Source organism: Marmota flaviventris, chromosome 10, assembly GCF_047511675.1.
Source record: "Marmota flaviventris isolate mMarFla1 chromosome 10, mMarFla1.hap1, whole genome shotgun sequence".
Lineage (NCBI taxonomy): Eukaryota > Metazoa > Chordata > Mammalia > Rodentia > Sciuridae > Marmota > Marmota flaviventris.
Window position 1 is genome coordinate 12,801,164 of NC_092507.1, and position 136,730 is coordinate 12,937,893.

Sequence of the window (136,730 nt, forward strand, 5' to 3'; positions counted from 1 at the left end):
TCCACCTTAAAGGCCCCCCACCTCCCAGCACTGCCACTCTGGGGACAGTGTGGGAACACACCCTGGAATAAACCAGGTATTAATCACAGCAGCAGAGATGAAAAACCAAACTGAAAAAGTAACTCTGTTTTGTACCAAGTCCTGTGAAGGGGTGAGTGAGGGTAGAACGAGGGTGGCGAGTGCGGATGGGGGGCAGAGGGGCCTGCCAAGGGCCGGGCAGAGGGGCCAGGGAGGCTGATGCCTGAGGGACAAGGAGGAGCCGGCCTGCAGAGAACCCTGGGAAAAGTGTTCCCTGCAGGGAGTTCAGATGTGCAAAGGTCCTGAGGCTGGATAAACCTGTCCAGTTTGAGCAACAGGAAGCACAGCACCTGCAGTGGGCAAGGGGTGGACGGAAGGGGCTGTGGAGCCCAGGGAAGGGGGTTCCTTCCTATTGTCTGCACATATCTCTACTAGTTAAATGCAGCTCCGCGCGTCCAGCTGTGAACATCTGAGATTGGTCCTTGGGCTGTGGCTGGGGCTCAGGGGTAGAGCGCTCACCTAGCACGTGGGAGGCCCTGGGATCGATCCTCAGTAGCACATAAAAATAAAGAAAATAAAGGCACTGTGTCCACTGGGGGGGGAGGGAGAGAGATTGATTTTTTCCTACATAATTTATTAAAAAATAGTTTTCTGTGTGCCATGACGTGAAGCACGCGGCTCCGTGTTGCAGGCCGGGGACAGGCCAGAGAGGAGAGGAAGCCCCCAGCCCAGTGGACGCTGCCCGGTGAATTGGAGGTGGGCACACCTAACCAGCATGCGGAGGTGCTGAGTAAATGCCCCGCTGTGTGCCTCCTCCGCGTCACAACTGCCGCGTCCCCATCACTGCGGTCACCTGCTGGGGAGAACTGGCTGCAGGTGTGGGGCTCCTTGGGGACCTAGGAAGGAGGCGGAGGGCGGGGTGTGGTGGGGTGAGGAAGGAGGAAGGCCTTCATCTGAGGCCCACCTGGGGGCGGCAGAGCGGGAAGTGAGATGGCTGGTGGCGGGTGGGAAGCCTGGTTCCGGGGAGACGGAGGGTTCCACCTGGGACGGGGTCCTGGGGGCAGGCTGGAGGGAGTTCGAGGGAGCCTCACATTTAGGCATCACTGGCCTGGGGCAGGGGGGTCTGCAGTGCCAGTGCCCTTGTGGCTCCCAGCACAGAAGGGGGAGGAGTGAGGCTCCAGCAGGCGCCAGGCTGGGTGCAGGGAGGAGCCCTGCGGGGGCGATGGGGGAGCGAACAAGGGCTCCCCCACACTCCTGTTCCACAGGGAGGCACAAAAGCTGTGGGCTGTGAATCCGTTTTGTTTTCTCTGTCCATCCATACTTTCCTCTTTCTACCACGTGTTTGTTGAGCAACTACTAGGTGCTGGGCAAGGGGCCGGTGACACTGTTAGCCTCAGTCCCTGGGGGAGGCAGATGGGCCACCAGTCTGAGGATGGGGGCTGCTTAGCAGAGTTAGGAAGAGGGAGGGGCCCAGGGCTGGGCAAGCCTGTGGGGGAGGGGGTGGGGGTGATGCGGGGCTTGGCTGAGTTTCAGGCCAAGGAGTGACAGTCAGAACTGTTTGTCCTGGGCAGGGCCTGGGCTGGAAAGGACAGCAAACCAGGGATCCTTCCCAGGCTGTTGACAGAGTCCGGTTCCTGGGGCGTTCTCTGAACCTTCTGCTTCCCCAGTGATTCCCCACTGCTCATTCTTGTTTCCAAATAAGGTTTCTGAGACTCAGAGAGGACAAGCCACTTGCTTGAGGTCACGCAGCATAGCATGGCATCCCGGCTGGGACTGATCTCTCTCTCTCTCTCTTTTTTTTTTGGGGGGGGGCGGTACTGGGGATTGAACTCAGGGGCACATGACCACTGAGCCACTTCCCCTGCCCTGTTTGTATTTTATTAGAGACAGGGTCTCACTGAGTTTCTGAGGGCCTCACTAAGTTGCTGAGGCTGGCTCTGAACTTGTGATCCTCCAGCCTCAGCCTCTCGAGGCATGGAGTTACAGGCGTGTGCCACTGCGCCCGGCCCACCCTGCTAAGTTTTATCATAAGCCTGTGTGCCCTGCTGGGGCTCAGCCCCTTGCCCATCTCACAGCTGCGTGGGACAGACCTGGGCCAGAGTCCTAGCATCCAGGTCCCTGCTCCAGGGCCTCAGGAGGCCCCGCCCTGGGAGCCAGGCTCAGGGTTCAGATCCGCGACTCCCTGGGGCCAGCGGGAGAGTGTTGCGCCCTGTACCTCCCGGTTCCCCCGGCTTCAGTTTCGTCTTATGTAAACAGGCAGGTCGGGCTTGAACCCTGGGCACTTTGCCACTGAGCCACATCCCGGCCCTATGTTTATTATTTATTTTGAGAGGCTCTCACTGCGTTGCTGAAACAGGCCTTGAACTTGCGATCCTCCTGCCTCAGCCTCCTGACTTGCCGGAATTACTGGGCTGTGCCCCTGCTGCGGTGAGCAAAGATCCAGGGTCTCTGCCAGTGCCTGTACTGTTGCTCTTGACTCTGATGGGACCAGGTTCCAAAAACCCACTGTGAACTGAAAATACTTATTAAGTAAAAAACGCTTTTGACTTGCCAGGCGACGTCCCTCCCGCCCAGCCCGCTGCCTGAGAGGCCTCAGAATGCTCCCATGGGCCTCCGGTTGGACAGGCTCCTCGGCTCAGAGCTGTCCTAGAATAACGAGTGTGCGTCTTGGTGACTCGCCGGCCGCTGTGCTGGGCTGTGGTGAGGTGGGCTCTTCATACCACCCGAATCCCGAGTGGAGCCGTCCCGAGTTGGGACCAGCTGTGACGCAGAGCGTCAGGTTTCTGGTCTCTGGGGGTCTGCGACAACCAGGCCTTGGTCCAGGAGCAGCCGCGGGCGGGGCTCCAGCTGGACGCGCTGGTGGAGGGCGCGGGTCTGGCCTGGCTGGCCGCGAAGCGCAGGGGGCTTCTGGACAACTGGGGAGCCTCCCGCCTGGCTCCTAGGAATTCCGAAGCCAGTCCCTGTCTGTCTCCTTACCCGGCTGTGGAGCAGGTGACATGGTGGCCTCAGTTCTGTTCTCACTGTCCTGGGCCCTGATAAGGCCTGTTGTTGAATGACGAAGGAATGAACGGAGACTCGGGCCTTCCCAGCAGCCCGGGGCCCATTCTGCATGGGGTGCCAGGTCAGGAGGGGACCCAGGGGTCAGCAGAAGGTGGAGACGGACTGAACTTGGGGCAACGTCGGGGTTCCTGGGCCGCCGGTTCCAGTGAGTTCCAGGTCAGAGTAGAGCCCTGGGCGCGCGCTGGTGGCCCCTGGTGTGTTCGCTCCTCTCCTCTGCCCTCCAGCCGGCACCCGTGCCGCCGTCTTCCTGTCCACCCACCCGTCTGCCTGCCTGTCCATCTTCACCTGCATACTCTCGCCACCCACCCGTCCGTCAGTCCGTCTGGTCTCTCATCCCACCCTCCATCCACCACTGATGGGCTGGTCCGTCCTTCCATCCGTCCCCCTCGCCCCGTCCCCCTGCCCATCCTCCCTCTGCCCTCCTGCCATCCTCCCACCAGCCCTCGTTCCTGGGCTCTGCCGGGTGCTGAGGGCTGCCCTGGGACCTGGAGACAGAAGGAAAGGTGTCACCCTCCTGGAGGACCTGGGTCCAGTGGGGCTGTCAGAAAACAGGCCAGGGGTCGTCGTCCAGGCGTTGGTGCCCAGGACTGAGAGGTCGGCCGCCCAGCGGGCACCATGGAAGACTTCCCTGATCAGCTTGTCCCGAGGCTCTGGGTGAAGGTGGAGTGTTCCAGGTCGTGGGTGGGGAGGGGCTGTGGGCCCAGGGAGGGTCTCCTCCTTGGGAGCCTTTGTGCCTGGGGCAGGTGGAGCCTCTGCCCTCCCCAAGGCCAGGTTCCCCTTGTTTCCTAGGTGCTCCCCGAGGCCTGGGCTGCAGCTGGGCCCAGCAAACAGGACGGGCAGGGGCGGGAGGGGGTGAGCAGGGAGAAGGGGCGCACAGTGGGCCTGTGGCTGCGGCTCTGTGGGGCTGTGGATGGGGCAGGCAGAGGAACGTGCATCGCGTGGCTCCCTGGGCCCGGCAGGGAGGACCGGGGCCCTCCCAGTGCCCACCTCCTCCCTGGCCTCAGCCCCGTCCTGCAGGCCAGGGCCACTGCACCCACGCCCAGCCCCTCCCATCCGTGGGTCTCAGATGGGGCGAGGGTGGGGCGGGGGCTGCCTGCTGAGCCACTGGGAGCCTTGGCCTCTGGAACCAGGTGGCCTGGCTTAGCTCCTCGCGTCTGCCACTGTCCTGACATCTGGGCCTCCTGTGTTCCATTTATTTCTCAATTTGGGGACAGTCACAGCCAGTCCCCACCAATAGTTGTTGGGAGTAGGAGAGTTGATCTTGGAAGTCCCCCAGGGAAGGGAGCCTGGGGGGACACTCTGGAGGGCCCTGTGCCAGGGTGAGTGTGAGAGACAGAAGTGGCTAGGAATCCCACCTCCACCTTGGACGGGCTGGACCAGCACCTGTGCTCAGGTTGTCCTGTGTGACCTGGGGTCAGAACAGGTGCGTCTGGGCAGTGGGCCCTCGTGGGAGGAGTTCAGGCCCTGGCAGAGACCACTTGGTCTGCAGGGACTGTGGCAGGAGACTGTCCCCCTAGCCAGACAGGGACGGGGTACCCTGGAGACCCGGGTTTCCAACCCTGCCCTGGGCTCTGTGCGCCGTCCCTCCATCCCGCCGTCCCTCCGTCCCTCCGTCCCCTCGCATTCCTGCTTGGCCTGAACCCCTGGGGCCTGACGCAGGGATCCCACAGGCTCAGCTGCCGGGGCAGAGCTGTGTGGACTGGTCCACTGAGCCCGGGGGCCAGCTCAGGGCCACAGCAGTGAGGGTGGCCCTGCAGTGTCCCCGTGTTTCCCACCAGGTCCCACAGGGAAGCCGTGGTGTCCGAGGTGCCTGGGGTTTGCTTGGCTTCTCCTTGGCCCACATGTTCCCCGTCTGCGAAGTGGGGTCACATTGGGGGTCCTGGGAGGCAGGCAGGCCCCACTCAGGCACCTGAGTGATGTGCAATGGGCTCTCCTGGGTGACACTGGGTGATCACATGGCCCACCAAACGGGCACCTCTGGAAGACTGTTGGTGGCCGGGGGCCCAGGCTGAGCCACATTCCTGCCCGGCCCTGAGCAGCAGGGAGCAGTCCTGGCCTTGCCCTCGGGTGGTGTGGGGCAGGTGCCTGTGCCTTTCTCGGCCCCAGGGGCTCCCTCTAAGAGACTGGGACAGCAAGTCCACTCTGCCAGGGGGCGGTTGTCTCCCTGCCCAGGCCCTTAAGTGGTCACCTAAAGCCGGGTGACCTGCCTCTGAGCGGGAGTGAGGCCTGCCTCCCTGTGAGGCTGGAGCTGGGGGTGGGGAGGCCCCCCAGGCCCTGAGGCTGTGCCTGCTGTGCACGGCCGGGTGGGGTGGTCCCTGGGCTGCCCCCGGCCTGCCTGCAGACAGCTAGGCCCAGAATACCTGGCCATGTGACCCACGGGCTGGCCCTACCTCTGCCAGGACACTTCTGTCATCTTTGGGTTATTTTTCCTAATATGGGCTCCGCAGATCCCTGCTCCTCCCTGGGCCGGGAGGGGCGGTGCCTGGTGCCCTGGGAGCCTGCCTGGGAAAGGGCCTGCAGAGGCTGCCAGGCCCCAGGTGGTCCAGCAGGACAGCTGCACTGCACAGACAGGGCCTGGCTTGGCTGCCCACTCCAGCTGTGTGGCCTTGGGCAAGTTGTTTTGCTTCTCTGGGCTTCACTTGTTAAAATTCAGTCCAGTGCAGCCCACGTTTACGGAAGTCCTGCCACGATGTGCCAGGTGCTAGACATTGTGGGTAAAGCAGTGGATGGACTCAGCCACTGTCCTCGGCAGGACACTGGGTGGAAAGTGGGGAGTCGGGTGGGGCCTGGGTCTCCCCCCCGCAGTGTTGTGAGAGCTGCATGGAGTTAACACATACAGCACCACAGTTCCTGTTTTTTTTATGATTATTATGGTTATTATTTTTGTTACTGGGGATTGAACCTAAAGATGCTTAACCACTGAGCCATACCCCCAGCCCTTTTTTATTTTTTATTTTGAGACAGGGTCTCATTAAGTTGCTTAGGGCCTCACTGAGTTGCTGAGGCTGGCTTTGAACCTGTGATCCTCCTGCCTCAGCCTCCTGAGCTGCTGGGATGACAGGTGTGTGCCACTGCACCCAGCAAGGAGCCATGTTCTGAGGGGCTCCAGAGGATGCCATGGGGCCAGGGGGACAGTGCGTCTTGTGCCAACGTGAGCATGTGGTGTGGGTCCGTGACCCAGACCCGGGTGGTGGTTTTGAAGTGCGCACAGTGCCAGGCCCAGGGCAGGCCCAGTGAGTGCCCTTGGGCTCTGCCTTGCTCTCTTCTGTTCCCAGGTGCATCTCTGGCACCCGGAGTGGGACTTGGCTCTGGGCCTTGTGAGCCTGGACTCTCCGAGGCCATTACTTGGTGGGTCTCCAGGTGTCATTATGCCCAGTTTGCAGATGAGTAAACTGAGGCTTAGGGAAGAAGGTGCCTGGTGGCTAGGCAGTACTACGCCAGGGTTGGGAGCCCCCCGCCTGATCCCAGCCTGCGTTCCCACCCCCCGTGTTAGGCTCCTCAGGGAGCAATTCTGGCTGGCTGCCAGGGTGCACTTCAGCCTCTTCCACACCCCTCCTCCTCCCAGGAGCATCTGGTTGTGGGAGATGCAAAATTCTTGGCCCGGAAACTGCTGTCAGCTCCTGCCCTGGTCTGGGGACACCGTTTCAGCGGCCGTGTTAGAAGGGGTCAGATGCTGTCAGCCCTAAGGGTGTCCTGATGTCATCAACAGTACCCTCAGCCACAGCAGGGCAGGTGCTGGTCAGGCAGAGGTTGGCACCATGGGGCCTGAGTCTCAGCTGTGCCTGTCAGATGGGCCCTGTCAGTCAGCTCTCCATTACTGTGACAAACCACCTGAGACAATCAATATTTAAAAACTGCAAGGTTTAATTTGGCTCATGGTTTTAGAGGTTTTGGTCCATGGCTGGTGGGGCTGTACCTTTGGGCCCGTGGTGAGTTAGTGCAGCCCCCAGGTGAGAGCCACTCCCTGTGTGGATCAGCTGTGCGAATCAGGCGGGATAGAGGTGTGAAATCCCAGCCTGCCTTGTCCCTGTCCCTGCTGCCCCTGGGAAAAGCAGGAGGGAAAAGAGCCTGCAGCTGCCCACGTGCCTTGGTGCCGAGGTCTGGTTTGGCATAAAATGCAAGTGACCATTGGGAGGTGGGGCCGTGGAGGCCAGGGCAGGAGGGCGCCTCGCCTAGGCCACTTGGAGGCAGGTCTTGATGTCCTCAGTGTAGGGCCGGTCGCCACTTGGCACCCAGAGTACCAGGGGCCAGCGTCAGACTTGGGACGGTGGAGCCTGAATGTTGGACAGTCCCTGAATCTCAGTGAAGCCCTGCAGCCCTTCCTTGCCTCCCCACAGCCGTGACCAAGGAGCCAAGGCCACATGCTCATCAGCCCAGCCCTGACATGTGGCCTGGCTGCTCAGGGCAGGCGCAGGAGGGCAGAGGGGTCAGAGAGAGGGCTTTCCGTCACTGCCTGCAGGTTGAACCAGCGGTCCCCAGGGTTGGGGCTGGAGACCTCGGGTCCAGCAGGATGCTGTGTGGGAGACCTGGCTGCCGGCACTTCCAGGTTTGCACACCAATTTAGAAGGAGTGGACCCTGTCCTCTGCCAGAGAACCTGGCCACCACCGCACAGACCCTGGGTGGACCCAGGGAGGACTCAGTCTTGGCAGGCAGCGTCCAGGTGGCTGGGCCCGCATGCTGGGGGGGAGCCCCCGTTGCCCTTCCCAGCCTCAGTCTCTGAGAGGCTACTTGGGAACCTCCTGGCTCAGAGGCAGCCAGTGCTGCTGGCTGTCAGTCTGCTGCCAGGGACAGATCTGCTGTCCCTGTTTTTAGCAGGATATTTTTAAGGTTTAGTAAGGAAATAGCCACCTGGTGTTGGCTGCTCTCCCCGGGTCAGTTCTCCGGCGGGGGTGGGGCACCCCTCCTCACCGCCTGGGGTGCAGATCCTCTCCTTCCTGTGGGGCCCCTCCCTGCAATCAAGAGGAGTCAGGTAGAGGGTCAGGGAGCTGAGGTGGCCTAGTGTGTTAGGTCAGGTCAGGTCCAGCTGGTGGCTGTCCCAGAGCACGTTAGTGGTTACCCCTTCTCCACAGTGGGGGTCAGTTGCTACAGGAGGGCTGCCCCCAGGCCCAGCTTGCACTGCCTCAGGAGGCCCTGAAGGGCAGTGATGGGGCTGTGCAAGTCCTCGGCTCTGGCCTGGGACCTGCCTTTGTAGGTAAGTGCTGCCGTCCTGTAGGAAGAGTGGGTCGCTTATTCATTCAATAAATTATCGAGCAGCTACTGTGTTCCAGGTTCCCAGCAAAGCACTTCACGTGAATGATTTTTTTTTTTTTTTTGGTACCAGGGATTGAACCCAGAGGCTTTTAATCTCTGAGCCACATCGCCAGCCCTTTAAAAAATATTTAGAGACAGGGTGTTGCTGAGTTGCTGAGGCTGGCTTTGAATTCACAATCCTCCTGCCTCAGCCTCCCAAGCTGCTGGGATTACAGGCGTGCGCATCACCGAGCTGGGAATTGAACCCAGGGCCTGTGTGTGCTAAGCAGGTACCTCAGTCAATTCTTGGAGTACCCTGTGTGGTGGGATTCTCAGTGGGAGAGAAGCTAGGATCAGGGCAGGGAAATAACCTCAGTGTCACAGTGGGACCCAGCCTCAGTCTCTAAAAACCACACCCCTGTCCCCCTGAGGAGCAGGGGCTACTTCAGAGCATCCCAAGTGCAATTTTCCACTGTGAGAAGCAGGACATGGGCGGGGTGGGCCCCCAGTGTACCGTGCCCTGTGTGGTCGCAGTGCCCAGGGAGAGGGGAGACCAGGAGGGCGTTTAGGGATTCTCTGTAGGGCCAGGGTGCAGCCAGCATCTCAGTTGCCCAGCTCCTGGTGAATCCCGCTGCAGGGTCAGTGGGCTCCAGATCTTTGTTTAGCTAATAATGACAGAAGGCCTGTATCAGGGACTTGACCCTGCCTCAGGCAGCAGGATTCCCGTGAATCCCTGTCATGGTCGAAGGCTCCTCCTCCCTCTCCCTCAACAGCTGCAGCCAGGCCACTGCCCCTTGCCACTCGCTGGACGCCGCACCTCTTCTCTTGAAGTCCAGTGCAAGGGTGTAGGGTGGACCCATTGGCCTCCCAGGCCCACTGGCCTGGTCCTGGTGGGTCTCTCTGGCTTCGGACTTGGAATCAGACAGATTCCGATGGCCCCGCCTCTCTGGGGCAGCCTCCTCCTCTGGGATGGGGCCGGTCCGCCCCTCCAGGGCCCATGTGAGGGCTGGAGGCAGCGGCTGTGGCCCTGGCCTGGAGTAGCCGAGGCCCTGGGTCTCAGGTGCAGGCCACTTGGCCAGTTCAGCCAGAGCTCTCCTGGGCGGGCGGCGGACGGCACCTGGCTCCATGCCGTGCTGCCAGCTTGCCCTGCCTTGTCTGGGGCTGAGCTTGCTCGGGTTCAGTTTGCAAAGGCTGTTTCTTCTTGAGGGCTCAGAGTGGAAGGTCCCTTCCTGGATGGAGCTACAGCTGAGGCCTGAAGACGGAGATCTCAGCCACCTGTGGGCTTTGAGAGGGACCCTCAGCCCTGCAGGGCCGCCAGCCCCGGCCACGCTGCCCTTGCCCCTCGCTGGCAAGCTGGCTGCACGCTGGGTCCCACCTGCCCACAGAGTGTGGGCCATGGCCGCCGTGAGGCTCCTGGGTCCTGCGCCCTTGCTTGGCCACATGCTTCTGACTCACCAGGGGAAGAATGCGGTCTTTTGGGGAGCAAGTTTTTAAAAATAGCCCAAGTCCTTCCTCCACCCGCCCCACCCTCTCCCATCACTCCCTGCCTTGGCCCCAGACCTTCCCACACTGGTTTTGGGGAACCGCCCCTGGTGCAGCACAGCGGGGGTGGGGGGGTGGGGTGTGAAGCTGCCTGGGAGGAGCTGCGGGCTGCGGGCCACCTCAGACGGGGAGGCACCTCCACCTCCAGCAGTGGGTGTCCCACCGCTGGGCCACGGCCACCTTGTCCTCAGGGCACCACCCTGGGACCAGCGTTGCTTTGTTCATCCAGCTGGCCTGGGGTCCGTGCGTGCCAGGCTCGGCCCCAGGGCTGTGGACAGCAGCAGCAGGGTGTCCTTCCTTTGCAGAGTCCTCCTACCATAGGAGGACAGTGGTAGAGACACGTTACTGAAAATGTGCTGGAGATGTTGGGAGGTGTTCATGCTGTGAGGACAGATAGCAGGGTCAGGCAGAGCACCAGGGCCATGAGTGTGGCCCTGCTCCATATGGTGATCATGGAGCAGAAACCTGATGGTGAGGGAGCCGGCCATATGGATATACATGGGAAGAGCATCCCAGGCAGAGAGAACAGCAAGTGCAAAGGCCCTGGGGTAGGAGTGTTCTTAAGTCTTCAAGGAAGTGCCATGCTGTCATGACGAGAGTAGAGTGAGCCACAGGAGAGATGGAGGAATGGAGTCACATAGTGGTGGGGCCTCATAGGCCAGGATGAGGGTCCTGAGAGAGGAAAGCACACCAGGGTCTGGGCAGAGGATTCCCTTGCTGTGGTGCTGAGAACACAGTGAGTGGGGTGGGGAGGTAGGTGGGAGCAGAGACCAGCAGAGGTCCCAGGTGCTGGTAGTTTGGGGCAGTGGTAGCCTTGAAGGTGACAAGCCATTGGGAGACTGGGTGTGTCTGGAGGGCAGAGCCAGCAGGTTTGCTGATGGACATGGGTGAGGGGGAGGGGTATCCAGGACGACGCCCAGGGTTTTGGCCAGATCCCCTGGCAGGATGGGGCTGCTGTAGGGTGAGATAGGCGGGGCTGGGAGGAGCAGGGCTTGATTTTTGGCAAGGCTGGCGCTCAGGAGTTGGGTGCTGCTCTGCTGAGGTTTGGCAGCCTGGTGGGGCACGGGCACGGGCGCGGGTACTCGCAGGCAGCAGGCAGGGTTTGATTCCAGGGAAGTCCAGGCTGCGGCTCACCATACACGTTAGAAATCACAAAGTGAGTGAGGTTGGGGGTGCGGACTGTCTGGGGGCTGAGCCTGGGAGTGTCCTGTCTGACAGGAGGGTCTGGGCAGGACGGGGAGCCCAGAGGGCTAGGGAGGGCTGCAAGATGGAGCTTATTGGGTCTGGGCCTCTGGTGACCTCTGGGCTGGCTCACACGCGACTGCAGGTAGCTAGCTCAGGAGAGAGTGAAGGAGAGCAGAGCCTACCTCACCTCTAGGGGGACGGGGACAGGTGGAGGACATGTGGCATCAGGGAGGTTCTGTGTGTGATCAAGGTGGGCAGGAGCGCAGCATCTTTCTATTTGCTGCGAATGATCCAGGCGGGAGGATTGGGTGTCTCTTGGCTTCTCCCGCAGACATCTCTACAGCACCTAAGACACTCCCCTCCCTCCACACCTGGAGTGCAGAGCCCGGGAAGGAGGGGCCTCCAGAGACAGGCAGGGACAGGACAGGCAGGCCGTGACACTGAGGCACTGGGTGGCCTGCGGGGGACCACGGCATCCAGCCGTGCAGCCGTCCTAGGCGGACCCATTTCAGACCAACCCAGATGCTGTGCCTGCAGAACTCAACTCCCATGTTCCACAAGGTGGGCCAGAGGCAGAGGCCCAGGGAGGGGCCCCCACAGGCAGGAGCCCCTCCTCCGGTTCTGGCTGGTGCCCTGTGCCCAGCAGGCTCTTGGGGAAGGTCAGGTTCGGGAGCTCTGCAGGTGTGGAGGAAGGCTCCCACCCGAGATTGTGGGTGCAGTGCTAAGCCCCAGACCCACTGGCTGAGGGTGGGCCCATGGGTGCCCTGGGTGCGTTTCTGCCAGGTGCAGCCCAAGTTCATTGCCTCCCTCACTCCCCCAGAACCTCAGCTCCCCTGCACACCCATTTGACCTGCTGCTGAGCAAGTGCACGCGCAGCCAGGGCTAGGATCCACTCTGCCCTGGCCCCTGCCCCGGCCCCTGCCCCGGCTCTGGCCCGGAAGTGGGATGCTGTGCCCACCCGCTCTGCCCAGGCGCTGCCCTCAGGAAGTCTGGCCCAGGCGTCCCCCCAGAGCCTGCACCTGCTGGCCTCTGTGTCTGCTGCCAGGACAGGAGCCTGGGGCTCTCTTGGTTCTTGGCCCAGGGCCTCAGGTAGTAGGTGGCAGGTCAGGGAGGGAGAGTTGGACTCTCAGAGTGTCCCCAGAAGTTGTGCCTGAGGCCACTCACACTTCCTGTGTCAGTGCTCCTGGGGCTGGGCTGGGGCCGGAGCGGTCAGCCTCTGTAGTGGAGCCCGTGCCCACCTGGGTGGTGGTGGGGACACCGGGCCTCGGGCCTCGGGCCCCCTCCAGCTCCTGACTTCGCCTGGGTCTTGGGTGACCACAGACTCTTTCTCCAGCTCGACCTTCCTGGTGGCTTTGGGTCAGTCCCTTGGCTTCCTGGCTGTGAGCCCAGTGGCCGGCCGCCCCTCCGGCTTGGTTCTGGGTGTGCGGGCTCTGCTGGGCTGCGGCCCGGCCTCCAGTGACCTGGGAGGGAGGCGACTTCCCGCTGTAGGTGGGGAGGCTGGGGCTCGGTCAGGTGGAGCAACTCCCGGCGCCCAGGTCCAGGGCTGCTGCCCTTTCTGGTCTCCAGGCGTGCTCCAGGGTGCCGGATTCTGGGGTTGCCCAGGATGTGGCCGGCAGAGAAGAGGGTGGGAACCTCAGTGAACATGAGCAGGGCGCTTCCCACACACCCCGCGGCCGTCAGCTCCCCTCCTGGACGACCCGGGGACAGAGGGATTAATCCGTGGGGCTGGGAGAGGGAGCAGGCTGGGCCCTGAGCCTGGAGGCAGCCCCCTCTCTAGCTGTGTCCTCCAGGGCTGGCTTTGTTTTCCCAGGCAACCACCCCCAGGGGTCCCCCTGGCTGGGCCCCTGGGGCATCTCCTTCCCATAGAGCCTTGGGGTGGGCCTCTGGCTTCCCCTGGCTGTCCCTGCCTGCAGATCATTGACCAGGCTGGCCTCGGAGGTCAGTGGTGGGGGCGAGGACTCGCTGTGGACAGAGCCTCCATTGTGTGAGGCCCCAGCCATTGAGCCAGCCTTGCCCGCCCATGCTCTGCCTTCCCAGCAAAGGGGGGGGGACATTCTAGCGGCCCCCACCTCGGAAGCCCTTGGAGTGGCCCAGTGCCCTAGGCGAGGGGCGGGGTTGGGCTCTGCTATCCCTTTGGCACAGCTGGCCAGCCACCTCCAGGGACTCCCAGAGGGTCCCCCATGCCAGTCCCGCCATAGCCGTAGCACTGTGGGGACGGGCCCTCACTGCAAGCTCAGAACAGTCACATGACCGCAGGGACCTCCTGGGGCCTCTCTGGGCCTCTGGCTCCTCGTCTGGGATGGGAATTAAATCAGGTGAGCCTTAACACCCCGCGGGGCCTGGGTCTGCTGTTATCTCCCTGTTTGTGACCCAGGCGGCTCTGCCGCTGCCAGGGCTCGGTTCAGCGGTCTGTGAGACGGGCGCCTGTGGCAGCAGAAGCCCTGGGCAGGGACCGTCCTTCAGAGTCCTGTGCTGCCTTACGCCTGCCTCTTGGTGAGAGGGTAGGCGGTGCCTCCAGTGCGTGGGTTTTGTCCTGGCCTGTCACCGCTGAGCCCCTCCCCCACCGCCCCCACCTCGCGGGTTTGTTTTCTTCATTTTCCTGCATGAAGCCCTGGGACTCTCTCCAGAGCCCCTGGGAGTGTCCCCATCCAGAGTCTCCACTAGGTGGCCCTTGGTGCTCAGGGGCTGGGAGGGGGTTCTGCCAGGTGCACAGCAGCTGTGGCCCCCCCCAGGCGGGCTGTGGCCTCCTGCTTCCTGCTCCACCTGGCCTCACCCGCTTCTCACCTCTTCTTCCTGGGCCCTGGGCTTCTGGGCCCGGCAGAGCCCCCGGGAGGGCTGCGGTCTCCAGCCTTCCCCTCCCACCACCTGTCCCCTTCTTCTGGGCTGAAACCCACACCTGCAGCTGCCCCAGCTCGGGCACCCAGGCAGGGGCAGTGCCCAACCTCTTGGCTCAGTGTGGCAGCTGTCATCAAGGATGTCCCCTGGGCCAGTCCTGCTGACACTGAAATGTCAGACCCTGGCTCCGAGGGTCCCATCTAGTGAGGGACACTGACTAACGGGCTGTTCTCCAACCTGTGTGTCCCGGCTTCACCTGTGTCTTTGAAAATAGTCTCTGGGCCCCCAGCCAGCTGCACCCCGAATCAGAACCTCTAGCATCAAGCCTGGGGCCAGGTGTTTTTCCAAAGCTCTACCATCAGGACTGGGGACACTGTGGCCTGAGTCAAGGGAGGGCCCACAGAGCAGACACACTGGGTTTTGGGGGGTGAGTAGGCGTTTGCTAGTTGAGAGAGAATCGGGGGGAACACGCAGCCTGAAGGCCCAGGGCTGGGAGCGGGCTGTGGGACCACAGGGCTGCGGAAGTCCACCCCAGGCCAGCAGCTGCGGAGACCAGAGAGGCTGGGAGCCGGTGGAGGTGGAAGGGCCTTGCTTAGGGCCGGGGATCCATTCTGAAGGCCACAGGAAGAGTTTGAAGCAAGGGGTGAATGGTCAGGTTGTGGAGAGTCACCATGGAGCCAAGGAGGGGCACAGGTTGGCCAAATGCGTACCTAGGAGAGCTGAGAGCCAGAGGGACACGGGCATGTGGGGGCTCTGTCCTGACCAGCCCAGGCACCTGGTCTCCCCCTGCCACGCTGTTCCCCACTAGTTTCTGGCTTCCAGGAGAGGGGCACCTCTGAGGCCTGGCCTGGGATGGGTGCCTGGCCAGGGCCTGACCTTGTTTCCTGGGTGCAAGGTTGATGCAGGTGGGGGTTCCCTATGGGGCACATGGACTTGAAACCTAGAGGGTGGGGAGACCCAAGAGCAGTCGAGAAACACTTTGGTGGATCTGGGTGAGTGGCGGCGAGGGTGGTGGGAGGTGCCGCGGTGGGCTGCTCCCGCGTCCTGGGTCTCTGAGCTCAGTCTGCGCCTGCACGCGCTGGGGCCCTGAGCCGCCTGGGCTTCTTCCCTGGTCCCCTGGGCCTCCCTGTCTGAGCGCCGCCCCAGAGAGCCTGCTCCTCACATTTTGCACAGTGGAGGGTAAAGAGCCACCGGGCCTGCCTGCCTGCCTGCCTGCCTGCCTGCCTGTCTTGGCCGTCATTTTTCAAAAGGCCACCCCAAGAGGAGAACATCGAGGACCCGTCCCCCTGCACAGCGTGGTCAGCCTGGCCCTGACACGATGGCGCTGGTCACGTAATCCTCAGGCCCTGGTGGGGAGGTGAGGAGGCCCTTCCCTGTTGCCGCAGCAGGTGCTCCAGCTGGGACCTGACCCCTCAGATCCCCCGGCCACAGTCCCTCCTCTTAACCAGGCCACGAGGCCCTGGGCAGGCCCCTCCCCTCCAGGCTGGTTTCCTCCTGAGTAAAGCGACCGCGCCATCCTGGCAGCCCGGGGCTGCTGTCTGAGTCCCTTGTGCTGCCCTGAGGCCTTGGCATCAGGTCCCCCTGTGAAAAGCAGATAGCGGCTGGGCATAGCTTAGGGCAGGGTTTATCTAGCCTGCAGGAGGCCCGGGCTCCGTCCCCAGGACTGCAGAAAGCAAAGCAGTCAGAATGGTTATTCTCCCCCCCCCACAGCGCTCCCTGTAGGGGGTCTGGGAAATTCAGAAAGAGAAGGTCTCCTGTGGCCCAGTGACCGGCTCAGTGACCGCAGGACTGCCAACATCCTGGAGCTCCCTTCCTGCCCTCTCCTTCTGCTTGTGAAACAGAACGGGAGTGGCTGGGCTTCCCTGCTCATGGGGCAGCCTCTGATTACTGGACGCCCCTTCTCTTCTTCCGCCTCCTCTTTTTTTTTTGTTAGTGGGGGTTAAACCTGGGTACTCTACCATTGAGCTACATCCCCAGGCATTCTTACTTTGAGACGTGGTCTTGCTAAGTTGCCCAGGCCAGCCTGGGACTTGAGACCCTCCTGCCTCGGCCTCCTGAGCTGCTGGGATTGCAGGCTGTGTCTGGCTCGGAGGCTGATTTCTGCAGATTGTTTTGAAATCATTGCTGAGATTTAGGTAAGAAAATCAGCGACGGCACAGAGGCCTGAGTCCTTTGTCTGAGTCCACATCCTCACCTTCACCCTTGCCTGCGGGGAATGTGTTCCGAGACCCCCGAGGGTGCCTGAAATGGTGGGTGGTGCTGAACTCTGGGTGGGCTGCACACGCGTGCCTGTGATGAAGTGCAGTTGGAAAGTAGCCACAGGAAGGGGTCAGCAGCAGTAGCCACCAATGACTCTGATGAACCTTGTGACCTTGTACCTTCGAGATATTGCACCCTGCTCATGGTCCTTCTGGGCGACCGGAGGTGATGGGATGTGGCTGCCTGCCTGAGGAGGGTAGTGACGTGGTGTTGGTCACTGTTGACCTGGGATCATGGAACCAGGTGAAGCCCCTGGACTGTGGGCCGCGGGCAGCTGAAACCGTGGAAGCAGAACACAGAGAAGGGGGCGGACGGCCGTGCAGATGCGCGAGTTGGCAAATCCATGGGATTGTTCGCAGGGATTCTGTTTTTATTTTTAGATATATGTATTTTTTAGTTGTAGTTGGATACGATACCTTTATTTTATTTATTTATTTTTATGTGGTGCTGAGGATCGAACCCAGGGCCTCGCCCGGGCACCGCTCTACCGCTGAGCCTGAGGGAGGAGTGGTTGCTTCTGGGGGTCAGGGCCTGGGGCGGGAGGGAGGCGGGGTAAGGTTGAACTTGAACCTTGACTCTTCCTAGCTGTGTGATCCAAGGCAAGTGACTTCCCTAGACTGGGCTCATTTTTCCTTCTATGGTTTGGACTCTTATAATAATAATATAATTCACATTTGTGAGGCTCTTAGAATAAAGTTCTGGATGCAGCAGGCACCACGTGAGTGTCACCGTTACTAATACTGCCATTCAGGCGCGCTCCGTTTTATTTGGTAAGCCAGTTAAAAATAAAGCCTTCAGGAATGGAAAGAAAAACAGGCTGCGGCCAGTGGGCGGCGGGGCAGAGGGACTGGGAGGCCTCTGCTCTCCCTCCTGTCTAGGGAGAGCCCCCAGCTCAGGGCCAGAGGTGGAGGAGGGGAGGGGCGGACCCTCCCTCACTGCGTGGCAGGGGCATCTGGCAAGGGTGCTCAGGACCCAGGAGCCCCCCAGCAGGAGCCTCCTGGGTGTGTGAGCCCCCGTGGGGTGGGCGGCGCTGCCTGGGCTGGGAGAAGCCGCCGGAGCTGGGAGCACTTGGGGCCCTGTCTTGTGCCACCACCTCTGCAGCCCTTTCCTTCCCTACACCCTTGTGCCAAGGCCGGGTGGCCCCTTGCCAGCTGGCCAAGCCCGAGGGGCAGGACAAGGCCGAGAGAGTGGCCTTCAGCGGGCTGCAGAGGGACTGGTGAGAGCCGGCAGCTGAGGGAGCCCTGGCAACCGGGCTGCCCGCAGGAGGAAGTGTCAGCCACACTGTGGGCTGTGGTGGCCCAGGCTGAGTCCGCCTGGCCCTGGCCCGAGGGCACCAGGAGGGACCCTCCGCTGGACTGCGGTGCCCATGAGCCCTGGGGAGCAGACAGAGGAAGGTCTGGGCAGCGGTGGCTTCTGGGAAGCTGGGCCGTGGTGGGGCAGCAGCTGGCTCTTCCCTGGGTTAATGATTCGCGCTGGGTGGAGGCTGGGCCCCTTCTGGGGCTGCCCCAAGCCTGGGAGCTGCTGGGAAGTGTGAGAGCCCCGCCTGCGCGTGAAGGTCCCCCCCCAGACCCTCCTTGGCCCAAACTTCAGCCTCCAGCGCCATTTAATTGGATTTCTGGCCTCTTCCCACAGGTGAGCCGGACGGCACTGGCCCGAGCTGGACCCTGTCTGATGGCTTCCTCCGACACTCCTCCACAGCCTGCCGTAGGTACGGTGCCCACGCTCTCCCTTCCCTGCTGCCCGCCTCACCTGGGGCCTTGCGGGCCTGGCAGATGGCACTGGCCCCATGCCATTGAGCTCCGGTCAGCTCTGGAGCACACTGAGCTGACTGGCACGAGAGCCCAGGACCTCGGGCCACCAGTCCTGTGCTTGCCCCGCCTGGGCTCCTCGTCCCCTGAACGCAGCTTCCTCCCCTCAGAGCCGGTGCCAGGAAGGGCCCCGTGGGGAGACGGTAGCATGGGCTCTGGGGCTGAAGCTTGGATGCTGAGGGACAGGGTTGGGCCCTGAGGGCAGGTCCTCTGGCAGCCCCAGTGTTGCCCGACTTAGGGGGAAAAAGAGGCAGAAAAAACCCTTAAACTCACAAAATCATTCCCTGTTTGTCTGGAATCTGGTCCAATGTCCAGTGATTACTTGGAAGCCAGGGCCAGGGCTCCGCTCCTTCAGGCAGAGTCCAGGTGCTGCCCTGGAGGACCCAGGCCATGTGGCCCCCGGGTGCCGCCTGCTGACCTCCCACCCTGCCATGGGGAGGCAGGTGGCTGGGAAGGGCTTTGTTCATCTCCCAATTACCCGGGGCTGGGCTGCCAGGCTCTTCCTTCAGATAAGGAGCCCCGTCTGGTTGGCAGGAGGGCGGGCGGCTGTTCAACGGCGGCCTAGACAAAGAGCGCCTCCAGCCACGCCTGGGACTGGGGTGTCCCCTTCCTTCTCCCTCCAAGAGAACCGAGGTGGCGGTGAGGGGAGAGGTGGCTGTGACCGGGTCCATTCTATTCTGCTCAGCAGATGTGGGCAAACACGGTTTGCGGCAGCTGTGACCGTGCTGGCCCCTGCCGCCTGGCAGGACGGGCCTTGCCGTTGGGGGTCCTGTGAGAGCCCCTGTCTGAGTGCGACTCCAGCTCCTGAGGAGGGTCCCCTGGTCCAGCTGCCCTTCCCTTGGCTCCTGTCTTCAGCCTGCTGGGCACCCTGCTCCTGTCCCCGCCTGGGCCTGGAACATGTCCCCTTTGGGGCACAGCAGGTCCCTTGTCCCCAGGGCTCCGCGTGGGCAGCCTTTCACCAGGGGCTTCCCGGAGGCCAGGAGCTGCACTCAGCCTCTCAGACTGCCTGTGGGGCGTGGTGCTTGGTGTCCTCTGCCATGTCCTCTCCTGGCCACAGCCAGCCCCCGGATACCAGGGCCTGGTCTTCCTTCCCCTCAGACTCCCGGGCCAGGGGCTGTGGCAGCTGGCCCTCGATGAGTGGACGGCAGTGACGGGCAGCTGAGGTTCTGTGCTCCTAAGGGAGGAGGTACAGGGGTGTCCTGAGTCCTCTCCTGAGTGGGAGGGACTGCCCCTCCCACCAGGCTGACGGCTGTGGTGACAGAGACCATGTGACAGGAGGCCTGAGGGTGATGGTGCAGTGACAGTGACAATGGTGGTCAGTGGGAGCCTCGTGGTGAGGACGGTGGCCAGGAGCACCCACCAGGCACCTGGGGGCTGACCCCGCCTGGAGCAGCCGTTGCTGCTGCCGCTTCCCAGACCAGCGGGGTGAGCTCAGGGGGGCAGGGACCCCACACTCAGGCACCAGCACCAGGGACAGCTGGGGTCTGAGCTGAGCCCTGATGGCCTGGCCTAAAGCCGGGGTCACTGTGGCCACACCATCTTTCCCTGCAGGGAAACCCCACCCTCACCCCACCCAGCAGCTTCAAGGGCACCCAAGGTTAGGCAAGCCGGAGTCAGTGGGATGGGCTGACCAGCCGTGGTGGGCAGGGACTTTGTGGACATTTACTTCAGTGTTTAAAAAACTTTAAAACCACAACCCATAGACGTGGGAACAGGAGTGTGTGTGTGTGTGTGTGTGTGTGTGCATGAGCGTGTGAGTGTGTGCGTGTGTGCATGTGTATGCGTGTATGCGTGTGTGCAGCAGGTGCTCACTGTGTGCCTGCCCTGTGCTGGGCCCTGCATTAGAGCCACGGTGCAACAGGAACAAAACTGAGAAAGCCCCCTGTCCCAGAGGAGACAGACGGGGAGGAAGTGACGTCATGTGTTGGTACAGGTCAAAAGCAAGCAGGCAAGGTCAGCAGGGACTCAGGGTCTCAGGGCAGCCGCACTGAGGGGGACACATAGTGAAGAGCTGAGGGGGTCTGAGTGGACGAAGATACGCAGGGAGGATGTTCTAGGCCCAGGTTCGGCAGTGCCAAGGTCCTGAGGCAGGCCAGGCCTGGCACGTTCACATGCTGCAGGGGGGCCCGTGTGGCTGGAGAGGCGGGAGCAAGGGGAGAGAGGGAGGGTCTACACCCGTGGGCACACGCAGGACGGAACTGACTGGTTCAGCTGCGAGGCCATGGGTGCTTCAGGGACGGCTACAGGGCTGCACCTCAGGCTCCCAGTGAGTTTCTTTACTCCTGGGGAAGGAGCTGGTGTCTCAGGCCACTTCACTGACCAGAGGAGGCCACAACAGGAGGGTCTGGGTCCCTTCAATGGCCTTAATCTGGTCATAATGTCTCAGGAAGGGGGGACTCTACCCTACAGCCCAGCAACTGAGGAAACAGTGTCTTGATTTGAGACATTTACACCTAAAATGTTCTGCTCTGGGGACCTTGGGGCCCCTGGAGGCATGATCTGAGATTTTCTAGCTGGAGAGACCGCTGGGGTCAGATGTGGTCTTGTCCCGTCTGCAGGCCCTGCACCCTTATCTGTCCACCCTCCCCCATCATCCACTCACCTCTGCATGGACCTGACAGTCCTGTCCTCCAGGGTCTCAGGCAGGGAGGGGGACAGTCATCACAACAGGCCTAACTGTCCTTGACTTTTATGTAACCTGCCCCAGAGGTTCTTAGTCAGGTGATTGTGACCCCCAGGGGGATCGTGGCAATATCGGGAGACATTTTTAGTTGTCACAACTGGAAGGTGCCGCTGTCCTGTGGTGGTAGAGCCAGGCTGCTGCTGAGCACCTCACTGTGCGCAGGCGGCCCCACAGTAGGGCTGTCCCGTCACCTGTGGGGTCAGCTCCGTTGGTCGGCACATTGGTCTGGGGGCCTGGGGCGCCCGGGGGGCTGGTGTAATTCCCTGCCTGGGAGGAGACCAGGCGCAGGGTGGGGTGCCGCGGACACACGGGCACAGCGCCCAGCCCACTTGGTTGAGCGGTTGGTGGTGCCCCAGGGGCTGTGCAGGCTGTTGAGGGGGTGCTCAGCTGTGCAGACTCGGGAAGCCAGACCCCGATGCCCTGGGCCTTGGGCTCGGGTCCCTGCCCCTGCTCAGCAGTAGGCCCTAGTACCTAGCGGGATCTGTTTGGAGCCAGGAGAAGTGCCCCTGCAGGACGCTTGTCTGCTCATCTGCACCAGCCAGAGTGCACCCCACAGGGCACACGCAGCCACACGTGTCCCACACGCATGTGCAGGGACACCTCCGGAAAGGCTTGTGGCCCGCAGAACAGGGAAGGTGAGAGGAGGGCAGACTAGCCAGGTGTTCAGGGCCCTCTGGCGTGGCCTGGGCTTGCTCCCTCCCCGTCTCCGCTAACCTGCTCAGGGACCCGACCAGCCCCGCCTGGACACCTAGGAGCATAGCAGGACCATCCCTCTGCGGAGCCCGAGGCCTGCAGTCCGATTACCTCCTCTCCTGCAGGAGACCCGCTGCTTCCGGGAGTCCCAGGCCCCTCCCCCGAGGTGGAGGAAGACCCCGGGGAGGCCTTTGAGTTCGAGGACAGTGATGAAGAGGACATCAGCACAGGCCTGCGTGTTCCCTGCCCTGCCCCTGAGAGGGATGCAGAGCCGCATCTGATCCACTGTGACTCTGCCCCCTGCACGGGTGAGGTGTTTCTGGGGACCTTGGGGCCCGAGTTGCAGGTGTCTGGACCCCCTGGGTGCAGAGAGCTAGTGAGGAAACGCTGCTCTCATGAATGGCTGGTGGCCCTCTGCTGTCCCCAGGAAGCAGGAAGGGGACTGCTGGGAAGACGCTGCATTCCTTGCTTCCCTTGGGATGGGATTCCAGGCGTTCCTGCAACATCTGGCTCAAGTTGGCACTTTGTAAATGGATGAGCTTGGCCCGGGTTTTGCTGTGGAGACCGTTGCTGCCCGGCACTGGTCTCTGAAGCCCTCCGGGGCAGCTCCTCCCCAGGTCTCCTCTGGTCGGCCTGGGGGGCAGTGGCCCTGGGCGGGGGTGGGGCGGCTGTTAGTGATGGCTGCCGGGCTCTTAGATTCTGTCATCTGGGACAGACTCTGGGGACCAGACCAGCTGGAACTTCCTGCAGGCTGGGGACAGCGGGCTCTTTGAGGCGTGGGGGCTGGGGAGGCTGGGCAGGCCTCGCTGGTTCTGGCTGGGGTAGGGCTGCAGGCCGGGGGCCGAGGCCGGGGTGGGGGCGGGACAGGTAGGGAGCTGAATCACTGAGCAGTGGCTGGGGGAAGGGAGGCGGGAACCCAGCAGGCACCCAGGGCCAGGTCCCTGTCCCCAGCGCCCCCAGAGAGGCGGGGACAGGGCGGGATGGGCCCAGTCCGGGCCCAGCCTCCTGCCTGACCAGCTTTCCCTCTGCTCCTCTCCTGCAGACCCGGTCCCGGCTGCTGAACCATCGCAGACAGAGTAAGTGGACCTCAGTGGTCAGAGAAAGGCGACTGGGCAGGGCGGGAGCAGGGGGACCTGAGCCAGAGACAGGTCTTGGGTCTTGGGCTGAGGAGGATGGGGTCTCACGGGAGCCTTCACGCAGGACAGCTCAGTGCCTGCGGGCGTGCGGTCACTTACGTGGTCTCCTCCTTTCTTTAGCCCTGAAGTCTGTGGAATGACCGAGAGCAGGGCTGGCCCTAGACCCTGTTTGTGGCCCTGGTGGAGTCACAGAACTCCCCCAGGGTCTGCCTGTCCCTACCTACCACGGAAATAGGGAGAGCCTGTGCCCTGGGCTCTGAGAGCCGGGTGGGTGCCCTCCTGCGGCTTGTGGGGACGCTGCCCTCTGTACCTGGATGCCGGGTGCTGCGTCCTGACCCTTCAAGCACTAACCCCCAGGCCTCGGATTCTGGTTTCTTATCTGTGAAACAGACCGTGGGTGCTTCTCCTGGGCATGCCTGGCCTCTGCAGGGCACTCAGGCAGTCAGTTTGAATACTGTCCCTCTGTGCCGACCTGCTCTGGGCTGAAAGCCGAGGCCTCTCAGGTTGATGGCGCTCACAGGCTTCTTTTCTAAGCAGTGAGGGGTCCAGGCCCCAGTTAGTGGCCAGGGCATCAGGGACTGAGTGCAAGTCCTGGCTGTCTTGGTGGTGGGGTGCTGGACCTTCCCTTTGTTTTTCTGGGGCCCGCGGTGCATAATTCTCCAGCAGGTGACTTGCCGCCAGGAGGTCTCTTGAGATGCAAATCTAGGTCCTGGTCCCCGCCAGGAGGGAGCCCTTGTTTGTGCTCACTTGCTGTCCAGGGTGGGCGGACCCTGGTCTTGTGCAGAGTGAGGGGCCAGCCTGTCCTCCCTGATGAGGAAGCCCAGTGAATCAGCCGCCAGCGGCCCTGCCCCTGGCCAGGGCGTCCTGCCACGGCAGGGTCCTCCAAGGGATCAGAGCCTCCAGGGAGTGCAGTGAGTGCAGCTGCAGAGACTCACAGTGGGCCACAGTGGAGGGCTTGGTGGGGGGGGTGACTTCTGGGGATGGGGAGGGGAGGGTGAGTGTCCGTGCAGAGGCGGCCCCTGGGCAGAGGCCGGGGAGCAGCGTGGCGGGGAGCAGCGTGGCGGGGAGCAGCGTGGCGGGTGGCGGGGAGAGCATGGCGGGGAGCAGCATGGCGGGGAGCAGGGCGCCCTCCCTGCCCGCTCTTGGCTCTCTGCGGCTGCCACCAGTTCCCCTGAGCCTGGGGCAGGAGTGCTGCTTTCCCTCGGTGCCCAGTGGTCCTGCTGTGTCCTGGGACCTGGCTCCTGAGCTCAGCCTCGGTGACTCTGCAGCCAGGTCACATGTCAGGCTGGCGCTGAGCGCCATGCTGAGGCCAAGTGACCTAGTGGCCCTAGAGTGGCTGTGCACTGCCTTGTCATCCTGTTGGTCAGGTGCTTAGGGTCTTTCAGAGGGAGCTGTGGTTCAGGCACGAGGGGACTCAGCCTCCCCTTTAACCCTCTCAGTGCCACTCCAGTGCCCCGAGGTTAACCTGGCTCCCTGAGCCCTGGCTCCTGGAGGCAGCAGCTCAGCTCTTCCTTGCTGTGTGGCTTTGGATGCCTGGGAACCTCTCTGAGCCTGTTTTCCCCGTGTGTTGGGTGGATGATAACATCCCACCTGGAGCCACAGTGAGCTCCGGTCTCTTCTAAGTGTGGGTGACCTTGGCTTCTGCCCTGGCTCTCTGTGCACTGGGGATGCTTCCCAGGGATGGCCTGAGGGTGGAGTCTGTGCGCCCTGCGCCTCCCACTCAGGCTGGGCCTGCCTCTCCCTGAGACAACACTGAATGAGTGTCACTTGTCACTTTGTAGGGCGCTTACTGTCAACAGGCAACAGGGCGGTTACTGTCCCTTGCTGAATGCCATTCATGGGACGCGCTCCCCCTGCAGAGGCGCCTGAGGAGCCCTTTCACCTCACACCCAGGGGCTGCAGGGCACCTCCTGACTTCCATCCAGAGCCCTCACGCTGCTCTGTCCCTCCTGGGTCCTGTTGACCAAGTGGCAGCCGTGTCCCTGGGGTGGTTTTCCTCTGAGGACCTCTGGGAGGAGACTCACCAGGTCATTTTCTCATCCAGGAGAAAAGGAAACAAAATTTTGATTTTCTTTCTTTTTTTTTTTTAACTTCCCCAAAGCTGACCACTGAGCAAACATTGGTTTTAAAACACAGGTCTCAGCCAGGTGTGGCGGGTGCACCTGATTCCTGAGGCTGGAGGCTCACAAGTTCCAGGCCAGGCTGGGCAACTAGTGGGACCGCGTTTCCAAATAAAAACAGTAAAGACGGGGGCTGGAAACGGGCGCTCCTGGTCCGTCCCGGTGCTGCCAACAGACCGGGAACCACCCCCAGGTCTCTGAGGACACTCCAGCTCTCTGGCTGTGTTTTTCCCACGGCCCCGCGGAGAGCTTGGGAAACGGTCTGGGCCTTGCTGGGCTGCCTACCTGGCCTCTACCTTCTGACTCCCGGAGACCAGCCACACAGCCAGAGCACCTCTGAAGCTGGACACTGACTCTGGCAGCTGGCAGGGCCAGGGCAGGGGCCAGAGGAAAGGGGAAAGGGGCCCTGGAGGGGTCCAGTGCCCAGGTCCACAGAGCAGAGTCACCAGAGACTTCTGGGCAGATGCTGAGCCTGTACCCAGTGCCCAGTGCACACGTCTGTGTGCTCACCACTCGGAGCCGGGGAGGCTGGCACTGTCCCTGATACCCGTCTTGCTGAACAGCCCCCGAGGCTTGGAGATGGGAACCAAGTTCCCGAATCCCCTCGAGCTGGTAGATGGTGGGATCAGGAGCCTCTGCAGGCCTGGCCTCTGCTGGTGGACTCTGGCACCTGTGCCCTGGTGACCACCCTCCATCTTGACCTCTCTCTGAGGAAACCCTGGTTAAGGACTGGTCCTGAGCAGCAGGGCTGGCGTCCAGCTCCTGTGTTTCCCCTGGAGCCAGGCCAGCCGCCCACCCCTGGTCCAGCCCTGGACACCTCACCCGCCCTGTGGACTGGTTTGCTTTTCCTGCCTGGTGTTGCCCCCTGCCCCCACCTCAGCATTGCCCAGTGGCTGAGGGTCCAGATTCCTGGCCTAGGCAGGGGACACTGGCTCCCTGGAGTTTCCTGTCCCTCCCTTCCTGGGCTAATCTGGATGAGGCAGATTGTGTTGTCCCTTGGTTGGAGTCTGTCACCTGGGGCCTGGGGCCTGAGAGAGGAATGGGCAGTTGGATTCCTGGGGGCCAGGGGGCCAGGAGCTGAGTCGGTCAGCTAAGAGGCCAGGCTGGTGAGGCAGTGTTGGAACAGAATGGACATGGGGCACCGGGGGGCTTCCTGGCAGCCTGGCCCTGGCCGTGGCTTCCAAGGCTCCTGCGTGTGGGAGGACAGGGACTCTTGGGAGGGGCAGGACATCAGGCTGGAGCGTCCCCCCAACCCCTAGAGGACTTTTCCATGTCACCACAGGCCTCATGGGGAGCTGTTTGAAATCCTGGGCTTCTCCGTACACCTGATGTCCCCAGTCTGGAGCAATGAGCCTCCTGGGCCCTGTCCTGCAGGCCTGAGGCCAGACAGGGCCCAGCTTTCCTCCAGTGGAAGGTATCGGGGCTCAGGACCCTCTTTCCATTGGGGGCCCCTCTCTGGCTACGACAGCCCTTAGACTGGAAGGGCTCTGCCGGTTCTCTTCTCCACCTGGCTCCAGGTTGTCTGTTTCCACATCAGAGCCGTGACCTTTGGCTCCCAGGCCCTTTCAGAGCCCAGCTCGGAAGGCACCAGACTTTCCCTGAGGACGGTGCCTGTGGTGAGCCTGTTGGTGTGTCCAATGCCCCACTGTAGAGCCCCGTGGGTGCATCGAGCCACGGGGCTCTGCCTTGTTGATCTTGCATCCCCAGCACCTGGGACAGGGGACTCATTGCTCACAGCACCCAGGTGCAAGGCTTCACGGTTCACACAACCCTGCCCACACCATCTCATGACCACTTTGGCAGGCAGGACGGTGGCCGCCACCCCAGAGCTGTCATCTCCTAATCCCCAGAACCTGCCATGTAGTGGCAAAGGGACTTCGCAGATGTGATTTAAGGGACCGATCCTGAGATGGGGATGATTCTGGCTTCTCTGAATGGGCCTGGTGTCCTCACCAGGGTCCTCCTAAGAGGGAGGCAGGAGGTCAGAGTTCGAGAGGTGGAAAGGGGCTACCCGCGAGCTCTGGAGGTGGAGGACGGACTGTGAGCCAAGGGATGCACCTGCCTAAGCCTCGGTTTCCCCTCCATAAAGAGGAGAGTGCAGACCCACCTGGGGCAGCTGCAGGGAGGAAGACTGAGATGGAAAGGACCCCATGCTTGGTCATGGAGTGTCTTGATGTCACTGTCTCCAAAGCAAGCGAGGCTTGAACAGCGTGCAGCTCTGTCCAAGGCAGACTCTGGGTACAAGGGACCCCGGGATGTCCAACCCGTCCTTCTTGTTAATTTTTATTGTCATGGTGCTGGGGATTGAGCCCAGGGCCTCCCTTGGGCATGCCGAGCCCTGGCTCTACTCCCAAGCCACACCCCGGCGCCTGGTCAGTCCCTCCCGAGCTGACCTGAGGTACGTTTCCTTCTTCCCTCCCTGCGGCCCTCCCTGCTCTTCTTCCTTTCTGTAAAAGTCAGACATATTTACTCTGGAAAAATCAGGAAGTCAGAACATGATGGGCGGCGGCTTCGCTCCCTCCTCTGGTGTCTCTGAGGCTTCTGTGCCCGTGTCCAGGGGACAGTTGTTGTTGTCTTTTTCTTTTTACGGAGCTGTGGCTTTCCTGCACTTGCTGTTTCGTGGCTCACTAAGTTTTCCCTCTGTTACCTATGGTGACATTTCCATGGGACCTGCGTTCTACAACACCCACGTGACTCTATAAGCGTCCCGGGTCCCTGCTGTTCATGGTTAAGTGTTGAAGCAAGGAGGGTCCATGGGTGGTCCCCAGCGCCCCCTAAGCCTGGCTGAGCTCTTCTGAGCAGCAGGGCTTCAGCACCTTTGGGTGCCCCTGCAGGTGTCGGCGGCTCAGGGAAGTAGCTCCTAGAGATCAGGGCTCTGGCCACTCCCTAGAGCAGCTCCCACTCCTGTTCCTGGACAGACCTGCCCCCTGCTGACCCTTGACCTGGGGTCACACTCTCCTTGATGTGCTGTCACCCTCACCCCGGGACAACACTGCTCATTTCTGGTACGAGCTGAAGCTTGGATCTCCAATAGTGCAGGTGACTGAGACCCACTCTGCCCAGATGGGTGGCAGCCAGCCACAAGTGGCCATCCAGAATGAAATTTAACCTAAAGTTAAATAAGAGTTCAACCCCTTCATGTTTCAGGTGCTCAGTAGTTACAAGTGGCTGGTGGCCACCGTGCTGGACAGCACACGGGAACTGTCCTTCACAACCGATGGCACTGGATTACCTGGGAGGCAGTGGGTGTGGTGGCAAGTGCCCAGCTTGGAGCCAGCCAAGCTGGTGTCATGGCCTGGCTCTGCCAGGGGCATCTTTACTCACCCTCAAAGTGGGGCTGCTGGGAGGGGAGCAAGGGGCCTGGCTCGCAGTAGGTGCCAACAGCCTAAATCCCTCCTCTTGAATGACTTTAGATTTAAGAAATGTTGTGGAGGCCATTCACAGTGTGCCCTTCTCCAGGTCCCCACCGTTAACCCCTGCCATGTCCCAGGGATTGTAGCCCAAACTAGGAAACCAGGCCGGCTCGCTGCTGCCCACAAGCCCCTGACTTCCTGTGCTCCCACAGGGTTTCCACGTGCCAGGATCCAGCCAAGGGCCCACGTGGGTTCCAGGGTCACCTCTCCCCAGGGCCCCCAGCTGGGGTGCTTCTCCTTCTGCTTGGCCTCCATGCGGAGCGAGCCCGGGTGTTCGTAGGCAGCCCCTGGTGCCGGTTTGCCTGGTCTTCCTCTCACGACCAGACAGGATGTGGGGTCAGGGTGAAGGTGCCCTGGAGGGGAGGTGCCCGTCTCTTCAGGAGCAGGCAGCCCCGAGGGGCGTCCCTGGAGATGCTGCCTCGATGGCCGGTTCAGATGGCCCTGGCCGGCCTTCTCCACACTCCGTTTGCTTGTCTGCCCTTGGAGAGCCGTCGCTGGTCCCCTCAGGGGTGGGTGTTGAGCTCACCCTCCAGGTATAGGCTTCAAAGTTCTGGAGTCCTGCAGGAGCCGGAGGCAGGGGTGTCCTGTGGGACCTGGAGGGAAGATGCTCCTCGCACAGAGGGCCACGCTTGGGACCTAACACAGAGGGCCAGGGCTTGGGACCTAACACAGAGGGCCATGCTTGGGACCTAACAGAGGGCCATGCTTGGGACCTAACACAGAGATCATGCTTGGGACCTAACAGAGGGCCATGCTTGGTGCTCATGACCGTGAACTTCTGTCTTCGTGCTCTTCTAAGCCGCGGGCGGGTCTTGTGCACCTGCTGAAGATGAGGAAACCTAAATGGGAGGTGGCTGTCTGGGGCCAGCCCAGCTGCAAGCCTCCCTGGTGGCCTGGCTGAAGCCGCCCTTGCCAGTCACCTGCCCTGCCTGCCTAGTGAGGCCTGCTGGGCGGGTCCCCTGGCTCACCGTCCTCCTCTCCACCCTAGGGTGCCGGCTGCGGTGCACAATGGGGACACCGTGGAAGCAGCCTTCTCTGGGGTCCGGCGCTCCAGCTGGAAGCGGAAGAGCTCCCGTCGCAGTGAGTGTCCCTGACACACAGGGTCCATCCTGTAGTCTCTGGGCTGACAGCGACGTGGGCACCCCCAGGGCTGCATGGGCTCGGTGGCTGCTGTGTCCACCAGGGCGGGGGCTCCCCGTTTGTTTCCCCCATAAACGCTTTAGCTGGGGCCCAGGACTGGGGTGGAGCCCCCGCCAGCCAGGCTTCCTGGGGGCTGGTTTTCAGCCCCGCTCTGCTGTGGGGGAGGGGCCTCCCAGGAGGGAAGGGCAGGCTCCCTGTAGGTCAGCCAGGGGCGCAGGCCTGAGGGTGGCCAGGAGGCAGGGGCTGGTGGTCACCGGGCGGGTGCCCGAGGGGCTGCTCGGGGTCAGCTGGTCAGCTGCCCCCCGGGAGGCTGTGCCCTCATGGCTCTCTCCTTCTCTCCCAGTCGACCGGTTCACCTTCCCCGCCCTGGAAGAAGATGTGATCTACGACGACGTCCCCTGTGAGGGTCCGGATGCCCATCAGCCTGGTATGGTCTCTGGGCTTTCCTGCCTCCCTGGGGTTGGGAGGGGCTTCTCCGTCGGGCTCCTTCCATGCCCCCAGCCTGGTGCCCTCCTTCTTGTCTGTCACACCCTGTAGGTGGTCAGGCAGAGTCTGGGTGTGGCCTCAGGCGTGGCCAGGCTGGCTAGCAGGCTGTCCTGGGCAGGATGATGCTCTGGCTGTGGGTCCCTGGGAAGGCCATCTCGCCCCTCTGAGCCTCAGGAAAGGGGGTGCTCTCTCAGGCTTCCCAGGGCTGCTGGGGAAGAAGACAGCCTGTTACACCCAAGGGTAATGCAGCTGCAGCTGGCCATGGCCCTGCTCCATGCTCGGGCTAGACACCGGTGGCGGGTGTGTGGGGACCATGTGCAAGGATCCGGTGAGTCAGGCTGCAGAGAGCTCGGCCAGGGCCTGGCCCCAGGAAGACGCTGCGTGCACAGGGCTGCTGCTGGCTCTGTGACATCTGCCTGGGAGCTGGGGCAGCTGGGGAGAGAGGCTGTAGCTGAGGTGCAGGCCGTTCCTGCGGCAGAGACACACAGGCCTGGGTTCAAATCCAGACTTGGCCGCTGGTTGGAGCACAGAACCCTGTGCCTTTAGGCCTTGCCTTATATAAAAAGTGTCTCAACTCTGGCCTTTGGGGTGGGCCATCCTGAGAACTTCCTTTTCTAGGCCTTAGGTTGACCCATCTGTGCAAAGGGGCTGATAATGTCCCTGTCCTCAGGGTATTATTTGGATGCAGTTCCACGAGGTGATGTCACATGCTGAGCGGGGGGAGGCGAGTGCTTTGAAATCCTCAGAGTTGGCAAAGGCGGAGGCCGAGGAAGCTGGGGCCCCGTGAGCTCCCTAGAGCCTGAGGGGTGGGCCCAGGGTCCCGCAGGTCTGCCTCCCCTGGAGAGGGCCCTTCTAAATGAGCTCCAGGGTCACTGGGGGATGGTGGCGTCCTGGCAGAAGTCCGCCTGATAGGACAGAGGCCTGGTGGTCTTGCTGTGCTGACCACAGGCTGCCGACAGGAGGGCTGTAGGCGCGGTGGCAGTCAGGCCTGTGGAAGTGCAGACCTTGCTGTCATCACCATGTTCCTCACCTCCAGGCGCTGGCTCTGCAGAACCCAGCCTTTTCTTTCTTTCTTTTTTTTTTTTTGTGTTGCTGGAGATGGAACCCCAGGCCTTGTGCACTAGAAGAGCCACATCCCCAGACCTTTAATTCTGTTTTGAGACAGGGTCTTGCTAAGTTGCTGAGGCTGGCCTTGAACTTGCAGTCCTCCTCTCTTAGCCTCCTGAGTAGCTGGGGTTCCAGGTGTGGCCACCACAGCAGCCAGCTCAGCCCTCAGAAGGCCACAGCCTGCCCACCAGCTGCTCCATCTCTGGAGACACGAGCCATTGTTATCTTTGCCTGGTCCTGAGTCCCCTTCTCCCACAGGGGCTCCATGGACCCATTTTCTTCCTTGCTGATGATCTCTTCCCCCTCTCCCCAACTTTCCTGCGGGTAGAACTGGGGTCTCTGGTCACCATGTGGCACCCAGCTCACCCGGAGCCCACACACGAGGTTGGCAGCTCCTGCTGGGTGCTAACCCCGAGGCCCAGCTCTTGGCTGGTGTCCTCTTTGCCCCGCCCACAGCTTGCGGTCCCCTGGCAGGGAGGTCTCTGATAGCACTGCCCCTGCTCTGCAGCATGGTCTCAGATTGGTCTTCTGTGCCTGCAAAAGCATTTCAACTTCAGGCACCGTTTGGAGTCCAGCCTCAGCTGGGTCTCCTCAAGGTAACAGGAGGAAGTGAGGCTCAGGGTGCCCAGGGGCCTGCCCAGGGCCTCCCTGTGGTAGGCGGGGGCTGGAGCTTGGCCTCTGGCTCAGGACAGTGGCTTTCCCACTGCAGCCTAAATCCGCACCTCACACCTGACTTGACAAGGACCCCAAGACTCTGGCTCTGGTGGGTTCTGTCCCTTCAGAGGGGGGGATCTCCGTTCTTGTCCTCAAGTTTTCAGACTAAGGCATTTCCCATGGGACTTTGGAAGACAGGGAACCCTCCTGGACTCTGGGCCAGGTCGCCCCCTACGGGACCATCCTGGGCCATGTGGGACCTCGGGTTTGGGATGAGGGATCCCACTGAAGGGCAGGACAGGACGTTTGTGGAGGACCAGGCTTTTCCCGTGCTCTCTCATTTAATGCCCCCCAAGTCTCTGTAGTGTCTCCAGGATGCAGAGGGCCTGAGCTAGGACAGGACCCTGAGGTCTTCTGCCAGAAGATGCCCAGGAGGGCCTGAGTGGGCCCTGGGCGCCGAGAAGCCGGGGTGTTAGGAGGAGTTCTCGAGCTTCTCGTGTGTCTGGTGCGTTTCTTGGAGATGCCCAATTTTCTCAGGCCCTCGTTGATGATGTATTGGCGTCCCCTTCATTTTATGGCTGAGGAAAGGGACAAGGCCAGGCCAGGGCCCCCTCATCCACAGTGTCCTCCCCTCCCCTGCCCTGCCTTCCCCCGCCATCTGCCTGGGCTCAGAGAGTGGGCTTGGGGCCCAGCTGGTGTGCCTGTCCTCCTGGCCTGGGCTCACCAGCCCTGTCCCTGCCCCAGGGGTGGACAAGAGCCTGCTCTATGAAGACCTGCACCGGGACAGGGCGCCTCGGGAGGCCGAGGACCTAGGCTGGAGCTCCAGTGAGTTTGAGAGCTACAGCGAGGACTCCGGGGAGGAGGCCAAGCCGGAGGTGGAACCCGCCAAGCACCGAGTGTCCTTCCAGCCCAAGGTGAGGGGCCCGGGGAGTGCCTCTCAAGGTCAGGGCACCCAGACCCCTTCAGGGAGGGGGTAAATGGGGAGTGAGGGCGAGGACCAGGGTCTCGATCAGCATTTCCTGGGAATGAACGCTGAGAACGAGCGGCCCAGGCCGTCCCCGGCCGTCCCAGAGCAGCTGATCCCTGGGCCTTGCTCTGTGGCTGTGGGGAACCTCAGAGCTGGGGTGGTCGTGGTCAGTGCTGGCCCAGGGCCACCCCCACCTTTCCTGTGCACACCCAGCCAGTTCACACTCAGGGCCCAGAGTGGACTTCAGAGTCATGCTCAGCCCAAGGCTCCAAGTAGTTCCGTGGCTGCCCTGGGTCCAATCAGTGGTCTCCCTGCCCTACAGGGTGCTTTCTGAGGTCACACTTAGGGCCACACTGCGCGCTGTGTCCTGGGAGTAAACAGGTGGCAGCGTTCCATGGCCTCTCACGTGGCATCAGGGCTGCTGTGGTGTCTGTGGAACGGGGCTCCTCCTGCCTATGTCACGGAGGGAGCCACTAAAGCCCAGAGGAAGCCGACCCGCCTGTGCGTCCCACGTGGCTCTGTGGAGGCCACCAGACGGCGGCTCCGAGACATGCAGCTTAGTGGAAGCAGCTTCTTGCAACCTGCTGGCCAGAGGTGACAGGCCCCTTCTGAAATGACCGACAGGCAGGAGAGGCCCCTCTGGGGGCCAGTCCTGTGGAGGCAGGCAGGGCCCAGAGCAGGGCCAGGCAGCTGGGATGGCGCCGCTCAGGCCGTGTCTGCAGCCCCCGTAAGGCTTCCTGCCCACTCCTGAGGTGTGGGTCCCTCCAGTCCCCAGCAGGCTCCAGGCAGCCTTTCCTCGGCCCAGGACACACTTCCCAAGGCCTAAGCAAGCGGGGGGCTGAGGGGACCTGTCTGAGCCCCTGGATTCTCAGGGCTGGGCCTTCATGGCTGGGCCACAGAAAATGCCCTGGTGGCTCGCTGACCATAAAGTGACGCGTTTTGACCCCACTGTGTGCCAGGTCCTTACTTCAGGTGTAGCTGGGGGACATGGAGACAGGCAGGCCTGACCCAGACTCAATGACCCTTTATGGTTTAGGAGAAGTCACCAGTTGTGAACCAATTTGTCAAAAATGAAGACAGAAACTCCTTGTAAATGTGCTGTGTACAGCATGGCCACACGCCTGGCCACACGCCTGACGTGGGTGGGGAGCTGTGGGCCTGACCATGGAGGCTTCTCACAGGACGGGGGGGCCCAGGAAGAAGCCCAGGAGGCCCAGTCTGCTGTGTGTTCTAAGAAGGGGCAGCCCGCTCTGCCCTGGGGCAGGACACTTGGGCTATGAAGCCCCACCCCCTGGGCCCTCTCTGCAGGAGGGCACAACCCATGGGTCTCTCTCCTGCTCTGAGTGGTGACCAGCAGACTCTGGAGCTATGGGCCTGATTCTCAGCCCCTAGAGGTCCCCCTCTTCTCCACGGTCACCCCCAAACCCTGTCTCTTTCTCAGAGGGAAAGGGACGGAGAGGCAGCTTCAGGCTCTCCGTGCTGGCCCTCAGGCCTGCGGGGCGTGAGGATCGGTGGACCCCCTGCTGGGCCTCCCTCTCTGGGGTCTGGCGCCTGCCTTCTAACCCGCGCTCTGCCCGCAGCGCACTTTGAGAATCGCTGGGCTGGGCCGAACCTCACGGGCCCTGGGGTGGGGTCTGTGTGCCTCTTACACCCTCCCCGGGGGGCTTCGGACCCTCCTCAGAGGGGAACCTGGGACAGTTCTTGGGGTCCTAACTCGAGGGCTTTTTGTCTGGCTCTGGGCCAAGGCCCGCCTACTGCCTGACCAGCAGTGACCTCGGGAGGTGGGAGGGTGTGGAGGGGCTTTTGCTCTGGTGTCACTTCTGCCTGGGTGACTGCTGAGCCCTGCTGGGCTGTGCGTTCTGGGCACGCCTGCTCTGGGCTGCACGGCCGCGCATGCTCCTGCCCCGCTGCTTGCTGTGTGCCGAGGGCGGAGGCGAGCGAGGCGGCAGGTGTGAGGGACAGTGCGGTCCCGTCCTGGGAGTCTGACCGTGGCCTTGGCACTCAATCTGCCACAGGAGAGCCAGTCCAGCCCCTCTGTCAGCTGTGCTGAGGGGCCAGCCCCAGGCAGGTGGGCTTCACCGGAGAAAGTGGCCCAGGGGTCTGCTCACCTTGTCCAGGTGAGCAGCCACTGTCCTGTAGGTCCACGGGTCATGCTGCTGGCTGCCACCCATGGTGGGGGAGATCCTTCCACTGGTGGACTCCACTTTCCTCCTACTACCTCTCATCACCAAGGTCACCGTGACCCAGCAGGGCGGGGCCTGCAGGACGGGCAGATCGTCCCAGCAGTGCCAGCTCGGGCTGCAGCCCCTTGCACACCCCGCTCTGACGTGGGCATGTGACTGCTGACCCTTAACATTTCCTAGCTCCTCAGGCTCTGAGAGGCGAGGGGCGCCAGAAGGCTGAGGGGATTTGTGGCTTTATAAGGTTGAGCTTATTTATAGAGGAATTCAGGATTCTGGGTCACTGTCTCAGGATCCCTGTCCTGATACTTGTATAACAATAGAGACCATTTACCCAGTGCAGTACAGTTCAAAAGCAGTTCCACTAGATTTTCCTACTACCCTAGGGTGGTCACTATTATGAAGATTCTCATTTTGTTGTTCAGAAAACCTATGTGACTTAAGCTCAGAGAGGTTAAGTGATGTGCTTAGGGTCACACAGCCAGTAAATGGTAGAGCCAAAACTCAGCATCACATATGGATAAAAACACCTCAGCCATCTCTCTGTCCATCTCTTCATCCACCCATCCACCCATCTGTCCATCCATCTATCCTCCCATCCACTTAATAAATACTGGTCACTCATAATTTTAAAAATAAAATAATATTGGCATTTGTTTTTTGGCTACCTACTAAATTTTGGGCTTTACACTTAATTTTCTCTGTGAGCTATTATCTCAATGACCCTACGGCCCAGTGGGCTATTCTCATGGCCTCTTACGAGCATTTTACCAGCACACAAGCTGCAACTCGGAGAGGGAAAGAGACTTTTCCAGCCAGCAAGTGGGAGCCACAATTTGCATGTAGACCTGCGGCCCCCAGAGCTCACATTCTAGAACCTTCTACGTGTCCGTTATCTGTGTTGGTCTTCTGTGTACTGTACTCAGTGTCCCTCTTGCTTACACAGCTCACGCATTTGAATGTGCGTCTCCCTTTCTGTCCATCGTCATGGGTGTCCGTAAGCCAGTCCCTGCCCGCCTGCCCGCCCGCCCTCCTGTGCAGCCATCGTCCTCCAGGGCTGCGGGGCTGGCAGTGCTGCTCATGGGAACTCCCGCACTGCGGCCGCATCTCTGTTCTGCCCACGTTCTCGGGGGCGCTGTGGAAGTGCAGTTGGCCCAGGTGGGAGGGTACTTACGGGCAGTGCCGCCCACAGGGCTCTTCTTCCTGGAGAACCGGCTGTTAGGCACTGCCCAGCACGCTCGGCCATGTCTCCATCCACCTGTCCACATCCTCTGATGACCTCCTCTGTCCATCTCTCCACTTGCCCAGCTGTACAGTCACCAGACCAAATCCATCCGATGGCCTGTCCATTCATCATCTACCCAGCGTCTGTCTGTCGTCCACCCATCGTCCAGCCACCCCCTGCCCACTCATCCATCTTTCTGTGCTTTGGCCTACGTGTCCACTGATGCTCCTGCCCTGCCCTTTAGGTCCTCCTCACGAATGTGCCAGGAACCTCTGGTTACAAGCCCTACACGGGCCCGGGCTGGGGGAAGATGCCGTGGTCCCCGGAACAGTCCCCTTCCCCAGAGAGGGGAACCTGGGCTCGTTCCCGCCCTGCCCTGCTCCCCAGCGGCTGGACCCCCTGCGCAGAGACCCCAGCACATTGGCCTGGACGCTGCTGGGCAGACCCCAGCGGGACCGACCCGGCTGCCCACGGGGTGCTGTCCCGCCTGCCCTGTGTCCGCCCCACTTGACTGAGTCTCCTCTCTCCTGTGTCTGTTTGTCCCTCCTGTCCCGCCTGCTCCTCCCGCCTGCTCTCCTCTGCCTGCCGCTTGCGCTCCAGCTGTCTCCAGACCTGACTAGGCTAAAGGAGAGATACGCCAGGACTAAGAGGGACATCTTGGCTTTAAGAGTTGGGGGGAGAGACATGCAGGAGCTGAAGCACAAGTACGATTGTAAGGTACTGTCCGTCTGTCCGTCCGCCCCGCCCCGGCCGGAGGGGCCCTCGTGAGCTGCGGCCACCCATGGAGCCTTTCCGCTGCGCCCGCCCTGGACGGTGGGCCGAGCCCTGGCGCCTGGCTGCATTCCACCTGCCCTGCGAGGGGCAGTGCCCGAGGCCAGCCGTCCCTCTGCGACTCTGCTGCACCTTCCCTTCTTCACCCGAGATGCTAATGCCCACAGGAACCCGGGAGGTTTGCAGACTCCCAGACTCACCCGAGGCCTTTGGTTAAAACACACACTCCTGACTTTGGCCTGGTGCTGGTTCTGCAGTACTTAGTGACCACGGTGGGCGGGCTGGGTTACACCTGGAGGAATCTAGCGTGGGGGACGTGGGACCGCCCCTCCAGGATGCTCCGAGAGGCCCAGGGTGAGGAAGTCTGTGGGAGAAACTGCAGCCCCCTCAGGCAGGACCTGGGCTTCTAGGTGATATCATCGTGTTAGTGGCTGCTCTCGAGTGAGGCTCGCTGTGTGGCCTGGTGGCCATCACTGGCTTTCGAGGCCTGCAGACCTGGGTTCAGATCCCGGTCCCGCCACTTTCTCTCTCTGTGGTCCTGGCAGGCCCCATGGCCCCTCTGGACCTTGTTTCTTGCCTGTGAAACGGGTGTCGGGAGGAGTGGCCCTCGGTGATCAGGTCTGTAGGGTGCTCGGCTCCAAGAGAGCAGTGGATGGCGGCCACCGCTGTTCCCTCGTGTACCTCAGGCTGACCGTCCTGTCGCTTGCACCCTGGGGCGGCCGTCTTTCTGCCATCACTGCACCTGAGGCGAGTAAAGTGGTGACCGCTGGTCCTACTGGCAGTTGGTGGCCGAGCTGGGCCTCCAGCTGGGCCTGCCAGGCACCAACCCCTGAGTGTGTCCCTCCTGTACCCCACGTCATCCGAGCCCGGCCCTGGGAGGAGGAGGAACGGGGCCACGATTACCCACCCTCCCCCAGCCGAGACCCAGGCCCCGCAGGTTCAGCCTCCAGGACACAGAGGCCCCGAGGAGCCAGGAGCCATGGAGGGCAGACGCAGGGACAGGTGCATTTCCCAGCCCCTGCTCCTGGCTGAGGGGCCATGGAGCACCCTGCAGACTGATCACCTGGTCCCCCGGAGCCTTCTGGGCAGGTGCCTGCTGCTCTTCCTCTCCAAGGGCAGGGCCTCAGATGAGCCCCCAAGACCCCTGTGGCGGGTCCCCAGAACGCCCCACGGCTTTCCACCAGAACAGGCACTGGGGGTGCGTGGCCCCAGAGAGGACGTACCCTAGGAGACCAGCCGTGCTTCCCGGGGTCAACCCTGTTCCCTCTCTGGCCTCTCCAGGGTGCTATGGCCATTCCTGCTGAGAGGGCAGGAGTTGTGCCCCACAGGCGCGGGGAGGGCTGGGCCCACTTCCCGTTTCCCGTGGGTAGTTTCCAGAATGCCAGCCTTGCTCGTGGGAAGCCACCACCCTGCCTCTTGGGCACTGCCCGGGCTTCTCAGCAAGCCCTCCTCACCCAGACCCCTGCGAAGCCTGTGGCCAGGAGGACAGGGAGGATGGGGGTCAGCTCTGCTCCCCCTGGGCAGAGTCAGGAGAGGGTTCCCTGGCACACCGCTGGCCTCCTTGACGGCCACGTAGCTGTTACGCTGGCATTGGTTACGTGAGGCGTGATCAGTGACCCAGGTCTCAGGACACCCCGAGGGCTCAGGGCCACCTGTGGCCCGTGCTGGCAGTACAGAGTCCGTCCTTGCTGCAGAGAGCTCAGGTGGCTGGTGCTGGTTGGTGGTGCAGAAGGTGCCAGGGCTGGGCTGGGTTTGGTGAGAGGGAATGGAGGAGGTGCGGGGGCAGCGGGCGCCTGCTTCCTGTCCTGGGCATGTGCTTCCTGCGCCTCACGCCCTGCTCAGCTCACCAGGCTGGCGTCCACCAGGAAGCTGCGTCCTGCTCTCTGGCAACTTCCGCTTTCTCCCAGGCAGCGGCTCAGAAAGGACCCTGGCCGTGGGGGGCAAGGGATGGTCCCTCACCTGTGTGCACCTCTTCCCAGTGGCCCCTGCAGCAACCCCGTGCCTGCGTGGCGGGTCAGCTCTGCAGGGCTGCTTGGTCTTGCTGACCCTGGTGGGTGGGTCTGGCCGCTGCCTCCGGGCTGTCTGGGGACACTGAGGCCCGCTTGTTGGGAGTGCCGAGAGGGATCTGAAGCCAGACCAGGATGCCAGCCTCTCCCGGCACACTGCTCCTTAATCTTTCCTTTCTTTGTAGCCCTGCATTAAACCAGGGCCCTGCTCGTGCCAGGCAGTTGCTGTGCCTCTGAGCTCCACCCCAGCCCTTTGCATTTTTTCACTTTGAGACAGTCTTGCTAAATCGCTGAGGCTGGCCTCGAATGTGCGATCCTCTTACCTTAGCCTCGCGGGTAGCTGGAATTACAGGTGTGCACCCCTTAATCCGGCACCTGTTGGTGGAGTTGGCTCTGAGGGAAACGCTGGGGTAGGACCCCCCCTTGCCCACAGGGAGACCCTCAGGCCTTGAGCGCATCTGCTGGCCTCCACTCTCTCCTGGCCTCTGCTGTGCACTCACCCGGGACTGGGTGGTCGGGTGGTCCTGATGTCTGCAGCCAGGCTGAGGTCCAGTGGGACTGGCAGCCCTTGGTGGCAGGTGTCCAGGTCCCCGGCCTCTCTGATGAGGCACTCTGCCTTTGCTCAGATGACCCAGCTCATGAAGGCTGCCAGGAGCGGGACCAAGGACGGGCTGGAGAAGACGCGGATGGCGGTCATGCGCAAAGTCTCCTTTCTGCACAGGAAAGATGTCCTCGGTGAGGCCCGTGCAGCCAGGGTCGGGTGCTCAGCTCTGTGCCGGGGGAGGGGGAGGGCTCGATGGGTGGGGCGCCCCTGGGTGTCTGACTGGATCCCCAATGTCCCTGTCAGTCTCCACTTGCTGCCCACTCTTCTGGCAGAGCTGGGCCCCCTTCAGCGTCCTGACCTGGGTGTCTTGGCCTCCTGTTCCCTGGCTCACTGGGCCTCACCCATCTCTGTCTCTGCTCGTCCCTTTACTTGTCCGCCAGTCTCCAACCAGTATTTATTGAACACCTACTACCTGCCCTGCCCCATGCCACCTGGGGGACCCTGAGATGAATTTAAAGTGTTCCCCCAGGGGCTCCTGGTGCAGCTGGGGGACAGGCATGAAATGGGGGGTGGCACGTGGGGTGCTGGGGTGTGAGGAGGAGAGTGGGAGGGGGTGGTGAAAGGTGGGGGAGGGGAGGCCCATCATGGGGGGCTGCCACAGGAGGGGAGGGGAGGCTGAGGACTTGCTGGGTGCCAGGTGCTGACCTAGAAGCTTGGCGGTTCCTCACTTAACCCCTGTAAACACCCAAGGAGCAGGTCCCAGGGTGGAAGGGTCGGCTGGTGGGGTGAGCGTCAGGGCCAGGTCAGCAGGAGGAGGTCAGCAGGGCTCTAGGGATGGGTGGGGCCCTTGGTCGCTTCTTCATTCCTGGGTTTTTGAGGCTCCTGCTGTGTGCTGGGAGCTGCCTCCAGCTCTTGGGAAGTGTGCACAGGCTGGGGCAGTCCTGCCCTGGGGGCTGTGGTTCTAGTACAGTGGAGGGGGCAGGGCTGCCGCGTGGGAAGGAGGGGGTGGCTGCAGGAGCCAGTCCCTGGGCAGCAGTGGGAGGCAGAGGCAGGTGGTGAGAGGGCCCTGCAGAGGTCTCCCCTGGCCTGGCTGAGTGCCCAGGTGCCTCCTGGTGGCTGGCAGGGGTCTTCTGTAGTGCTGAGACGGGTGCAGGGCCACCCGTATCCCACCCTGGGCTTCTCCCGGGACACTTGCTGCGGGGTGGGAGGCTGAGGCTTCTCTGCCAGGTTTGGTGCCCCCTGCCCACATATGCACCTGCCCTCCTACCATCTCCGCCATCCTCCCTGCCCTGGTCACTCCCCACGGCTATCCTCCTACCCATGAAGCCCACCCCTTGCTCTAGGACTGGGGAAGGCCCCAGGGATGCTCATGTTGCCAGGCACTGGGGGGACAGGGACAAGCTAGACCCAGCTGCTGCCTTTGGGGGCAGCCGCCAGGAGACAAGAAATGTGAGGGCAGAGGCCCGAGGGCGGTGGTCTCTGGGCAGAGCCCTGGGGTGCCAGTCCTGGGGTGGGTGGAGGCCGCCCGGTGGAGCGGACACCGGACACTCTGCGGAGTCCTGCGTTTCCTCTTCCCCTGCTCAGTGACCCCCTCTGCTGGGGGGCATTCACGGCTTCTCTCCAGAGCCCTGGCGAGGGTGACGAGGTGGTGTGGGAACAGCCCTGCGTGGCAGGCAGGCCTTGGCAGAGGCATTTGGTGCCAGGACGGTGTCACACTGACCTGGGTCACATCCCTGCCCTGTGGCCTCCTCACTGTGACCTTGCCCAGTTCCTCCCGAGTGTCAGGTTCCTCATCCACAGCGTGGGCTGAGCCCCCGTGGGCCTGCCGTGGTGCTGAGGGGCAGGCGTGGATGCTGTTCACGCCCCTCCACACTTGGGAAGCACCGGCCACCATGAGAGAGGGGACCGGTCATGGCAGGCACTGTTTCTGGGACACCCTCCCTGCCCTGGGCCCTCCCCACCCCGCCCTTTAACCCTGAGCCTCTCCTGAGTGGCCCTCCCACCAGCGCGTTATTAATAGCCGGGCAGGGCTCGGATCGCAGGCCAAGAATGTTACCCAGCAGCGCGTGGGGGAAGAGGAAGCCACGGGGCCGGCGGCTGGGGTGGGTGCGGAGTGGCGCCCAGGGCGTCATGTGGGCCCGGCAGGAGGGCCTCTGCCACCCCCACCCCCATGCCGTTGTCCGGTGTCCCTCCTCCTCCTCCTCCTCCATCTCCTGCTCAGGTAAGGCCCGCCGGGTGTCCCTGCTCCCTTGGGCCTCTGGGGTCACTGCCACTTACTTCCCTTTTCTTCCCTGCCTCCCGACAGCACCCACCTTCTGTGGCCACAGGGTTTCAGAAGCGCTGAGCAGCAGGGGTCCCATCTCCCGGTGCCAAGGAGGGTCGAGGGCTGGGCCTCTGTCTCCCGCTAGCCCAGGAGCCTCGTCAGACTTGGGTTGAACTTTTCCTTCTTGGGTTTGCATTGTTTTTTTAATGCAGTGCAGACCGCTGCCGCGCTCTTCAGGCAGATTCTCTTCCCCTGGGGCATCCAGAGGAAAGCTATTTTTAGTGCCCACGGATGGGGACATGGGTGGCTTGGCCTTTGCCAGACCAGAGTGGCCAGGCCTGAGCATGGATGGTGTCGGGCAGGGCTGATCTGAGACCTGGGACCTGCGGGACCCGACTTTGTGTGGCCGCTGGTGGCTCTTCTCCCCCGCCCACTTGTTCACCGACGCGCAGCCCCGGGCCCCGGGCTGCAGTGGCGACCACAGCCCCCGAGCCAGGAACCTGCTGCTGCTGACCTGTGTCCAGGGCTGGTCTGAGGTCTGACCAGGGCATGTGGTCCGCGGCTTAGCTGTGTCATCGGCCCGTCTGGCTTTCCAGGTGACTCGGAAGAGGAGGACATGGGACTCCTGGAGGTCAGTGTGACGGACATCAAGCCCCCAGCCCCAGAGCTGGGTCCCATGCCGGACGGCCTGAGCCCTCAGCAGGTCTGTGGGGAAGAGAAGGAGGGATCCCAGTCTGCTCTCTGGGGTCACTATTGGTCTGGGTCTTGAAGGGGAAGTGACAGCTGGGGACTCTTGGCAGAGCCCCAGCTGGGGGGGGACTCCTGGCTTCTCAGCCGGTGGCTTTCCAGATTGGACCCTGCAGATTGCACCCTGAGTTTAGGGTACGGTGATACCCAGCCTTTGGAATGCACCCCCTCCCCTGTGGCCACCAGAGAGGTCCTTGACTGGTTTCTAGCTGGGGTCTTACTTGAAGAAGAACTTGAGTAAAACTGGCCAAGGTGATGGCTGTCTTATCTCAGGGACCCAGATCCGGTCCCCACCTGCTGTCTAGCATTATGGGCCTTTGGAGTTGACACAGCTTCCACCAGGCTCTGTGGCTTGGCGGGTGATGTCCTCCTCTCAAGTGCCATGCCAGATGGGTGGTTTTGCTCAGGGACCTTGCCCTAGTCGGTCTCCTCCCCCACCATGAAGTAGGGCGGAGGACACCCGTTGGCCTGAGGCTGTGACTTGCTGGACAGCAGCTCAGTGCAAGGGATTTGTTGGTTGGTGGGTGGAAAGCACTTGGCCTTGCTTGAAAATCGGGAAGATAGACCTCTGGGGCCACCTTCCTGCCGGCAGCCATTGGCAGGAGCACAGGGGAGCGTCTTCCTTCTCAGGACACTTGCTGGCCATCACTGGGCAGTCCGTGGCAGTACACAAGCTTCCCACTCTGGTGTTACCTGCCTGACTTTGGAACCGTTTGAGATGGCATCTCCGGCTCTAGCCATGACCTGCATTGCTTTGGGAGCCGGCGGGGCTGAGCCTCCCATGGCGGCCTCCTGCCCTCCAAGCAGGACCCCCTCGCTCCCCGGCAGCCTTCTGTTTCCTGGACCAGGCATTTATGGTTGCTCCAGCCTGTGGCTCTGGGAGTGATTTCTGCCTCCTCAGGGACATTCGACAATGTCTGGAGATGTTTTTGGTTGTCATGACTCAGGGTCCCTGCTGGCCTCTGGTGGGCAGAGGCCAGGGAGGCTGCTGAAGGAGCTTAGGATGCTCAGCCGGCCCCAGCCAGCCACTCGCTCAGCATCTGGGTGCTGGGGTTCAGAACTCTGCTCTGGGTGCCTCTGGGACTCCTGGGGGCTGCTGACACCACATGCAGCTGAGGGGCAGCTTGCAGGACAGTGGCCGTGTCCATCTGCTGGGGCTGTGCAGACCAGCCTGGGCCTGGGCTATAGGCGGGGCAGCTGGCAAAGCTGAGGAAGTTGTGTCTGGGTGGAGTGGGAGCAGGAGGAGGAGCCTGATGGACACTCTCCGCACAGCTGTAGGGGTGGAGTGAGGGTCACCCTCCGGCCTTGGATCTGGGTGGACAGGCTCCCATCTGGATGCCTCCCATATCTGACTCCTTTTGGGAGTACCACCCCAGCTTTGCTACAAAACGGTCACCTGGGCACATTTTTTTTCCTTGGCACTGGGGGTTGATCCTGGGGTGCTCTGTGCTCTGCCACTGGGCTACATCCCCAGACCTTTTTTTTTAAATTTTGAGACAGGTCTGAGGCTGGCTTTGAACTTGATCTTCCTGCCTCAGCCTCCCGAGGTGCTGGGTTACAGGTGTGCGCCACTGCACCCGTGTCACTTGGGCAGATTTTAAGGCAATGCCCAGGTGGTGCCTGTGCCAAAGGAGTCACAGTGTCTGGGTGGGATCCAGGCAGCAGCATGTTTTAAGGATCCCCAGGTGACATTACTGCCTCCCAGAGCCAGGGGTGTGGGGCGTGGTCACACGGGGTCTGACGGGTGCTGGTCATCTGGTGGAGGCAGTACTGCCCTGTGTTTCCCGGGTGCTGAGGAGGCTGAGGACAAGTGGGGATGGCAAGAGGGAAAGGGGAAGGGGCTGTGGAGGCCCAGCTGAGGGAGGCCACCCCAAGGACCGTCCTGTGCAAAGGGGTTGCTCAAGGCTCCGTCCGCAACCAGGGTGGGCGCCGAAATCCCAGCTTCCCTGCTAGCGTTTCCCAAAACAGGGGTCACCCTTGTCCCCTGGAGCAGAGGTGGTGACCCCCGCATCCCCGGATATGTGCAAGCAGAGGCCGGGCAGACGCTTACCTGGGGACCTGCCCGTCTCCCTGGCCGCAGCCTGAGCAGACGGTGTCTGGGTGGTGGCTGCAGAAGCAGCGCAGCCCTGCAGACCCCAGTGGTCCCAGGTGCGGCTCTGGGAGGGCTGGACCCTCGTCCTGTAGCTGCTGCCCTGCGTCCCCGGCCCTGCGCGGGTGCCCAATGCTGACTGTGCTTGGCCCGGGCAGGTGATCCGGAGGCACATCCTGGGCTCCATCGTGCAGAGCGAGGGCAGCTACGTGGAGTCCCTGAAGCGGATACTCCAGGTGCGACTTGGGCTCCGGGGTGGGGCTGGGCAGGGAGCGTCCCCGAGGGATACCTCATGAGAGGCAGTTGGGGACCAAGTGACCTTGAGGGGAAGGGGCCCAGAGCCAGTGCTGTATGTATCATGGGGACAGCAGGACTCCATACAGGACACCAGTACCCCGAGTCTTCCGTGCTCACTGGAGCGAGTGTTTTCTGAAAGGAGTCGGGATTCGGTGACCTGAGAGCGGCTCTGGGGAGCTGAGAGCCTGTGGTCTCTTTCACGCCTGGAAGTGACCGTGTCTTCCTGGCCTCTTGGGGAGCCTGTGGGGCCCTGGCCATGTCTCCCCATCATCCTGGGGCTCCCCAAGACAGAGCAGGGTGTGATGCCCCCTCCTTCTCACGTGGGGCCCGGGATCTCTGGCAAGGTGCTTGGGACCCGTCTCTAAGGTGTGCTGACCTGGTCGGCAATGTGAATCCCAGACCAGGAATCTTCTGGGGTGTCAGAGAGGCCACCCGGGGAGGAACAGCTGGGGTGGAGGGTGCCGCTGACACCCTCTACAGTGAGGGAGCCCAGGCCTCAGGCGGGGTGAGGTGCAGACATCAGGAGCTGGCTGGACAGAGTGGCGCTGGGACCCCAGGAGATGCTGTGACCTCCCCACTCTCTGGGACAGAGCCCCCAGCCCCACCAGCCTCGGCCCTGGGCTCCTCACAGGTGGGTGGTGCGTGGGAGACACTTCTGCTCACAGCCCAGCTCAGCATAGAAGTCGCGGGCTGTGACGGGCAGAGGCCAGGAGTACTGTGTTCATGGAACCTTCTAGAAGGACGGGGAGCAGCGAGGGTGCCTCTCCCCCTGCAGGAAGGATTGCCTGTGGTCCACCCAGTTCCCTCTGTCCTCTCTGGGTTGCCACAGAAGGGGGTGGGGGGGCTGACTTGGCCTCACTCCGCCCACCCCCAGGATTACCGCGACCCCCTGATGGAGTCGGAGCCCAAGGTGCTGAGCGCCCGCAAGTGTCAGGCGGTGTTCTTCCGCGTGAAGGAGGTCCTGCACTGCCACTCCATGTTCCAGATTGCCCTGTCCTCCCGCGTGGCCGAGTGGGACTCCACCGAGAAGATTGGGGACCTTTTTGTGGCCTCAGTAGGTGTCCCCACACTCTTTCCCCGGCCCAGCTAGGTAAAGCCACAGCCAGTCTGACTGCAGGGTCACCCGCCTCTGCCTGTCACCTTGTGGAGTCAGGTGGGCAGGGTCCCCGAGTCTTCCTGGCTTAATCCAGGGGTGGGTACAACACCCTGAAGTGCCTGGGGTGTCCTCAGAGTGGTCTGCCTGACCCGTGGTGCCAGGGCGTGGTTCTGGCTCTGCCCACTGTGGGCAGCCTCTGGGCAGGTGGCAGGCTCCCTCACCAAGCACTGGGGTGACCTGCACTGCTGGCCCAAGGGTGTGTGAGGAGCCCTGGTCAGGGTCCCGTCAAGTGGCCTCGGGCAGGTCCCCATCTGTGGCGTGAGGGGGGCTGGCTCTCCAAACTGAAATTGCAGGGCTCCCGGGATTCTGGGAGGGGGGAGGCTCAAGTCCGTGGGCTCCACTTGATCTGTTGTAGGTCATTGGGTTTAAAAAGTGGCTTTGTAAACTGTAGATCTGCTCAATAGACCTGCCGTCCTGGGTGGGTGGGTGGGTCCAGGGGCTCTGGGTGTGCTGCCCGGTGGGGGTCAGGCCACAGTCCCTTACAGTTAGGGTTGGGGTTAGTGGAGATGCATGTAGTAAAAGTCAGGTCCCCACCCTCCCCTCCTGTCCTTCCCTCTGCCTGTGGAGGGGCCCAAGGCCCCCAGCCCCTGTGGCCTGGGACAGTTTGTACCTCTCTGAGCCCTGTTCCTCACCTGAATGGGGGATAGATCCATTTACCTTGAAGGCTTGTTGGGGTCACACGGGCTGTGCCCTTGAAGCATGGCCCCGAGATAGCATGGGGTGGGCGCTGGCTGCCGCCTCTTCCCTGCTGACCGGCCCTGCCCCCCTGCAGTTCTCCAAGTCCATGGTGCTGGACGTGTACAGCGACTACGTGAACAACTTCACCAGCGCCATGTCCATCATCAAGAAGGCCTGTCTCACTAAGCCCGCGTTCCTCGAGTTCCTCAAGGTGGCCAGGGTGCCCGGGCTCCTCTTGCCAGGGCGTGGGCAGGGGGTTGCTCAGGAGGGAGGGTGTTCGAGTGCCCAGTGTCACAGTGTGACCCTTGGGGGCCCCACTCCCATGGGAAAAAGTACCCCCGTGCCAGGGAGGGCGAGGAGGAGGTAGAGGGTCTGGAGGGCAGCCCGTGTCGTCACGTGGGTCCTTCACGTCCTGAGCCCCGAGTAGGTGCTCTGCTGTGGGACCTCCCTGTGGCCAGTCCTGCTGGCCTGGCCTGGAGGTGCAGAGTCATGCTGCTGCCCCTTTGCAGAAGAAAAGGACGGTCTCCACTGTGGGGCGTCACACAGGAGAGTAGAGGTGGGAGGGCTGGGAACCTCAGGGTCCTGCGTGGCCCTGGCCGCGCTCCCTGGCCGCCCCTGGGAGTACAGTTGGCCGAGTTGGCCCAGCCTGCCGGAGCCCCCATCCAGCAGAGCCAGGGGTGCCAGGCTTTCCACAGGTCCTGGCAGGGGCGGGTGGGACAGGGTGTTCCAGGTGTGGGGGTCGTGGGCAAAGGTCAGAGGCAGGAGGCTGGAAGGGAAATGTCTCTGGCTTCCGGGAGCCTGGGCTCCTGGCAGGGAGTCCGAGGAGAGGCCGGGGTCCAGCTGAGTCTGGTTTGGGTTCTTCTGGATTTGCAGGTCCAGGGACTAGGACGGGTGTGTCAGGCAGTGGGAGCCCTGGAGAGTTTTGAGCTGGGGTCAGTGGGGGCAGAGGACCGTGGGGGAGCGGTGGGTCGCCAGGGTTGAGGCTAGGACCAGGTGACCGGTGGATGGAGCTATGGACTGGGAGCATAACGTAAGTCTGTGGCCACCTTCACCTGGTCCGGCTCTGCTTTGGGTTTAAGTGGAGGGAAGGGTTGTCTGACTCCTTGCTGAAGTCGGACTCACGAGTCCAAAGTCCGAGATCCCAGTGTTGTCCTTAGTTCAGAGACCCATGGAGTCCTCTAGTCCCCTGAGTGGGGCTGGCAGGGACAAGGGGTGGGAGGTCCCTGGCTGTGGACCAGGCCTTGGGACTGAGCAGGGTGTGGGGTCTGGGAAGAGCAGCCAGGCCTGGGGGCCATGTGTGGGCGCCAGGGCGCTGCATCTCCCTGTAGAAGGTCATCAAAGGACACGCCTTGTCCCCTACAGCGGCGGCAGGCATGCAGCCCGGACCGCGTCACCCTCTACGGGCTGATGGTGAAGCCCATCCAGAGGTTCCCGCAGTTCATCCTCCTGCTTCAGGTACCTCTGGGGCTCTGGTCACCAGACCCTCAGGGAGTGGCCGTGGGCCGGGGGAGCTTCACGGGGTGGGGGGCCGGCTGGGCTCTTGTCCCTGACCCCCGGCCTCACCTCTGCTCCTGCAGCAGACCTGGCATCTGCCCAGGGCAGGAAGGACGCTCCCTCTGTGCACAGTGCCCTGGGCCTGGCCTGGCCAGGCGGGGGCTTCGGCAGGGGCCCAGAGTGCCTGAGGGAGCCTCAGCCCTGCACAGGGCCCTGAGAGCAGGGGGCTGTCCCCGCTGCCGGGATGCGCAGGCTGAGGGCGCAGCGGCGTTTCCTTCTCCCTCCGCAGAGCTGTGGGGCTGTGGGAGGGGCTCAGCCTCCCCCCGCAGCTGGCCAGTGCTGACCACGCATTCACGCACTGCCCCATCTCAGCCACGTGAGATGTGGCTCAGTGGCACTAAGGGCCTTCACGCTGTCCTGCAGCCACCGCCACCGCCATCTCCAGAACTTGCTCTTCTTCCTTTCCCAGACTGTCACCATCATTCCTAGACCCCCCACCCACTGACGGCAGCTCTTGAGGGGGGATCATTTTCGTGGCTGGCTTTGTTCGCTCAGCGCCCCCGTCCTCAGGGTGCGCCCCTGCTGTGGCCCGGGTCAGGGTGTTCTTTTCTGAATGTGGACCGCATTTGGCTCCTCAGTGTACCCGCTGGGTGGACACTCGTCCTCCTGATCCCGACTCCTGTGAACGAGGCTGCGTGGACGCGTGTCCCTTCGGGACCCTGCCCTCAGTTCTTCTGGGCGCGTACCCAGAGAGATCCACACGCTTATTTTATTCTTTTCATTCAGTGGCTATTTCCATGTCCAGTACCGTCTGTCCCGGCTGCAAGCTGGGCTCCTGTCAGACCTGGTCTGCGCAGGCGGCCTAGGGCGCGGCTGACCCCGGGGGGAGGGCTGCTGGGGGCGTCCTCAGCCGAGCTCTCCCGGCCCTCGTAGGACATGCTGAAGAACACCCCCAGGGGCCACCCCGACAGGCTCTCGCTGCAGCTGGCCCTCACGGAGCTGGAGACGCTGGCCGAGAAGCTGAACGAACAGAAGCGGCTGGCTGACCAGGTGGCCGAAATCCAGCAGCTGACCAAGAGCGTCAGCGACCGCAGCAGCCTCAGCAAGGTGTGTGCAGGGCCCTGGGCTTCCTCCTGGCCGAGCCGCCGCCCTGCCCAGTCCCCAGACCTGCGCTCGAGGCGTAGGTCCCCAGTGGACCCCAGGGTCCTGTTGGAGTTGGTTTAGGGCCAGAGGAGCCTGTTCGCTGGTGTCCTCTCGGGGAAGACGCCGCCGTGCTGACCTAGTGCTGTCATGAGACGGGGGCTTGGGAGTCTGGGTTTGAAAAAAATTTTTTTTAATTAAAAAAACTTTCCCCTGGCTCTGTGGACTCTCCCCTGGCTCTGTGGACTGACCCAAGCCCTGCGCACGCTCAGCAAGGGCTCTGCTGTTGAGCCACATCCCCAGCCCTTTTTTTTAAAGTGCAGTTTGGCTAAGTTGCTGTTTTCAGACACACTGGCCTCCAGCTTACAATCCTCCTGCCTCAGCCTTCCAAGTAGCTGGGGTTACAAAGTTGCCACTGTTTGGAATCTGGGTTTATTTATTTATTTTAAAGGGGGGGGGAGGGGGGAGGGAGAGAGAGAGAGAATTTTTTAATATTTATTTTTTAGTTCTTGGCGGACACAACATCTTTGTTTGTATGTGGTGCTGAGGATCGAACCCAGGCCGCATGCATGCCAGGCGAGCGCTCTACTGCTTGAGCCACATCCCCAGCCCTGGAATCTGGGTTTAAATCCAGATTTTACCCCTTATGCTTCTTGCTGTGTGGCTTCAGGGGAATCTCCCAAGCTGTCTGAACCTACTTGCTGCCTCTGAAATGAGGAGAGTTCAGTTGCACCTGATGCTCAGGGCCACTGGGGGACAAATCCTCATTGCTAGAGCCCTTAAGAAGGATGCACATCCATGCCATGCATTGGGGTTGGCACTTTGGAACATTTTAGTAAAAAAACTTTGAAAAGCGTACAGGTGTATCTGTGGAGACCTGTGTTTTTAGGACACAAGGTCGCGTCTCAGAGTCGCCTGCTGTAAACAGGAGGCCCTCTGCCCACCGCTCCGCCTGGGCCTGGGGGTCCCTGGCCACACCGTCTCTGGCCGTGGAGGGAGGAGGTGGGCTGGAGGTTCAGGGCGAGGCGACCTGCCCCACGGGTGCTCGAGGGCTGTTCTTTGGGGCGGGGCATCGTGTGGGGCCAAATCTTTGGGGGGAAAGCCCCTCTGGGCCCCTGGGGGTGAAGGTGGAGCTCAGGCTGGCGCTGGCAGTGCCTGGAGGGAGCTCTCCGTGGCAGGTGCAGCGGGACGGCAAGGGGGCAGCAGTCTTTCCCACGCGCACCGCTCCCCAGCTTGGATCGCCCTCTTGGAAGAGGCTGGGGCCAGGTCACCTGCAGGGTCCTAGCAGCTCTGAGCTTCAGGTGTCCTGCGCTGCAGGACGCTCCGGCCTCAGGGCTGAACCCAGGGCCACAGGGCGCTAGGCTCGCCTCTGCCGCTGAGCCTCCTGCCACCTTGCAGTTCTTATTTTGAGACGGGCCTGTCTTAAGTTGCTGAGGCTGGGCTAGAGCCTGTGTCCTCCTGCCTCAGGCCTCCGGAGCCACTGGGGACACAGCAGGTGCCCCTGCGCCCTTCCCCCACACAGTATTTTTAAGAAAATGGAAGTTGGCAACATTTAAAAACCCAAAGATGTGCCAAAGACTCAGACCTGCGGCTCTTCTGGAAGAGCTGGCGCCCGGCCTGCCGTCCTGTGTGGCTCTGCGCCCTCGGCAGCGTGCCCGCCTCTCCCCATAGCGTATCTGCTGGCTGGAGGGCGAGAGCCACAGAGAAGTCAGGTAGGGCTGGGCCTCCCCTGGGGGACGTGCCACTGGGATCAGGGCAGCGTGAGGGATGGGTGGTCCCCACCGACTGTCCCACGCAGGTGGGCTGTTTGGGCTTCTCTGGAGTAGAGGCTTCCGCCCGCCTTGGCCCCTCAGGCTGGTCTTGGCACTCAGGGCCTCTGTCCCTCCCTGCCCTGTGGCCTAGCGGCCCTCTCTGCCTGGCTCCCGTCTGTGCAGCCGCTGGGGCTGAGGCCACGTGGAGGCCAACCCCTTGGCATTTCCCTGGTGAGAGCCCTTCTGTTCTCTTCCTCTGCGCCCCATGGAGACCTGGGCAGTGGCCTGTGGTGGTCACTGGCTAGAGGTCAGGGAGCCCACTGGATGTTGGGCAAGGTCCCCCTGGGCCTCAGGTCCCCCTCTATCAAGTGGGGGTGAGCTGGACAGGCGGATGCTCTTGTGAAGAGGGTGGTGGTGGCTTCACAGTGCGCTTTCCTGACCTCCCCGGTCAGTCCTGGCCAGTCAGGAGACATGGTCAGTGATCACCCTCCCGCTGTCACCCAGGAGAAGCAGAAGCGAAACTGAGTGTCGCCAGAACGGAACTTCACGGGTGTTTCAAAACGGCCGACTCAGGAGCCCCGGGGCTTCTCTTTCATCTGCTCAGGGTGGGGGTGCCATGGCCAGAGCCCCGGGACTTTCCTCTTCCCCGTGTGGGTCCTGGCACGCTGGCGGTTCTCCCGGGTGCCCTGCTGTCCCTCGGTCTGCGGAGTGTCCCCGTGAGCTGGCATTTGGCAGGAGCCCGGCCTTAGCTGGGCAGTGGACCCCGTGGGACCCGAGTCCCTCTGTGAGTCGGGGCAGCAGGGCTTCCCATGGCTCCGTCAGGCAGCGAGCTGGCTGCACAGCACACGAGGGTTCTGGCTGTGTCCTGTGCCATCCGCTAGCTGGCAGGGGCCCTGGGCATGTCACCTTACCCTGGAATTTGTTCCTCACCTGGGATGTGGGGCTGAGCCAGCAGAGGCGTGGCAGATGCCAGCTCAGGGGCTTTGGACCCGAGAGTCCTAGACCTGCTGGGCGGAGGGCGTCACTGAGGGCGGGTCTGTCCCTACCCCACAAGGCCATCTTGCAGGCCTTGTGTCCCTGCGGAGGCCCTGCCCCTCCACGGTGAAGACCGTGGCCAGCAGCCACACTGGGTTGGCTCCATGGGGCGTCCATGGTGTGCCCCACTCGGTGCCCCTGCGGGTGTGCCTCCTGTGGCCAGCAGGGCCTCCCTGCTCTTGTGGGTGCGTCTCTGTCTTGAATCTGAACCAAGGCCTGCATTCTGTGGCTCCAGGCTCTGAGGGTCGTGTAGCCGGCACCGTCACCTGTGCCTACCCTTGGATCTGCGCAGCTGGTCCTACTGGGGACCCTGAGGTGCCCACTGCTGAGGGCTGCACCGCTGGGGCTCCGAGCCTGCCTGTGTGGCTGTGGGGCTCGTGTCTTTGGGGAAGGTGGTCACAGGATTGCTGCAGGGACCTGGCAGTGCTGGCTCATCTGAGAAGGGGCGTCTGGCTGCTGGATCCAGCTCCTGCAAAGGGCCCCAGGCTCCCTGGCCTTCCCTGGGCACACAGCTCAGGGCCTGTCCCCCGCCTTCCTGTCCAGAGGTGGAGGGGAGGCTCCGTCTCCTTCCTCTCCCAGTCTCGGGCTCCCTTTCTGTGTGGGGGAGTTCTGTGTCTGGCAGGGTGATGTCCATGTAGCCCCTGGACCAGGATGCTGACGTCGACTCCCCCTGCCCCCTCCCAGCTGTTGACCTCTGGCCAGCGGCAGCTGCTCCTGTGTGAGACGCTGACGGAGACTGTGTACGGTGACCGCGGGCAGCTGATCAAGTCCAAGGAGCGCAGGGTCTTCCTGCTCAACGACATGCTGGTCTGTGCCAACATCAACTTCAAGTAAGTGACCTGGGCCTGGGCGAGTGGCCCTGCCCTCTGTGGGGACCTCGTCCCATCCTCCTGGTGTCTCGGCAGGCCTGTCTGTGGTGGGGTCCCACGTGAGCGCCGTTTAGGTCTCTGGTCCTCCACCCTCCTCTCAGCCTGGGTTCCTAGTGCTGAGAAGGACGTGGAGAGGCCCGGGAGAAGCCCCAGCCTTGGGCACAGCTGTCCATTGCTCAGAGCGGCCTGTTCTGGGAGTCCATGCTCCGTAACCGAAGCCTCCTGGGTCGTGACAGCTTTGAAGTTCAAGAGATTCTTCCTTGGGTCTAACCTGAATCCCTGCTGCTTTAACTCAAGTCAGGTTTCCTCTACCGGACTTCTCGGCACAGGCCTTTACCCTCCCCCTGCAGCCAGTGGCTTCAGTCTGCGGGAGCCTGGTTCCCCCGCTCTGGGCCAGAGGTGCAGTGTCTCCCCGGGCCACGGTGGGTTCAGCCTGAAGGACTAGAGCAGCAGGGCTGAGGGGCTCCTTAGACCCGCAGACCAGGTTCTGCGGGCGGCCCTGCTCTGCATCGGGCCTCTGGGAGCCGTGCGTTCCATTCATGGGGACTTCGGGCAACGGGGACTTCAGGGGCGCTGGTGGTGCAGCCTTTGGCTTCCCTCAGACCCAGACCCGTGACACAGGCCTGGAGTGGGGCTCACACTCTGGGTTCCTTCGTGTCCCCACCTGGCCTGGGTCACTCACACGTGTCCCGTGCTTGGCCCTGCACGTGTCAAGGGCCGTGGCCCTTCCCCAGATGGTCCCTGGGAACTCCAGTAGTGACCTCTGCCCTCAGGACCTGAGCCCTCTAATTCATCTCGGCAGCAACACAGCAGTGATGCCCAAGCTTGGGGGGGGGGCGCCGCCTCAGCTGCAGTGATTAGAACCCGGCAGGGCCGGCCGGGGAGGTGGGACAGGCGCCTGGGGCCTGACTTAGACTCCGCATGCAGTTAGCTGTGAAGTGGGACTGGATCCCCTGTGGTGGTGGATCTGGGGTCCTGTCCCTTGTCCACGTGCTGGGAGTCTGAAGTCCCCGTGTCTAGGCGCCGTGCTGCTCCCAGAGTGATACATGTCCCCCTTCCCTCCTGCTCAGGCCCCAGGGAGGGGTGCACAGTGGGTGCTGGTGGCCCAGCGCTGGGGAATCAGGTGTTGTGATTTGAGCTGTCACTTAAGCCAGCTGAGCTTTGGTGTCCTCGTCTGGGATGGTACCCTGCTACAAGGCAGGGCCCCTATGAAAGAGGTGACAGCAGGCCTGGCCTCCATTAGGTCCCCTCTGCCCACACCTGGCCTCTGGTGTCCTGACCCCCCAGGACCTGTCCCTTCTCCCATTCCCAATGCCAGCCCAGTGGCTGCCCCCAGCCTCATGGCCCCACAGGACCTTCTCAGTCCCAGTAACCAGCTCCTCCCCTTGTCTCTCCCTCAGGCCCGCCAGCAGCAGGTAGGTGGTCTGGGGCTGGGGGCATGTGGCTCTGTGTCTGGGGCTGGGGCCTGGGCCCCCTGGCGCTGATGCCTGGCGTGGGCTCCCTGCTCTGCCCGGCTTGGTCTTGCCTGAGGTTCGTGCTTGGGCGCATGAGGCCCGGCTGCTGCTGTGCTGAGGAGCGGGCTCTGTGGCCTCTGGTGGGCGGTGGCGGGCTCTGCAGGGCATGTCCTCCCTGTCCCCGCAGGGGCCAGCTGGAGATCAGCAGCTTGGTGCCCCTGGGGCCCAAGTACGTGGTGAAGTGGAACACGGCGCTGCCCCAGGTGCAGGTGGTGGAGGTGGGGCAGGACGGTGGCGCCTATGACAAGGACAACGTGCTCATCCAGCACGCCGGTGCTAAGAAGGCCTCCGCCTCGGGGCAGGCACAGAGTGAGTACCCGCGGCCACTGCCGGGCTGGGGACCAGGTGATGGGCGCTGGGCCAGAGGCTCCGCTGGCTCTCGGCCCCCATGTCTCAGGGGCTCCCGCCACCCCTGCCCTGTCCCGCCCGGCCAGCACGTGCACGCCCCCCCCCAGCCCCCAGCTGTCCTGATCGCACAGTGCAGCTGTGACGTCCACCTCTGCCCGGGGTGGGGACTTGGGCGGGAGGTCCTCTGGGACTCAGCCTAACTCCCTATAGTGTGAGGGCCAGGAGACCCCCGTCCCGTGCTGGCCCAGTGCTGCTGGCTCCGCAGGGTCTGCGGCTCCCTGTCTGGACGCTTCTCCTCAGACCCCACGGCGCGGGGTCTCGAGCTCAGGGCTCCCGTGCCCGCAGCTCTCTGTCTGCTCTCTGCCCCCACATTGGCCACCCTGGGCCCCTGGGCCACTGCAGTAGGCACTGCTGCTCTCCTTCCGCCACCGTTGTCCCTTCCTGTCCCTCTCCACCTGTCCCTGGAGCTGGCTTTTCAGTGTGTGTCACCCCCACCCAGTGGCCTCCCGGTGCTCTCGGGGCGAGGCCCTGAGCCTGTCCTGGGGGCACTCACCTTCCCTGGCCCCTGCTGACCTTGCTGACCCTGCCTGGCTCCCGGTGGCCGTGCCCCTCCTCCACAGCCCGCACACCTGAGCCTCCCCAGGCCTCTCCTGCGTCCGTTCATCCTGCCACATCCTCAGCAGCCTTTCTGGTGACTCCAGGCTGGCCTGGCCCTGACTGGGCTCCCAGGTCCCCTCGGGACTAGCGACTGTGGCCCTTGCCCAGAGCCTGGGGCAGGGAAGCCAAAGTGCAGGGCTAGCAGAAAGGGACCTGTGCCCAGGACACCAGCCACGGGCACGGGCACTGGGCTCCCGCTCCCCTCCCACACCTCTGCCCACTGGGTGGCCAGGGTGGCCAGGGGGAGGCCAGGGGTGGCCTCAGCTCTGCAGTTCAGAATGGCTGCCGCAGTTCTGGGAGCTCTGGGGACCGGCCGCTCTGCCTGCCCTCGCCCTTGGAGGGCACCTGGAACCCACTTCCAGGTCTGGGAGGCAGGAGGAGCCCTGAGGACTCCGTGGCCTGCCTGCCTCCCTCGGGCACCGTGGCCTGACCTGCCCTCCTCTCCCTCCACACTATTTGGGGCTATTGCTGGGGGAGCCCCTTCCACATCCCTTGGCCAGACCCCCTGAGAGGTTGAGCTGGCCCAGCGTCGCACACCTGTGATCCCAGCTGCTTGGGCGGCTCAGGCAGGAGGATGGGCAGTTCAAGGCCAGCCTGGGCAACTTAAGACTTGTCTCAAAATAAAATGCAAAGTGCGGGGGTGCGGCTCAGTGGCAGGGCACCGCCCCAGCACACCCAAGGCCCTGGTTCAGTCCCCAGCACTGCAGAATCTTGTCCTTGGATGATATTTTGTTGTTATTCAAACGTGAACAACCGCAAAGCTTAAGTAACCAACTCCTGCCTGTGGCCATTGAGCTACTGAATGCCCAGGATGAGGTCACAAATTAGATAAAACAAAGTTGCAGAACAGCAGAGTCCAGCAGCGCTAGTTCAGTGTGACCGATGCGTTGTCCCCTGTGGGGTCGCGGCCTCTCCTGCAGGTTCCCGGGAGGTCCTGTGCCTGTCCCAGGTGCCTGGGGGTGAGCCACGTTTCCCTCCAGTCCCCTGTATGGGTCACTGCATAGCCTTCCTTGCCCTTTGCTTGGGGTCAGTGTGTCCCTGACATCCCTAGCCCGTTCTGCTTTTTGCTTGTGACCTGGTGACCTTTTAGCTTAGCCCAGTGTCAAGGTCTGCGGGAGCCCCAACACGGGCCTCCTGGGGAAGTGGGGTGTGCGGCTGCTCGTTGGGGGATCGCTTGACTGAACCCCGGGCCCCTCTGCTCCCTGGACACCACAAGCCTTAGGCTGCGGCACGCGGCTGAGTGAAAACAGCCCAGGTCCCAGCGTGCTCTCGGGGACCTCCTCCTCCCTCCTGCCCTCCCCTGGGCCCCCACGCCCCCTGTGTCATCTCCAGAGACCTCCTCACCCTGCCACCAGCCCGTCACCTGAATCTCTCTTTTGCGTCCACCATCTGTGGTTCGTTGGTTGTCCTCCCGACGGCCTGTCCACCTTGGTGCTGGCTCCGTAAGAGCAGGACCTGCTCTCCCCAGCACCTGGCACAGCACCCCCACAGCGGGTTCCTCAGTCCCAGTGGCTTTGCCCCGCCACTCTCCACTCCCTGCCCACGGGGAGCCCTCTGCTCTCGGGCACAGCTGCCCGTCTCCCGAGACGCCTGTGCTGCTCCCTGGTGTTGGACTCAGCGCCTCCTGCTCTGGGAGCTGTGGGGCAAACCCACGGTGGGCGCTTCCTTCCGTGTCCCCAGGGCCACCTTCCCAGCATGGCGGCTCTCCGTTTTACGTGAGCCGGTTCTTGGCTTCTCGTTGGCACCTCCGCACGCCGGAGTCTGAGCCAGGCCTCTTCTCCGCCCAGACAAGGTGTACCTGGGCCCCCCGCGCCTCTTCCAGGAGCTGCAGGACCTGCAGGAGGACCTGGCGGTGGTGGAGCAGATCACGCTGCTCATCAGCACGCTGCACGGCACCTACCAGGTGTGCACCTGGGCGGGCTGGGGCTGGGCTGCGCTGCACCCCTGGCTCTGACCCCCAGGCAGCGGCCTCAGGCCTCTCTGGTTCTCTGCACAGTGCTGGTGGTCTCGCCGCCCTTTCCTGGGTCTCTGCCCCAGGCTGGAGCGGAAGTGGCCAGGAGGGTGTCCCCTCTCTGAGGGGGGCTACGGGGTGGGCTCTGAAATTAGGCCGGGGGGGGGGGGGTCCCGAGCCAGGGCCCCAGGGCTTCTGGAATTGCTGCCTCCTGCTGCATCTCCGGCGGCTCTCTGGGGCCCAGGCCGTGCAGTGACCTTGGCCTCCCTCCTAGAACCTGAACATGACGGTGGCGCAGGACTGGTGCCTGGCCCTGCAGAGGCTGATGCGCGTGAAGGAGGAGGAGATCCACTCGGCCAACAAGTGCCGCCTGCGGCTCCTGCTTCCTGGGAAGCCCGACAAGTGAGGGGGCGTCTCCACGAGGGGGTGGGGGCTGCCACCTCAGCTGGGCCACCTGCAGGTGGGGGATTTGGAGAGGGGGCACCTGGGGCCGTCCTGCCCGTCAGCTTGCTGTGGTGGGAGCAGGTGTGTTCCCATGTGGGCCGTGCCCAGGGAGCTCCTGGCACGCAGTAGGTGTTCATGAAAAGATTCCAACTACACGGACGGGTGCCATGTGCGTGCCAGGAGCGCCTGGACACTCGCTGTGGTTGGTCCTGCTGCAGGCTGTCCCTTTCACCCACGTCACGCCGTGCTCCACCAGTCCTGTCCCCAGGCCCAGCCTCCCCAGTGCTGTCCTGTCCTGTGCTCAGTAGGTCCTGCTGACGTGTCAGGGTTGGTGACAGAGCTCACGGCTCAGCCCTGTGGAGACGGGAGTTACCTGTCGGCCATCCCAGGTGGTGTGCGGGGGTCTTACTGACCTTCCACCCTGAGGAAGGGAGGCCTGGAGGGCCACGTGCAGACCCAGGCCACATGGTGAGGGGCCGAGCCGGCTCCGCTGGCGTCTGGCTCCGAAGCCCAGGCTGTGCAGCCAGGGGCTCCCTGTGCACGTTTTGTCCTCGGGACCAGGGAAGGTGGGGACAGAGTGTCTGTCGCAAGGACAGTGGTGGAGGGAGAGGAGAGCTGAGCCCTGAGGTCAGAGGCCGGCCTGCCCCGAGCCTGGAGGCTGCAGCCTTGAGCTCTCCTCCAGCTTGAGGTCCCTGCGGAGGGGCCTGGCCGCACCCTTCCCCTCTCCGTGCCCGACTCCCCACCAGGAGGTTAGTGACACTGCCCTGTCTGCCTCCTGGGGGGAGGCCCGTGTGGAGGACTGTCCCCAGAGGACTCTAAGGGGCACCTGCTGGTCAGAGGTGAGGGGTGGTGTGTGGACAGAAGTGACCTCTGGCCGGCCCATTCATGCACGTGTTCACTTGCAAACATGGAGCAGCTGCCCGGGCAGGTGCTGGGAGCAGAGCCCGGGGATCCGGCTCCCTCCAGAGGCTCACGGCCATCTGACAGGCCTGGGAAGAGCCGGCCAGGTGGAGCTGGCTCTGCCAGGCACAGGGCCAGGGTGCCTGGGGCCTTCTGGGGAGCGAGGCTGGCCTCTCTGGCCAGGCACCTCCTCCGTGGGTCTCAGTGGGTGGAGGGAGGCCTTCCCCAGGGCCGAGCTTTGCCAGGCCCTCGCTGGCCACTGCTCTGAGCAGGCCCCCCCAGTCTCCAGCACACGTGGCATGGACCAGAGCGAGGGTCGGGGAGCTGGGCCTCATAGCGGGCGCTCACGCTCCCACCCTCGTCCTTCTCGCTGCAGGTCCGGCCGCCCCATCAGCTTCATGGTGGTCTTCATCACCCCTAACCCCCTGAGTAAGATCTCCTGGGTCAACAGGTTGCATTTGGCCAAGATCGGACTCCGTGAGTAGCCTGGGGGACCCTATCTGGGGTGCAGAGGGACGGGGCATCCAGGGGCCACGGGCAGCGAGGTTTGTGAGCTGAAGGGAGGGGGCTCGGGAGAGGAGCACCTGGAGTCCTGAGTCCCTGTGACCTCGGATTTGTCACTTGCCCTCTCTAAGCTCAGCGTCCCTGTATTGCACGGGTGGACTTGACATTGACACAAAGTACGTTGGTGCTTGCCGGGGACCTGAGGGAGGTGGGGGTAGGGAGTGGCCACTGAAGGTTCTCCTGATGGGGACATGAGAACATCCTAAAATCAGGAGTGGCGCCCCCCCGCCCCCATGTGCTGGAAACCAGGGGAATGTCCTCTTTAGAAGAGGGGGGTGTGGTCACTGAGTCACATCTCAATATAGCTGACCCTCACTGCCCCCGCGAGGCAGGTCAGACTCTGCCAAGGCTCCACCAGAGGCCTCTGTGAGCGCTCTCCTCCTCTGCGCCCTGCGGTGCTGATGCAGGTGGATAGGGAGCGTTTTGAGGGCTTCTCCTGTGGCCAGCGCTTTCTGAGCATTTTTCAGTTTAGTTTTTAGTGACCTTGGGTGGGTCTTCCATGAACCCCTGTTCACCACTGAGGGTCCTGAGGCCCAGGCAGGGGCAGTGATTTGCGTGAGGTTGCACAGCCCACAGCAGCTCTGGGATTGGGAGTTGGGCGGCCAGCCCAGAGCCAGGCTCCGTCCCTCCCGGCCGTCCTGCTGTCCCGTGGCGGGGTTCTGGCTGCGCCACCGCTCATGACTTGGGATTGCTGGGCTCTGAGTTTTGGTGAAAGGCCCCACTGTCACCCGTCAGAGCCGCCACTGCTCCTGCCTCCTGGAGCCCCACGTGCTGACCCAGCCAGTGGCAGGACCACTTTCCTTTTCCCTTTGGTTTTTGGGGTGATCTCTTTACAGTTGAGAGTGCACATCTCCAGTAGGTTTTCTTGGTGCTGGGATTGGACCCAGGGCCCTCTACCACGGAGCCACACCCCCAGCCCAGCCTGGCCTTGGGCTTGAGACCCTCCTGCCTTAGCTTTTCCCCGGCGCCCAGCTCCAGTAGGTCTTTTTTTTTTTTTTTAGCTTTTTAAAAAATTTGTTCTAATTAGTCCAGTAGGTCTTAAGTCGCTGTGGGAAGGAGTCGGGGCCCTTTGCCTGTGGCCCTCCTCCGTCCACAGCACCCCCGTTTATGGAGTCTTGCAGTCGTCTTGGGCCTGGGGAAAGACTGGTGACGAAACCCAGGAACTTGACCTTAGAAGGGCCAGGTGGACGTTAGATGAGATGCAAATCAGCAAGGGGACCTGCCCTGCGAAGGGATAGCGGGAGGCCTTGGGGCCACTGAGCGGCCTGCCAGGGTGACATTCAGAGCTGTGCAAAGATCTGGGTGAATTGATCCAGGCCTAGGGACCTCAAGTTCAGGTGTCCTGAAATGGGGAAAAAAGGAAGGCCAGAGTGGCCAGTGCTGGTGGTGGACAGGGAGGGAAGCACGTGGCTGGGTTGGGGTACAGGTTGTCTGGGCCCGGGGGCTTGTGCTGGGCATGCTGGGAGCCATTCATGTGGCTTGGAGAGTGGGCAGTATTGCCCCCATATTGAGGTCCAGGGGGGTCACTCTGGCCTCTGTGCAGACAGGGCGTTGGAGTGGGGGAGGGGAGGGTGGAGCTGGTGACCCAGGAGGGACAGGGAGAGGCCTCTCCCCAGCCAGTCCCTGTGGATCAGGATGATGTTGCCCCTACTGCTGTCCCTGGTGGAGGGCTGTGGGATTCTGGCCTCAGAAGGGCAAAGGTGGACTCCGGCCAGGCCTCGGGCCACATGCTCCCTCCCCACTGTGCCCGAGCTGTGCCCTGGGCAAACGCCCAAGCCCCGTTTGTGCACCTGCTCTGGAGGCAGATGAACCTCCCTGTGGATCCCCTTCTCTTTGCTGATGGGCCCGCGCGGGCTGGGCGGAGCCAAGCGCTGGGGGGGCGCAGGTTGTGGGGGCAGCGCTGGTGGAGGGGCGAGGGCTGGGGGGGCGGGCTGGGGGGGGCCGTGTGCTGGCGGGGCCGGGGCTGGGCTGGGCAGTCACAGGCTTATCTCTGCAGAGCTTCACTGCAGCGGAAGCTTTAGGAGAAGGAGAGTCATTTGAAATCTGATTTGAATGCCTGGGTCCCCCTGGGGCTTGAATAATTTGTTCCTTTTATTTTGCCACTTTGGTTTTTTATTTTTAAGCTGCAGCGCCTGGTGGTGGAGGATGGGGCTCTGTGCTCCCAAGGCGGGGATCCTTCCTTGTGTTTTATTGTTTCTGTCTTTCCTCCCTCTGTGGCCTCAGGGGGTCGGGATCGGACCCTGCAGAGTCAGGGTCTGGGGGCTTCCACTCTGCTCCTTGGACGGGCAGGAAGCCCTGCAGGGACCTGGGGACCCAGCACAGACCCAGCATGGTCCTGTGGTCTGGGGACAGGCAGGGCCCTCTGAGCCCCTCCTCTGGGCGGACTGGAGCAAGGTGTGAAGGTCAGTGAGGTTGTCCCTGCCGTGTGCCACGGGGCTGTGACCCCCTGCATTTGCTTCCTAGCTCTGCCGCTTGTGGGTCTGGTGACCTCAGCAAACTGACCCCAGATGCCTGGGACTTTAATTTAGAAAATGGGACAGGTGCCCAGGGCTCCCATGAGGGGCACGGAAGGTTTGGGGACAGCCAGTGCTGGCCGTAGGAGCTGTGAGGTCAGCCCCTGGGACGAGGAGTGTCCACATTCCCCGGTGGGGGGAGTGGCCCAGGGTCACACCGGCTCTATTCAGCTGGGCCAGGGCACCCTCCCACCTTTGCCGACCAGTTGGCCTGCAGCTGGGGAGGCTTCAGAGGGGGTGCAGCCGAGGTGAGGCGGGGGCTCCCTCAGTCCCCTTCCTCTGGCTCTCCAGGTGCTGCCTCTGGGCCCTTGCACAGTCCTGGCCTGGGGCCTCTCCCACTTCCTGAGAGGACCTGGGCCTGGCCGGCCACGGGTGCCCACACTCAGAGACGCCATGAGGTTGAGGACATGGGCGGGGTGCAGGCTGGTCCCGTGTAGCTGTCCAGCCTCGGTGTCCTCAGTGAGGCCGGCCAGTCCACCCACTGATCGTGGCCAGGGCAGCGTGCTGAGCATGCTCGCAGCTTCATCTCCGGTGGCCCTTGAGACTCTCCCAGGGCTTGGTGCTGGAGGCCACCCAGGCCCCACCAGGGAGCGGTGGCTCCGTTCTCCAGGAGCAGGGCCAGGGGCACTGGTCACGGAGCCTGGCTCTGGAAGGCCGTGGCCATTGCCTGGCCTCCTGGGACAGTAGGTGAAAGACGCATACTGAGGCTCTGCCCAGCCTGACACCTGGGCTGTCCACGGGGCCACGTGACAGTCGATGCAGGCAATGGGACTGAGCTCAGTCGGATTTGGGAGGCCGGTGAGGCTGGAGAAGCAGGGCAGGGCCAAAGAGGGACCAGCCTCCTCGTAGTCCTGACGGGCGCCACGGCAGCGAGGGCAGTGAGCATGATGGCCACTGTTCCCAGGGCCTGCTACATGGGCCATGTGCCCAGCTTCCCAGTACCGTGAGACTCCAGATGTGGGGACGATCCTCTCATCTTCTAGGCGAGGCCACAGGCTCAGAGAGGTTCAGTACCCAGCGCGGTGTTGCCCAGCAAGGTGGAAGGGGGCTCTCCCAGCAAATCAAGGGGACGGTTCTGAGCTGGGGGTAGCTTCCCATCCCCAGCTGCCCTGTCTGCCCCAGGGTGTTCGGTGGGTGCTGGCCCGCACAGTTGGGCACTAAATAAGCCCACTTAACGTCATTTGGAAATCACGGCCTTGCCCTCAGTGCCAGTCCTGCATGTCGCTTGTCCCGAGCGGGATTTCAGTTGTCAGCCCGCAGCTCTGATGTGGTCGCAGCCGTGATGGTTTTGTGGGGGAACAATGCTGTGGCAGATGGGGAGCAACGACTCCATTTCCTTTTAACGTTCCCAATTGTAGACGCGGACGGCACCATCTGGAAGGAGAAGGTCAGATCATGAAAAATATATATGACAATAAATTGCGCTGTGCGTGGGCAGGGAGGGAGGTGCACCCAGGTGACGGGGAGTCGGGGTGGGCGGACAGGCGCTCGCTCGCTGGCCCCGGGAGGCCACCTGGAGCTCGGCTGGACTCCACTTGATCTGGACCCCGCTGGACTGTAGGCTCCCTGGGGACCGCGAGTGTCACAGAGCCTGCCTATCTTTATTGGCCACTGGGGAGCTCGCCCCAGAGGCAGCAGGGCAGGCACCACCGGCCTGCCTGCCACCGAGAACAGGGCTGCCGGATCCCGCCGTGCACAGGTGCTGTGCTGAGTCACATGGGTGCTGTGCTGGGTGCTTCGAGTCGGCTCCTCAGCGCCCAGGCCTGGGCCCCTCCCTTGACTTCTCCCTGCATAAAATGCAGATGGAAAGCCCTATGTCCTACCCCGCGGCCACCACGAGGACCACAGGAGATACGGGTGGCCCTGACTGTGTGCAGTCTCGTGGTGACTCCACAATGGCCGGTGTGGCCATTCCCCGTGGTCTCGGTCATCCACACGTCAGCTCTGTCTCTACCTTTCCTGGTGGCAAGGGCAGGTTTTCTGTGATCGTCTCCGGGGCCCAGTGGGGTGGAGGGCCGAGGGGGAGGCTGCGTCCGGGCCAGCTCAGGGGGTCAGCCTTGGTGACTCAGCCTGAGTGCGGGCGTGGGCCTCCCCGCATCAGACCTGACGTTTGCCAGTGTCTCTGATTCCCCAGAGCGTGTCCATACCCGCCCTCGCCCCAGCGTCCCTGGCCTAGGCGACCCTCAGATGCCACCTTGGTCTCGTGGCAGTGCTGTACTCAAGGGCTGGTGACCGTTCCTCACGGTGTCGTGCCCTTCCCTGACACGCAGCATCTCCCTAACAAAAGCGAGGCGTGTCTGTGAGCGCGGCGGGCAGTCAGACACCTGCAGGATGAGGCTCTGGGTGGGGGCTTTGTGCACCTGGGACTTGTCGTGGGCTGTGGTGTGTCCTGCACCGTGAGCAGGGGCCGTCGTCGGGATGGAGATGTGGCAGGAGGTCTGGTGCAGTAGGGGTGCTGGGCTCCACCTGCGCCTGGGCACACGGAGGTGTAAGAGAAGCCACCGCAGCGCAGAGGCCCAGGGTCTCCAGCCTGGGGAGAGCCGCGTCCTGACAGCAGCTGAGCTGGACGCACCCGGGGCTGGAGACGCCTGCACCCGGCTGCCTCCGTGAGCTCAGACCCCTCTGGAGCCCGGCGCTGGGGCTGGCGCGGCCCTGCATGCCACGCCTGCTTTGTGCCTCAAGGGATCAGGACTGCCCCGGGCCTCGTGGGACTGCAGGGCAGAGCCAGGGCCTGCCGTGAGACCCCGGCCCTCTGCACGCCATGGGCTCGGCTGTTGTCGCCCGTGCTGGCCGGGCTGGCGGGGGCTCTGGTTGTCCCGCGCCACCAGGGAGCATGGATGTACATGTAGCCACACCACTGTCCCAAGTTGGAGCCTTTTGTGTCTGTGGCAGTCAGGGGCTGTGACGTCTCCAGTGGGGTGGGGACAGTGTTGGGTGAAGCAGGCCCAGAGGCGGCCAGTGGGGCCTCTCTGAGGGGATGGGCACAGCCTGCAGGGACCAAGGGCAGCACTTGGGCAGAGGAGCCCAGTGACCAGAGATGAGGCTGGGGAGAGGGACGGTCCTCAGAGCCCTGCCAGAGGAGTCCGGGTCTCATTCCTGGGGGACCGGGAGTCGGTTGATGGTTCCAAGTGGGGTGTGACCGGGACCAGGATGCGCTCCTCAGGGCCCTTGGGTGCTGAGGGGCGGACGGGTTGGGTGAGGCCGGCCCTAGGCTGACCTCTGGCCTGTTCCCTGCCTCCTCCCCCCAGGAGCAGGCTGGAGCGGGGAGGCAGCCGTTCCCCGGTCATGCTGGGGATCCGCCTCCCGGCCCCTGGGCCTCAGTGACCGCAGACTGGCTGGGCAGCAGTTGCTGCAGGTTCAGAGCAAGAGCCGACCTTGGGAGTCGGACAGATGTCGTCCACCCGCCATGGCTGTGACCTGGCCACGCCCTCAGTCCCTGCTTGCCAGTCTCACCACCTGTGAATGAAAGTCGCCCTTCTGTCCCTGCCTGGTTCCAGGGGCTGAGCCAGGGAGCAGGTCTGCAGCGCCCAGCGTGGCCCTGTGTGGCCGTCCTCACTCGGCACGTGGAGAAGGAAGGACTGGGCAGGCAGAGCGCCTGGGCGGGTGGCCGTCGGCCCTCTGCCTGCCTCTCATTCGTCCTTTGGTCCCTGTTTCTTACTGAGCACTTGCCCGTGCCGGGGCCACCTCAGCTGGGGTGGCCAGGGGCTACTTCTTGGAGGAGGCTGCTTGAGAAGGTCCTGCTGTGGGGACCTGGCTTAACGGCTCTGTGTACAGTTGTCCCTACACACCCGTCTTGGGCTGGGCTTGGGCACCTGTGCTCCTGACAGGTCCCCGGGCAGGGTGGCCTTGGGGAAGCAGGACAGTGCTCTTCCTCGCCCTCCTCCTGGTCAGGTGAGTGCGCACTGCGGTCAAAGCCACTGTGTCCACCTCCCACCCCAGAGTGGGAATGCGAGGCCGCCTGGATCTGGACTCTGTTGACTTCTTAGTGGTTTTTGTTTTTGGTCCCAGGGATTGAACCCAGGGGCACTCGACAACTGAGTCACATCCCAGCCCCTTTTTATATTTTACTTAGAGACTGGGTCTTGCTGAGTTGGTCAGGGTCTTGTGAGTTTTCGAGCCTCACTTTGAACTCGCCATCCTCTTGCCTCAGCCTCCCGAGCTACTGGGCTTACAGGTGTGACCACTGCGCCCTGTGACATCTTAGTGTTTAATTGAATCCCTTTCCCTTCTGTTATTTTACTGGATGCTTGTCACATCTGCAGGTGACGGTGTCTTCCTCACCCCTGTTGGATGGGTGAACAGAGGACCAAGGGTGCTCGGTGACGGGGTCAGGCAGGGACTCTGCCCTGAGCTTCCCAGCTCCCTGCCCAGGGCCCGTGGCCAAGTCCACGGAGTGAGCTGGATTTCATCTCAGACGGGCAGGAGTGTGGTGGGGGCACCTGGCCAGGCAGTCTGGGTCCCTGTGAGGGTCAGTGCCGTGGGCCTGAGTGGCCCCTGGCCTTGAGAGCTGCTCCTTGCTGGTCGGGCGACTCTGACTGGCTCACCTACCGCCTTCCTCGTGCCGCAGGGGAAGAGAACCAGCCGGGCTGGCTGTGTCCAGACGAGGACAGGAAGAGCAAAGCCCCCTTCTGGTGCCCCATCCTGGCCTGCTGCATCCCCGCCTTCTCCTCCCGGGCCCTCAGCCTGCAGGTGAGTGCACCCCATGCGGCGGGAGAACCAGGCTTTCCAGGGAGCCCCGTCGGTGGAGAGGCCCGGTGCTGGGGGCCAGCAGCTGCTCCACTGCTTGCGGACGGCTCTGGCCAAGCCCTTCGGTTGCTCCAGAGTCGGCTGCCCCACCACGAGCGTGGGGGTGAGTGGCCAGCATGGGTCACGCGAGTGGAAAATCCCATTATTCTGAGATGAAGCAATGATCTCATCCGTCCGTGGCCTGACTCCAGAAGGTGCTGGAGGGCTGTGCCAGGCGCTGTGGGTCGGGCCCTTCCGGATGCCGCCAGGTGGGGGCTGCGCTGCGTGGGGCCACCTTCGCCATGGGTGCTCTGCAGCCACCGTGCTGTGTCGAGCCGGCCGTGCGGCTCTGTGACCGGTGGTCCTTCTCTTGTCTTGATGTTTGCAAGAGCCCTGTGACTGCTCTGTCCTGTGTCTGTATCTGTCCCACAGATTAGGAAAAAGGCTAGACAGGTGACGTGATTTCAGCTAGTGAGCGACGACGCATCCAGGAATCGGAAGCTTACTCTGCCTGATTCCAGCCGCACAGTCCTAGCACAGCCCCCGCCGGTCACCTATCCCTTATGTCCTAGCAGAGCCCACCCCTCCATCTGGATCAACTGTGTCCCTCCTCTCCCAGGCAGATGAGGACATCTCAGCTCTGGGGACGGGAGAGCAAGCGTGGGACCCAGGCCAGATAAATAGTCCCAGGAGACTTGCGGATGGGCAGTAGACTGGGGTCTAACAGCTGAAAGAACACCCCCTGAGATGTAAGTCCATTTGTTCATTCATTTGTTCATATGTCTCCACTCACGTGTAATTTCTGAGCACCTACTGTGTGCTAGACCCTGGGAATACAGTGGCGACTAAAACATGCAAGGCCCCACGTCACGCAGCTCTCAGTCCAGGGCAGAGGTAGACAGGACCCGGCAAGGAGACGGAGAGCCGTCCGGCAGAAACACTGATGGGGACCACGGAGTTAGGAGGAGGTGGCATTTAAGCTGAGACCTGAGTGGCAGAAGGGCCCCAGGGCAAGGATGGTCCAAGAAGGTGAACCAACCCAGAGGCCAAGATGGCAGCCGGCGGGGGGGCTGGTGTGGCTGCCGCCTGGTGCGCAGGAACTGCTCTAGTTTGTTCTCTGCAGCTGCACCAGAAAGCCGAGGCCCAGCGACCTACAAGGAATAGTAGTTATTTGGCTCAGGACGGAGACCCGAGGTCTAAAGTGTGGCGCTGGCATCTGCAGAGGGCCTTGGCGCTGCGCCACCCTGTGGTGGGAGGTGGAAGCGCAGGCGCGCCTGTGAGGAAATTGGGCCGAACTCTCCATTATCAGGAACCCTCTGCCACAAAATGCCCTCATGGCCTAATTATCTTTTAAAGTCCTCATTTTTTATGCTGTTGCCACTGCAATTAAATGTCAACATGAGTTTCAGAGGGGACACTCAGATCCTGGCAGTGGGCACTGAGGTCAGTGGGTGGTCAGGCTGAGCAGGCTTGGATTTACTCTCAGAGCCACGGAAAGCCCTGGGCTGTCCCCAGCCTGAGACCAGCACCCTCTGACTCATGTTGAGTCCCTCGGGTCCTTCTGGCTGGCAGAGAGCTGTAGACAAGAGTGGCCATGGTGGCTAGTAGGGGACGGATCAGAGGCCAGTGCAGGGGCCTGCTGTGGTGTGGAGGCCAGGGTGAGGCATGGAGGCCAGGGCTGGGCCCCAGGAAAGGTCAGTCAGGCCCTTGCTTCAGCTGCCAAATTTATGCAGGTGCCCCAAATCTCAATAATCAAGATAAATAATATTTTAATGCAATACTTTGAAAAAAAAAAACCCAACTCAACAGACTCTACCCTGTGGTTTGGCTGTTTTTATTTTTTGGTAAATAAAGGCTGGGATCAGGGCCTGGGGTGGAGGCCAGAGTCCATAGGGAAGTGATTCTTGGGGACCACTGTGTCTGGGACTCTCTGTTACCCCCAACCTGGGTCGAGGGCCCCAAGACCTCCCCATGGAGCTCTCGGGCTCGGGGACACGTGGCCGGAGCATCCTCATCCCGCACGGCCCTTGCTACTGGGTCCTGAGGAGCCTTCATGCTGGTTGAGGGGACTGTGAATGTCCGTGGGTAATGGCCTGTGGGCTCCTGGGGGACATACTGAAACTGAGTGGTCCCACGCTAGTCCCCGAGACGTGCTGCTGCTGTCTCGTGCCCCTCCCACCCCAGATCACACAGATGGCCCCAGCAGCTCCGTGCCGGCAGCCTGCACCAGAACTTAGAGAGCCAGGGCCTTGGCCACCGCGGCAGGAGCAGGTGTGAGCACGCGGGTGCTGCCTGGGCTTCCCGCCCGGCCTCTGCCGGCTCCCAGGTTGTCTCTTGGGACCAGGCTGGTTAGGACCCTCGCGCCTTGGGCAACAGGGCGTGGTCGTGGCCTGCAGGGGCTGTGGCCAGGGCCCAGCACTGCAGCTGAGCGGCCTTGTCTGACCTTCACCGGCCTCTGTAACCGAACTGCTGTTGGTTGGGGTCTTATCTGCTTTCTGTTGCTATAACCAAATACTTAAGGCTGGGAACTTTATAAGGAAAAGAAGTTTATTTAACTCACAGCTTTGGAGTCTGAAGTCCAAGCTGAAGTGTACCCCACCTATCTGGCCTCTGATGAGGTCTCAGGGTGATGGCATTACAACGGCACTTGTGAGAGTGATCACATGGCGAGAGAGGAGCCAGAAGGATTTGGGGGCTGGGCTCGCTCTTTATATAGCAGCTCATTCTCTTGGAAACTAACTGGTGTTGTACGAGAAGGACCTTAATTCCTTCCAAGGGCAGTGCCCAGTGACTGAATCACCTCCCCTGCTCCCCCTGCTCCCCCCCACTCCCCCCATCTCTAAAAGGACCCACACCCCAGCATTGCCACCCTGGGACAAGCTTCTAGCACTTTGGGGCACACTCAGGCCAGTTCCAAAACACAGCATTCTGGGACCGGCTAACTGCGCCAGGGCCCATCTGTGGCAGCCCCCACCCCGACCGGCGCCCTGCACGGCCCACTCGGCTGCTGGCTGAGTCGGTGTGCGGAAGCGCGCGGCTCCCCAGGCACCAGCTGTCCAGCACCGGCTCAGGGCTGCCCCACACCCTCTGCAGGCCCCACCGCCCTCCGGGGATGTAGGGCCCCACTTAGCTCACAGGGAACTCATGTGCCTGGAGAGGGCAGCTCACCGGCTCCTTCACGGCCTACCCCTCCGCCCTGCTCGGGCACCTGGGTTTGGAAGTCAGCTCCCGGCGTGGGCCAGGCTTGCCACCAAGGAGCCGCCGGAGGTTTTGCCATCGTCTCCGACCTGGTTCTGTTGATGCAGCTGACATCAGGGCCGGCCGGAGTTGCCATGGCAATGTCTGCGCTGGGGACGCGGCGGCCCCCTCCTCTGGAGGAGAGCAGCAGCCCTCTCAGCCCCGAGGGCCAATGAGGAAGAGACCGGGGTCCAGGAGGCCAGGGTTAGGAAGCCTCCTCCTTGAGGTGCTCCCTGCCAGCAGAGGCGGCCCCCAGAGTCCAAGGCCTCTGACCTGGCTCCTGGGTAGAATGCAGCTGGAGCACAGGCAGGACCCCCGACCAGGAAAGGAGTTTGAATTCTGTCCCTGCCTCTGCTTCTAACTTGCTGTGTGGCCTTGAGTGGATCGAGGCCCCGCTGGGCTTCAAGATGGCCAACTGCAGTCTGAGGAGGCTGCAAGATGTGGCCTCCTCGGGCCATCAGAAGTTTCCTTAGAATGTGCCACCAGAGCTGGGGCAGCTGGGCCTCCAGCACCAGCAGAGGGCAGCACCTGCCTAGGAAAGGGCCCCGGTCCTGTTGTCCTCTCTGCACCCGCCCGTCCTCACGCGCCACCCTCCTGGCAGGTCTGGCTCAGGAAACAGGGTTCCAAGAGGCCACTCCCCATGGGCTTTGGGGATGCAGGAGTTGGGACAAGCAGCAGGTGGCCCTTGGTGACAACTGGTGACAGACAGAACCCCTAGCCTCCATGTGCTACCAGCCCTCTGGTGCTGGGGGTTCCCTGCAGAGTGGTCCCTGCCTCTGGCTGGATCTCTGCCACTCACCTGTGTGACCTGTAGCTGGCCCTGGCGCTTGGGGACCTCATCCTCTCTGTTGGCAGCATAAGGGTGGTGGGCCTGAGTGGTTTTAAGCAAACCCTGTGTGGAAGCTGTCCCACCGTGGAGACCCCGGGCGGACCAGAGCATCACTCAGACCCTCTCGTCAGAAGTTTCCAGAAGAGTGTCGCATAGGAGCTTCCTGGGGACCCTGTGACTTGTGTGGCTTTCCTGGCTCACACCAGGACTGCTCCTCTGTGGAGCTGGATGGGCCCGGGAGTCTGCCAGACGTTGGCGTCGTGCACCTCCGTGGTTGACCCCCTGCGCCATCTCTGTCTCTGCAGCTGGGGGCCCTGGTCCACAGTCCTGTCAACTGTCCCCTGCTGGGCTTCTCGGCTGTCAGCACTTCCCTTCCACAGGGCTACCTCTGGGTGAGTACCCCCCGCCCCCACCCCCATGCCCACCCAGCCAGGACTCTGACCTTGGGGTGGGTGGTCGGGGGGGAGAGAGCTGCCCACGGAGCTGCTCCGTGCACCAGGGTCTTCCTGGGGACCTTCAGAGCCGGGCACTGTGCCAGGAGGTAGGAGGTGCAACCTCACCTGGGCAGCAGGAGGCCAGGGCACAGGCCAGAGAGCGGCATGGGCCGTAGCGCTGTGAAGGGGACGAAGGGGTCTCACCCGGGGCTCAGGGAGCCGGCCGCTGCCCAGGCCACGCCCATTCCAGCCACCTCTCTGGGATTCCTGGCACAGCCTCTCAGTCCAGATGCTCCCGAGGGTGCCGGTCCTGCCTCTCCTGTCTGGGGTGCCAGCCTCAGCGCGCCTGGCCGCCTGTAGCCCCTCGCATGGGGAGCATGGCCTGGCTCACCGTCAGGTCCAGCCCAGAGCCCCTCCGAGACGGACTCGTCTTCGCCGTTTCCCCGTCATCTAGCACGTGGCCACCTGCCCGTTCATGTGTGCAGCACCCATCCACCTATCCACTCATTCTCCTACCCACCCACCCATCTACCTGCCTGTCCACCTACCTGTCCACCCACCCACCAGTCATCCACACAGCCATCCGTGAATCCAGTCGTCCATCCTACACCATGTATCCATCCGTCAACCCACACACCCATGGATTCTCCACCCGCCCATCCCTCCATCCATCCATGCATCCGTCCATCCATCCATCCATTCTTTCCTCCATGCACCCTTCCATCATCTGCCTAACCACCTATCCCTCCAGCCACTTATCTTTCCATCTCTCTATCCACCCTTCATCCACCCCACTCATTCATCCACCCACCCTCCCATGCGCCCATCCTCCACCTACCCACCCACCCGTGCACCCATGCAGGTATACATTAAGCGCGTACCCCGTGCCAGACCCAGGGTGTCACAGTGAACATGACAGTGGAGCATCTGAAGGAGACCTAGATGCTCACTGCGGCCGGGTGGCGCCCCCTGCAGGGGAGGGGAGGGGAGGCCGTGGGAGCTCATCTTCCCGGCTCCTCACTGATTTCTTTTGGTTCCCCAAACCAGCTTGTTGCTCTGCTGCTGGAGCCGAGTGACCTTGTGACCACAGGATGGTGTGGGCAGGAGGGGGCGCCTGTGGTGTCTAACCTCAGTGCTGGGAGGAGTTGGGAGGGTCCCTGAGCAGCAGGCCCCTCCCTCCACGGCCCCCCTGATGGCCTCCCGGGTCTCTGCCCCCAGGTCGGGGGCGGGCAGGAGGGCGCAGGGGGCCAGGTGGAGATCTTCTCCCTGAACCGGCCGTCGCCCCGCACCGTCAAGTCCTTCCCGCTGGCGGCCCCCGTGCTTTGCATGGAGTACATTCCGGAACCCGAGGAGGAGGCCGAGGGCGGAGATGAGAGCAGGAGCGCGGAGCCCGCCCCAGTGCGCCCCGCCATCTGCCTGGGCCTCCAGGACGGCAGGTGAAGGGCCGGGGAGGGCGGGGCGGCCTGCAGGGCCAGGGGGCAGGGCGACCGGGCCTCCCCTGCACATGGGGACAGAGACACCCCCTGTGGGGGCCGAGGTGGCCTCTCTACTTCCTCCCAGGCTGTGTCACTGCCCGGGAGACACTGGCTTCTCCGTCTGGGTTCCGATCTCGGCCCGCCCTTCCGGGCTGATTCTCTCAGCTTTAGCGTCTCATCCATAAGGGGGTCAGACCCCGATGCAGTGCCCCGGGAGTCCCTGGAGATGTGGGGGGCGTGGGTCCTTCAGGTCCCTGCTGTCATTGAGTGCGCACCCCCCCATGGCCTCCATTCCCCAGCTGGGGGCCGAGGGCCCAGGATGTGCTCAGGTTGTGAGGTCCCTGCTGGTTGGTGGCCAGTGTGGGGTTTGGCAAGTCAGATAGACGTGGGTGCAGCCTGCAGGGGAGGGGTGCTCGTCCCTGAACGGCCTGCAGGACCGGACACTTGTCACCTACCCTTCGACCAGCGGTGAAGGTGAGGACTGGCCTGGCATTGCTGTGCCTGTCCTCCCGTGTCCTGCTTGTCACCCCGTCCTGGAGAGGCAGAGGGTGTTCTGAGCACCTACTATACTCTCAGCAGTCCAGGGTGCAGGGCTGCCCCACCCACTTCCCACAGGGGGACACTCACTCTCCAAGCAGAGCTGACCGGGAGCCACTCCGAGCTCTGTGGAGTCCAGGCTGGGTCTGTAGCTGAGTGCCCAGCCAGGGCCTGGACTCAGGAAGGACCCCGGGGACAATATAAAATTCACCATATTAACCACTTTAAAGTGGCTTCCAGTAGCCACTGTCTAGTTCCATAACATTCTCACTAGTCCCCACAATCCCACGCCCGTGTTCAGCAGTCACCCCTTCCTGCCAGCCCCGCCAGAGCCCTGCTCTGCCTTCTGTCTCTGGACATGTCCTTGGACAGTCCTGTTATGGCCTCCCACCTCTGGCCTGTGAGCCTAACTTCCTGCCCTAGCAGCACACTTCAAAGTATATTCGGGAGGCACGTGATGTGCCGTGTTCCCTGGCCAGGGCATCGTGGCCCTATGTCTTGGCGAGAACCGAGGCTCAGCAGTCTAGGTTAGGAGGTGGCCCATCCAGATTGAACTTGGGCCCCTCCCCCTCCATGCTACCCCCTCTGGAGCCCCGGGGTCACCCTCATGATGCAGGCCAGCCGGTGCCACCCTGAAAAGCCACCCTTGGCCAAGCCCAAACCCCTGCAGAGAGAACCAATGGTCAGCCACACAGCTGGATGGCCGCTTGGGGATGTGGCGTGAGCGCCCAGTGAGCTGTGGTGGACTTGGCCTCTCTGCAGCATCCTGCTCTACGGCAGCGTGGACACCGGCACCCAGTGCCTGGCGACCTGCAGGAGCCCAGGCCTGCAGCCCGTGCTCTGCCTGCGGCACAGCCCCTCCCACCTGCTGGCCGGCCTGCAGGACGGGACACTCATCGCCTACCCTCGGACCAGCGGTGAGGACAGTGGGCAGGGCTTGGGGTGGTCCTGGGGCTGGTGGGGGTGCGAGTCCTCCCGGGGGAGGCTGCAGGGGCAGGTCAAGGAGCAGACATCCCCCGGGACTCTGCATGCTGGAGGGTTCGGGCCCGCGAGCCCCTCTGGGGTCACATGTAAGGTGTCCCTCCACGAATCCCTGCAGGAAGGGGGCTCGCTGCCCTGCAGGAGCGAAGCCCCAGGCAGAGACCAGTGGGTAAGAGAGGGACTGTGGGCTCGGAGAGACCTGGCTTCCTGTTCAGGCTTGCCCTGGGGACAGCTGTGTCTCTTGTAAGTGGCTTCTCCTCTATGCCTTGGGCCTTGTGTTTGCAAAATGGGGATGGTGCTTGCACCCACTGCCCAGGGTCCTGCTGGGTGAGAGGGCTCCATGGAGGTGAGGTGCAGGCACGGCCCGGGGGTGTCCAGCAGGGGTGAGCCCCCGTATGGCCATGCCTGGAGGGCAGGGCTGGCAGTGGCTGGGCTGCTGTGCTCCTGGATGGGTAGGGACCTGGCCTGGGCACCCCCCCGCCCCGAGTCTCCCTGCAGCCCTGTTGTCTTGGGCTGCATGGACCCGGATACTAAGACGGTGCAGCTTGTCTGTGGCCACATGAGCGTCTTGGTCCCCTTGTCCTGTGCTCACCAGTTTGATGATGAGGGCTGAGTGGCTTGCGGGGATGGCCTCAGGTGGCCCTGGGAAGCAGATAAAGCCCGAGGTCCGCCCGGGCGCTGCGCTCTCGTGGCCTCTGCCCGCGGTTGTAAGCGGGCATTCGCACTGAGCTGGCTCTTTTTTCCTGCCACTTGGCACTGTGTTGGTATTTTTAATTAGCATTTGATAAGGCATTTATAGTTTTTAATTAAAGGGGTAAGAAGGAGGGGAAAAAATTCCTCTCACCGTCAGACAGAGCGTGCGTGTGAATGTGAACACGGGCTCGGGGATGGGGGGGCTTAGACTGCTCCGAAGGGACCGCCCGCCGCTGGCGCCCGCTGAGTCCCCGAGCCTGCCTCGCCTGGCCCCTGTTTGGGTTGCTTTCCACCCTTTGCCCCCGGCTCCTGACTTGGTGATTCGGGGCGCAGGCGGGGCTGGGGTGCTGCTGTGTAGCCAACTACCAGTGTGTGGCTTTCACCCAAGGTCACAGTGTCCGCAGGGCCACGCGCCCTCCGGAGGCCTCAGAGGCCTTTGTGGCCTCTGGCAGCCCTTGGCTGTGGGGTGACTCTGGTCTTCACGTGGCCTTCTCCCCACGCACATGACTTGGTGCCCACATCCCCCCTTTTCATAAGGACTGTGGCCACCCTGGACTCGGGGCCCAGTGGGCTCCAGTGGAACCCGTCTGTACCTACTGCATCTGCGAGGACACTGCTTCTAAGCAAGGCGGGCTCTCAGGTGAGGGCTAGGCTCAGCGAACTGGACCTGGGGAGACACATTGAGTCCATAATGGAATTTGGGGTGCGACCATTGACTTTTATCCTGGGGCTGGGACCTGGCAGTTGGTCAGAACCAGAGAGCGTGGGGACCTCTGAACCCATACCCCCACCTCCTAGCTGGGAAGGGAAGCCCAGAGTCCCATGACAGGGCCGGACCCCAACCGGGCGTCCTGCCTCTGAGACTGGGCCTCTCCAGGCCAGGCACTGGGCCTGCCCCGGCAGGGCTGCTGTGCCCACTGGCCCTTGCACACCTTGGCCCACAGTGTCCACCGAGCACCTGTGGCACATGGATGTGGCAGAGGGCCACAGGGTGGGCATGCGTCCTGTTGTGGAGTGGACAGTCTCCAGCGGGGGCAGATCAGTCAGTCACCAGGCAGCAGGCACCAGCCCCTGCCTCATGCCGAGCGCTCGGGGGCAGGATGGGGCTGCCTGAGGTCTGCTGCCCAGTGGGGTGAGTGGATCCCGGAGCCGAGCACTGAGAAGTGCACGAGGCGCAGGAGGAGTGGCATTCTGGGCACAGAGGCCAGGAGGCAGGAGAGCAGCTGGTCTGGCGGGGAGGTGACAGCAGGCAGCCGGGGGAAGGAGACCCCTATGCCAGCGCCTCGGGCTCGTCTAGCGCTACGGGAGGGGGAGGGGAGCAGAGAGACAGCTGGGCCCCCCTGGCTGCTGGACGAGCGAGTGGGTGGTCCCAGTGCCTCAGGAGCCTGCTCTGGTGGTTTGGGTTGGCTGTAGCCTGGAGGCTTCTGGGAGAGGCCTTGTCTCACCTGGCTCCCACCCTCTCGTGGTGGCCTTGGGAGGTGGACCAGGCAGGACCTGCAGTGCGGGGCGTTGGCTGCGGGTGCCGGGGCTGGAGGCCGGTGGTGTCAGGGCTGAGGGATGGGCTTCAGGCTGCCTGGGGTGCAGGCTCCGCCTGCCCAAGCCTCGGCTTCCTGCCCCGTGAAGTGGGGTGCTGACACCCTCGGGTGGCTCTGCAGGTGGAGCACTGCTCCCGGGAGCCTGCAGTGCGGAGCCGGCCCCCTGTGTTTGTCACCACATCAGCGTCCTTAATTACTCACCCGCAGGGCTGCCACTGGGTCTCTCTCAGCCTCCTGCCACCGGCTGGAACTGGACCCCAGGGGAGACCCACAGGGCTCTGTCCCCCGTGGGCTGGGGCTGGGCGAGGAGGGCCAGCCTCCTGAAGGGACTTTGCTGAGAACCGTCACCTCCCTGCTGGCTGTGAGGACTGGTGCCTGGCCCAGACGACGGGCCTGTATGTGCCTGGGAGTGCAGGTTCTGGAAGGTTCCACAGCCCCCAGAGGGTGAGGGAGGGTGTGACAGAGGGACGTGGCCCCCACAGGGGGTCCAGAGCTCCACAGGGCTCCAGGCTCCACGGTCCAGAGCTCCAGCGACTGCCTTTAGGATCTCAGAGGCCAGCATCCTGGGCTGGCAAGGGCCTAGAGGACAAAGGTCTGCCCTCTGTGGTGCCCACTGGAAAACCCAGTCCAGCAAGGGCAGCCTCTGTTCAGGGTGTCCCCATGAGCCTCTGGCGGGCACTCCTGTGCAGTGGCACTTCTGACGTAATGGCCTGGCGGGGTTACATGTTCGCATTCTGCCCGGGGGCAGTCCTGTCCTGGGCTCCAGGGTCTCAGCACGCAGGGGTGGGTGGTCAGAGCCCGTGTGATCGGGGGGACTCTCGGCCCCGGCCCCTGCCTCCAGCGGCCAGGGAGGCTGCTCCAGCACAGTGTGCAGGGCTCTGGTGGCCATCACTGCTGTGCCCATGAGTGACCCCACTTCCCAGTTTTTGGGGTATTGTCCGGCCTGAGAGGGGTCCCGGCCCCGCCTTAGCAGCCACAAGCACCTCTCACCTCTGGCCACAGGGGGGCGCCGAAAGCCTTGTGTTTCATGGCCCTGGGCTCCTGGTTCCTGGTGGGGGTCAGTGTCCCTCTGGAGGCCTGGCTGCCTCTGGCCACTCACCTCTCCCAGACTCCAGTCCTAGCCTCAGGCCTTCAGAAACCTGAGTGGCAGGAGATCTGGAGGAAGTTAGGCCAGAGCCAGTGCTGAGTTCAAATGCAACTTGGCCGTTACCCCTTGGTGGCTTTGTGCAAGTTCTCAGCTCTGGGTCTCTGTTGTCACCTTAATTCAGTGACATCAACACCTGCTTCTGCAGACACATATGTTGTGGCAAACGATGCCAAACGACAGGGGCAGTGTGCAGGGAGTGCGTTGAGCTCTGTGACGTGGGTGATGAACGTGCTGTGCTGAGGTTCAGAACAGGCAGACGAGTCCCCCAGAGGAAACGGCTCGTAGAGGCTGCGCGGCACGTGGCTGTGTGGCTGGTGGCAGCTGTCAGTGCCCTGGCTGTGTTCTTAGCATGTGCCAAGGGCTCTCCACACGTATTTCCTGAGCTCCCAGCAGCATCCAGAGCTGCAGAGGGGTGGTCAGCATGCCCACTTCACAGATGAGGAAACCGAGGCTCCGAGGGCCAGTGGAAGTCCTGGAACCCGAGTTTATTCAGAAGCTCCAGGCCCCAGGCTCTGGCCCGTCCTGCTTCCCACTTGCTCATGCTCGTGGGCTGGAAGGAGCAGTCTGGGTTTGGGGTCCCTATTCCCCAATTCTTAGCTGATCTGGGCATCTGTCAGTTGTAGTCATCAGGGCAGGAGGGGACCTGGCTTGCAGGTGGGGAGAGGAGGGAGGGAGGAAATGGTGGCCAGGCCTGGCCCGGGGTGGGTATGCTGTCCTACCACACCCAGGCAGGACCCTGGTGCCCCTCCAGCTTTGGAGGCAACTGTGCCCCATCTTGTCACCCTAACTGATTCAGAGAGGAGGGCCTGCCAGCGCCGGGCTGCCTGTCCCTCCAGGGTGGCCATGCCCAGGCCACCCCAGCTGGGCCCCAGGTTCCTCCTCCATCTTCTGTGAGGACTGGGGCCTGGCCCAGACGACGGGCCTGTCACGGGGGGAAGTATGTGCCTGGGAGTGCAGGTTCTGGAAGGTTCCCACAGCCCCCGGAGGGTGAGGGAGGGTGTGACGGAGGGACGTGGCCCCCCCAGGGGGTCCAGACCTGGGGCTTGGTGGGTCGTCACTGAGGTTCTAGAAAAGTCAGCCCTGGTGCGTGCTGCTGTTGGGTGCCAGGCAGTGGCTCTCAGGGGAGCTGAGCAAGGGGCAGGCCCAGCAGGACAGGCTGGCAGGACAGCAGGCTGCCTCTCAGGGCCTCCTGCTCACCTGGCCGCAGCAGTGTCTCCAGAGGGGCGGGTCCTGGCAGAGTCCGCGCAGGTGTGGAGCCGGCGGGAAGGCCCCCGGGAGCTCCCCCTGCAGCCGGGACGAGCCAGGTCAGAGAAGTCCCGAGGGACCGCGTCCCACCTCCCTTCCCCAGTGGACAGCCTGGGCTGGGCTCGGAGAAGGGAGGGATGAGCCACTGAGCTGGGAGCAGAGCCGGGTCCAGTCCCCAGGTCCCTGGACTCCGGGCCCAGGACACTTCCCGCTGTGTCGTGCTGCCCCCTGCAGGGCCTGGGGTGGACATGGCCGGGTCTCCCGCACTGGTGTTGGCTTTTTGTCTCGGCAGCCACCGGGCCCCTGGGCTCCGTGCTGCCCATGCCCAGGGCGGTGGCTCGGCTGCTGCCGCTCCCTCCAGCGGCTTCCCCGGGACATCCCGTGCGTCTGCCCGGCCCCCAGAGCCAGTGCTGGCCGAGCGCGATGCGCTGGACGGATGGGGCCGGGGGAGGGCAGAGCTCACGTGTGGTCCCCAGGGGTGCAGCATGAATGTCGGGGGGCAGAGATGGGTCAGAGCGCCCAGCAGGGAGGAGGGAGAAGGGCCACGGAGGGGGCTGCCGTGTGGGGCCCCGCTGGCCCTCGCCGCCCCTGACCTGCCTTCCCTGTCCCTCCAGGCGGGGTCCTGTGGGACCTGGAGAGCCCTCCCCTGAGCCTGGCCGTGGGGCCAGGGCCCATTCGCACCCTGCTGAGCCTGGAGGACGCCGTGTGGGCCAGCTGTGGGACGCAGGTCACCGTCCTGGATGCCACCACCTTGCAGACTCAGGTACTGGTTTGTCCCGCGGCCTGTGGCCCTGCCCAGGGGGCTGCTGTGGGCCCGCCCTTGCTGGCCCTTCCTGTGCTCTCTGGCTCCTGGCCGTGTCCAGGGGCGGCTTGGACAGTGTGTCGGGAGCAGAGGGACCCGCGTTGCCCCTGACCTGTGTGCTGTGAGGGGCGGGTCCCACAGCTCCGGTCTGGGGTCTGGATCCCGAGTCACACTGCTGGTGCCTGTGGGCGTGGGGAGGGTCTTGTCCTTGTACTGTGCCTGAGGACTCGTGCCCTGGGCCCCAGCTGTGCTGAGGCCTGGCTCCTGTGGACACAGCCGTTCTGGGCCTTCAGATGACACGGAGGAGGCTGCCCGCGGCCACCTCACCCTGGGGCCAGCTCCGCGCGGCCTCAGACCCAGGCTTGAGGCCCTGGTCCCAGGGGCGTGTTCCTGGCTCAGCCTGGACGGCAGCTGTGGCCACCACCTGCCAGACCCCACTGTCTGTCCTGGGCAGCTGGAGTGAGACTTGGATATGCTCCCTGAGCTGGTTTTGGGGACACTGCAGTCACTTGGTTTGTTTGGGTTCTGCATTTGTGTGAGCTGCCCCCTGGCCCAGGTGGAGTGGGCATGGCACCTGCTGGCCAGGTGGCCCCACACGTGCCTCTGTTTGAGGGTGGACTTCACGTGCCCTGGTCACGCTCGTACAGCTGTGAATTGGCCATTTGTTAGCCGTTCGGAGCACTGGGCCTAGCTGGGGACTGTCAGTCACAGGTGATTGGGCTGAGCCCCAGGACAAGGCCAGACTGCTGCATGGGAGAGCGTGGGGGCAGGGCCCTGCCAGGGAGACCTGGCTTGTCCTGCGGGGGGGACCCAGCCTGTGCTCAGGGCCTCCAGGCCGACCGGGGAGACCCAGCCTCTGTTCTCGTGGGGATGGGAGCCCCAGACAGGAGGAAGCCACCGCAGAGAGAGCAGGGGCAGGGGCAGGCCTCGGCCCCCAACCAGGGCCTCAGGTGGCCAACAGGAGGGGACTCGGAGGAGGTGGCACTGAGAACTGAGGCGTTTCCCGGGGAGGGCTCTGGAGGCCACAGAAGCCAGGCCCCTGGCAGCAGAGCAGCAGCCGCGGCTGTGGCCTGAGGCTGGAGGAAGTTGGCGGCGCCTGCCAGGCTCCGTGCCGCCAGGAGTGCCCGACCTGGAGGGGGCAGAGGGGCGTCATGCTGAGCGCAGCCCCGGTCCTGTCCCAGCCTCATCTGCTTCTCGTCCTCAGGACAGCTCAGCCCCTGGGGGTGCAGGGGGAGCAGGCTGCTGAGGCAGAGCCCCGGCCCTTCCCCCAGTGCTGTGCAGCCCTGGGCAGGTCACACAGCCTTCCTGGGCCGAGGTTCCCTCGTCCATATAGCCTGCAGGTGGAGGGACGTCTGGTTTCTTGTGACTGCCTAATGACTTGCTTGTTGGTGCAGGTGGAGGTCTTTGAAGAGCCAGGTGGCTCCCCTAGAGTCGGGTTGTCCGTGGGCGGGGCCGTGACCTCCTGCTTGGCCAGAGGAGGCCTCCCTTCGGCCAGCCGAGCCTCCTAGGAGGAGGACACAGGGCGGGGGCTCCACGGGTCTCCCGTTCCAGCCAGTGCAGTCCCCCGAGGCCCACGCAGCTCTGCTCTGTCCCACTGTCCCAGAGCCCCCTGGCCACCAGGCTGCAGCCGGGGCCACGATGATTTAAGGCCAGTCCTAGACCAGCCGCTGGCTCCTAGGAAGGGATCAGTACGGCCTTTCACCAGGGCCAGGAGGCTCTGCAGCGGGAGCCAGGGCAGCGTCCCTCGCGGGGCTTGGGAACCAGTCTCTGAGCAGGGGCCGCCCGCGGCACACACAGCCCCGCACACGGCGACAGGGTGCGCCAACTCCGCAGCTTGGAGGGGCCAGGAAGCCGCGGCCTTGGTGCTGGGCCCTGGTGAAGGCCTCCGGCTGCTGCTAGTCACCATCCGACCGGCTCCTGGGTCCTGCGCTCACCTTGGTGTCCCCACACGGCCAGTCGGGTCAGAGACGGGGCCCCTGCCACTGGCTCGCTCTCCCTGTGCTCTCGGGTGGGCTTCCGGTGCCTGTCCTGCCTGGCTTCACCCGCGAGGCTGCAGGGGGCCTGGCGCAGACTCTCCCAGGACTCGAGGTGGCCCTGTGTGAAGTCCTCGGGTTAGCCTGGGTTCTGTGGATTCTAAGCGGCTCCCCTGGGTCCTCCCATCTGTAAGCAGTGATGATAACCAGCGTTCGGGCATGAGCTGAACTGCTTTACAGGTATAAATTTCATGCTCAAACAACCCTCTGAGATGGGCATTATCATATTATTCCCATTCCACGGATGAGGAAACACGGGAACAGAGAGGTTAAGTAATTTGCCTAAAGTCAAACAGCTAGAAAGAGGCAGAGTCAGGATTTGAGCACAGGCCTCCTCCTTACCCGTGAGGGCTGCCTTGGCAGAAGGGGGGTTCAGTCTCCTTTGTGCTGCGCTGGCCCCCAGCTTTCTGTCCCTCTCAGATGTCACTCTGGGACCCCCTCTGGACCTCTGGGCCTGCTTTGCTCGCCAGCATGTCTTCCAGGACAAGAACCAACCTGTGGACCTGCTCCCCTGTACCTGGGTCAGGGGCAGCAGCGGGTGACTTCTTGGCCTTGGTGGAAGTGCTAAAGGGAAATGGCTCCTCAGGAGCCCAGGGTCCAGTGTGGACAGAGTCTCATCCCAGGGCCAGGAGCGCCGGGAGGGGCAAGCCCAGGTCCAGCAGGTGCTGGAGAGGCAGGAGGGCCCAGACCCAGCAGAGGCGGGCGGCAGCGGTGAGCCACCTTGTCCGGAGGCCAGGGTCCCCCAGGGCGCGTGTGTGGGAAGGCAAGCAGAGCCCCGACCAGGGCCAATCTGGCGATATGTGAGGCTGGGGGCCTGTCCTCCAGGAGCCTGGCCCCTCTGCTGCCCTTGCCCGCTGCCCTGCCCACTCCACCCTGCTGGCCTCCTCCCTCCGCGGAGCGCCTCTGCCTCTGGCTCTGCCCTGGCTGCCAGCTGCCTGCTCAGCCCCTTGATCCCAGCGGAGCCGAGTGGGGCCTGTTAAATAATAATGCGGCGCACCAGGGCCTGTGTCAACAGCGCGTCCCGTGTTCATTATCTAGATCGCCACCTTCAAAGCCTGATCCAGTCGTCTGGAGTTCATTTCAAGCGATCGCTGGAGGGGAAGCTGGCTGGGATGATTGTTGCATCTTAATTTAAAAGAAACACATTGGGGACAGTTTGACAGGAGGCCTGCGGCGCTTGGGTGCTCTCTGCAGAGCCGTGGTGGTCGGGGCACCGGCGGGCTGCTCCCTGACCCTCCTGGCCTGGGCCTCGGTCTCCCTGGCTCCTAGATGGGGGGAGCAGCTGGGCTGTGGGTGTCACTGTGCTGCTGACACCAGCAACGCTGAGACGAACTGGCTCCCGGGGAGCTGGCCGCACAGAGGGGCCGGGCCAGGTCTTCTTCTCACACGCTCATCTCTGTCCCAGAGACGGGCCAGGCTCCCCGTCACCGCAGGGCTCCACCCCTGCTGTTCCCTCGTCCTGGAACACCCTTCCCACCCCTGTGTGGCCCTGTCTCCATCACTCAGGCCACGGCCGGACTGCTGCCTCTCCAGGTGAGGCCACCCTGGCCACTGCTCCAGCGGCCACCTGCCCTGGTCAGGGCTTAACACGTGACCTGTTTACAGCCACGTGAGCTCTTCTGAAGACACCGCCTTGGTTACTGTCACCCGTCTGCACTGCAGGGACGCACGCTGGGTAGAGGGGACCTGGCCTGCCCCGTGCGGCCTCTAGGCGGTGTTTGGGTGGGCGTGTCACCCACCTGGGTCTTGGGGAGTCCAGGTGCTCCGGGGCCTTGAGATGCAGGGACGTGGGGTGCACTCTGCTCCTGGGGGAAGGCTGAGAACTGGTGGTGGCTCAGGCTGGGGCCGGGAAGTGTCTCCAGAGCCCTGTGGTCCAGGAAGTGTCTCCGGAGCCCCGTGGTCCTGGAAGTGGCAGGAGGCCACCCCGGAGAGGGGGAGTCATGAGGGAGAAGGGCTTGTCTGGGGCTCTGGCCCCCTGGGAGGGACCTGTGTGGATAGTGGCCATGCCGTGCACACGCGTTCCAGACACACCTTCGTCTTCCTGGCCTCGTGAAGGTGTGGATGGCACTAACCAGGCTCTGCAGGCAGGACCTGGCCTGGGGCTCCCACCACGTCCCTGGAGCTGGGCACAGGCCTGAGGCTCAGGAGGGGCCCAGTCGAGGCAGAGGACAGACCTTGGGGAATGGCGCGGGCTGTGGCGCCTGCCCAGGTGTGGATGCGGGGTGTGGACTCGGGGTGTGGACGCGGGGTGTGGGCGTGGGCAGGACCATTGACCGGGCACTTGACTCTGCCAGCTCCGCAGTGGGAGGGCTTCCCACAGCGCCCGACACTGTCCAGCGAGTCCCCCTCCGGCCTCCCACCGATGCCTCTGCACAGCCTGGACGTGGGTGCTTTGGGTCCTTGAGCGTAGGCAGGAGAAACTTCTGGGCTCCTGGACACCCCGAGCCCCTCGGGTCCCCCTGGCGCCCCACGCACTCCTGCCTCCCCCACCCTTAATTTCCACGTTTAGGGCCCAAACTTAGTTTGCATGTATCAGCCGCCCTAAATCCATCACCACTCGCGGCGCGGCATGAATAATGCATCACCGAGCTGTATTAGTTTTCTGTCTCCATCTTATTTATGACACAGAACGGGTGGGAATTCGCAAAAGTGAAATCCAGGCGCGGGGCTTCCTGGGTAATGGTATGCAAATTGGCGAGAGGACCCACCAGGTTCCCCCAGGGGCCCGGGGCGCAGGGTGGGGGCGTCTGGGACCAGCTGGCGGCAGCCTTTTTTCTTTGGTACCAGGAATTGAGCCCAGGAGGGGAGGGGTCCTAGACCGCCCAGCTGCACCCTCAGCCCTTCTTACTTTTTCTTTTTGTTGTGGTGCTGGCGATGGAACCCAGGGCCTGGGGCGTGTGAGGCGAGTGCTCCACCAGCTGAGCCACATCCCCAGCCCCTTATTTTTTATTTTGAGGAAGTTGCTTAGGTCCTCATTAAGTTGCTGAGGCTGGCCTTGAACTTGTGATCCTCCTGCCTCAGCCTCCAAGCTGCTGGGATTGCAGGTGTGGGCCACTGCATCTGGCCCCCTGTCCTCTTGCTGGCCAAGCGACCCCCACACCCGTTATTCCTTGAAGCTTGAGTCTTTCCCCTGGTGAGGATGGGTGGCCAGGCCCCTCCCAGGTGGCTGCAGGGATCAGGGAGGCCGTATGGGAAGTCACAGCTAGCGCTTGTCCGGTGACCCCTGGGCGTGTGGCCAGGCAGGGAGTGGTGGCCAGAGCCTCTCCCCTCAGCCCTGGTGGAGCTGAGCTGCAGCTGCCCCGAGGCCTGGGGAGGTCAGGTGGGGCTGCCTGCCGCCCGCCGCTCCTCCACCTCTGAAGCCCAGCCCAGCTTTGGGACGGCCTGGTGCTGGGCAGCACCCGGGTGGGCGCCGAAGCCCTGCAGCCTGCTTCCTGGCGGGAGCTCCTGGCGCCGAGGGCGGGGCGCGCTCCGGGCTCCTCGTGGCTCGGCTCTAACTACTCTGAGTGCCGAGCTGCTCACCCTGGGAATTTATGGAACCCGGGCACCAAAGCGTCACCTGGAGGCACATAAATACTGCAGACGAGGCTGGCTGTGTCTGCACTATTGGAGCAGGTCACTCACCTGGAACCGCCCGTGCGGGGCCGTGCAGGGGCTGAGGCTGTGGGTGGGCACAGGGCACTCCGTCCAGTCCTCCCCGCCCCATAAGACACGCTCCCTTCTGTCCTCAGTCACAGACAGGTGAGGAGGCCGAGCCACTCAGCAGAGAGGGGCGGGCCAGAGCCTGGGGCCCACCTGGACCCCGCCCATAGCTGCCAGCCCCCCTTTTTAAAAAAATAACTTTGCCTTTTGCCCCACAACTTTTTATTTTGAAGAACTGCAGAAAGTTGAAAGATGAAGACAGTGAACACACATGGATTCTTCACGTAGTTAACGACTGGTAGCTTTGCTGTAATTCATACCCTGCCATATTACCGACACACGTCATTTATTTTGTTTATTTTGAGGCAGGGTCTTGCTAAATTGCTGAGGCTGGCCTCCAACTTGAGATCCTCCTGCCTCAGCCTCCCAAGTCACTGGAAAGTCAGTGGCAGACAGCCCTTCCCTTGGCTGCAGCGTCCTCAGCGAATCTCCTACTGCAGTAGCGTCCTCCCCAGGAGCCTCGCCTCAGTGCCCATGTATCCCAACATTGTCCAGATGCGTAGTTTTCTAAGTCCCCAGAAAACCCCCCTGCCCTCCCCATCCGGGCCCAGCCCAGGATCCCACACGTGTTTCTGTCTTCTCTTCCTGACTCCCCTCATCTGGGAGGTCCCCCATCTGGGAGGGTCCCTCTGCTTTCCTCTTATTCATGATTCCGACTTTTTGAGAAGCCCAGGCCAGTGCTGTGGTCCCTCCCTGGAGGTGGCTCCCGGTGGCCTTGGCGACTGGCCAGGCGCTGTGGGGAAGCCGTGCCCCGTGCTGTGCCCCTGTCACGTGCCTGTGCCTTGTTCTCGGGCGGAAGGCGAGGTCTGCATTCTGCCGGGCCCATGGTGCGGCTTTCCCCGTAGCTGTGACTTCTGGGTCCCCTGCAGGTGGCAGCAGGTCCGTGTGAATGTCCTGCCCCGTGGCAGACCTCCTCCAGGGGTTCCTGCCTCCACCCTGACCCTAGGTGACCCGGAGTCTGCGACTGTCTCCTCTGCCGTCCCCGTCACGAGCCTGACGTCACTCTGCCTGTCCCGCAGAGCCCCACGTGCTGGGGTCCAGCCCTCTCCTCTCTCGGGGGGCGGTTGCTTGGACTTGGCCCGGGGACACCCTCCCTCCGGCCCCGCCCCTGGACACCTCCCCGTCCTTCTTTGAGTGCTTCCTTGTCCCTCTGTGCCTGTGTCCCCTGCAGAGAGGGGTCCAGGGTGCGGGCAGGGCCCTCCCTGCGGGTGGGGCCTCCTAGAGGGTCCCCCCTCCTGGGCCTTGCGCCTGGCCAGGGATGGGAACCGGGCCCAGAGGCGTGAAGCGGGCAGCGGAGGGCTGGGGCTGCAGAGCCCGGAGAGCGCGCCTGGCCACCGGCCCCTGAGCTCCTCCCCAGGCCAACACCTTGTTTGCAAACCAAAATGGCTGCGAGGCTCATCAGCCCCGGGCCCAGAGGGCGGCCTGAGCGGGCCTCGCTGCCCCACCTCACCTGGGCGATTCTGCACATTCCCTGGGTCCACCTGCTCCCTGCCCTGCACCCGGGAGGCCCAGGTTCCAGGCCCAGCTGGCCGAGCCCAGAGGTGACCGAGGCCTGGGCGGGGCTGGAGGGGCCACTTCCCGCCTCCGCCCGCCTCCCCCGCTCTGGCCACAGGTTCTCACAGGCCTCTGCCAAGCCCCTGGGGCCTGGAGGCCACTTGTTAGGGCTCTGGAGAAATGAGCCTGGACCCGCTGGGCTTCGCTTTAATTAGATGGTGGCAGCGGGCGGCAGACTTGGTCGGAGGCCCAGCCTCTCGCCTTCAGCCTTCGGCCTTTCCCCAGGCAGGGACCGCTCCTGGGCCCGTAGAGACTGGCCGTGCCCACACCTCCCGTGGGTGTGCGTGTGTCCTGGGTGTGCATGTGTCATGGTGTGCATGTGTCATAGGTGTATGTGTGTCGTGAGTATGCATGTGTCCTGGGTGTGCGTGTGTCGTGGTGTGCGTGTGTCGTGGTGTGTGTGTGTCGTGGTGTGCGTGTGTCGTGGGTGTGCGTGTGTCATGATGTGCGTGTGTCCTGGTGTGCATGTGTCGTGGTGTGTGTGTGTCATGGTGTGCGTGTGTCGTGGGGGTGTGTGTGTCGTGGTGTGCGTGTGTCACGATGTGCGTGTGTTGTGTGCGTGTGTCGTGGGTGTGCGTGTGTCATGATGTGCGTGTGTCCTGGTGTGTGTGTGTCATGTGCGTGTGTCATAGTGTGCGTGTGTCGTGGGTGTGCATGTGTCGTATACGTGTCATGGGTGTGCGTGTATCGTGGTGTGTGTGTGTCATGGGTGTGCGTGTGTCATGGGTGTTCGGGGAGGGCCTTGCTGCTCCTGGGAAGAGTGTGGACAAAGCTGTGTCCCCTGCCTGCCGCTGCCCAGCCAGCCGTCCACCTGCCACTGGCAGAGGTGCCCAGGGCTTTCCCGGCCTCGGGGATGGTGCCGAGGCTGAGGCCCGGGGTGTCCCCTTGGACCCTCCTGCAGGCCAGTTAAGGAACAGAGGGCCACCATAAGGAGCAGGCTCTTCTCCACAGAGGACCGAGACCGCCACTGGGGTCCTGTGACCCTGCTGTGCCGCGGGCCCAGAGGGGGCCTGAGGAGGCTTGGAGTCCCCTAGAGGTCAGGGAGCCTCCTGCCCCTGGACCTCCACTGGTGTGGGGAGGCTGCTGGGAGGCACCGCCTGCACCCCAGGAGCCCAGAGCCTGAGCCCACCCAGGCCCGTGGGAGACCCCGTCCTCAGGCCTGGGGCCCCTGCCCAGGGCGAGCTGTTGGGGGGCACTGGGATTCTGCTCTCGTGGCCACAGGATGGACCCCGCCTCCAGCGTCGCCCAGCGCAGCCGTCAGCGGCCAGCTCGGGAAGGCGGTCTTGCTGGACACCTTACCATGTTGCCCTCTGGGTTCCTCAAGGGGACCCCACCACCCCACCCTCCAGCTCCGTTGGTGGTCTGAGTCAGAACGGAGCCAGGGCTCTCGGGGGCTCTCCAGGCCAGGGGAGCCGAGCGCTGCGTTCACACAGGGCCGTCCGGGCCAGGCCAGGAGCTCGGCCCCTCCCTGCACAGGTGTCACTTACCAGCTCGGCCCCTGCAGCAAGTACCTAATCAATTCCTCACCACAGACCCCGGGGAAGCCTGCCTTTCCCATCTGGTCTTGCCACCATGACCCCCACTCTAGCCTTCTGTTCTCCTTCCTGCCTCAGGGCCTTTGCATCTCCCGTGCCTTCTACCCAGAATGCTCTTCTCCCAGTCACGCCAGGGCACCTTCATGTTCTTCACTTAGACCTACGCTGAGCCCACCCAGGGGCACATAGCAAAAATGCAGGAGCATCTGCTGGAGGAATGAGACCTTACGAGGCACCCAGGTCCCCCTTACAAGTGGGGAAACCGAGGCACAGTTGGTGATGCCATTGAGGAAATGGGGTTGAATCGCAGATTCCAAATTAAAGTGGCTTCAGGTCGTCCCGCTGCCTGAGCAGTCTCTTATGGAAACATGGGACCTCAGAAGCCTCACAGGAGGGGCCACGGGCGCTGCCCTGGGCACAGCCTGTGGGTCTGATGCTCCGCTTTGCTCCTGCCCATGTCGGGTCAGCTTCCCTGTGTTCGTCGCACAGCGTCGGGGAACTTGATGAGGCCTTAGGCAGCTCCGGGAGACTAAGTTACAGCTGTCCCCGGGTGGGCATTTGGGCTGTCCCTGGCTTGGTGCGTGTGGTCGTCCATCCTGAGGGACAGTCGGGTGTCCGTCATTCACTCGTTTTTCCTGATTTACTTCTTAGTGGTGGGTGGACGCAGCTCCCTTACTTTATTTTACGTGGTGCTGAGGGTCGAACCAGGCCTCACGTGGGCCAGGCGAGCGCTCCACCCGAGCCCCAGCCCGACCCCTCATTCACCCTGTGACCGGCTTCTGCCGCGGGCGGGCCTGTCACGCAGGGGGTGCTGGTGTCCGTCCCCGTCCTCGGAGTCCCCGGTGGAGTGACGTGGAGCCACACATGGCACCCATGTGCCCAGCTAGATGCCGGAGACCCCGGGCGGAAGGAAGCCAAGGAAGCAGCATGTTGTGTGTGGCTGGGGACGCTTCCTGGGACAGGCGCGTCCCCCAGATGCGGAGGTAGACAGTTGGCATGAGCGTGTGGACAGGTCGTCCCGGGGGCAGAGGCCCAGAGATGGTGGCTGCTGAAAGTCACCAGGCCCAGGCCTGCTTGGCCCACAGCACAGGGAGCCTGTGGGGAGGGCGCGTGGGCCCAGGGCCTCCGAGGAGGCCGGGTTAGGACCTGGACTCCCTCCTGCAGTGGTGGGCAGCCTGACCTGGTGTATCTTCTTTTTTGTTAAAAAAGAAAGAAAAAGGTTTTGTTTGTTTAAGGTCAAAATTACACACATGCCCGAACGGGAAAAAATCCAACAGTGTGGAATGGTGTCCCCAGAGGCCTGTCCCCTGCCACCCCCGGGCTCCCAGTCCGCAGCTCAGCCCCTTCCTCAGGGCTCTTTACTCTGTGGCTCTCTGTCCCCCAGCCTGAGGACACACCTGTTGACCCCTGCAGTGAGGACCAGAGAGGAGCCCCCGTGTGAGCTCACAGGGTCCTCTCCACTGGCAGGAGCCCAGGGGCCGTCCTGGTGGTGGCCTGGAGTCACATGGGAGTATTGGCGCCTCGGGGACAGGCAGACACGTGCGTGTGGCCCTCAGGTTCCTTCCTGCCCAGCCTGACACCCTCCCGCTCCCCGCAGCAAAGCTTCGAGGCGCACCAGGACCCCGCGGTGAGCGTGACGCACATGGTGAAGGCCGGCAGTGGCGTCTGGATGGCCTTCTCCTCCGGCTCCTCCATCCGCCTCTTCCACACGGAGACCCTGGAGCATCTGCAGGAGATCAACATCGCCACCAGGACCACCTTCCTCCTGCCAGGTGACCACGCGCAGCCGGGGCTGGGCACTGGCCTTCACGCGGCCCTCAAGGCAGAGAGCCCGTGTGACCCACCCTCACGTGAGCCTTGGGAACTGGGCTCCAGGAGGCAGGAGGCCGCGGGGCTGGGCTGGGCGCCAGACCTGTCCTTCCCTCACCCTCTTGCTGCCCAGGAGGTGGGCGCTAGGGAAACGGACCCGCTGGGCAGGACCCAGGACGTCTACCCCTGCCCGCCCTGACCCCAGGCCCGCCTCTGCCTCCATCCCCTGCAGGGGAGGAAGGCCAGGGAGGAGGCCAGCCAGGCCTCTGTCCCTCCAGAAAGGCAGCCGCTCTCTGCTTGCCTGCAGGGGGCAGGGGCAGGAGCCCGGGGGCTCGGTGGCAGCCCCTGCGGCTGGAGCTTCCTCCTATGGAGCTCAGACAGGAGGAGGTGGGGGATCGAGGCTGGAGCACCTACACCCAGCACCTTCCCAGCCCCTCCGCCATCTGCTGCTGCCCACGCGCCTGGGAAGCCATCTGCCCCCGGCCTGTGCTCACCCCCAGATGGCTTCAGAGCCACCCAGGGCCGGACGGAGCCCCTTACCTTGGTCCAGCGGACGCCTGGCTGGTCTGGGAGGACCCAGGGCCTCCCGCCTGTCCACCCACCCGGGCAGGGCTGGGTCCACTCGCAGGGAGAGAGGAAGGGCCCTGGGGCCAGGGGGACTGGGCGTGTCACTAGGACCTGGTGGCAGGTCTGACCTTCCTGAGCGGGATGCTGGCTGAGGGCAGCCACATGAGGCACACTTTGGGGGCCTGGGGTCTCCGGTCCCTCAGAGGCCTGGCCCCTGACTCCAGGCGCTTGGCGAGAACCTGGCCGGGTGCAGAGGCCGAGCAGGGCCTGTGTCTCGCTCTTTCCCTTCCCCCTCCTGCGTCTCGCTCTCTCTCTTCCCCTCCTCCCCTCCTGTATTTCATGGAGTCGGGACCAGTTTCATCCGTTATCCAAGTTTCATCCATTTCAACTACAATAAAAATTTCTCTGCATCACAAAAATATCCCCACATTTATGCTGATAGCTAAATTATTTCAAGATAACGGAACAGGGAAAGAATGAACAGCCTATGGCCTTTGAGAATCTCTGGACTCGATCTTGTGGGGCTGCAGGAGGGTCAGAGGGAGAGAGCCCAGTGCAGGGGCCAGAGGTGGTGTCTGCGGGGACCCCACTGCCGTGGGAAACGCTGTCCTGTCTGATGGGCCGACGTCACCGTGGGCTCCCCGTCTCCGCGGGTGCCTGGGTTGTTCTTGCAGCCACCTGTAAAGGAGGAGGGCTGGGGACAATGGCGTGATTGCCCCCAGTGACCCACCTGCCCACGGCACGCTGCCCACGAGGCCGCAGCCAGAGGAGGCCGTGGTCCCTCATGACTCTCCCGTGAGCCCACCAGCAGCTGCGGCCCCTCCCTCTTCCTGGCCTCGGTTTCCTTATCTGTACCGTGAAGGGCAGCCTGGGGTCAGAGCTTGGCCAGTCCTGGGGGTCGCCCAGAGGCTGGCGTCCCGCCGCCGTCACCTTCTGGCCCTGAGCAGAGCCCTCCCCACCTCAGTGTCCAGCCCTCGGGGCAGGTGTAAGCGTGACCTGAGATGGCACAGGGACAGCGCCCTGCATGAGTCAGGTCTCAGTCCCGGTCGGCAGTCCTCCCCTCCCCCTCCTCACAGTGTCCCCACCCCATCCGTCGCCAGGCTCCTGTGGGGCGCCCTCCTGTCGGTGTCCTCCCAGGTGCACCAGCTTGGAGCCCACCTCCTGGGGACGAGCCCGGGGTCCGGGTGGAGCCTGAGCTCTCTGCGGTGGGCTTCCCACAGGAGCCCGGACGGGGGCCCTGCCAGGCCGGGACCCCAGGACTCCAGAGAGCTGAGAGGGCGCCCGAGCCCCAGGCCAAGCCGGAGCGTGGGGCCTGGAGGGACAGGGTGGCCGCAGTGCCGTGCACAGGGACCACAGAGCAGGGCTCTCCACTTCTTTATCAGAGATTTCTAAGCAGGCTTTTAAGTGCCGTGCTCCCCGCGCCACCAAGTGAAATGATTGCATGATTAGTAATGAATTTGTTCCTCCTCTAAGTGTGGGTTTTCTTAGGGCGTGTTAAAAATTTATCACGCTTCCTTCCCGACCCTTCCTGCCCCTGGAAGGCCCAGCTGGTATTAATGCGTTTTTTAACCTAAACTCCCTCCTCCTCTTAACTAGACAGCTCATCAATAAAATGTTCTCCGAGATCCTGAGCTTTTTAAAGTTGTGCCTCTCCAGATAGACGCGGCCCAGGACCGCTGCAGTGAGTCTCCTGATAAAATATTTATCCCCCTTAGGACCTTTTCCTCGGCGGCTGTTTGTGAAGTGTCCTGCTCTTTCCCGAGGAGGGGGAGGCCCGGTGAGGCCCGAGAGGAAGTCGGTTCTGAATCCCGGCCCTCGGCCTCCTGGTCTCCTTCTCTCCACTGGTTGGGTTTCTACCCAGAGGGGCGAGAGGACTCGGGGGGCACCGGGACGCGTCTCCTGGTCTCAGGACCCCAAGGACCTAGAAGGGGCGGTGAGGACGTCACCACGCTCCCCTCCTGGCCTTGCCATTTTTTGTGTGGGTTTAGGGTTCTGATGGAGCTGATCTGCAGATGTCAGGATCGAGGTCCTTTTAGAAACCACAGCCACTGTCTCAGCAGCTTCCAAGTATTGATCCCGGATGACGGGCTCAGAGCTGTGCGCAGCTGTGTGTGAAATATAGGTGTACGTCACTTTCTAAGAACCATAAAACTGAGCAAGGTAGTCTGGAATGCTCACCGATCAAGGAGAGGTACTGACCTGTGTAAATGCACATGGCGAGAAGGGGACGTTGACGTCATGTCCTTTTCTACTCTTCTGTGTTCAGCATCTGTCCATCCACCCATCTCATCCCATCCCCCCTTCCATCCGCCCCTTCACCCTATCCACCCACCATCCACCCTTCCACCCAGCCATCACCTACCCATCCATCCACTCACCCATACACCCATCCATCCACTTCTCCACCCACCCACCCACCCCTCAACCCATCCATCCACCCAGCCACCACCCACCCCTCAACCCATCCACCCACCCACCAGCCACAGCCAGCCCTCTACCCACTCACCTACCCACCCAGCCATCTCTCACCCATCCACCCAGATCCTTTCTGAGTGTCCACCATGAGTCAAGGTCTTGGTCCAGCAGCTAGGGAACCAACCCTGAGGACAGAGCTAAGCCACTGTCCTTGTGAAGCTTATTTTGGGGACAGTACCTAAACAAAGAGCAGAATGGGGTAATTAACAGCCTTGACTGTCACCCACAGAGAAGATGGATGGTGGGGACAGGAGCTGGCACTGGAGCCTCGGGCTGGTCCACCGCTGCCTGTGGCTGCCCTTCCTGAACTGGAGCAGGGCTGGGAGGTTGCCGCGCCAAGTCCCGAGCTCTTCTGGGCTGTTCTTCAGCTGGTTTGTGCCTGCGCCTCGGGCCAGCTCCATGGCTGTGGCCTCGACTTTGCCCTCGGCCTGCTGATAGCGCCACGTGCTGATGAGCACCCCGGGCCCACGTTTGACACAGCTCTCTTCCTCCTCTCCCCCCTCCCCCTCTTCCCCCACTCCTTCCCCCTCCTCTTCCCCCTCCTCTTCCCCCTCCTCCCCTCCCCCTCCTCCCCTCCCCCTCCTCCTCTCCCCCTCCTCCCCTCCCCCTCCTCCTCCCCCTCCTCCTCTCCCTCCTCTTCTCCCTCCTCCTCTTCCTCTTCCTCCTCTTCCTCTTCTCCCTCCTCCTCCTCTCCCTCCTCCTCCCCTCCCCCTCCTCCTCTCCCTCCTCCTCCCCTCCCCCTCCTCCTCTCCCTCCTCCTCCTCCTCTTCCTCTTCTCCCTCCTCCTCCTCTCCCTCCTCCTCTCCCTCCTCCTTCCTCTTCCCTCTCCTCCTCCTTCCCTTCCTTCTCCTCTTTTCCCTCCTCCCCCTCCTCCCCTCCCCCTCCTCCTCCCCTCCCCCTCCTCCTCTCCCTCCTCCTCTTCCTCTTCCTCCTCTTCCTCTTCTCCCTCCTCCTCCTCTCCCTCCTCCTCTCCCTCCTCCTTCCTCTTCCCCCTCTTCCCTCTCCTCCTCCTTCCCTTCCTCCTCCTCCTCCCCCTCCTCCCCCTCCTCCCCTCCCCCTCCTTCTCCTTTCTTTGTGATGCTGGGGTGGGGCCCAGGGCCCTGCTGCCAGGCAAGAGCTCCACCACAGATGGCGCTCTGGACTTCAGGCTGCTAACCCGCCGCTCCGCCCGTCTAGAGCTTGAGGTGCTAAACCTGGGCGTCGTCCTTGACCCTTCCCTGTCCCTTTTCCTGCTCTACCTGCCAGCAGGTCTGTGGTTCTTCTTCAGAGCACATCCCGATGTGCTGACGTCTCATCTCACTGCCATGCAGCTGCAGGGCCCTCGCAGGTCTCCTTGCTCCTCCACCTCTGCTCTCCATGACTGCGGCGAGAGCATCCCCTGAGGTCCCATCACGTCACTTCCCTGCTTAGACCCAGTAGCTCCTCACTGCAGTTGGAGGGAAGGGCCACGGCTCTTGCCCTAACCATCCACCCTTCTGGGCAGCCCTCCTGCCATCTTGAGTGTGTCCCATCCCCAGCTGCCTTGGCTCCTCTGCTGCACCGACAGGCTAAGCTCATCCTGTCGCAGGGCCTTTGCATCTCCCGAGACAGCTTGGCTCTTGGTGCTGCCGCATCCCCCTTGTTATGAGCTCCCAGCCCCACACAGGCCCCCAGGCTTCCAAGAAGCAGGGTGAGTCCTTGCGCCCACTCTGCCCATTGCCATGTTTGACCCTCTGCTCAGCACGTTCTTCGTTTCTGTTTTCACTTCCCATCCCCCCTCTCTAGGACTGCGGCAACCCGTGCAGTCGCCATGATGAACTTAAAGTCAGGAATTCCTTCCCTCAGTCCCACTAGCCACAGGTCCAGTTTCAGTAGCCACATGTGGCTCATGGCCGCTGATGGGGACAGCATGGTAGAGAACGTCCCATCACCACAGAAGGTTCTAGAGTGTTTGCTCAGGGTCAGGGCCTTCTTGCGGTTCCAGCTATGCCGTTAGCATACAGCAGGCACCCGGGGTGCTCCTGGGTGCTGAGCAAGTGGATGGGTGACAGGAAGGCATGTGGGCTGTACTGTGCTGTGTGTGTCCCCGCCGGTGACCATCCTGTCTGGGTAAGGGGGCCACACCGCTTTCCGCTGGGACTCGGCTCAGCAGGGAAGTGTGGTACCACCCGTGGAGGTGAGGCCATCTGCCCAGGAGCACAGGGACACACAGCACTAGGCCGCTCTTCTCCATGCATCCTGTGGCCGGGGGGCTCTTTGAACCTCAGTGTCCTCATCTGGAAAGGGGGTATCGTGCACGTCGGCACACGTCCCAGCTGTCGAGGCCGCGGCCCATCAGAGCAGGTGTGCGCTGCGGAGACTCCTAGTGTTTCTCCAAGTGTGTCTGTGTCACCTTGTCACTGGCCCTCCTGGTGACACTGATGCAGCCCAGGTTCCAGGACACTGCCTGAAGCCACATGCTCGCACACTTTGGCATCATTGTCACCGGGATCTGTGGCACGGATTTGGATTTCCTTTGAGGGGAGTGCACACCTCTCTCAGGCAGAAGGGTTTGGGCAGGAGAAAGCCCTTTGGAAAGGGCCGTCCATCCCATCTGTCCCTGAGCCCACGGCCACACCTGCCCTCTCAGCCCCTCCACGTGGCCCCTGCCCCTGTCCTCCCCTTCCGTGCTCCCCCTCGTGCCATCCCCACTGACTGGAATTGGCACAGTGAAGTCGGCGGACGGCACCTAGCCTGTGCACTGAGTGACAGGCACCGGGCTGTTTGTGTCCCTCGACTCCCTGAACTGGTAGGACCCCGTCCCCTCTCCTGGTTGAGGAGACAATGGCACAGAGAGGGCTGGGACTGACCCAGGTCACACAGCTAGGAAGTGGCAGAGCCAGGGCTGGACCCCAGCACCCAGCTCCAGGGCCCCGCTGCTGGCCGAGTGTGCAGCCCACCTGGGCTTCCCCCCTGAAGGGGCCGGGGGCCCTGCCCTTGCGCTCTTGCCGCAGTGGAAAGAGCACAGAGGACACGGCCAAGAGAGGCCTGGCCATCCACACCCTGGTTCTTCCCGGGCAGTGAGGTGGCTCTGTACCACTGGGCCAGGGCCTGCTGGTGAGCCGTGCCCCCTGAAGAACGCCCACCGCTTGGGCGGAACGTCAGCCTGAGCTGGAAGCAGCTTCAGGGGCACTTCCTGGCCCTGCCCCACCCCTTGGTCCTGCTGGTGCCAACATCTGTGTCACTCTGGCGGGTTAGAAACCTGCCCCCCCGGTCTGCCCTGGCTGCCCAGCCTTGCCTGCTGACTGTGACCCGCTCGGGCTGTCCAGGGCTGACCCCGTGTGGCAGGTGGCATGACCGCGCATCAGGTGCTCCCGTGGGCCCCCGATCCCCAGCCCAGCACTGTCCCGCTTCTCCCTGGCTCAGAGGAGCCTTCACCCTGTGGGGCCCGAGGCCGCTGCTGCCCCATGGGGGCGCCGCTCACCTGGCCTCCCCTCCGCAGGTCAGAAGCACTTGTGTGTCACCAGCCTCCTGATCTGCCAGGGTCTGCTTTGGGTGGGCACCGACCAGGGTGTCATCGTCCTGCTGCCTGTGCCCCGGCTGGAAGGCATCCCCAAGATCACAGGTGAGGTCCCTGGGCAGGCCTGGCGGTGGGCAGCGGGCGGCGGGGGAGGGGAATGGTGTCCAGCTGCTCCCTCTCCCTTCTGCATGGGGTGGCTTCTGGCCCCAGCCAGCAGGAAGGAGCCACCACCGCCTCTTGTCTTCTTTCTGTCTCGGTGTGTGAATCTGGCAAATGGGCCCAGTAGTGGCCAGATGGTCTGAGGGGCGCAGGCCCACAGGGAGGAAGGGAAGCCAGCCCTGGGCGTGGACCAGCCCCTGCTGAAGCCCCTCTCCCAGGCTCCCAGATGCCTGTCTTCACAATTGTGGCTCAGAGGGTGTTTGGTCAGTGTGAGGGAGGTTACGGGAGGCCAGGGCAGGGCCAGGGCCAGGGGTGAGTGGGGCTGAGGGCCTGCCCCAAAGAGCAGAGATGGTCCAGGCGACAGGTTGGGTGATGAAGGGAGCTCCAGGGACTGAGGAGCACAGAGACGGGCCGGGCAGCTCCCTGTGGGTCCAGGAGGGAATCGCTGTAGGGCCTGGGCCTGGGCCTGGGACCAGGAAGAGCTGCAGAGGGCAGGCGGGAAGCATCCTGGGCAGGGTCCAGGGTTTGGGCAGAGACCAGGAGCTGAGAGAATTCTCAGAGAACTTCACACCGAGTTTCCCCAGGGCACCTGAGGTCACTCTCATGCGTCAGGTCCCCAAAACAGTCCCGGACCCAAGGCCCTCAGGGAGGGGCCAACACAGATTGCAGTTATCCCCCAAACCACCACCCACCAAAAGGTTCTCCCAGAAACGGGTGCTTCCTGCATGTCTGGGCCGCCAGCCCCCTCCTGTGCCCCATTTCCCACAGGGAAAGGCATGGTCTCCCTCAACGGTCACTGCGGACCTGTGGCCTTCCTGGCCGTGGCGACTAGCATCTTGGCTCCCGACATCCTGCGCAGCGACCAGGAGGAGGCCGAGGGCCCGCGGGCCGAGGAGGACAAGCCCGACGGGCAGGCACAGGAACCGGTGCCCTCCTCCGACAGCCACGTGGGCCGGGAGCTGACCCGCAAGAAGGGCGTCCTCCTGCAGTACCGCCTGCGCTCCACGGCCCACCTGCCCGGGCCCCTGCTCTCCGTGCGCGAGCCCGCGCCCACGGACGGCTCGGCCCTGGAGCACAGCGAGGAGGACGGCTCCATCTACGAGATGGCCGACGACCCCGACGTCTGGGTGCGCAGCCGGCCCTGCGCCCGGGACGCGCACCGCAAGGAGATCTGCTCGGTGGCCATCATCTCGGGCGGGCAGGGCTACCGCAACTTTGGCAGCACCGCGGGCGGCGGGAGGCCGGCCCCGTGCGGGGAGACGGACAGCACCCTCCTCATCTGGCAGGTGCCCTTGACGCTATAGTGCTGCGCATCCGAGGGCGCGGCCACCGCGGGCCTCTGCAGCCCGGGACCCAGGGACCTCGCGGGGCTGTGCCACGGCTGGATCCGCCAGCACTGCTTCGGCGGAGCAGAAGGTCCCCGGAGGTCCAAAGAGAGCGTGGGAGGGGTCCCGGGGCTGGGAGGGAGGACGTGTCTGGAGGAAATGCCTTTTTAAAAGCGAAAAGCGAGACCTCGCGGCTGCCTGGAAAGCCCAGCGCGGCGCGGCCCCCGGGCGGGGAGCGCGCCCTATAAATAGGTACATATGCTGTATATTCTGTGTAAATGCGGTCTGTACATAGCGGCCGAGGTGCTGGAATAAAGCAGGCGCTCGGCGGCCCGCGGACTGCAGTGTCCTTCTTGAGATGCGCTGGGGCGGAGCAGAGGGGCAGCGGGGCTGGGGAGCGGGCCGCCCTGCTCTTGGCGGGAAGGACGGAGGCCCCGCCAGGAACTGGCCAGAGCCGCCCATGGTTCGCCCATCCTTGGACTTCCAGGGCTGCCTGTAGGGGAGACCCAGAGCCAAAGCCACTGCCCCCAAAGGCAGCGGCTCCCTCCATCTTCCCACCCGTCCACCTCTGTCGTCTGTGTCTATCCACCCACCCATCTGTCCTCTCCTCCACGTTGAGTGGCAGCGTCACCAGGATGCTGAGAAGTGAGGCAGAACTTAGCAGAGCGGGAGGCAGACCTCCTACCTGGCCTAGACGCTGAGGTGCAGGGGACGCAGCAGGAAAGCCACCAGGAGAGGCCGTCTGTCCCCAGGGTCCTGACACCCTGGGAGGCCTGCGAAGTCATCCACCTTTTGTAAACCCCTGGTCCCTGCTGTGTGCCAGGCCCCGTGGTAAGTGACCCCCAGGCGTGGGGGTGGGGCGTAGGCAGAGGCTGCATATTCTCAGAGGCCAGCTGGTCCAGCGTGGGCCCGGCGGGGGCAGAGAGGTCGTTCCACAGGAGCCAGTGTGCCGGAGGCCCTGCTGCCCCCACCCACGGACAGACTGTGCCTCCAGGTGACCCAGCTTCCCTGGGCCTCCGCTTTCCGCTTTGTACCCAAGCCCTGCCCACCTCTCGCGGGAGAGGAGGAGCCTTTGAAGTACCAGTGGGCTAAAGCGGGCTCTCCATTACGGCTCGAGTGACTATCTAAGGCCCCAGATTGAGAGGACCCCCCATGGCTGCATTTATTCCATGGGTCAAGCGCTGGACAGGATTTCCCTGGGACAGTGACCAGTCCCTGGAGGCTTTGGGTCAGGGAGCTTGCGCTGGTGTGCTCTCTGGGTCCATCGGCCTGCGTTCAGGTCCCGCCCGGCCAAAGACCTGCAGGGGCGCTCCCAGCGTGGCCCTCGGAGCCCTCAGCCAAGTGACGCCTTGCGGAATTGCCAGGGGTTCACGTGACAAGCCCTGGAGTGGCCTCCGGTGGAAGCCTGTGGCTGGTCCTCTGTCCTTGTCCCAGTGACGGGTGGCAGCCTGTTCTTGGGAAGAAGTTTCCCCTGTGGGGCGGCAGCCGGCGTCTGGGCACTCTGCAGGCCCTTTGGACCCTGGACACGAGGACCCCGCTGCCGAGGGAGGCCCTGGAGACGGAGGTGCCGTGAGCTGGGCCCTGGGGAGGCGATGACGGCGCTGCCAGCAGAGGGGGGGACGGGGCCAGACCGCGGGCACATCCCTGAGCAGATGACCGCAGCCGCCAGCGCCGGGTCCTCGGTGCACCTACGGGTCACGACCGCTCTGTGACTGTGGGCTTCTGCTGCTCCTCTCTGCAGGGGAGGGGTCCCAGCGGCTCCCTCTGGGAAGTGTGTCCCCTCCAGACTCCACCTCCAGGAGCCACACTTAGCAGACAGCAGACCAGAGTGCCCCTCTGCTTCCCCACTGACTAGCTGTGTGACAGGGGAACTGTGACCTCTCTGTGTCTCAGTAAATGGATAATGCGGTCCCTGCTGTGGGAACCAAGTGTCACCATTCAGCATTTTGGGGACACCTGTCATGTGCCAGGTTCAAGTGGGCGCTGGGTACATTGTGGTGAACAAGACACATGCCACGCTCATCCTGCCCGGGTTCCGCTGGCAGGGACAGGAGGGAACAGCACAAATTAAAAGCCCACGTCAGATGGTGTTTGTGCTCTGGAAACAGGAAGTGCTGGGGGCTTGTGGGGTTGACGGGGCTGCCAGGAGGCTGTGCCCCGGAGCCAACCTGAAGGGAGCAGAGAGGGCAGGGGTGTCCCTGTCATGGGAGGTGGTCCGTTACCGAGGGATGTGGCTTTTCACTCCATGACATAAGAAGTCATTGGAAGGTTTTGAGCACAGAGTGACACCATATGTCTTTATTTTTTTTGCAGTGGGGAGGACTGGGGACTTCGGGGCACTCTGCCACTGTGCCACATCCCCAGCCCTATTTTGTATTTTATTTAGAGACAGGGTCTCACTGAGTTGCTGAGCGCCTTGCTGTTGCTGAGGCTGGCTTTGAACTCACGATCCTCCTGCCTCAGCCTCCCGAGCTGCTGGGATTACAGGCGTGCACCACCTCGCCCGGCTGTCATGTTTTAAAGTCATTTTTGGCTACTCAATAGACAATGTTCCATGGAGGACAGGGGACATGTGGGACCAGGACACCCGGGAAGAGCTGTGCAACAACCCAGATGCATATAAGTCCAGGCTCAGGACCTCAGGGCACCTTCAGCCATGGGCTTGGATGACCTCGCCAAGGGAGCAGCCTTCAGGGAGGAGTCCTGAGGGGCCAGGGTCTGGGAAGGCCAGTACCACAATCCCTGGGAGATGAACAGGAAGCACAAGGGCTGCTGGGAAGGCACGGCCCACTGTTTTAGTCTTATTTGTGTTGCTATAACAAAATACTGGAGGGTGGATAGTTTGTAAAGAAAAGAAGTTTATTTAGCTCATAGTTCTGCAGGTCCAAGAGCATGGTGCTGGCCCGTGCTCAGCTGTAGGACGGGCCTCGTGGCAGGTGGTGTCCCGTGGTGGGAGTGTTTGCAGAAGAGGGCTGGGGGTGTCTGCTCACTTATAACCACCCATCCTAGCAGGAACGAATCAGTCCCAGAAGACGACCCAGTCCTGTGAGACCAGCTTGAATCCCTTCATATTGCCAAAGTCCCCATCATGATGCTGAAGTCTCCATCGTGATGCCGTGGTCCCGTGACCTAGTCACCTCCCACCAGGCCCCACATCACCTTAACTGGGCCAAGCTTCTGGCCATGAACCTTCGGATGACAGCCACATCCAAACCACAGCAAAGATGGAAACTCTTGGTGACCGCCAAAGTCCTCTGGTCACCTCTGTGCTCGGGCCTGGGCAGGCTCACGCCCTACGCTTCATGCCTCAGAAGCGGCAGGCGCTCTGTGCAGAGCCACACCCCCGCCCCCGCTGGTCACCAGAGGTGACAGCCTTTCTGGGGCTTCCGTTGCTTCCTGGGAGCTGACGCGGCCTGAGGCCAAAGTCCCCTCCCCTCCTTCTCCTCAGCCCCCGCTGAGGGGCCCAGAGGTGCCAATAGCTGGGGACGGGCGGTGGGGCCTGGAGTGTCCCTCGTTCTACTCTGGCCTTCTGCTGGGTTGGCTCCCCTTGTCCCTGGATGTCCTGCCGGGGGAGTCCCCCGTCCTTTGACGGCTGCAGACCTCCTGGGCCTTTGGTCTCACCTGCACTGTCCGCACTGCCCCAGCCCCACGGTCCCCAGCCCAGCTCACCCCCAGGACCTCCCAGCCCCGTGGGCCCGGACCCTGTCTCAGTCCTCCTCCCCCCAGTCGCATATCAGGGTGCAGACCCTACTCAAGTGCCCTCAGCCCCCCTCAACCTCTCTGGCTTCCTCCTGGGCTTTAAGACCCCAGGTGTGGGATGGGGAGCCCCCTCCCCTCAAGGGCCCTGCTGTGCCCAACCTCAGGCTGGACCCCTCTGGGCCTCCTGATGACAACTTGCTGCCTAGAGGGGGTCCCTGTCGGGGGAGGGCAGGCCTGCAGCCCTCAGCACCCTGGTACCCTCTGCTCTTGCTTGGTGACGGGAAGTGGCTGGGACTGGGTCCCCCGGAGGCCATCCTGAGATGAGGATTCAGGTTTCAGTCTCTCACGTGGGAGGTGAGGCCAGAGCACCTTGACGAGGGGGAGTCGGGCAGGGAACAGCCAGGGCAGGGTGTGCCGCGGCAGGTCCCCAGGTGGGCAGCCGGCCGCTGCAACGAAGTCCCAGCCTGCGCCGTGCTCGCAGGGACGTTGGTCCCCACAGTCCGGGGCCTGGAGGCCCAGGATCCAGGCTCCGGCAGATTCCGTATCTCCAGGCTTGCAGGTGGCCGCTGTCCTGCCGTGTTGCAGCTCTGGACTCCATCCCCTTCTTACGAGGTCACACACCCGTCAAGGCCTCACCCTTAGGGCCTAAGCACCTTCCAAAGGCCACACCTCCGATTATGTCATCAGGAGTTAGAGCAGCCACACAGGCACCGAGGGGACACAGGCATTCAGATTGTGACACCCTTCCTGGGAAACACACTCACACACCCACACTCACACACACGCACACACGACACACCCCATACACGCTCACACACACACATGCACATATATACACACATACATGTACTCACATGCACACATACACACATGCACACAGTCATACACACATACTCATGCACACACATTCACATACACACGTGCACACACACATTCACACCCATGCACACACACACATACTCATACACACACACTCACACATCCACACTCACACACACACACACACACATACACATGCACACGGCGTGCTAATGGCATTGCCTCGCGGAGCTGGGGCTGGGCTGGGAGACATCAGCTCATCGAGGTTTATAGAGGATAAAAATGAACCTGGGTTTAGATCCCAAACTGTCCCCACTGCCTAAATAGCTTGCTGTGCCTCACAGTAGGCCACAATCACCAGGATATAAGATTGTCCCTGTCCCCGTGGAATGCCGTCCAGCACACAGGACGCTCGTCTAGTAGTGAGGGTGATATGGAAGGCTTGGGGGGGGCGAGGGCAGCTCAGAGGGGAGCGCTGGGGAGTCACTCAGACCTGGGTTTGAATCCCAACTCTGTCACGTATTGACTGTGGTGGGATAAGTGACAGTCCTCCGAGCCAGCAACGCGTCCTCCCTCACGGCCCCCTGGGCTCAGCGTGTGCTGGGTGTGGCGCAGTCCTGCTCCGCTCCTGCCTGGCTCAGTGAGCCCCGAGCTGACCGAGCCAGCGGGCGGGCGGGCAGCCCTTGGTGCGGGGCTCCCTGGGGCACGCACAGCCTGCGGTGGGGACGAGCTCCACGGGACCAGCCACTCTGCGCATGCCTGGTCCTGGGAGGCCGGAGCTGGGGCTGCATTTCCAACCTGGGCTTGGGAGGAGACCCCAGCTGCCCTCCTGAGGCCGGAGCCTGGCCAGGTGTCTGGGCTCAGCCCTCTCTCCTCTCAGAGGGAGACAGACCTTCCGGTCACCAACTGTTGCCTGTGACCCCAGCTTGCCACTGCCCCTTGGAAAGCTCAGTATATGCCCACTGCAGCCCAGGAGATCCCCTGCTGTCCTGGGGCTAGTGGCTTCTGTGGGGGGGGTGCAGGGTGGTCACTCCAGGACAGCGTCTGAGCTTTGCTTACCCGGTCCTACCAGTCTGATGGGTGAGACGAGCCACCACCCAGAATGTCCCCAGCCTGACGGAGGAGGTGTCCTTTTCTCCAGGAGCTGCTGGACTGGTGGCGGACATGGGGCCCTATCACCTAACTGGATGGGGCTGCTGCTAGTCCCCTGGGGGTGTGGACAGCATTTCTGCCTGGAGACCCTGGCCTGATGGGGGGACACCTCCTGTCCACGGAGGAGTCTCCACTGTGATGGGAGATGCTCTGGGCTGAAATGGGAGAGAGCCCCTGTCCTTGGTGAGCTCCCGTGTGCGGGGGCAGACAGGCCCCTCAACCCCGAGGAGACCTAATAACCCGCCGCAGAGCAGAAACTTTCCGACAATGCAGACCTAATGACACGCCCCAGCTCCCCTAAACCCTCGTTCACACTTTCCCAGGGAGATGGCGAGAGGCGGGATGTGTCAATTGAGGAGAATTAATATATTACCTGAGCTAGCGCCGGCCAGACTTTCCTGTCGGCAGAAACTGCAGCTCCTCTCTGGGCGGCTGGCGTCGTGAGGGGCGCTCCCCGAGGCAGGCAGCTAGACCTTCGCAGGTGCGGGTCCCTGCGGGAACGGTGGAGGAGTGCGGGGCCCCCAGGGGTGCAGGACAGTTCCATGGTGCAGCAGGGACTGGGCCTCCCATGGGGGGACTCAGGCTTGAGTTCTGACATTGTCACCTGTTTGCTGTGTCCTGTCCCATGCTAGTCCAGGTGTAGAGTGCCTCGTTCCCTTGACCACAAGGACCATCCTGGCTGCCCCCGAGGGAGGTCCTATTGCCCCCGCTTTGCAGAGGAGCAGGTGAGGTCTGGCTCAGGATCACACGGGGCAGGAAGGGCCTCAGGATGGCTGACTCCACGTCCATTCCCTTCACCCTGCCTCGGCCACCACCCGAGGCCATTTTCAGCCCCATTCTCTCCGCTCTGCTGCCCGAGGACCCGGGGTGAGAACAGGTGCCCGGTGCCAACGTGAGACCTCGGTTTCTTCTTGTAGAACCTGGGTATCAACAGCCCTGATGGCCCGGGCTGCCTGGGGATGGACGTAGAGGAACTCGGGGCTCACAGAGGGCTCTCTCAACGGGAGAGCCATTGTCTCACGTGGGAGGATGACAGGTGTCAGCCTGTGTCCTGAGATGGTCCCCTCAGCGAGTCAAACACACATGGCATCTAGCAGAGCCCAGAGAGCGCCCAGCCCCCCGGCCTAGCTGGGAGGGGCCCGCAGTCGTAGAAAGTTCCCTCCACTCCCGGCTCAGGACACCAGTGCCACTCATAAAGGCTGCATGTGGGAGGACGTCCCAGCAGGCCCCGTCAGTGGCCCAGAGGGACGAGGCGTCCATGTGTAGAAATGCTGAGGTCTGGGCAGGGGCTGCCCCAGGATCCGGGAGCCGGCCACTGTGTGTGGCTCTGGGCTGGGCTCTGGGCAGATGTGATCCCTGCCTCCTGGAGCCCAGCCCCAGCCTCCCGGATGCACAGGTGGAAAAGGGAAGGAGGCGCAGCAGGCGAGGAGACAGGGTGGCTTTGGGGCTCCCTCCCAGGGCTCCGTCCCCTCCGTAAGTTGCTGGCCATATGCTTGACCTGGGCTGCCCCCGGGGTTGACGGAGACGATGTGTTCAGAGTCTGGCACGGGGAGGCGCCCGGTGACACCAGTATCCGGCCTCACCTGTTGTGAGCACAAGGGTGTGGCCGTGGGCAGGGTGTGGCCGTGGGCAGGGGCGTGGCTGTGGGCAGGGGCGTGGCCGTGGGCAGCGACTGAGGCTGGGGAGCAGGAGCCCATCTGCCAGGCAGGGGGATCCAGGTGCTCCACCTCAGGGGAACTGGGCACCATTGTGAGGCCAGAGATATGGGGCTCTTGGTTTGGGGACCAAGAGGCCGTGTGGCCCAGGGTGGCCAGGGCTCCCTCATCTCCGTTCCAGAAGGTGTTTTCTTTCTGGTCTGAACCCAACTCTGAGGGACAGACACATTCTTCTTCCTCTGTTATTTCTGCTAAATTAGGTGACAAGTCTTTTTGCTTTGGCAAATCCAGGGACACACATTTATAGACTGTTTTGCATAAATCAGGGCCTCATTTGCATCCATTTGCATGTTTCTCTGGGCGTGAGGTTCAAGAGGCCCGAGCTCCATGTGTAAGATGGGGTTGGTGAGCCGAGCCCACTCCCGCAGCCGCCCGAGCTGGGGGCAGGCAGGGCTGCGGGACCGAGGAACTGCGCCCAGCTTCCCTCTGGACGTCTCGGTTCCTGAGCTAGTAAGTGTCCCTTTCCCTGAAGTTAGGGTTGAACTGCTGGGATCTGCTTCGGGCCAGCTCCTTCCCTTTGCCCGGTCAGAGTTCAACAGCGTTGATGGCGCTTTCTATCTCCGAGGCTCTTGAGAAAGGGAAGGAACCGCGGGGTGCAGAGGCCCAGGCTGGTGGCTTCGAGCTCTCCTCCTCCTCCCTGAGCTTCCAAGGTGGCCTCAGCCAGGGTCTCCTGATCCCTGTGCAGATGGGAGCAGCTGAGAGGCGGGAGGTGAGGTCCCTGGCTCGGAGAGCCGCCGATCCCCTCTCTCCGGGCGCCACTTCTCTGGGCACAGTGAGGCAGAGGCCCGAGGCGGGGAAGGCCAGGGAACCCCAATCACTCTTTCTGTCCTCAATCAATTTAGTGGGAGCCTCCGATGACTCGGATTTAATTTTTCGTCGTCTGTGTCACAGTCATCACCCGGATGCTCCCAGCGGCTCAAGCTTGAAATGGGACATCGCGGCAGAGGCTGTCACCAAGGGGATAGGACCAGATCACACCAATTATCTAATACTTTGCTAATTAGACACTCAACACATCTCCCCGGACTACAGCAAGGGGCAGAAGGGCTTCGCACTGCCATTGTCATTCTTGCTGGCTGAGCAGCTGTTGTCACATGCCCCCCTGCGGGACTCTCCGTCCCACGGAGAGCTTCAGTTTGCAGGACTCTGTGACGCCGTCATCTAGGTGCTGCTCCCTGCACTCGGGGGAGAAGTGACGCAGGAGGTGTCAGGAGGTGTCACTTCCATGGGCGTCTGTGCAGGGGCCAGGATTCCCCGTGAGAAAGTTCAGGAACCCCCCAAACTAAGACCAGGTGGCTCAGAGGGGGATCCGAGGAGCTCTGGGCTAGGAACGTCTTTGAGTCTGAACCTTCCTCCCCGTCTACAGACGGGAACGCTGTGCCCACGGAGAGGCTCAGGGAGGCTACAAGTTGGTGCCACAGGCTTTGACGGCTGAGCAGTGCCCGACCCTGGTCTCCAGACCCCTCTTCTGACAGTCCTTCCGGCCCCAGCATGAACTTGGGGTTGATGCTCCCTGGCAGCACGTCTGGATCAGGAGGACAGAAGGTGGGTGGCACCCACGTGACCACAGCCTCCCGCGGCCACACAGGGCCCTTCTCTAGTTCGTGGATGATCTTTGCTTCGGGGTCAGAAGAGCTACATCTTGAGCTTTCCAGACGTGTGGCCTTGACCCAGTCCTTCCACTCTTTGAATCTCAACGGGAACGGGAGGCCTGGGATGAGAGTCCGGAGCCATGATTTATCCAAAACAGCCAGTGGATGCCCCGGGTGGACGGGAGCTTCCATTAGTTTACTTAAGTAATAAAAACCATGGGCATCGAAGGACTGACATATCCTCAGGCACCTGTCCAGTGCTTTGGGTGTGTCATCTCTCTTAAGCAGAGCTGGGATCAGGATTGCCATGCTCATGACACGGGCAGGAAACCGAGGCTCTGAGGTGACTAGAATCCCTTAGTATGTGGCAGAAGTTTGTTTGGAGACCTTTAGGACCAGGTGGATCCCGAGGTCCTTCAGCCTCCAGAGAATAATGTGCACCTGGGCAGGGAGGAGAGCGGCCCCAAAGCACCGCCCACAGGCCCCTTCCCCTCTCCCCAGATCCCGGTCCCCAGAGCTGGGGCCTCAGGGCAGCTGCTCTGGTCTGCTGAACTTCATTATCTTTATCAAATTAATTTAAGCCGGCCGCTGCGGTCACTTAATTAAGACACTTCCTGGGGGCCTGTGCCGGCTGCTTAATGAAGCGGAAGCGGCTGGACTCAGGTTCCAGTGTCCTGGGGTGAGGAGGGGTGGAGGCAGCGGGGCTGTGCGTGACCGTCGCCCTCCTCTCCCGCGCGGGGCCCAGGACTTCTTGGAGAGGGGGGCGTGCCGCAGCCTTCAGCGCCTCAGCCAATCAGAGGCCTCCTGGCTCCAGGCTCCTCCCGGTTCATTTCTTCTGTGGCTGCGAACCGCTGGGCCCGCGGCAGAATGCCCCCAATTTAGTTAATGAATTTTCTTTCTGTAAATGAGATATTCGAGGGGGTGCAGGTTGATGGCAGGGGAGGCCCCGAGGAGTTGGTGACAGCTCTCCAGGGGCGGCCATCCCTACAGCAGAGCTCGGCAGGGGGCTAACGAGGCTGCTCCTTCGACGGGGGCAGGACAGTCAGGGGTGGCATCCGTGCCTCTGGTTTGGGAGACTGGACAGAGAATGGTCAGCGGTGCCCGCTCATCCAGCAACCAGAGGCCCACACCCCACGCGCAGGCACAAACCTAGACACAGACGGTGTGTCCACGGGGACCCCAGGTGCCTGTGCCCCCGGGTAAACCCTGAAGGAAGCAGACATCGTCCCTGCGTCCAGAGCCCATGTCCCTGTGCCCAGAGCCGGTGGGCCGCGCTCCTAAACGCAGAGTCTAACATTTGGAGCCTTCTGTGCCATCTTAAAATGAGACCCTGCACTGTCACTTTCTCAGCTTGCTCTGAGTTAGAGCTGACGTCCCGCGTCAGCTCCGTGGATCCCGACAGTGACCTGGCCAGGTGACTCCCAGGGCATCTCCCAATGAGGCCCTGCGGTCCCCGCCTGGCTCCATGTCGGCTCCTGTCCTTGAGCCCTGCAGGCCTCAGCTCCCCCGGCCACCCCTCTAGTCGACTGGCTGCCTCTCGGTGGCGGGTTCCCTGGGAGGCCCTGCCCGCCTTCGCCCCTGCTGCTGACCCGCTGGATCTCCTTCTGTGGGCCGCGGAGTGTCTTCAGTGTTGGCAAAAAGAGAAAAATGATCAGAAGCACAACAGCCACCTCGGTCCTTGCGGTGGGCTTAGCTGTGCCGCCAGCCTCCCTGACTCTCCCCAGTGACTCTGCTAGGGACCGTCATTGTCCCATTTTACAGAAAGGCGGCTCCAGGGGCCGAGGAGGAAGAGCTGCAGGCACAGCCACCAGCTCAGGGCCCGCAGGCAGCCAGTGCGCGGAGCTGGAAACCGGGCTGGCCTGGGGTGTCCCCCTGGCTGGGCTGCCCGGTCCTCAGTGGAGAGGGGTGGGAGGCGCTGGACGCCTGTGGCCGGCAGCAGGGAGCTCCCGAGTGCTGGGAGGGAGGGGACAAGAGCAGGCTGGCCTTCTGCGCCCTCCTGCTGTCTCCTGGCTTGTTGGGTTTTCCCCTGTGGAGAGCCGGCTCCAGAGGACAAGGACCTTCCTTGCACTGTCCTGGTGGGCTCCCCTCTCAGCAGCGGAGGGAGGGCCAATTCGCTCTGCAGAGTGGAGACCGGGAACCCCCTGGTGTGAGGTGTGCCCAGGCGTGGGCCACTCCCAGGCCATCATTTCAGATCAAGTGATCACACAGCACATGGGCTCAGGCAGGTGTCCACAGGCCAGGTCGCCCCGCTCCTGGGCAGCCTCACTGGCTGCGTCCCCCTCCCCGGCCCCCTCCATTCAGCTCCCACCTCCATCTGGATGTCCGTGGGGCCGCCTGGGGCCCAGCCTGCTTTGCCTTTAAATTTTACGACCTGTTTATGCGGCTCGAGGCCTGGGCACTAAAGCCGCACGCGCTGCTGGACATTTACGGCTCCTGCGTGGGCGCAGGGGGAGGCCGGGCGTCCAGCAGCCAGGGAGCCCCGGGCGCTCAGCCTCAGCTTCGCCCCCTTAGAATCTTCCCTGGCTGGCCCTCACGCTTGGTGCCGTCACCCATGCCACCAGGTGCCCCTCTGTGGGCAGTGCCCCGCATGGAGAGGGCTGGACAGACTGGAGCCACTGTCCAGGGGGCTGAGGGGACATGAGGATGTGGGTGGGACCTGTGCTCCCAGGAGATGAGCCAGGGGACCAGCAGGCAGGGAGCTGGGGGCAGCCAAGCCGGCGTGTGGGCGTGGCCTCAGCCTGACCCTGCGGAGGGCCCGGGAGCAGCAGCCACCTCGGTGTTGGTCTCAAGGGGCTCGCTGGACACTGGCCGAGGGCAGCCCACTCTCTGCGGGTGTGGGGAGGCGGCTCCAGGGACAGCCACCAGCAGGGAGTGGCCCCAGTGGGGAGGCTGCAGAGCTGGACGGGGCTGAGCAGGGTCCAGGCCAAGCTGGGCGGGTCTCTGGGGCGGGCAGGTGGCAGAAGAGTCAAGTGGACACTCCCGGGGTTCCCGTGACATGCCGGCTGGCACAGGCGGCTCAGCCCCATGCGCTCGGGACGTGACTGGCGGGTGGTATTGACACTTCGCGACAGCGCAACTGGCAGACCTGCTGTGTCCCCCCTTACAGGTGAGGCCCTGGGGGACAGGGAGCTCCGCAGCGGTCACAGGCACGTCCCAGCCCTGCAGAGGTGCCCGTGGAGCCTGGGAGGCCTCCTGCACCCTGGTCCTCCTGATGGCCCGTCAGCCACCCAGCACGTCACCCCTGAGCCCTGGGCGCTGACTTGGAGGACGATTCCCCAGGGAGCCGCGTTCCCAGCCCCGAGTCCTGGGAGGCTGTGAGGACAGGGAGGGACAGTGGCCAAGGCGCCCTGGGGCCCAGGCGGTCCCCTGCTTCCGTTCAGCAGAGAAGCCGCTGAGCACTTCTGAGAGCCGGTCCTGAGTGCTGGCGCGTCCCTGGGGGAGCGGAGGAGGCCTGGCGGGTGGGAGGCGGTGGGGAGGGAGGGAGGCTGAGGGAGGGAAGGACCATAAAGTTAAATTGCTGCTAGAGGCGCTGGTGTCTGCAGAGACGGTCCCCCAGCCCCCCAAGTGCTTGTAAATTGTCACCTCTGCCTTCTCCGGCCTCAGAGAAGGAGGTGCGCTGGCCTCTGGCCGTGGAGAAACCCACTCCTGCGGGAGCTCTGGGCCTCACCACCTGGTGAGATGCGAGGCCCTCTGGGAGGCATCTGTGGTCTCCAGCTTTGAAGCGGAAGTTCTGGGTCACCCAGAGGGACCAGGAGGTGGGGACAGACTTGGGATCTCAGCTCTTCACCACCCCCTGCTAGCTAGGTGTCAGGTGTGCCAGGGTCCTCTGTGAGCCTCCGTGTCCTCTTCCGTGCAGTGGGTACCCTGAGCCTCGGGCCTCCCTGCCCACAGAGGGGGGAGGTGAGCAGAATTTCTCAGCTCAGCCTTCAGAGACAGATGTGGGGCCACCTGCTGCCTGACTGTGACCAGGGACCACTGGCAGTGACTGTGAGGGAGAAGGGAGGGGGTCCGTGCTGCTGTGTCCACTGCTTCTGAATGGAGACCCTGAGAGGGAGACCCAGGCTCCAGGTCTCCCAGGCTTTCCCAGCCCGGCTGTGGGTCCTCAGGCAACCGCTTCTGCGACCCCACTGCTGTGTGTGGTACCTGGGGAGGCGAACCCTTCCCACTCTCCTGGTTCTGATCCATGTCTGGTAGGTTCCAGGTCCCTCCAGCCTTCTCAGGACCCTCGCCCTCTGTGCTCGGCTGCGAGGTCAGGAAACGAGGCCCTCAGCCCTGTCCAGTCCCAGGAGCCGGGACCCCGAGTCCAGACCAGAGGCCTTGGTTCCCCAGCTCCTCTTTCCCCTCCGCCTGCGCGCCCTCCCCACTGGCCCCTGGCCATTTGCTTCTCCGCAGCTCCCACTGCAGCCCGGGAACCGAGGTGGGAATCCTGACATCACTCACAGTGGGGACCAGAGGCAGTGTTCGCTCTAACCCCGCAGCACAGCAGTGCGTGCGTGCGTGTGTGTGTGTGTGCACGTGCGTGTGCCTTGTGGTGCACAGATGCCCAGCTCCCTGTGGACACTGACTCCGAGACCAGAGCAGGCATCCCAGCCCCCGTGGGCTCAGGAGCCGGCTGCACCATTGCGGCAGCCCTGGGCCTCCCTGCTGACCCCGTGGGGGCCCTCACCCGCTGCGTGCTGGGCTTCCGGAAGCTCAGGCAGGTCTCAGGGCCACTCCTTCTTGGAGGAGGGTGTGGGGGGCACGGCTCCTGCCCCTCTGCCCAGCACAGAGTCCCCGCCTCTGCCCAGGGAGCTTGCCCCTGGGTCCCAGGAGGCCAAGCTCAACCCACAATGTCAACTAAGTAAGAAAAAGAAGTTGACCCCGACCAGGGCGACTGCCCTTCCCCAGAGCTGCTGTGCAGCGTGGGAGATGATAATCGAGATTACTGCAAATTACTGTAATTCCATCAACAAGCAACAATGACACTTTATTAAGAAAATACTTCACATGCATTTTATCTTAGTTTGCTTTTCACAAAACCCTGAGAAGGCAGTTATTATCATCCTCCAGTTGCAGATGGGCAAGGAGAAGCTCAGAGAGGTAAAGACACTTGTGCAGGGTCACACAGTAGAACACAAAAGAGATGGAACTGAAATTTGAACCTGGAATTGTCTGGAATGGAGGCCTGTGAGCTTCATGTGTCTGCTTTAGCCCCTGTGTACAAGGCCAGGGTCTCTCCAGTGCCCTTTGTGTGCCACACCAGGCTCTGTCCCTGCAGAAACATCTGTCATTGTATTACAATTTGAGTTGCAAGTGTCAGAAAACCCAGTTCAAAGGGCTTGCCCAGAAAAGAACGTCCACTGGCGTATGGAACTTTAAAATAAAAGGTAGATACTGCTTCAGGCAAGGATTGATCCAGTTTCCCCGCTTGATCCTAGATGGATAGGAATGGAACCAGAGCCTTCCCTGTCTCCGGTGCCCGGCTCACTTCCCCAATGGCTCCTGCCCCCAGGACCTCACCCCTGTGTCCTCCTTCACATCTGTGAGTAAATGAGAGCGTCCCTGTCACCCAAGAGCTCCAAGCCAAGTTCCAGGATTCAGCCTGTGGCTGGTGGGACCAGGTACGTGTGCCCGTCCTTGCCAGCCCTGGGCCCAGGGAGGTGGCAGCTTCCTCCAAGCCCCGCGGCCCTCCTGAGGCCAGCCACATGGTCAGCCAGGGAGGTAGGGGCCCAGGAAGGAGGAGGCGGGACACATGGCACCCCTCCGTCCCCTGCCCGCTGGTGCCCCCTGCTGGGCGGGGCTGCAAGGCAGGTCCTGGACCTTCCACTCTGACCTCGCTGAGCTCACGCAGCCGCAGGAACCAAAGAGCAGATAAGTTGGCCAGAGCAGGTGCCGCCCATCCCCTGGCAACGGTGAGGGGGCCGTCCCTGACACAGGAGGGCCGTGGACACTCCGCCTCCCAGGACGGGGCCTCTGTGTTGGGCCAAGGACTTTCTGCCCTTTGACCCCGGTCATCTTCCAGGAACTCGTCCCCACGCGATGGAGAGGTGGACCCCGAATGGTGCACAGCCGTCCTGGGCGGCTTGGAGCCTGGAAACCAGGCGGCTCCGTGGTCTGTCACTCCCTGACGGTCACTGTCCCTCATCTCTGTTCACCAGCGTCGCTGCGCACACAGAGAGCCTCTTTAATGCTCTAAACCCAAGTTTAATTTCTATTTCAAGTGTCCATCGTGACGGTGGCAGAACCTGATTCCCGCTGCTCAGCCACCTGCCTCCTTCCCTGGGGACCGTGGCTGGCCCACAATGACCAGGGATGATCGGGTGGTGGCACGAGAAGGGACACTCTGGGAAACTTGGTTAGAACCCTAAATAAGACCGGCTGATGTTTACTGAGCATTTACTGTGTGCTGGACCACAGGACATTGACACACGTTGGTCCATTTATCTGTCCTGAAGTCTTTTGTGACCCTGGAGGGAACCAAAGCACAGAGAGTAGGTGGCTCTCCCAAGGCCACCCGGCTGCGAAGGGTGGGAGGGCTCTGACCCCAGGCAGCCTGGCCCTAACCCTCCTGCCCACCATGGCCTCCGGGGGCAGCAGGGCTGGGAGGCGTGTGGGGGGCGAGGAGGCCGAGGGGGTTTGAGCCATCGGGGCTGGTGGACAGGAGGCAAGGTGTCCAGGGCTGAGATTCGCGTCCTCTACCTGAGGTCCCTCAGCTAGGAGGAGACAGAGCCCGGGTTCTGTCTGACGGGGTCCCCTGCACTTGTCCTCCTCTCCCTGTCCTTCCCGCTTGGCCGGGGCCCTGGGGCTTGACCACCTGTCCCCTGCGAGGGAGGCCTGAGCAGGGCTTGGCGGGCTCCTCTTGCGGGCAGCTGCTCCCGGCTGGTGTGGCGGCTGGGGCGGGGCGGGTCTCCCTGACCTCCAGGGGCCTGGGGCGTCTTCTCCCAACCCCTGACCTGGTCCCTGCTGTAGTGGGACTCTGCAGGCCGGGTGACACAAAGGGTGGGCACTTTGGCTCGTGGTTGGAGGGGAGACGGTGGGATCAGGGGCTGTGCTGGTGATGGCCGTCCTGCGGCCATGGCCGGTGGGCGAGCGTGGGCCCGGAGGCGAGGCCCAGCCCTTCATCTTCACCAGGAGCCCGCCCACCCGACACACCTGGCCCCCAGAAGTCCCACTGTTTTTCCCTCTGGCCGTGCTGGGGAGGGGACCCAGCCTCACCCATTCTAGGAGGGTGCTCCACCTCCAAGCCACACCCCCAGCCCTTTTCTGTTTTATTTTGAGACTAAGTTGCTGAGGCTGGCCTCAAACAGTAATCCTCCTGCCTCGGCCTCCCGAGGAGCTGTGAACACAGGCCTGCACCCCGAGCCCGGCAAGGTGCCACCTCTGCCTGTCGACTCTCACCAGGGACCTGGGCTAGGGAGGCCTTGGTGGTGTTCCCGGCAGGTCCCTCACCTCCTGCAGATGGCTGGGGGCTGGCGGTGGGCCCTGGGGCCACCCCAGGAGACTCCCTGAAGGGCCACCCAGCAGGTGGTGCCACAGGCTCATCTCTGTGAGGACCATTTGCAGGCGGGTGCCTGTGCCTCTTGGGTCCCCCACCTGGCCGCAGACCCTGTGACAAGGCCTGGCACAGGTGGCTTGAGACTCCATCTCAGGGACCTGGTGGGGGTCAGTGGTATCCCGTTAGCCTTTGGCGTGGGCCGGGGGTGGGGGCTGGGCTCCGTCTCACTGGAAGGCGTCCCCGGGCTGTCCGCTGCGGGCAGAGGGAGGGCACTTTCCTGGGCTCCTGGCCCCCTGGCTGAGGCCCCAGGGCCGACTGCCCTCACTTCTGCACAAGGGGAGTTTGGAAAAGGGCAGGAAGTGGCCAGGTGACGGAGGTGACTGCAGGCTGCCCCTCCTGGCAGTGGCTGGAGCAGGGTCGCTGGGGGGATTTGCCGCGGTGTCCAATACCTGTGTTGCTGCCCCCTGGTCATTCACTGTCCCCTCCCCTGAGCCAGGGCGCCAGGCATCTCCTGCTTTGCAGAGGCTGCTGGCTCTGCCCACGGGGCCTGGCACACGGGGCGCTGATGGAGGACGGGAGGGGGGAGAAGTGGGTACCGTGGTGGCCCCTCCCCACTGAGCTGAGGGCCGCAGCGGCCGCGAGGCTCTGTGCTGGGGGCCCACCCGTCGGAACCAGCCCTGCACCTTGGCACCCGTTGGATGCTCTAGTCCTGCGCGGCTGGCAGCACCGCCCTCCCTGCTTTACAGGTGAGGAAACGGAGACTCAGAGAGGCCAAGGAGCAAGTCCCGGGTCACACAGCTGGGAAGGCACAGGAGGGAGGCAGCTGGGCCTCTTTCCTGCTGCACCGAGATCCTCGGGCCAGACAGCTGCCCCCTCAGCCCTCGTCCTGCCTCTGCCCCAGCCCCAGCACACTCAGCTGGATTCGTGTCCCCACCCCCAGGCTCCCAGAAGGACCCTCACGGCTCTGAGGTCCCCGGTCCCTTTAAAGTCGCCGAAGCCTTTGCTGAGATGACATCTTACATGGACGCCCGGCACTTCACACAGATCCAGCCACTCGGTCTGGTCTGGTGGCAGCTGGGCGGGGCCAGAGCGCCTGTCCCTCCTCTTCCTTCAAAGTGCCTCTGAGGCCACTGCAGGAGCCCTGGGTCCCGGGATTGTGTTTGGAGACCCCTGGGCTCACCCACGCTCCTCCCGGAGCCTCTGGGGGTCACCAGGCTTGCTCAAGGTCAGCCAGGGGGTCCAGGCTCGGGCAGGGGCATGTGTCCCCGCTGTGGTCCACGCTGCGGGCCCCTGGCAACCTCCCAGGGCCGTGCTGTGGGAAGTTCCTGTCCCCAGCTCTGCAGAGGGCCCTGGGCTCCCGAGGCCTCGTGGCTGGAGCAGGCCTCGCCATTCCGCTGCCCCCTCTGCTCCTGGCTGTGGCCAGGGGCAGTACCTGTCCAGAGAACGGAGCTCCTGGACTGTGTGACCAGTGGTGCTGGCCGTCTGGCCCTGTGTTGGGCTCGGTGTCCTTGAATAGGACACGCAGATAGCGCCATGCCCGGGCAGGACGCCTTGGCTGCCCCCACTTTCATGTCCCCTTGTCCGCGGGAGCCTGAGGGTGGCCCCCGATGCAAACCCAGGGACCTGTCACTTGGGGCCGCGTGACATGGTTACGTCCCTGTACCTGGGGCCTCAGCTTCCCCATCTGCACCCGAAGCTGCGGACCCGACGTCTCCAGGGCCCAGCTGCCCTCTCCTCCCTCCAGCCCCACCCGCAGCCCCCTCCGCCACCCGGACCCCACGTCCCCTCCCGGAGACCGACTCAGAGGAAGCCTGTCCTTTGTCAGCAGAGCGCCTCCCGCAGCGGGACTTTCATCTCCGTGAGCGAGTCTCTGGCCACATCAGCAGAACTCCTGGTTGGGCAGAGGCAGCCCCTGACTCCAGGGAGACTCGGAGCCCGGCCCCGTGTCCTTTGGCGTGTCAGGACTGGGACTGGGCAAGGGCCCCGGGGTGGCTCGGTGTCAAGGGCCCAGACCTGGCCTTGAATCTGGGCACAGCCACTTGCGCTGTGTGACCTTGGGCAGCCGCCCACGTGTTACGGCGGTTTCCCAGCGGGGACATGGAGACTAATAGAGCACGCGGCCGAACCAAGGAAACGGGGCAAGAAATAAGCAACGGCGGGCATGAGACGTCCAGCAAGGGTGACAAAGTGACCACTGCGTTGACAGCCCCAGTCTTTCCTCCACCTGTATCCTCCGCAGAGACGTCAGGGTGGGGCTCTCCCAACAGGCCTAGTGGTTTCCTGTCCTTTGTACCCACTCTGGCCTCGTGACTTGCTCTGGCCACCAGAATGTGGCAGATGGTGACGCACACGTTCCAGGTCCAGGCCTGGCACATTTTCACTGGTGTGTTCCTCCCCTCTGCCTCCGTCACGAGGACATGCGGGCCAGCCTGCGGGGGTAGGAGCCCAGTGGAGCCAGCCCAGGTCAGCTACCCCCAGACACGTGCTGAGACCAGAGCCAGCTGCCTGACCCACGGCACCAGAGCTATAGCTGCTTGCTGTTTTAGGTACTGAGTTGTGGGGTTGTTTGTTACGCAGCACTATTAGGGCACTCGGTAACTGATACAGATATTTGTATGAATCAACTTAGAACGACAAGGACCCTGGCACCACCTTACCCAGTGGCCTGGGGGAAGCTACGTGTTCCTGAACTGAGGATTCCTACTTCCTCAATGGCATGAACGACACCTGGCTTTTGTGGTGACGTTTGTGGTAGGAGACACACGGGCCTGCTGGAGTTAGCTGGGGCTTTGAACCCCAGCTCCTCCATTTTCTCCTCTATTTTCCAGTGCTCTGGACGGCACTGGAGCATGGTGACCCTGTGTTCTGCCACCCAGCGAGGACCCCAGCCCCTGTCCCACTTTCCTCATGTGGAATGCCACTTCCCTGGTTGGGGAACAAACCAGTGTTTGAGGATCGTCCTGTGGGTTGGAATCCTTTGTGTAGGGCTGAGCCCGGGGCCTGGTCCCCACCAGGACTTGCTTGTCTCTGTGGCTGTAGAGAAGCACGTGGCCCCGTGTGGGTTGGCAACACTGTGTCCTCTTCACCCTGGGTGGGGGAGGGGCTGGCGGTCCTCTGCTCTGCAGGGTGCAGAAGGGGGTTCCCGGGAATGGGGAACGGGGAGCTTGTCACCCCCACTGTGGTTCGAGTCACTCGGGCAGCTGGCAGCGTCACCTCTGTGGCTCGCCTGGGCTGGGACACTGGTTGGTGGCTCCACTCATAGGCTTGGTGGCGGTGCTGGCTGGGGCTTCCTGGCCCCCTGGAGCCTCCAGACGGGCCCCCAGAGGCCGGGCTCCACCACAGAGGCTGGCGGGGCCCTGCGCAGCGGCTGGAGAGGCCACTGAGGTGCCACCAAGGTGCCACCTGCCAGCCAGGCCCCGCTCTGTGACTCAGCAGAATGAATGACTCGCCCAGGGCCACACAGCGAGGCGGGGGCAGGAGCAGATAAATCAGGGAACTCGTGGGCAGCGCCATTGATGAAACAATCAGAATCAGACAGTAACCCACACTGCTGAGCGCCCGCTGGCGGTTCTACGTGCGGTGGGCCATGGCGGGCAGGCTGCCCTGGGCCTTATCAGGGCTGGCCGTGAAGGGGTGGCAAAAGGTCCGAGGGGCCTGGGGCGACGGGGTGACTGTCACCCACACCCCAGCCCCTTTCCCGTGACTGTGAGGCCGGCAGGCTGTTTTCAAACCAAGAGCGAAGGGTTGGCTTCCAAACAGAGGCTCAGAGAGGTCAGATCACTTGCCTAAGGCCACACAGCTAGAAAGCAGCAGAGCTGAGATGGCTAACTGGACTGTGTGCTTTGCAGGCCACGCCGCCTCTGGTCTTCCCCCAGGCGCGGGGTTGGAGCCGACAGTTGGCACTCAGATCAGTGAGTCTACAAATTAAGCAAACCCGTTTCTTTGTAGTCTTCATCTCAAAGCCCTGCTGACAGGCATCCAGGTGGGTGTTAAGGTCAAACTTTGGGTTGGGGTAGATAGGAGGTTGGGGCTAAGGTAGGTTCTCCAGTGGCTGTGTGACTTTAGACAAAGGTACTGACCTCTCTGGGCCTCAGTTTTCCCAGAGAGCTTTAAGGATGAAATGAGGGGATGCAGATTGAGCCCTCAGCAGGGCGCTTGGTGCCTGGCAAGGCCTCCTCCTGCACAGGGAGCCAGGGATGGAAGGGACAGCGTGATGAATGTCCTCGCTGGGCCCCTTTCAGACAGGCCGGGTCTCCCTGGCAGGCTCGGTGCTGTGGGCGCGGAGGTGTCTGCCTCCCTCCCGCCCCCTCAGCACCAGCGGACCACAGAGAGGGAGCCTGACGGGGACCACAGAGAGGGAGCCTGACGGGGCCCCTATTAACAAGGCGGTGTTCAAAGCCTCACATTGGGATGCAGCGCGCCTCCCCTGGCCCTTTAAGGGACCCGCTGTTTAGTCTGAGGCCCTGGCTGAGCCCCGAGACTCCTGGAGGACACACATCCCATCAAAGGCCACCTGACAGATGGGGCCTTGCGCCTGGCGACACCCCGGGGACCAGCAGCCAGCGCGGGAGCCCTCGCGGGAGGGCCCGGAGGAGAGGACTTGGTCCCAAGGGCAGGGCTGGCCCTCGGCCCTGGCTGCCCCGCCCTCTGCCTCAGCTGGCCTGGGCTCTGGAGGCCAGTCCCTGCCCCACAGGATGCCGGGCACCGAGGCTGGGTCCACCCAGGCCCCTGCAGGTGCTCTGGCCTGTCCTCTCCCCGCGCGGCCACCGTCTGCGGCTGGGGGGGCTGTTTCTCCCTCGCTGCAAAGAACGCGGGGCCCAGGGCCCTGGCCAGCAGCCTCCAGCCTGCAGATGCCCCCCAATCCCTGGCTCTGCTCCCCCAGAATGCTAGCTCCCAGAGGCCCTTAGCCCGGCAGGACCGACGTGGACCCCCGGAAACCTGGTCCCTCCCCTCTCCCTCCCCAGCCAGGGGGGAGGGTGACAGTGCAGCAGCAGGGGGCCCCCTCAGTGCCACCCCTCCTTTGACTCTGACCAGGAGGCTGTGGTTGGAGGTCCCCTGGGGGCAGCTCTGCTCTGCGGGCCTCCCAGCAGAGGCCAGGAGCCTCGGGAAGGTCAGGCCGGGCCCCAGAGACCCAGGACTGCGAGGTGCCTCGCTGGAGCCAGGGGACCGTCTTCTCCGTGTCACCTCCCACCTGTCCAGGCCCCTCTAGACGCTGTCCTAGAACTGACCTATGGTGGTGGGCGGGATCCTACCTCGCCCCGCTGCAGGAGACCCCAGTCTGCCCCCTGTGCTGTCCCCCTGCCGAGTCCCGGCTGCTCCCGGCCACCTTCCCTCCAGGGCCCCGCACAGCAGGTGCCTCCTCCAGGGAGCCCTCCTGGCCTCGCCTGGGGGCGTGTGGCCCTCCTCGGCTGCTTCCCTCAAGGGCTCAGCACAGGGCAGGATGGACAGTTCCCGTCGCACACAGGCCTGGGGGCACCTGGGGGCACCTGGGGGCACCTGCGTCCATTCCCATCCGTGCTCCAGGCCTGGCACACAGTAGGTGCTCCCAACAGCTTCCTGCAGCTAGGCTGGGGCGCAGGCATGTCTGGGGGGCCTCGGAGGCTGGCTGCTCCTCTGGGGAGGCCCAGAGTCGAGGTCGGGTCCTCTTTGCACCCCTGAACTTCCCAAGGTCCCCGGGCTCTCCTGAGCCCACTGCAGGGACAGCCTCTGGGCGCAGTGGGGTCGAGCCTGGGCCGACGGGGCCTCCATCCATCACCCTCCCGAGCTCCAGATCGATGTCCTCCCTGAACCCGAGGATTGATGTTCCTCCCTGGCCGGCCCAGGGCTGCATCGATCCCCATCTTAAAGGCACAGCTCCTTTCGGGGCGCATGGAGGGGGTAGCTGCTATTTTATCTTATTTTTTTGTGAAGTCCCTTCATTTTGTTCTAGAATCAGCATCACCTCCTTGATCCTGGGCCCGGGGCAGGTGCTGAGCTTGGTGCTCTGCGGGGCTCCCAGCTCGGCCTCCTGGCCACCCTCCAGACGGGCTGAGAATTCTCAGGTGAACACGGGGCTCCGGTTGGTGTGGTGTCCCCCCCAAGGCCACGTGGCCCCAGGGCAGAGCTGGGCCTGGAGCCCTGGCTACGTGATGCCGGAGTCTGTGCACACGTTGGGGTCCTGGCCCTGCCTGGGGAAGCCCCCTCCCGGGCTCTGGGGACGTCCCTGCAGCCCTCAGTACCCTGTTGCTGGCTCAATGAGGCTCAGATCCAGGCTCCTGGCCTTGGGGGTGGGTCTGTCCCAGGTCCCTCCTGGGTCCCTGCCGTGGTTCCCTCCCCCAGCTCCCCTCCCCCAGCCTGCTGCCTGCTTGATTGCAATTAAGGACGAGGACAGAGCAGCCTCATCTCCCCACCGGGTCAGCAGCCTCCTCTCGTCCCGCCCAAAGCTGGGGTCTCCGCACACCTCTGGCCCAGGGTGGGGGCTTCTTCATCAGGCGGTCACGGCCTCAGGTCTCCTTAGACAAGAGGCCACAGAGGTCTCTCCTGCCGGCCATGTCCCTGCCCACCCCCCTGCGGCCGAGGTCCACCCCAGCCTGGGGTCCCGGGCCTGGGCTTCTCCACAAACCTGCCCTGAGCCGCGTGGGAAGTCCTGGGGCTGCGCTGGCTGCCCTCCTCTGTCGCTGAGCAGTGGCCATGTCCCCTGGAACGTGCCGTACTCGGTCCAGCTTGGGGAGGGAGGTGGGGGGCCTGGCAAGGGCCACCCTCAGGCTGCAAGCTCCCACCTGCAAGGTCAGGGACAGCCTCAGGCCCGATCACCATTCCACAGTTAGAGAGAGCAAGGGTGGGCGCCCGGTCCTCCTTGGTACCTGGTTCATACCCCGACCTCAAGCAGCACAGAGGGACGGTCACTTGCCAAGGGGCCCTGAGGGCTCTTGCCTCATGGAGTGTGGACAGGTGATGTGATGTCACCTGACCCTAAGTTCTGCCTCCTTCTCTGTAGAGCGTGGCTGTTTCTCTGCCCTCCTGGGAGCTCTGGTCATTGAGAAGGGACTGGTCATTCTGGATCTGATCTTTGTGTGAGATCCTTCCTAAGGCCATCTGGAGTCTGAGGATCAGAGAGGGGAAGCGACGATTCCAGGGTCACACAGCCCGAAAGGGAAACCTGGGATTTCAGTCTCAGAATCCTGCCCTCTCGAGGGTACAGCCTCTCTCTAGAGGACAGGGGCCCGGGGACTCCCTGGTCTGTCCCTGATCCCTCGTGTGGACTTGGTCAAGCCAGGTCCCTCTTTAGGCCCAGTTGCTCCGTCTGTAGGGTGCTGAATGAAGACAGAGGGATGAGACGGAGTGGGGGGCTGGAGGGGACTTAGAAGCCCCCGGTCTCACTTTGTCCTTAAAAGATGGGTCCCTGAAGCCTGTTGGGATGGAGCTAGGACCAGAGGCTTCCAGGGTCCGAGTCGGGGCTCAAGAGCTGACCTTGGGTGGCCTGCTTCCCCCAGGTCCTCTGGCCGTGTCCTCTGGTCCAGGCTGCAGGCTCCCGGCCTCTCACCTCCGCCGCTGGCCCTGCCCCTTGGGAGTAGACACTGCCCTTCTGCGGGGCCTGGGGTTCCCCTGCCGTCCCACCCGGTCGGGGGCAGCCTGTGCTGAGTGCCCGCTCCTCACTGTGGCCGGCTGCAAGGTCCTGGGAGGCCACCCGCTCTCCTCTGCTTCTTAGGACCTGTCGACGCCGTGGGGGCCCAGGAGGGTGCACCTTGGGGGCTGCAGGACCCCCCACGGCCGGCTCCTCAGGGGCTCGAGGAAAAAACCTGTGGAAACCGGACCATGGGACGCACGAGGTGGGGAGACGGGAGCGGAGGCCCCGGGAAGCAGAGAGAAGTGTCTCAGGAAGAAACGTCCCCGTCCCCTAAGGCGGGTATTGGGTCATTGGTTGTTGACCCCCCAGAAGGCGCCTGTCTGGGACCACGGAGGCCTGAGGATCGTTGAGACCCCGGCGCTGGATGTGTGACCGCAGGAGCCCGAGTCACCCAGGAGGACGGGGCGCTCTCAGGAGCCGGGCTCCCCTGGGTGCTCCCTGGGCCGTCCCCTGCCGTCCCCCAGGCCCTCAGCCGCCTGGCCTCCCGCGAGCTCCCCCTGGCGGGGCCTGGGTGTGACGCCCACTGGGGGGGCTTTGGGGGAACTCCTTGGGCGCTCTCACCCTCAGCAGGGTCCCCACCCACAGGGTCAGGGGCTCAAGGCTTCCCGTGAGTGACAGTTCCTGGGGGCGGGTCACCCTGGGAAAACCGCCTGCTGCTCCTGAGGATCACCCTGGAGCTTTTACGAGACCGGGGTCCGGGGCCCCGAGTTGACGCTCTTGCTCCAGGTGGGGGTTGACTCAGAAGTGGCCCTGGTGGCCCTAGTGTGAGGTCAGAAGCCGACACCCCTGGTCTCTCCAAGCTGGGACGGTGAGACGCAGTGGGATCCTGCGAAGGATCTGAGAGGGGACAAGACCCCCACCCCCGGGCCCTTGGTCCACCTCCAGACACAGGGCCGAGGCTGCCAGGACCCTGCCCTGGGAGGTCCCCGAGTGGCCCCTCTGGGGCTGGCCCTCGGTCGGCGGGAGCTCCTGCTCTGGTCGGCAGCCCCAAGGAAGCAAAGTGCCACCAAGCGCCCCTTGGTTCACACTCATGAGGCGGAGGTGACAGGACCTGGGGTGGCAGGTGGTGGATCCCTGGAAAGATCCCAAACAGCCGAGAAGGAGCCAGAATGTCTCCGGCGGCTGTCCCTGGCCAGCTTCTAGGGGGCGGGCACTCAGGGTCACCCAGAGCCACCCACTGCCTCCAGCCCAGAGGCAGCTGGCCGGCCCTCCTGATGCCAAGGCCTGGCCGGGGCGGGGCGTCCGGCGGCCTCTGTCTCCTGCTCCTGGTCACTCTCGCGCTCCGTCTCGGGATTCGGGCCCCCCCCCCTCCCTGCTGTCCCTCCAGGTGGCTGACCCGACCTCCTTCGGGCCTTGACTCCCCCCTCTGGCCTGGCCCCTTCCACCTGGGGCACCTGTTCCAAGCTCTGGGACGCCTGTGGCAACCCTGAGCCTCCGCCAGAGACGCAGAGTAGCTGTAGCATCAGGTCCCAGCCCAGACCTGGCCAGAGGCCCCAGGCAGGTCCCACTCGTGTTGCGGTGACGGGTCCCTTTATCAGTGAGCCGCCATGGGCTGCCCGGGGCACTCCAGGCCCTGGGAAGAGAGGAAAATAAATCACGTCCTTCCCCAGGGGTCCCGTGAACAAGAGCTCTCTGTCTGTTCCTCATTCATTCCTTCGTCCGTCCCTTATGCAATACACGGTCCCCACCGGCTCTGCCCCTCCTATGTCAGGCACAGAGCAGGCCTCCGGACCCAGGGGCGAGCCAGGGACAGTTTCTGCAGGCACAGGGGACCTGCAAGCAGAGTCCCCGTCTGGGTGACAGGCGTCTCCGAGAGCTGGTTGAGGTGAGCCGGGAAGAGCCCAGAAGCCCTTGGCCCGGGTTAGGTTCCGGGGCCAGCAGGGGAGGTGGCCCTGGTGTGTTGCTAGGTGTCCCCGAGCTGGGACGGTGCTGGGGGCCGCTGCCCAGGGCCCGCTGTCAAGGGTCCCCCTCAATGCCTGCATGATGTCACGCAGGGGGACGCCAGCTGTCTGCCCGGGGACAGGGAGGAAATCCATTTCCCAGCCGGGAAATTATTGAATATTCTGGAGCTGGAGCAGATCGTTTGGAGGGAAATGAATCTCTCCGGCTTCCTCCGGCGGAGATGAATCAGCCCCGGTGCTCAGGGGTACTCCCTCACCCCCGCGCCACGGCTGGACGGATGTTTAGGCAGCTCGGAAATAATCGCTCTCCCAGAAGTGGTGGTAGTCACTTCCAAAGCCGTCAGCCCCCTCCTGGCGCTGCCCTGGGGCACTCAGTGGGACAGCCCCTGGCTGTGCGCACCCCTGGTGCCAGAAGGGGAGGGCTGGCCGGGTGGCTATTGCTTGTTGGGAGTGCCCTCTGCCCTCCTGAAGGTCGAGGTCCTGGGGGTTGATGGGCCACTGAGCCAACAACAGGGGGAGACCTAACGAAGTGGCTGGGGGTTGGGCCAGAGAGGCAGGAGGATGGGGGGGAGTGTCCTGGATTTAAGTTAGACTTGAGGAAGGACTTCCCCTCTTGGAAGGTGGTTGTGGTGTTGCTCTCGCTGGGTGATTGACCAGTGCAGAGGACATCTCATCTCTGGGGAATGATGGCAGGGGTTGCCTTGAATGAGTGGTCTCTGAACCCTTAATGTCCCAGGAGTCTGGGATACCCAGGATTCTGGGGTGCCTAGATTCCCCACCTGCAGATGCATCAGACGCTTCTGCACTGGTCTGGGGGCCGACTCTTTGGAAAGAAGGACTTGGCAAACTGTTTCCAGAAGGGGCCCGGTCATAAGTGTGTTCCCCCTAGCGGGACCTTCGACTCCCCCCTCAGCACTAAAGGAGCCCAGGGCAGGACGCCATTTCCAGGCACAGGCCAAGGCCCAGCCACCCCCTGACGGAGTGGCCAGCCCTGCTGCGGCCCCCACCCCGGGGGCTTCCGGTTCCCTCTTTTTGAACCAACTCTTTCCTTCTCCTGACGGACAAGTCACATTGGCTTGTAGCCAAAAAATCAAAATAATACAGAGGATAGAGGGGACGTCCCGGTGACCTTCTCCCTTCTCCAAGTTCATGGGCACTTTCGTCTCGCGTTCTGTCCCTCCTGAAGGCTGTCAGGTGTGCAGACCGCGTTACCGAGGTCATCGTGGTTGGAGTCCAAGGTTGACTCTGGCTCAAGGGAACCCGGAGAGAGGGGAAGGCGGACAGGGCCAGGGTGACAGGAGGTGGACAGAGGCCTTTGGTCTCCTGGGGACGGCGGCTCTGAGAGCAGCCCTGGGTGGAGCGGGGGGCTGCAGGGGGGCTGCTCCTGCTGGGCACGGGGAGGTCAGAAGGCTAAGAAGAACTTGGCACGCCCACGGGGGCAGGTGGGGACCCCCACCCCGTCCTGAGCCCCGGGGCCTGTTCTCTGGCTGCCCTGAAGGGCTTTCCCGCGTGGGCCTGGGGATGTGGGCAGATCTGTCCACTCTGAAGGAGGAGAAGGTCCCTTCTGGAAGGTCCCACCTTGGACATTGGGGGAGGTGCTGATGGCCCGCTTCCGCCCTCCCCCGGAGCAAAGAGCCGGGGTCACACCTGCGCCCTGGAGAGAACTGACACCCGCAGCCTGGGCTTGTCTCCCGCCGGGCCCCCCCCGGGGGACAGAGGACAGGATGGAGTGCCGAGGCAGAGGCCGGAAAGGACGCTGGGCCAGGCTCCTGCCTGCTGTCCCCGGGGCTCCGCTGCCTCCTCGCCGTGGGCTGGGGCGTGTGCTAGGCGGGTCTCAGTTTCCTGAGCTGTGAAATGGGCAGCTCTCAGCACCGAGGGGTCACGCGGAGTGTCCGCCCCAGAGGAAGCCGTGGGAGCCGTTTTCCAACCCTCCCGGAGCTCCGAGGACGACGACGTGTCACTAGGGACATGGCTCAGCTGGAGCTGCGCCTCGGGCTGGAGGGGGCTCTGCGGGGGAGGCTTCTCCGTGGCGCTGTCTCTCTCTGGAGCCTTAGATTCTTAATGACGGATCTGGACGGCGAGTTCCTGGACGGGGACCGTGAGCGGCTTGTTGGGGTCTGGGTCCCTGATCAGAAGCTGCTGCGGGGCTCCCAGCAGGGCTCTGTCCCGCGGAGGGAGGGCATGGGCGGCGGGGGCTGGGCTGGGACCCCAGCAGCCACCTCTGGCTCCTGGCTGAGCCCCAGCTTCTCGCCCCTCCCTCCCCAGCAGCCCGAGAGCTGAGGTCCCCGCTTCCGTCGCTGCCGCGCTATGCCACAAATTAATTTCACGTTGGCCGCCTCCAATTTGATTCTCAATTTTTTTTAAAAGGTGTAATTAAAAAACAATAAAACAGAAGTTGGGCTGGCCACGTGGGTTTCCACGGAGGCTGGTGACGGGGCCCCTGGGGCAGCCTGGCGCGGTGCCGGAGGCCCGGCCGGGCGGGGGACAGGTGGCCGTCCTGACTCTCTGCTCCTTTGCAGTCCCAGGAGGGACACGGGGGCTGGCGTACCCCACCCCGGGGACCCCAGACCTGTGACAGTGCTTGCTTTCCAAGCAGCTCCCGGTCCCCCCGCTTTCTCCTGGATGCCGAATCCCCAGTGAGTCTCTGCCGCCATGTCCTGTGCTCCCCGCCCGTGGCCCGGGGCCATCCCCACCAGTCCCTGTCCCACCGGAAGGCGTCCACCTGCCTGGCCACATCCCCTGGAGAGTCTGGAGCCCCCAAGGTGGAGTTGGAGGGGGGCTGCTGGGGAAGGTGGGTTCCCTTTAGTGACAGCTGATGATGACAGCCATGAATGAGCACCTGCTGTATGCCAGCTGCTCCTCCTTTGTGCAGTAGGCCCCTTTATTGAAGAGGAGTCTGGGTTTGGAGGGTGAAGTGCCCCGTCCAAGGTGGAGCTGGCCCAGCTGTGCTGGTCGCCATACTCTGTGCAGCCGGAAATACAGAAAGGAGAACAATACACACAGGGCCAAGCCCCACGTTGGTGCCACTGCTAATCAGGGCCGACCTTGACCCAGGTGGTCAGCTGGCCGGATGGACAGGCAAGAGTCAATTTGGAGGCACCAAAGGAAACAGGTCACGGAGAGGGCCGCGCACCTCGTCCTCACTGGTGGGTGCCCGGGGAGCGGGTGGTGCTGGCCTGGACGGTGCCTTGCTGTGAGAACCTGGGGATCCCCTGAACCTCTCTGAGCACAGTCACCCCTCCGGGAGATGGGCTTGGTGTCGCGGCCTCTGAACGGCTGCTCTGCTGTCTCTGATTTTCTAAAGCTCCAAGCCCCACAGTCACGAGGACCACGTCCATCCCGGAGTGCAGAGGTGGCTGGCGGGTAGCGCTGCTGAATTCAGCCTGAATTCCGACTTGCCGCGGCTCCCGAGAGCAGCAATTACCCACTGGCAGCTGGGAGTTAGACACAGGTATCTTTTGTGTATGTCCATAAATATTATTTTTTTTTCTTAATTCACAGCCAGCACTTAAAAATCGGGTGATTTTTCAACTTCCCTTGGAAAATGGAAAGGTTGGGAGACACGAATCCCACTCCGGGCACAGCCACCCAGAGCACAGGCTCCTCCTCCAGCCCCCGGGGTGACGTCTCCAGGCTGGGAGCCTCTGGGGACGTCACTTAAACAGTCGGTGCCTTGGTTTCCTCATTCCTGAGACAGGGACCTGCCTCATGGGATGTCATGAGGGTTAATAAGTCTGGATTCGGGTTCACGTAAGCACCTTCTTGGAGGCCCCGTCCCCAACAGCCCTATCACGCGCTGGTTTCTGGCACCGAGTGGGAGATTCAGCCCCAGGCTGAGTGGTGGCTGCTCTTGGGACAGGGTGACCAGCCTTGGGGTATTCTTGGGGATTCTCAGGGGCTCCTGAGCCGTGAGGCTCAGTTTGAAATGGACACACCAGCTGGCCTCTCTCCTCCTGACCACAAACTGTGGCCTTCCCGATGTTCTCTGCTGGCCCCTGGGTTTCACCCCTGCTTTGCGGTGACACGGCACCAACCAGGGAGGGAGGGAGAGAACATGGCGCCAGGGATTTGCAAGAGCCGGGCTGCCCGGGGTTAAACCTACCTCCACCAGGCTCCCGGCTGCCGGGGAGGGACGCAGAGCATTATCATGATTAATGTTATTTCAAAGACTTACCCCCCACCCCTTCTCCAATGTTTGTGCGCCGTGGTGCCAAGGGCTCTCTCTTGATTCCGAGCGTCCTTGCCCTGGAGTAATTTGGAGCAAGGTCACTGCTCACAGGCGGCCCCTCGCCTGCCTCAGATCCACCTGCTGGCAGCCCCGGGAGCCCTGGAGCCAGCGTGACCCTCACCCATGCACCCTCCCCTCCCCGGGGTGGACAGAGGCTGCAGCCCCTGCAGGGGCCAGGGCCCAGGGGTGGGTGAGCAGGGACACTTCCCGCCTGGCTCTGTCCCTCGACAGCTGGGAAACTTCTCCAAGCCTCTTGTCCCTCGTAGGGACAAGAGGGTGCTTCCCCTCCTGGTGGCCGTGAAGGCTCTGGGCACTGAATACCTGGGCAACGGAGCAGGCGGGGGGAGGCGGGTGTGATCGGCTGAGTCTCCAGCAATCCCTCTGGAGATGTCATGTTGCTGTCTCTGGGCCACATGTGCAAAGACTGTGAAGATGACATGCAGCGTTGGCTAAGAGGGGCACGGAAGTGCTCAGAGAATGTGCTACTTATTATCAGCATCACTACCACCACCTTCATCACCATCACCATCATCACCACCTCTACCAACACCATCCACCATCACCATCACCACTACCATCCACACCATCACCATCACATTCACACCACCATCACCACCACCACCATCACCACCATCACCATCACCACCACCATCACCACCATCACCATCACCATCACCACCACCACCATCACCACCACCACCATCACCATCACCACCACCACCACCACCATCACCACCACCATCCACACCATCACCACCACCACCACCACCATCACCACCACCACCATCACCATCACCACCACCACCATCACCATCACCACCACCATCCACACCATCACCACCACCACCACTACCATCACCACCACCATCCACACCATCACCATCATCACCACCACCATCACCACCATCACCATCATCACCACCACCATCACCACCACCATCACCACCATCACCATCACCACCACCACCACCACCACCACCATCATCACCACCACCACCACCATCACCACCATCACCACCACCATCATCACCACCACCATCATCACCACCACCGTCATCCACATCATCACCATCACCATCGTCATCACCTCCACCACCATCACCATCACCCACTCGTCTTCATGCCCGGCTGAACACTCACCATAATCATCCTGACCGTCATGGGGTCTCGCTGTGTCCTCCCTTCCCCCTGCAGAAGGGGCGACAGGGACCCACGGTGCTTCAAGCCTCACCCATCAGTCCTGTGCAGGAGAGGAGCAGCGGGCGGAGGCCACTTGTAGAGTGGACAAGGGCCCGGCGGGGCGGACGGGAGACTGAGACCCATGTCCTGGGGCTGCTCTTGGCTTGTGAAGCTTTAGCACTTTCTAAGTGGAGAGGCCCTCGAGGATTTGCCAGGCTAACCCCCTCCTCTGGGTCCGGGAGGCTGAGCCGGGGGGGAGAGGGCGGTCGGCTGAAGGTGCCCGTGCTGGGGCGGACGGCCCTGCATTCAAATCCCGCTCCCTCCCGTGCTGGACCTGTGGCTCCGGGCAGGTCCCCTCACCTCGAGCCTCAGTTCCTTCTTCTCTACGTGAGCGGCGGAGGCCAGCCTTCACAGGCCTCTCCTGAGCTGCCTCCTTGGCTGTCTCCCCCCACGTTGGGCCAGGGCTGGCCGCGAAGGCAGGGCCCGGGCCCTCGCTGCTGAGGCCAGGGCCCAGGGTGTGAAGGATGCTGCAGCTCCTGTCTGGGCTCTCTCACCGGCCATGTCCCGAGGCCACTCGGGCGGCCTGTGGAGAGGACTGGACCTGCCAAGAGCCCCATCCGGCCTTGAGGGGGGACGGCAACTGGCCACCAGGTGGCTGCACCCTCGTGGGAGACACCCACCATCCGGCTCGGTGGCGCTCGGACTCCCAACCCCGGAGGGGGGCTGAGAGGACAGATGCTGGGTGTGGCTGCTAAGTTTGGGGTGATTTGCTCCAAGGCAGGGGAATAACCACACCCTGCCGTCCCCACCCCACCGTCCCCACCCCCGGCCCCACATCCCTGGGCTCCCAGCCCCCCACTTACAACCACTGGTGACCCCTAAGCCTCGCTGACCTCAGTGGTCACTGGAGGCTTTGCCAGAAATGGGACCTCAGGTCAGAGGGTGTGATGGTGGCTGTGACAGTTGGGGGGGGAGGCTGTGTGACAGGCGGCAGCGGCGGGGGCCGGGGGTGGAGGGCTGGGGCACAGGCCGAGGTGTGTGTGTGAGTCACCCCTGAAGACCCTGCCCACCCCAGGTTGGCTGATGGCCTGGTCTGCGCCTGGGTCTGCTGTCTGCGAGGCGCAGGGAACCACGGCAACAGAGGGACAATGAATGAGCTGGGCTGCAGGCGGCCAGGCCCGGTCCCCAAGGGCACGGGAGGGAAGCTCAGCAGGAAGGTCCACAGGCTTTCCCTTCTTGGCCACCGAGGACTCCCTAGGGAGAGAGAGAGCAGCCAGGGCCCAGTGGGGGTGAGTCCTGGACCTCCTGCCTCCTGTTCCAGGGCTTTGGGGCCCATCAGTCACCTTTGGGGTCACTGGCTCCAAGGTCCTGGGCTGCGAATTGACTGGACAGTTCTCAGAAGGCGTTACCGGGATCTGCCAGGTTCTCAGACAGGTCTGTGACCCAGACAGTGGACTCACCCAGCTTACACTCATCACAGACACCAGGAAATGGAGGCACAGAGAGGTTAGGGGACCTGCCCAGGTCACACAGCAGGCCGTAGCAGAAGCAAGACTGGAATCCAGGGTGGGGTCCGTGGTGAGTGGGCCAGAAAGCTCTGGATGGGGGGCTCCTGTGCATGTGGACCCCTCTGGCTGGCAGATCTTTGGCAGCATAGATGGGTCACCCCTGCCGCCTGCTGGGACCAGATGGGCAGCCCTGAGTCCCCCGTCTTCTCCACCCCTGCAATTTCAGAGGGAATAATGGGGGCAGAAAATTCTGGGGAGCACCATCTGCCAGGCTTGAGCCCAGCACTGCCCAGGCCCTTGGACGCCAGGCAGGTTGGGAGAGGAGCCCGTGCAGGGATCCCTGGGGGTCCTGGTCACCAGAAGCAGCTCCTGTCAGTTCTACCCCAGGGACACGTACCAGGGACACCTGGGGGAGAGTTTCCTGGCAGATTCTGAGGGACAGAAATGGGCTACAGAGACGTCGTGGGTCCCCTCTCAACTCCTGCCAAGGGGACAGGGGACAGGTGGATCCACAGCCCCTGCGGGTGCCAGGGATCTCCCTTCCCTTGCCTTCACACACTCCTGTGACCCAGGACTCCCGTTGTGCAGGTGGGGCTTAGGAGCCCCTGACGGCTCGCCCAGGGTCCCCCAGGTTGGGTGGCAGCACAGAGCTGGGACTCCAGTCTGAGGTCCGGGCTTCACGGTGCCTCCCGGCCACCTCCGTCCAGGGGCTGGGGAGGCGGAGGTGCGCGGGTGGCGAGCCGGCCCCACAGCATGCCTAGATTCCTGAGGCGTCAGCTAAGGCCACCGTACCTAAGGTTGGGACCTTGAATGTCCCCAGCGTGCCTGCCAGGCTCTGGTGCTGGGGGAGGGGGAGCTGTGGGGGAGCTGGTGGGAGGAGGAAGGTCGCTGCAGGAGGCCCAGCGGGAAGGTGGGCCCTGCGCCTGCCTCCCGGCCACCACAGGCCAGGGGCCCTGCTCCAGCACCTGCTCCCACCGTGACGTGCTGCCCCGCCACAGGCCTCGAGGAGGAGCAGACGTGACCAAGGACTGAGACCCCGGAACCAGAGCCAGAGAAGAGCCCTCCTTCTCGTGTGGCCATCTCAGGTGCTTCGTCACAGCTGCCATGTCCACAGCTGGGCAGGGACAGGCACCTCAGGGCCGGGAGAGGGACGTCACCTGGCGCTGCGAAGTCCACGGCAAAGGCACTTGGACGCTGTCCAAGCAGACTGTGGGACGCCACCGAGGGAAGACACCTTCTTATCTCAGAGGTGCCAGAGCGGAGAGCCGCGTGTCTTGGGACGGAAGAAACGGCCGCTTGCCCACGGGGAGCAGCACTTGGCCTGGCCTGGGCGCTGGGCTGCCCGCAGGTGAGCTCGCTGGCATCTCGTGACCCAAAGGAAAACGTTATCATCCCCATTTCAGAGATGAGCAGAGAGAGGCTCACAGGGGTCAGCTGTCTCGCCCGGTCAGTCAGTGGAAGAGCTGAGATCCGCAGCCGGGACAGGCTGACTCCGGACAGAGTGGTCAAGACGTGGACCTGAGATACGCAGCACCTCGGCTTCCTCGTCTGCACAGCGAGGACGTCACTCTTACTGCGTAAGTGTGGGGAAGCTGCTGTGCTCTATTAGCATTTTTAAAACAGCATCAGGCACAGAATGCTCAAGCCGTGCTGGTTATTCAGGTGGTGCCAAGACTTTGCCTCACCCTCACAGAAGCCCATGTGGGTGCAATAGAAGCTGTGACTGGTCTCAGCAGAGGGCTACGGAAGCCCAGAAGAGCAGGCCAGGAGCATGGCGGGGGCGGGGGTGGGGGTGGGGGTGGGTCATAAATCTGATATGAGGAAAGCAAAAAGAAAAAAAAAGTGATTCATTTGTGTTTTTATTTACTCAAAGTATTTGTTGATCCATGTATAGAGGTAGCACAGGGGCCTGGGTTTGAAGCCAAAAATGTGGAGGCTGATTTTAACAAGTCGAGGTAGAGTGCGTCTACGGCAAAACAGGCCTACTTTTCCTGCTCTTCAGCTTCATATCAAGGGATGGTGCTGCCCTGTGTCTGGCTCCTTCCCCTCAGCACACATCTGTGAGGTTAATTAGCGTTGTTCTGCCCCTTCCTCTTCACATTCCACCGCTAATGGCTGTGGATAATGCCTCTCAGCTGCAGGTTCACCCTTCTTGGCCGCTTGGTGCAAAGGAGCTGGGCCCTTTAAATTCCTGCCTGGGCTGGGCTCGGCCAGCAGAGGGCGCCGGGGAGCCGCAGCCCTCCTGCTTCCTGGCTGCAGGGCGCTCCCAGGCCAGGCCCGCTCCTGCCCAGCCCCTGCTCCTGCCCAGCCCCTGCTCCTGCCCGGTCCCTGCTCCTGCCCGTGCAGCCGGCCCGCAGCTCCCAGGCCCCAGTGGGCACTTGTGCAGTGGGGGCCTCTGCAGAGACACCTCCAGTGACTTTGGTGGCACCTTCAGGGCAGATTTCTGGTAGGTTCCACAGGTTGAATTTCTAGCAAGTTCCTCTGCTGTGGCAACAGGCTTTCTTTTTCCGTGCAGTGAGTCAGCGCCTGCTGTTTGCGGCAGGGTCTGCTGGTCCCCAGGCCGTGTGTGTGGGGCGCTTCTCTGGGAGGGAGTCAGCTCAACCCACTGGCTTTTCCTGGGGACTCGTCCTCAGGGCTCTCCTTGCCTGGACCCCTGCGGATACAGAGTTGGGAGGGGGCTGGGCCTAGGGCCTGTCTGGGCCTGGGGGAGGGGCACTGTGCCTTGGTTTCTCTCTCAAGTTGGTGGGGGGCTCTCCCTGGGGGCCCTGTCTTATCTCTGGGGGAGGGGCTCTTTCTTGGGGGGGTCTGTCTCGGGTCTGGGTGGGGGCCCACCTTGGAGGCTCTATCTCAGTCTCTTGGGGTCTTTGGGGCTCTGTCTTGGTCCTGGGGAGGGGGCTCTTCCTTGGGACTCTGACAGTGCTCTTTCCTGGGGTCTGTCCCTCCAGTGGGGGCTTTTCCTGGGGGGCTCCAGCCTTGGGGGGCTCTTCTTTGGAGACTTTATTTCACCTCTGGGGGAGGGGCTCATCCTTGGGATCCTCCCGAAGTCCTCAGGGCTCTTTCTTGGGGACTCTCTTTGCCCTGGGGGACCCTCCTGGGGCTCCCTCTTACCCTGGGGAGGGGCTGCTCGGGGGCTCCGTCCTGGTCTTGGGTGGGGTCTCTTCCTGGGGCTCTGTCTCGGCTTAGGCTGTGGCCGTCCGGTTAGCGCCTTGTTAACCTGGAGGCTGATTGTAAGTCAGTTCTTCACACAAACCCTCCCTATTGGGTCACTGGTGAGTCCCTCCTTGCCTGGACCCGTGCGGAATCAGAGTCGGTGTCAGGAGGACACTGGGGGACGGGCCTGCAAAGGTGGGATTTTGGGTCGTTTTCTGGCGATTTTAGGTTTGAGCAATGGCACCCCCTACCTAGGGGACATGAGGTGCTGGACACCCCGGCTTGTGGGGCTGATGAGATGACGGCCAACTGAGGCACGTCCCTCAGGAGCCGCAGGGACACTGCCCTGACCCTGTGGCCGACAGGAGGCCCTCAGGGCTGTGGGTGTGTGGATTCTTTGGGGGGATCCTGGGCAGAGCACCAGCGGCCTTGGGGTCTCTCCTCCAGCTGCGGCCTGGGAACCGGGCTTCCTGGACGGGCCTCGCGGCTGCAGAGCCAATGTTGCTGCAAATCAAAGGCAGAAGGTGGCCGTGCTGGTGGCTGAATTACGGGGACAATCGAACCCGTAGCCTGACAGGTTTCCTGTGTGAAAAGTGGGGCACAAATCAGGGAAAAGTGGGGTGTGGAAACACAGGATGGGGGCGTCTATTGGACACAGGTGAAGCTGGCCGTCTGCGGCTCCGTCCCCCCTCGGTGGAGACATTGCCCCCCAGGGTCCGAGGAGACCCTTCCTTGGTTAAAGAGCCTGTGGTGATCTCAGTCCTGACTGGTGCCAGCTGCCCTGGCCAGGGTTGGAGAACCCTGGGTTTCACGGTGACAGGTGCTCCTAGGGCCCGGGGGAGCTCTGGAGCAGTGGCTTGGCTCATGCCATCAGCAGGCTCCTGGTGACCCTCGTGGGAACGTCTGCTCAGGTCGGGGGGCAGACTGTGGCACCAGATCGGGTGGACTCGTCCACGAGGGGCGCTTCCGAGAAACTGCGGGGCTGGTGACAAGCTCGGGGAGCTGGAGGTGGCTCTGATAACGGCTCATCGGGTTGGCTGACCGACCTGGGGCTCGACAGTGGCCGGCGGCTCCTGAGGCTGCGAGGTCAGGAGGTGAAGGAGGGGCTGCAAGACCTGGGGAGTCGGGGATGTCGGAGCGCTTTGAATCTGTCCCCCAGCTGTGTCCAGAGCGGGCTGTTAGAGAGGGACACCTGGACCCTCCTGAGGCACCCAGCGGTTCTCCTTCATAGCCAGGGACGGCAGAGGCCACTTCTGCTGCGGCGGCCTCCTGCGTTTCCCGGGGACTGCAGGGTCCCCGGGTGGCAGAGACCAAGGTCCAGGTGGCACAGCTGCTGCAAAGGGCGGCCGGAACCCACAGGCCGTGGAGACACTGTGGCCCTTGGGAGTCTTTAGTGGTGGCTAGTTGTCCCTGGGAACAAAATCCACGGGCAACCTGCTAGGGGACTGCAGAGACAGTCACAGTCTCCACAGGGCTGGCTTCTGGGACCCTCAAGGACACCAGCATGCAGGGGTCCCCGTGGCCCTACATAAGTGGCGTGGTGCTTGTGTGTAGCCCACAGTCCCCCGTGTGCTCCAGGTCACCTCTAGATTACCTGTAACGCCCGGTACCGGGGAACTAGATGTCACGCAGCGTCCGTCGTTCAGGGGCTGTGGCCGTCCGTCCGTCCGTCCGTGCTGACTACAGAGGCATCGTCTTCCCCGGGGCGGTTTTGATCTGAGGCTGGTCGACGGGTGATGGATGCCGAGGCCAACTGTATACAACACGCAAGCTCTGGGCTGGCTTGAGTCCTCACCAAAGAAAGCCTCGGCCCACGTCCGGCTTCCAGCCTGAGTGGCACACGGCCCCGGAGGCCCTGGGGAGGCTGCAGGTCCTGAATGAATCCTCCTCCACCCCTTCCCCAAAAGGGACCTGTGGTCATTTACCTGAATAATGAAGCCACTGGGCCAAGAAGTGTCCTGCCAGATCTGGGACCCAGACGTCTGGACACTGTTTCTGAGCTGACTCTAATTCCTGGGGACCTCGAGTGCCACTCTGGCGCTGAGCCAGGGTGGTAGAGTCTGGGCTCTCGTCTGGCTCCGTGTGGCCTGGTTGTCCTTGCCCATCCCAAGGCCATCTCCCGGGATCCTGAAGGAATTGTTAGAATCAACACTTAGCAACGCGCCATTTTGGTCTTCCTCTCCTTCCTGTTTTTATTTTACGTGTAGGTTTTGGGGAGTGGACTTTACACCGCATCCTTTAGACTACCCCAGGGCCCTGTGGGCGAGGTAGAGAGGTAAGGAACGTGGTCAGTGACACCTCCCCATGACTTAGAAAGGGTGACAGCGTTCCTTGCAAGAATGATAGCTGCGTCTTCTTGAGTAGCAATGGGGTTGTGTTTCTGTGCAGGAGCTCAGTTGTGTGGGAGGGTTCGTGTGGAAGCTGAGTAGTCAGAGGGACAGACCTTACTGGTCACTGATTTTCTGCCTCAAATGCAGGTTCACCCTTCTTGGCCGCTTGGTGCAAAGGAGCTGGGCCCTTTAAACTCCTGCCTGGGCTGGGCTCGGCCAGCAGAGGGCGCCAGGGAACCGCAGCCCTCCTGCTTCCTGGCTGCAGGGCGCTCCCAGGCCAGGCCCGCTCCTGCCCAGCCCCTGCTCCTGCCCAGCCCCTGCTCCTGCCCAGCCCCTGCTCCTGCCCGTGCAGCCGGCCCGCAGCTCCCAGGCCCCAGTGGGCACTTGTGCAGTGGGGGCCTCTGCAGAGACACCTCCAGTGGCTTTTGTGGCACCTTCAGGGCAGATTTCTGGTAGGTTCCACAGGTTGAATTTCTAGCAAGTTCCTCTGCTGTGGCAACAGGCTTTCTTTTTCCGTGCAGAGAGTCAGCGCCTGCTGTTTGCGGCAGGGTCTGCTGGTCTCAAGGTGTGTGGGGCACTTCCTTGGGGGGTGGCTCTTCCTTGGGGGGTGGCTCTTCCTTGGGGACTCTGC

General features: G+C 62.9%; 1 protein-coding gene and 1 long non-coding RNA gene across 5 annotated transcripts; one reads left to right on the forward strand and one right to left on the reverse strand.

Moving 5' to 3' along the window:
• The first annotated feature begins 17,761 nt into the window (after positions 1-17,761).
• Arhgef10l (Rho guanine nucleotide exchange factor 10 like) lies at positions 17,762-98,085 on the forward strand. Of its 3 annotated transcripts, XM_027951907.2 has the most exons (27): positions 17,762-17,837; positions 21,439-21,621; positions 22,356-22,389; positions 28,971-29,062; positions 29,466-29,549; positions 32,114-32,283; positions 36,342-36,458; positions 39,145-39,253; positions 41,922-42,028; positions 44,320-44,397; positions 45,333-45,512; positions 46,387-46,503; positions 47,655-47,747; positions 48,720-48,893; positions 52,397-52,542; positions 54,223-54,404; positions 56,888-57,003; positions 57,326-57,453; positions 58,772-58,872; positions 66,040-66,161; positions 70,569-70,655; positions 71,916-72,133; positions 73,472-73,626; positions 78,925-79,073; positions 89,531-89,705; positions 96,245-96,367; positions 97,190-98,085. In XM_027951907.2, exons 1-27 carry the CDS (start codon positions 17,801-17,803, stop codon positions 97,723-97,725), a joined length of 3,813 nt encoding a protein of 1,270 aa, XP_027807708.2. In that variant the 5' UTR covers positions 17,762-17,800; the 3' UTR covers positions 97,726-98,085. The 3 variants fall into 3 exon arrangements, with proteins under 3 accessions (XP_027807708.2, XP_027807710.2, XP_027807711.2); XM_027951909.2 differs by lacking the exon at positions 36,342-36,458; XM_027951910.2 differs by lacking the exons at positions 17,762-17,837; positions 21,439-21,621; positions 22,356-22,389; ... (3 more) ...; positions 36,342-36,458; positions 39,145-39,253 and adding an exon at positions 41,112-41,283.
• LOC114105445 (uncharacterized) lies at positions 34,908-42,019 on the reverse strand. Of its 2 annotated transcripts, XR_003585012.3 has the most exons (4): positions 41,840-42,019; positions 41,375-41,577; positions 39,019-39,231; positions 34,908-38,893 (listed from the first exon to the last, which is right to left on the reverse strand). It is a non-coding gene; the product is annotated as an uncharacterized lncRNA (long non-coding RNA). The 2 variants fall into 2 exon arrangements; XR_011708767.1 differs by having other exon boundaries at positions 34,908-39,231.
• Positions 98,086-136,730: the final 38,645 nt, after the last annotated feature.

Bases quoted from the DNA above. Each gene is read 5' to 3' on its own strand.
- Arhgef10l (XM_027951907.2), top strand. From the start codon at position 17,801: ATGGCTTCCTCCGACACTCCTCCACAGCCTGCCGTAG. The intron at 29,063-29,465 runs GTGAGTGTCCCT...CTTCTCTCCCAG, and splicing joins GCGGAAGAGCTCCCGTCGCA to TCGACCGGTTCACCTTCCCC. The intron at 96,368-97,189 runs GTGAGGTCCCTG...CATTTCCCACAG, and splicing joins AGGCATCCCCAAGATCACAG to GGAAAGGCATGGTCTCCCTC.